The 141963-nt window shown below is 41.1% G+C and overlaps 9 protein-coding genes across 19 annotated transcripts; 3 read left to right on the top strand and 6 right to left on the bottom strand.

Annotated features, from left to right (window-relative positions):
* Window positions 1–1044: 1044 nt before the first annotated feature.
* On the bottom strand, window positions 1045–1723 carry LOC115784081 (hemoglobin subunit beta-like). Its single transcript, XM_030735163.1, has 3 exons — window positions 1605–1723; window positions 1310–1532; window positions 1045–1223 (listed from the first exon to the last, which is right to left on the bottom strand). Exons 1-3 carry the CDS (start codon window positions 1694–1696, stop codon window positions 1095–1097), a joined length of 444 nt encoding a protein of 147 aa, XP_030591023.1. The 5' UTR covers window positions 1697–1723; the 3' UTR covers window positions 1045–1094.
* A 1211-nt stretch (window positions 1724–2934) lies between these two features.
* On the top strand, window positions 2935–3799 carry LOC115784082 (hemoglobin embryonic subunit alpha-like). Its single transcript, XM_030735164.1, has 3 exons — window positions 2935–3096; window positions 3187–3394; window positions 3585–3799. The coding sequence occupies exons 1-3, from the start codon at window positions 2999–3001 to the stop codon at window positions 3711–3713; spliced, it is 435 nt and encodes a 144-aa protein (XP_030591024.1). The 5' UTR covers window positions 2935–2998; the 3' UTR covers window positions 3714–3799.
* A 7073-nt stretch (window positions 3800–10872) lies between these two features.
* LOC115784817 (hemoglobin embryonic subunit alpha-like) lies at window positions 10873–11718 on the bottom strand. The gene is made up of 3 exons (XM_030736169.1): window positions 11576–11718; window positions 11278–11485; window positions 10873–11087 (listed from the first exon to the last, which is right to left on the bottom strand). The coding sequence occupies exons 1-3, from the start codon at window positions 11671–11673 to the stop codon at window positions 10959–10961; spliced, it is 435 nt and encodes a 144-aa protein (XP_030592029.1). The 5' UTR covers window positions 11674–11718; the 3' UTR covers window positions 10873–10958.
* A 1216-nt stretch (window positions 11719–12934) lies between these two features.
* Window positions 12935–13597, top strand: LOC115784076 (hemoglobin subunit beta-like). The gene is made up of 3 exons (XM_030735155.1): window positions 12935–13053; window positions 13126–13348; window positions 13435–13597. Exons 1-3 carry the CDS (start codon window positions 12962–12964, stop codon window positions 13561–13563), a joined length of 444 nt encoding a protein of 147 aa, XP_030591015.1. The 5' UTR covers window positions 12935–12961; the 3' UTR covers window positions 13564–13597.
* A 2117-nt stretch (window positions 13598–15714) lies between these two features.
* On the bottom strand, window positions 15715–34584 carry kank2 (KN motif and ankyrin repeat domains 2). Its single transcript, XM_030736088.1, has 13 exons — window positions 34512–34584; window positions 28678–28763; window positions 25114–25196; window positions 23490–24851; window positions 22528–22710; window positions 22347–22452; window positions 21600–22181; window positions 21430–21517; window positions 20790–21009; window positions 20320–20462; window positions 19096–19296; window positions 18913–19011; window positions 15715–17120 (listed from the first exon to the last, which is right to left on the bottom strand). Exons 3-13 carry the CDS (start codon window positions 25148–25150, stop codon window positions 17064–17066), a joined length of 3078 nt encoding a protein of 1025 aa, XP_030591948.1. The 5' UTR covers window positions 25151–25196; window positions 28678–28763; window positions 34512–34584; the 3' UTR covers window positions 15715–17063.
* Window positions 34585–36803: 2219 nt separating this feature from the next.
* Window positions 36804–67374, bottom strand: dock6 (dedicator of cytokinesis 6). Of its 2 annotated transcripts, XM_030736086.1 has the most exons (50): window positions 67139–67374; window positions 65399–65486; window positions 63779–63957; window positions 63506–63574; window positions 63233–63359; window positions 62633–62845; window positions 60689–60774; window positions 60509–60575; window positions 60095–60244; window positions 58154–58234; window positions 57802–57958; window positions 57077–57207; window positions 55873–55966; window positions 55607–55769; window positions 52894–53011; window positions 51929–51999; window positions 51701–51839; window positions 51475–51576; window positions 51285–51371; window positions 50222–50453; window positions 49880–50044; window positions 49566–49738; window positions 48776–48877; window positions 48386–48472; window positions 47941–48036; window positions 47695–47835; window positions 47398–47511; window positions 47130–47300; window positions 46337–46476; window positions 46051–46220; window positions 45766–45917; window positions 45281–45463; window positions 44489–44615; window positions 44312–44396; window positions 44086–44182; window positions 43839–43973; window positions 43372–43524; window positions 43073–43231; window positions 42877–42977; window positions 42605–42797; window positions 41696–41839; window positions 41464–41595; window positions 41329–41343; window positions 40023–40148; window positions 39845–39934; window positions 39512–39748; window positions 39292–39435; window positions 39076–39182; window positions 38800–38973; window positions 36804–38078 (listed from the first exon to the last, which is right to left on the bottom strand). In XM_030736086.1, exons 1-50 carry the CDS (start codon window positions 67186–67188, stop codon window positions 38036–38038), a joined length of 6360 nt encoding a protein of 2119 aa, XP_030591946.1. In that variant the 5' UTR covers window positions 67189–67374; the 3' UTR covers window positions 36804–38035. The 2 variants fall into 2 exon arrangements, with proteins under 2 accessions (XP_030591946.1, XP_030591947.1); XM_030736087.1 differs by lacking the exon at window positions 48386–48472.
* A 7926-nt stretch (window positions 67375–75300) lies between these two features.
* Window positions 75301–92672, top strand: elavl3 (ELAV like neuron-specific RNA binding protein 3). 9 transcript variants are annotated; one of them, XM_030735046.1, is made up of 8 exons: window positions 75303–75716; window positions 82200–82416; window positions 82513–82616; window positions 84635–84788; window positions 84912–85140; window positions 85641–85694; window positions 86207–86245; window positions 87024–92672. In XM_030735046.1, exons 1-8 carry the CDS (start codon window positions 75708–75710, stop codon window positions 87370–87372), a joined length of 1155 nt encoding a protein of 384 aa, XP_030590906.1. In that variant the 5' UTR covers window positions 75303–75707; the 3' UTR covers window positions 87373–92672. The 9 variants fall into 9 exon arrangements, with proteins under 9 accessions (XP_030590912.1, XP_030590910.1, XP_030590914.1 ...); XM_030735047.1 differs by having other exon boundaries at window positions 75304–75716; window positions 84915–85140; XM_030735049.1 differs by having other exon boundaries at window positions 75304–75716; window positions 87045–92672.
* Window positions 92673–92974: 302 nt separating this feature from the next.
* prkcsh (PRKCSH beta subunit of glucosidase II) lies at window positions 92975–99068 on the bottom strand. Its single transcript, XM_030734941.1, has 18 exons — window positions 98934–99068; window positions 98581–98706; window positions 98340–98456; window positions 98129–98224; window positions 97980–98037; window positions 97725–97842; window positions 97221–97350; window positions 96919–97003; window positions 96491–96569; window positions 96309–96392; window positions 96063–96230; window positions 95888–95978; window positions 95507–95576; window positions 95229–95318; window positions 95069–95143; window positions 94884–94983; window positions 94630–94789; window positions 92975–93189 (listed from the first exon to the last, which is right to left on the bottom strand). Exons 2-17 carry the CDS (start codon window positions 98672–98674, stop codon window positions 94643–94645), a joined length of 1602 nt encoding a protein of 533 aa, XP_030590801.1. The 5' UTR covers window positions 98675–98706; window positions 98934–99068; the 3' UTR covers window positions 92975–93189; window positions 94630–94642.
* Window positions 99069–100525: 1457 nt separating this feature from the next.
* On the bottom strand, window positions 100526–121184 carry pde4a (phosphodiesterase 4A, cAMP-specific). Of its 2 annotated transcripts, XM_030734939.1 has the most exons (15): window positions 120991–121184; window positions 117746–117931; window positions 117279–117315; window positions 117030–117100; window positions 116205–116254; window positions 115244–115356; window positions 110247–110340; window positions 109991–110154; window positions 109589–109687; window positions 109342–109506; window positions 109100–109199; window positions 107544–107698; window positions 107285–107407; window positions 104778–104960; window positions 100526–104545 (listed from the first exon to the last, which is right to left on the bottom strand). In XM_030734939.1, the coding sequence occupies exons 1-15, from the start codon at window positions 121182–121184 to the stop codon at window positions 104042–104044; spliced, it is 2238 nt and encodes a 745-aa protein (XP_030590799.1). In that variant the 3' UTR covers window positions 100526–104041. The 2 variants fall into 2 exon arrangements, with proteins under 2 accessions (XP_030590799.1, XP_030590800.1); XM_030734940.1 differs by lacking the exons at window positions 115244–115356; window positions 116205–116254; window positions 117030–117100; ... (1 more) ...; window positions 117746–117931; window positions 120991–121184 and adding an exon at window positions 112622–113982.
* Window positions 121185–141963: the final 20779 nt, after the last annotated feature.

Genomic DNA, 141963 nt, shown 5'->3' with positions numbered 1-141963 from the left:
TGCACATCCTAATATACAACATAATGGCCTCATACAGTACCAAGCTTAGGCCAAAAATAAACACGAGTGAAGGTTCCGTGAGGGGTAGTTGGGGGTTAGGGCAAAAAGAAGAGAGCAGAGCGAGAGAGGACATAAGATGGGAGAATCTCAGAAACTCAGCCAATTGTTACTACTGACCCAAAAACGGAACCAGCAAGTTTTTATAGTCTTTATTTTGCACAAGGTGAGAAAATGTCAGCCATAGGAGCGCAAGAGAAACTCGGAGATTCTTTCTGTGTCTCGGGGGTGAGAGCCCACAGGGAAGAGACCCATGGTCCAATAGTCCAAGATTTTCCAAAGGGATATTAACACAGTGAAGTGGAAGGCTCGTCAGCCAGCGAGAATTCACTGAGAATAGTGAAAGAGTTGTTAACACAGGAAATCAATACCAACTGCTATTGGATGTGCGGAGGACACAGCGGAGGCTCCGGGCTTTTGCGTGACAAATCCCCTATGAGCAAGCACTTGTGCACAGTGGGAAGGGAAAAACTCAATTTTAACAGGAAGATACCACCGGCAGAACTAGGCTCAGGGAGGGGCAGTCCTTTGCCGCCACCGAGTGGGGCTGAAGTGGGGGAGCATGTTTAATTGTGTCTTGTATGTTATTGACATATTTATTTTGTGTTGTCAATTTAATTCTATTTATTTTGGGTTTATTTTAATTTCTCTTATTTTAATCTGTTTCATTTCAATGCCCAGCACTTTGCAAAGTGGTTGCTTTTTTTTTTACATACTTTAAAAATGAAACTGGCCTGGCATGGCTACAAAACTTTGAGGCTAGTTTTATATTGGTTCCATAAAAACTTACAAGAATAACTTAAATACTTCTGCCACAGCAGGCGACAGTGGGATACCAGTAACACGGGTACGAATTATTACCAACTGACTCTCACCATAATAATTTGTCATTATTTAAATGATAATTTTTACATCTTTGATATGACAATTAAAGCAAATTAAAGAAAGAAAGAAATAACTTGAATAGTAATTACTTTATTTAAAGCTCATTGAGACACTGTTTAAAAACGGAGCAGGTGACGCTTCTCTGCAGCTCTCTAGTAGTACTGCCTTCTCAGGGAGGACACCACCACTGCCAGGAACTTCTGAAAAGCTGCGTGGACCTCAGGAGTGAAGTTTTTACCCAACTGAGCAGCAACCACGATGGTCAGACAGTCGCCCAGGAGCTGCAACACAACACAGCATGCACGAGACCATCAACATACACACACATATCACTGGAAATCAGTACCATAAGGTCAGCACTGCGTACCTTGAAATTATCAGGATCCACCTGCAGTTTCTCGGAGTGCAGCGTGCTCAGCTCTGCGAATGTGGCCTTGATGTTGTCCAGGTTCTTCACAGCTTTTTCCAGACCTTCCATGACCACTTTTCCGTGAGCCGCAACCTTCGGATTTGATGTGATAGCAGCGGCGTTGTAGAGGTTTCCAAAGCTGCCGAAATACCTCTGAGTCCAGGGGTAGACAATCAGACACCTGAGGAAACATGTAAATATTTGCATAACTCACAGTTTTGCAAATAAATTATATGTTAATGCACCATCTTACCTGGAAATAGCTGCTTGGCCAACGACCCCATAGTCGATCTTGGAGAAGATGTCCTGGATCGTGGCGCGTTCAAAGTCTGTCCACACAACCATGTTGCCTCGTTGATTTGTGCGTCTGTTCTGCGTTGGTCAGTAGGTCACTGCAGGCCGCTTTTAAAGAAGCCCTTTTCGCTCCACCCAGAGATATGCAGGTGGGTGGAGGTGGGCAGTGGGTTTGGCTCGTAACGTTTCTTTGTTAACTATCAAAAGACAATAAATTAAAGTCGGTATTAGACTTTTATTATCCTTTATGACTGAATTATCCGCAACTGGCTGTCAGCGTGGGTTAGCAGCAAATGTGTAACGTCTTGATTTTCTTTTTAGTTTCCACCATCACGATAATTTTTATTTATTTTTTGCCATCAAATTTTTCTTTTCTTTTATATTTCACCGTGATCATTTCTAGTTTTTTGTTCACTTTGTTGTAAAGCGCTTTGTGGCCTCATGTCTGTGAAACATGCTCTAATTTGCACTTAGTGATGATTTCAATGAATCATCACTAAGTGCTTTCTTCAAGTTTATCGTGCCCTCCTCTGTCTTATGGTTATGTCAATGTAAAATCCATGTAGTGGAAGCCTTGTTCTTTATGTGCCTGAAGAAGCAATTAAAAGCCTCTAAGAGATTCCTTATTACACACTAAGAACACATGCAAAACAAAAAGATTAAACTAAAAATCGTACATTAAAAAAATCATATACAGAACATTAATTATCATTTATTGTAGTGTTTATATTTGACTGCCAAAGATCTTAAATAATGAGTGCATAATGACCCGTTAAAAGTGTAGATATATGATTAAAGAAAATATGAAAAAGAAGAGAGAAAAATGGAGGTAGGTCTGTGCATCAAGCCTTTAAGTGTGCTGATAACTTATCACAGTACAACTTAGAGTAAAATAAAACATGACCACGTGGTTGTGTTTTTTACTTTATAAATTTATTTCATATATTTAAAAGGCCACTGAGAGGCCTCACATCGTAATAATAAGCTATGTCATTTTAGAAGAAGAAATAAAATTAAGGAAAAAATGTCTGATGCCCAGATTTCAGTCTATCTAACAACACTGTCCAGTGCAAAAAAAAAAAATCAGCATCATAAAATGTAACAGAGTAAACAACCAAATAAAAGTTTACTATGGAAACCGTGTAAAACACGAACTAACTGGTCAAACTGTGACAGTCCCTAATAAAAGGAAAGATTTGTCTCATGGGAGCTGTTGCACATCATTGTGGACCCGTCCAAACGCCAGCACCTTATCTCTGAGGTGGGTCGGGTGCGCCCATTTCCTGTTTCGTGTATAAAAGCTCCACAGTTTGAGCTGAACGCAGCAACTCCGAACAGACATCAACAGGCAAGATGACGACTCTTTCTGCTAAAGACAAGAACATAGTCAAAGACTTCTGGGCTAAAGTCGCTGGCAGGGAGGAGCAAATCGGCTGCGAAGCTCTGTCCAGGTAAATATGAGCCCACGCTGCCTGCAAAAACCTGCAGCTGCATTTCTCTCTTACTCACCGGCTTATTCACTTACATTTGATTTTCCCCAGGATGCTGACAGTGTACCCCCAGACCAAGACTTACTTCTCCCACTGGAAGGATCTGAGCCCCGGTTCTGACCCGGTGAGGAAGCACGGAGCAACAATCATAGCTGCAGTTGCTGATGCTGTGAGCAAAATGGACGATCTGACCGGAGGTCTGCTGAGCCTCAGTGAGCTGCATGCCTTCACTCTGAGAGTGGACCCTGCAAACTTCAAGGTACTGACAAATATTAAATCATGACAGTGTTTCTCAAATGTATTTTTGTGTTTACTGTGAAGATTGATTGGACCAGAAATGAATTTCAGCCTAACTCTGCTTTCATTTCATCCCTGTTTAATCTGAACTGATGCTCTCTGCTTACAAAGAAAGTAAAAGACTGTTTTTTAATGAGATCATCTTTTCACAGGTTCTCTCTCACAACATCCTTGTGGTCCTGTCCACCATGTTCCCCGACGACTTCAGCCCTGAGGTCCATGTGGCCATGGACAAGTTCCTGGCTGCCGTGGCTCTCGCCCTGTCTGAGAAATACCGATAAACTGCACACAGGAGCGGAGGACTGCATCGTGGGCTCGAATCCTCACTACCAATCTGACTTTTAATAAATCATCAAATGCAATTAAACTCTCGTGGTCGTTTGTGTGGTGAAAATACTATTTTATTGAGAACAAAATGAAATAAATGGTTTAAAGAAGCGTCTAAGTGTTGGGGTCACCTGAAGGGCTGAATGAAGTGGAACAACTGGAGAGCAGTTTAATGCGATGAATTTTAAAACTACTTTAGCCACAACTTTGGCTGGAAAATAGACATCAGGTTTGAACAGCTAGTTTCACTTAGTTTTCCCTCCTGTCTAACATTTTCTTTTGTGTTGTTTAGGCACCAAAATACTTGGTTAGGTTTATGCCCCTTCATCACATTAACTCTGTACACTGAAACCCATTTAACTATAGCCAAAACCAGTCTATCACCAATTCAAAGCATACCTTTGGTGTTGCTCATGTTTTATTTTGCTCTAAGTTGCATTTGGTAAATTGTCATCACACACTTGAAGGCTGACCCTGATGCACATACCTACACACAACATGTACAACAAGTCCTCCAATCCAAACGACAGTATCAGTCGTTTCTGCACAGGAGAACAGAAAAGAAGTTGAGAAAAAGTTGTGGGTTGGGTCAGAGCTGAGGCCTGTACGAAGCGAGATTAATGGCTCTGTGAGCTATTGTGGAGTTCAGAGTGAGAGTTAACTTGGCCAAATCACCGTGGTGACTTAAAATGAACACATAACCAGCAGGTTATATTCAGAGCTGCACTCTGAAATTGTCTGGAAGCACCACATTCAAGCTGTTTTTTTTTTTTAAATTTATTTTCAGCACGTTTAAAGTGCAGGACGTGTCATTATGTACACAGCATCGCGGAGGAAATGCTGGCTTCATGTGTAGTTTTCTTTGTTGCGGTGACTGTGCAGAGGCGTATCCAGGATTTTTCTTTTTATGTCAAAGCACCCGGTGCACCCCGAAACGGGGTTTCAGTTTCAGTTTTATGCATTCATATTTTCTTGTTGTTAAATAAAGCACATTGCATGATCATCGGGTGATTGTGAAAGTTTAAAGAGCAACAGAATTGCTTCCTGCTGCCTATTAGAAGATTTTCCATTGTGTTAAAAATCATTCATGTGTTTTGTTCTAATGAAGCTCTTAAGTTATGAAAAAAATAGGTAGAAATAACTAAACACCTGACTAAATTCTCTTTTCTTTCTCTACGGATGAATAGTCAACCTGTGTTTGATGGGTGCAGTTACTGCAGCGTGAAGCAGGCTGATGTTCAGGCCAGCTTTGGAGACATTTCTTGATACCTGCTTTTGTACAGTTCCTGGGAACTGTACAAAAGCGGTCCTGTCACTCAGTCAGGCTTCATGCTTTACTTTCAGTGGAGATTATAGATATCGTGAACTTAGCTCTGAGTCATAGTACAATGGAGACATCTGTACATTCGCTAGTATGCTCACCAGATTTTGAGTTGGAACAATGTGATCAGTGATCAGAATTGACGAATGCATGGCCACCAAGCATGCTCCAGTTTGTCCTCAGGGCATCCAGGGTAGCAATGGCAAGAGTCTTGGCTGTCGACAGCTTCCTAAGTGTTTAATTGATGAGAACTTTCTCAGGGTCTGTCTTACAAATTTAATCGATCACATTGCTGACAAAACCCATACATCAATTGCAAACTTGGATTTCGATCTGATAGTGACTCGTGTGACAGAGAGCCTTGTGGGAGAAGGGAGTTACACTGCACCACAAAGTGTTAAAAACTTCCACATCACCATCTACAAAGAACTCTTTTGCAAATTTAGATGCAAATATGTGCTTCAATATTTGATGGAAAAGTGTAGCTTTTGTAGCTGCCTTTGTGAAGACGTTAAAAGGACAGCTTAAAAAAATCCATGGGAAAAAAAAAGCATATTTAAGAAGATGTGGAGAAAATTTAGAGGGAACAACAGTGTTTCTGAGGCCTGTGAGACTACAGCAGTAGTCTCACAGTGCAGAAAATGAAAAGAAGAACAGACAGCGCAGCAGTACCACGAGGACCTGCGCTTCCATACTTAGTAGTTTGAGGAATGCATTCACTTGCTGCCAAGCAAGCAGTCAGTAACAAAAACAAGTGAATAATGATCTTGAAAAATGATCACAAGTTCATTTTACAAGATAAATAATATGCAAAATGTCTAAAAGTTTGTATAAAAATGTGCTAGCTAGAGAAAGTAGGATTGAGCCCCAGCTCTATTTGGTCAAGCTCTTAATTAAAAAAAACAAACATCTATATAAGGTGATGTTACAACCCTCTTTTCAAATCTGACTCTGTCCACCATAGATTGATTTTGAATGAAAGGAGGGTTGTAAAAGCAGCATGGTGGTTCTGTGGGCCCTCCCACAGTACAAACATGCACCTTAATTGGACACTCAATTGTTCACATAATTTGTCTCTTATTTGACAATAAAATTAATCAGAAAATTAAATAAATGCATGTTTGTGTCTTTTTCCAGAATGTTTGACTTTTTGTAGTAAATCTAATCAACCACAATATGGAGACAAACCCACAGAAACTGAAACACACCTGTCACTGGTTTTGTTGTTGTAGGTTAGATGTAATAATAAATGCATTACTAAATATTTGACTCAAAGGAACACTAAATCCAGTAATGGACAAATTTTGGCTCAGAATGAAAATATCCTGATGCACCAACTCAGTAGTTTTGATTTTAGCCTAAATGATGAAGGTGTGTTTAGTCCCATTAGCAGGTTTTCACTGTTTTCACACTGTAAGCCTATCCCAGCTGACATAGGGCCAGAGGCAGGGTACACCCTGTACAGGTTGCCAGCCTGTCGCAGGGCCAACACAGAGAGACAGGCAAGCTTTCACACTCACATTCATACTTATACCTGTCCTATATATTTAGGATATTTTCAGTGCTTCACCTTGATAATGTTTGGTGTAATATGATACACAGCAGGCCCACCTTTGCTCATGTATAAGAAAACAGAAGCTCTGTAGATGAAAAAGTTCCTGTCAAAAACAAGGGCTGCCTGACAATAAAGTAAAGCACTGCAAAAATAAATAAATAAATATGGTGTACACTTAAACAGTTTGTTTTCAGGTGGAGTTTCTTTTACAGGTTTAATGCATCTTTTGTTGTTGGCCTCATTCACAACAGTTTTTATTGCTTTGTTTCTGGGCCGTTTATGCTCTGTTTCTGCAAACTGGGAGTGTGTGTGTGTCAGGGTATACATTCACAAAACAGAAGAGCATCATATGACCCCACTTTAAAAAACTGAACTATTCACTAAAGTGTCAAGGCATACAGGTTGTTAAACCACAGTATAGCATCCAACAACTTGTAATATAAAGCTACCTTGGAGTAATGGAATTCGGCCTCCTGATAGCCTGTGAAGGTGGTGAACGGGGTGCCATTCCACACACGAGGTCTTCGATGTGGCAGTTGTGGTGGAGGAGACCATTGTGCTTCACAACATGAAAGATGTGGCACAGAGCTTTGCCATGCTTATGGGTGTCATCTACTGTGTCAATCTCAAGTATCCAGATGACAGGAAGTATTCCTTTGAGTTTCTTCAGAGTGGTGATGAAGATCAGACCAGAGCAGGCTTCGGCTCGAGTACATGGATTGAGAAACAGAATACTGAGGTACAAACTGTAACATTTATGTTTTAAGTTTCATTGTCACTTCTAGAAAGTGCTCTTGTAAGAATTTGTTCAGTTCATTTTCTATAAACAAAAACTTTCAGTATTGTGTTGAAATGGTGTTCTTTATAGAAAACATCCCTCTCATCACTGTCATTGTGAGATTGCTAAGACATTGATCTTGTAGTACTTTATTATATTGGACTGTTTATGAAGGCTGATTTTATTGAGTTTGCGCTGCAACTGTTTAATGTTAATGTTTACAGCACTTTAAGCAAACTTCTGTTAAATGTGCTTTATGAATATATTGGATTTAGATAGTGTGGTTAGAATGCTCTCATTTAATATAGTCGAACTTCCATACATGTTGTCTTGGAGATAAATGTTACACTCACTTTAAGTCTTGTCAAACCTCTGTATTTGACGGAGAAAAATTCTGGAAAATAAATGTTTTTGAACATGTGAGTTGTATTCAGTGTATTTTTTTTATTTTTTTTAGGAAACTGGTGAACTTGCTGTTATTAGTGGAGAAAGAGGATTAAATTTGAAAGTATTTGTTAGCTTAAATTGCAATTTTAAGTTTTATTGCTGCCTTAAAAACATGAGTTAACTTAACTCGAAAAGGCAAGTGATATAAATATAGCTAGTTACATTTTAAAATGTAAGCTGAAAGGATATATGAATGTATTTTACTTTGACAAGAAAAAGCTAGTTTTCTTGGATTCATAATGTAACTTTGTGAGCTGTTCTAACTCAGAGTATGAAGTTCAAATAACAAGTAGTCATTAATAATACAAATTATATAACTTAACTATGTGAGTTCAAACGGCATATAATTATAAGTTACCTTAGCAAAGATAATCAATTTTTTGGAATGGATAATGTTCTATAGTGAATCATATTAACTCATAGTATCAAGTTGACCCAATAAATTATCATCAGTTGGACAGCTTTTACAACTTATCTTTCAAAGTTGAAAGAAAGCTTCTTCTTTAGTTGAGTTCACTTATGTTTTTAAAGCAGCAATTGAACTTAAGTTTTTAAGTTAAACCACCCTAATAATTTTTACAGTGAAAAGAAGCAATGCATCAACAAATAAGTCTGTAAGTAAAGTTAAGATCCTAATATCCTCCCAGGTCATGTTTGTAAATGAGAACTGGCAAACATTTTACCTGGTATAATAAAGGTTTAAAAAATAAATAAATAAAAATAGAAATTATCTGTGACCTCAAAGACAAACGTAAATGATGTCGTCATGAATATAGGTTGACAACAGCAATGTTTCACTCTGTTCCTGTTTTGTTCTTGTTGAGGTCTCAGGAGGTTAAGGATGCTTACAGCTCTATTCTCATCATTACCGAAAGTTTCAGCGAAAGTTTCTTTGTTTTATTTGAAGTATCTGAGTTATTATTTCCGATAAATTTGCCGTTTCACTCGTACTGGGATTTCTACATTTGAGCAGGTTGTGCAGTTTGGTTTTGATAAGGAACATGACAAGGAAAACATGTACACCCACATCCTGAGGGGAGGTCTTAACTCGTTGTGGAGTCATAAAGTGTTTTTATCTTAACAAAGAATTATCGGCTCACCCGCAAATCTTGAACTCCCGTTTAGTCCCACCCTGTGCGCATAAACCAACTTTGCCTTTGCGGTTTTTATTTTTTAATCATATTTATTTTAAGCTGACTCAGCTGCCACGGACAGTCAGTCAAACTGCCCCTTCTCTCACTATCTTGACTATAGTAACACTCATTAACATGATACGCCACCTCACATCATAATGGTAACTCTCAGCTCTGAACTAATTAAAGTATTGCGTTTTACGGGTGTAGCTTACGTCCTTCATCACTCATCAACGTAACCTATCACCGCCAAAATAATAATGCCATATGAGGTTTTACGCACGTCTCTCTCTCCGGAAACAACTTGTCACATAAGATCAATGAGAGGCGGCTGAAGGAGAACCGATATTTGTTAGACTTAAGGGCGAACCCTTCTGTTAAAAATCGTTGGATAAACGTAAGTGTGTGACCTTTTGATAAAACTGACAGCTCAGGAGGAGCGAGACTTTAGGACGTGAGTTTATCATCAAGTAGGGTGCCAAGTTACTGATGCTGATTAACCACCTCAACTAACTGTTATTGAAAGTTACGGGAGAAATGATGACGGGGCCATGGTCAGAGTCTCCATGGCTCGACAGCAGAGTCATCAGCAAGTCAGTATGTGATGCCCAACATACCATACAACCATACATAAAACGAGGTGATAAAACACAACGTTGAGGGGATCCAGTGCAGGAGAAAAGAATATTTAATAAAACATCATTGACCCTCACACAGTGTTTGACTATTTGTTAAAAAATCAGCATCCCACATTTTAGTCTGGGACTGATGTTATGGGTCTTCAGCCTCTGTGCTAAAATACGAGGCTGGGTACAATTAAAACCAGATGAAAAATGGTCTACTATTGGATTATTTATCCATTAAAACATAAGCAGCCTTCAAATTCTGTGGGTGACTTTATCTGCCTGGAGGAGCAATTTACATACTTTGATGTAGCATATAGTTTTTTATATAGGTGTATACCATTCTTTATTTCATGATCTGTTTGAAAGTCTAAAACTGATGCAAAATAAAAACGATCTGCCAGTGTCAGACAAATGTAGTGGAGTCAAAGTAGAAAGCAATATGAAAATAAAATGTTTGAATAAGGAAGAGGTACTTAATTACTTTACACCACTTTTTTTAAATTGGCATTTGAGTTAAAGAATCTGGATGGAGTTGTCCAGAGGCCAGTGTTACAAGGTGGGTCTTTCTATATAAATCTTTTGTTTTGTTTTGTTGCAACAATCAAAGCACTCCTTTGGATTAAAGACGCATTTTTGTGTTTTTGGAAAAGGGAAATCATTCTGTTATAAACCTACACAATTCATTAAATACAATACAAAAGGATTGTAATGTCACTCAAACTGTATTAGTCTGCACTTTAATCAGCAATATTAACGATGAACTAAAAAAAACTATTGTTTTTCCATACTGACATTTTTTTCCCTGCTATAATAGGTTAGTTTTAGTTTTAGGTGGATGGCACCACTGTCCTCATAAGCATGTTTACTGTGTCACGTGTTGCTGGTTGACATGTGGAGAGAGTCAGATTTTCCAGATCAGATTTTCCAGATTTGTCCGGTATACAAAGAAAAAAAAATGTTCAACGTATCTGAGCTCGTGACTGACTGATCAGCTGGTGGATGAACTCACACAGTTCATGATATGATGCGTTAATGTGTCCGAACCTGTCCGATTAATTTCCAGCCAAAGATGTTGCTAAAATAGTTTTAAAAGTCATCACATTAAACTGCTCTACAATTTACACTTGAAATTGTTCCACTTCATTCAGCCCTTCAATGTGACCCCAACACTTGGACGCTTCTTTAGTTTAAACCATTTATTTCATTTTATTGTCAATAAAATATTATTTTCACCACACAAACGACCACGAGAGTTTAATTGCATTTGATGATTTATTAAAAGTCAGATTGGTAGTGAGGATTCGAGCCCACGATGCAGTCCTCCGCTCCTGTGTGCAGTTTATCGGTATTTCTCAGACAGGGCGAGAGCCACGGCAGCCAGGAACTTGTCCATGGCCACATGGACCTCAGGGCTGAAGTCGTCGGGGAACATGGAGGACAGGACCACAAGGACGTTGTGAGAGAGAACCTGTGAAAAGATGATCTCATTAAAAAACAGTCTTTTACTTTCTTTGTAAGCAGAGAGCATCAGTTCAGATTAAACAGGGATGAAATGAAAGCAGAGTTAGGCTGAAATTCATTTCTGGTCCAATCAATCTTCACAGTAAACACAAAAATACATTTGAGAAACACTGACATGATTTAATATTTGTCAGTACCTTGAAGTTTGCAGGGTCCACTCTCAGAGTGAAGGCATGCAGCTCACTGAGGCTCAGCAGACCTCCGGTCAGATCGTCCATTTTGCTCACAGCATCAGCAACTGCAGCTATGATTGTTGCTCCGTGCTTTCTCACCGGGTCAGAACCGGGGCTCAGGTCCTTCCAGTGGGAGAAGTAAGTCTTGGTCTGGGGGTACACTGTCAGCATCCTGGGGAAAATCAAATGTAAGTGAATAAGCCGGTGAGTAAGAGAGAAATGCAGCTGCAGGTTTTTGCAGGCAGCGTGGGCTCATATTTACCTGGACAGAGCGTCGCAGCCGATTTGCTCCTCCCTGCCAGCGACTTTAGCCCAGAAGTCTTTGACTATGTTCTTGTCTTTAGCAGAAAGAGTCGTCATCTTGCCTGTTGATGTCTGTTCGGAGTTGCTGCGTTCAGCTCAAACTGTGGAGCTTTTATACACGAAACAGGAAATGGGCGCACCCGACCCACCTCAGAGATAAGGTGCTGGCGTTTGGACGGGTCCACAATGACGTGAAACAGCTCCCACGAGACAAATACGGAATAAAAAATTATTAATGGCTCCGAAGAGCTTATAATGAAAGATTTATGTGTGCACATATTTATGTCTAATTTGACAAACAGTGATTTTTTGAATATCTGTTATTTGTTACCAAGTGCTGTATTAGAGCGGGCTTGAGGATGATAACTTATTTACATTTTTTAATTTATTGGCCAAAGGCGGCACAGAGTCATGTTTGCAAGTTAAATGACCTATTGGTTTAAAATGTTGGCTAAACCGGAAGAAACTTTAAATTAAATACAAACTTTCATGGATCATATTATTAGAGCAACAAACAGGATTTCTGTCAAGTTATCGTCAGAAATTGTACTTTTTTTATATTCCCAAAAGCAGTTTTGAACAAAACATGACTAAATTGTGCCATAAAATGTAAGAAGAAATCATCTTAACCACTTTGATTTCACTTTGTTTTCAAAATTAAACTTTTCATTTTGAGATGAAACTGATTTATATATATATATATATATATATATATATATATATATATATATATATATATATATATATATATATATATATATATATATATATATATATATATATATATTCACAGTATGAAATATAAAAGTCATTATGCAAGCTTGTTTTTAAAATGCTCACCCATTAGAAAGAGTTCAAACAGACTGCATCTACTTCCCTCTGTTGAAAATCCTCTATTTAGTTTAATCTAGGAAACAAATAAGCCAGCACGTAAACTGTATTTATAGAGCGATGAAGCCGCAACAGCGCTGTAAAAAAAAGTAAGGGAAATGCTAAAAATGATCACAGTGAAATATGAAAGAAATAAAAACAGCTGATAGCAATGAATAAATAACAAATTTAAAAAATTATTTTGACAGTGAAAATGAAATAGAACTGCAAGGCGTTACACAGATCTGAATGTTAGCTAGTTGTGAATGCTTCCATCATAATGGATAATAAAAGTCTAAGACCATATTCATTTTCTTTTCTTTTGATAGTTAACAAAGAAACGTTACGAGCCAAACCCACTGCCCACCTCCACCCACCTGCATATCTCTGGGTGGAGCGAAAAGGGCTTCTTTAAAAGCGGCCTGCAGTGACCTACTGACCAACGCAGAACAGACGCACAAATCAACGAGGCAACATGGTTGTGTGGACAGACTTTGAACGCGCCACGATCCAGGACATCTTCTCCAAGATCGACTATGGGGTCGTTGGCCAAGCAGCTATTTCCAGGTAAGATGGTGCATTAACATATAATTTATTTGTAAAACTGTGAGTGATTCAAATATTTACATGTTTCCTCAGGTGTCTGATTGTCTACCCCTGGACTCAGAGGTATTTCGGCAGCTTTGGAAACCTCTACAACGCCGCTGCTATCACATCAAATCCGAAGGTTGCTGCTCACGGAAAAGTGGTCATGGAAGGTCTGGAAAAAGCTGTGAAGAACCTGGACAACATCAAGGCCACATTCGCAGAGCTGAGCACGCTGCACTCCGAGAAACTGCAGGTGGATCCTGATAATTTCAAGGTACGCAGTGCTGACCTGATGGTACTGATTTCCAGTGATATGTGTGTGTATGTTGATGGTCTCATGCATGCTGTGTTGTGTTGCAGCTCCTGGGCGACTGTCTGACCATCGTGGTTGCTGCTCAGTTGGGTAAAAACTTCACTCCTGAGGTCCACGCAGCTTTTCAGAAGTTCCTGGCAGTGGTGGTGTCCTCCCTGAGAAGGCAGTACTACTAGAGAGCTGCAGAGAAGCGTCACCTGCTCCGTTTTTAAATAATGTAAATGAGCTTTCAATAAATCATCACTAAGCGCCAAATTCAAGTTTTTTGTTTCTTTCCTTCCCAGTCTGTCTTTATGGTTATATCTATGTAAAATCAATGTAGAGAAAGCCTTAAAGTAATCAACATAGGCATGATCACATACTCCTAAAACATCCAAAACCAAGATTAAACTAAAAATCCTGCTTTAAAAAACGATATAGAGCACTTATTATTATTTATCATAGCAGGTATATGAAAAAGTTTAAATAATGAGTACAGAATGACCCTTTAATTGGCAGGAGTACAGAAGTTATGGGACAGGAGAGAGAGGAAAATGGAGCCATACAACATGAAAAGCACAGGAAACCACGAACGTTTGCACAGGCTTATAGGTTGTGCATAGGTCTGTGTATCAGGGCCACGTGGTCCCTGGCCTACACACACACACACACACACACACACACACACACACACACACACACACACACACACACACACACACACACACACACACACACACACACACACACACAGTTACTGAGCTTAGGTCTGTGAGAGTTACCACTAAGACTCATTTATACTACACCCCAGTCCTCTAGATTATTGCTTCAGTTTACGTAGTTGTTCAGAGTGCTGTCCTTAAGCGTTTGTTTAAACTTGTTGTTCATATTTCCATGCCTTTCTTGCCTTGCTGTAGTTTCTGCATCAATTTACGTTTCTTACTGCAGTGCAGTTTTGCAGAGGCATTGACTAATTTTAACAGTTACACCTCAACATGATGCTTAATACTAAAAAAGAACAAAATTATAGAGATGATTTTGGTGCATCAAAGCAGTTATTGTTCATTATGTTTTTTGGGTTTTTTTTTTAGTGATATCCAGCCCCAGCCCCAGTGAGGTCAGAGGTCAAATGTGACATGATATTCAGATGCAATGCTATAATGTGATATTTAGAATCCCCATATACCAGTATCATTTCATAAATGTTGCCAATACAAACAAAGGCAGTCAATTTTTAAGCTGTTGTGAAGATAAAAGACATTTTATTAAAGTTTGGCTTTATTTGACCTGGAAGAAGAGGTCAGTTGTCCAAAGTAATTCCCTATATGCCTATATGTTGTCAATACAAACAATGGCAGTAAGAAAGATACTTTTAAATACTGTTGCTCTATATAACATTATTAACACTGTGAATTTCAGATTAATCTATTGATCTTGAAGGAGAGGTCAGACATATATTAAATATATATACTTTATTTTCTATTTGTTAATAATAACTATCACACTTGTAAAAATCATAGTTTCTCATTTTTTTCTAAGACTTTTTGTCAATTTTCAACCAACAACAGACCTTGGTTAATGTAAGCTAAATTTTAATGGATTGTTAACCTGACCCCACTCTATACCCCTATAAAGTTTTAGCAGAATTCATTGAAAACATTTCCAGCTATTGGGTTTACAGAGGTTATGTGTGCAAACACTACTAAAAACACAGGAGGTAATAACCGCTTTACATTAGTTAGCAGTGCCAGTGTTGCTGTGCACCAGGGATGGGATGCAGTCTGAGGGAAAACACAGCTATTTGTGTTGGAACTCCCTCTAGTGGAACTTTTGGGGTAAACCATCCAAAGCAACGGAGAGTACACAAGAGGCCTGAAGAAGAGAGTGCAGACAGGGTGGAGCGGGTGGAGACGGGTGTCAGGGGTGACTTGTGACATAAGGACAGCAGTGAGAGGGAAGGTTTAAAAGATGGTAGCGAGACCTGCTATTTTGTGTGGTTTGGAAATGGTGGCACAGACAAGAGGCTGAGCTAAAGATGGTAAGGGTTTCACTGGGAGGGACCGGGATGGACAAGATAAAAATGAGTTTATCAGAGAGAGCAAGAGAGGCGAGATGGTTTGGACCAGATAAAAGATAGTGAATATACTGGACAGAGGATGTTGAAGAGAGTCCCTGAAAGAAGAAGACTGTATATTATGGTTTCAATAGCAAAACTAAACCACTTTAATGTCTGTGATGCAGAGTAAGAGAAACAAGCACTGGTAACAAATATCTGCATGATTTTATAAGGAATAAATACATCACTGAAGGGAACTCAAAAGAAAACAATAAATTTGAAGGAAAACACATGTGGTCCACATTTATTTATTATTTTCCAAAATGCACAAATTAGAAGAGTAGACACAATCTAGCATTTTACATAAACCATCATAAAACATAAACTACAGAGCTGTGTGATTACATAATGCAGGCGTGAGCTTAAAAACTCCAAATGTATAAAAGATAGATAGTTAAATTAAAAAAATTGAAAGTTTATAAAAGATTTGCTGAAAAGAGAATATGAAAATTGGTAAAACATCTTTAAAAAGTAATAGAAATTTTGACATCAATAGCCTACGCACTTCAGTTCAAGGAGTTAGATTTTAGGTATAATTACCAGTTTACACTGACATATATTATTTTAATATTCCTATCTTACATGGCACGTCCTTTTAAGACCAAAATCCCTTACTTTCTGGTTCCCTGACGAATCTCACTGGCTTCACCAGTGCTTTCAGTCACTTCTCTACAAAGTCTTGTTAAATTTTATGAGCACACATCACAAACATAGATACCTTCCAATCAACCATCCAAAAAAACCTTCACATATAAAAATACAGAGACCATAGTACCGCAGCCATCAGAGAATAATGGCGACCTCTTTTTCACGCTCCGTGTGTTAATATTATTACCACAATAAGCAGTGCCAAAGAGGTGATGGGAGGCAGACATCTTTGGGTTTAATTTGGGGAATGTGGTCAACACATTAAATTAATTTCTGGTTAAAAAGGTGTAAAAGTTAACCAACACCTGGGAAATAAAACCATGAGGTCCTGAATTAAGTCGGAATTTAAAAAAAAATCAATATCAAAAATACTCTCAAGTAAATAAATCTTGTGTATAAATATTGACATACTATTGAAGTGTTTGAAATATTTTGTAGCACCAATGAGCTAGTTGATGCAAGGACACTTATCTATGAGAGGAGTGGCTTCTGTTATTCCAAATGACTGTGATGGTCACACAAAACAATGCTACTGTGGAACGCCTATGGTACAATGAAAACACACTGCTCTATGAGCCAACTAATATAAGATTGCTATGGAATCAAATAACGAGTGCATAACAATGTAACGTATAGTGAAATGCCGTGAACAGTTTGGATTTGTAAAAGTAATGCTGACAACTAGAATGACATCCATTATAGGTTCAGTTTCAAACTTTTCCAACCACCACTGGGATTAAAGTAAGACCACGGTGTACAAAATGCAACAGATAACAATGGTGCAAGCTCTCATGTAATTATCTGCACATTATGGTGTACTTAAATTATTCAGGGTGAAAAACAAATGCACAAACAAACTTAATGTTTCTTCTAATTACATGGATGAATAAACATCCGTGGATTGGCTGTGTAGCTGAGCTGTAGGCGTGTGGTTTATTTTGGTTCACCAGCAGGAGGAGAGGAACCCAAGAGGGGAGACTTGGGCGAAACCTGGAAAAAGTAAATAATATTATAGTTTAGAACTTTTTTATCAAATCCATTATGGTTAGTCCATCCATCCATCCATCCATCCATCCATGGAGCCTCCTCCCACTAGAACATGCTCAAAATACCTTGTGAGATATAGCAGCTCTACTCTGAGCCCCTCCCAAATGACCAAGCACCTCACCCTATCTGTGACAGAGACCCCACCACCCTTCAGAGGAAACCCATTTCTACTGCTTGTATCTGCTTCATTTGTTTAGTCACTTCCCACAGCTCTTAACCATAGGTGAGGGAAGGAATGTAGACTGATTGGTAAACTGACAGCTTTGTTTTCATGCTCAGCTCTCTCTTCACCACGACAGACCGGTACAGCGGTACAATATATTTGCAATATATTGTCTCTTCCAGGAGATGCTTTTATTCATGTAAAGGACCTCTTGATCACTACATTTACATGCACATTAATATTACACTCTTATTTAAAATATGAAACATATTCTAAATTTGATAAGGGGTCATTGAAACAAGCACATTCTGTTTGGATATTCAGAATGAATCCTAATGAAGCGCTTTATGGTTAAGACATTGTTGTGTTAGAAGGGTTCTTTACACATTGCCATGACCCCTTTGTTTTGTTGTGCTGTGCCTTGTCCCAAAGGAGCTGACTGAGGATAATAAGCTGGAGGAGCAACACCTGGGCCAGGTGTGCTCAGCTATAAAGGCTCTGACTGACTGGCTCTCCTACAGCTTGGGCCTTGAGTTTCCTTCTCCTGCTTTCAGCATACATGACCACTCATCCATACATACTTTACTCCACTGACTTGCTGATAATTACACATTCCTGTTAGTTAATTACAGTTTTTCTAAATGCTTTCTTTGTTAGCATCTCGTGTCTCCCATTCCTTGATGCCGTTCATTAGCCAGGCTGTAGGGGGGAAAAAAATGTATAAAGCACATCTGCAGTCTGTGCCTCAGTTGGGGTTTGTACTGCAGTTTGTGTCACATCTTGCCCATTTACACTCAGCTACATGCTATACACAAACCAGCTTAGCCAGCTGAAAGGCTGGGATAGTCATGCATGTCTGAAAGAAGGTAGGACAGAGAAACACATCAGTGGAACCAAAAAATAAATAAATTTGATGAATATCCCTCACTCTCTGTCTAATCAAAGAGCTACACAAGCAAACACCATACAGCCTGTTTGTGACACTCTCACCATAGGTGAAAATTTTGTATGTATTCTAGACAGTGACTGGTAGGACAACTGCCAGCTTGCAAATAACTGCTTTCTAGCTTAGACAGATTTTCTTATTTTTTATTTTTGCTCAACTCAATGCCAACTTTGATTTCTGCAGATGTGTTGTAAACCATACATAACTCTTGCATAACAACAGATTTTTGGAAACACACAAACACTGTAACACCACCCAGATCATCCAGGGAGGCTTTTCAAGAGGGCGGTTGAAGGAATGACTAAGGGTGAGTGTGCGTGCATGGTTGTATAAGTGATGGAAAAAATGTTATCTGGATGGGCTGCATGCAAACAGGAGTACTACTATTACTATTCATGTGTTATTAGCCATGGAAAGAGCTTAGAATTAATAATGTTGTTTCTCAAAATAAAAGCAAAACACTGTGTGCGTGTAAATGTTGTTATTGAGGGATTTCCTACAACTCCTCAGCTTAACAATAAAGTCCATATTGAGATTTTAGACAATTCCATGACACATTTCTTGGATAGATGAATGTTGGTGGGAAGGGGCTACTTTCTGCATTAGCGGTGTAGTTAGTTACTCACAGGGGAAGGAGGTTTTGCAAAGTTGAGGTGAGCGTACAGAAGTACAGCAATGTCATTCTGACTGGCTTCAAGGGCAATGGACAGAGCAGTACTGCCATCCTGTTTAATACAATTAGGAAAAAATGGTGAAACATTGTGTTTGAGTAGACTTGTCATAATCACAGATAGAACTGAAATGCTTACATTATCGGTGAGAGTGGCATCACATCCCGGCACTGACAGCAGCTGACGCACAATGTCCACATGACCGTGTTCACAGGCACACATGAGTGCAGTGGAGCCGTCGTCATCACGGACGTTAACTTGTGCCCCGCATGACAGCAGTGCTCGCACCATGTCCCCTCTACCGTGACTGACTGCCAGCATCAGCGCCGTCTGTCCAGCCTACAAACACACATTGTTTAAAATCATAATTACTCTCATTAGTTACCTCGATTTCCAAAATGTGGACACATCAAGACTGCATTTGTGTACATGCTGCAGTGGATACATTTTAAGCAAAGACAGGCACTAGAAGGTGCAGTTTCTGGAGAAATTATAATGTGATTGCTGAGCAGATGAGAACTGGTAGCCTGTTTTTGTCTACAACTTTTTATCCCTTGTCCTCCTGTCCCACAGTGTTCCACATTTTTATCAGTTCTAGTTTACACAAATCAAATACTTTTCTGAATTGTGGCTTTTACCGAATGGCTGTATTTCCACAAAGTCACAAGCTATGTGGATTTTTTTGTGGGATATGTGTAAAACTAACACATGCAGTGTACTATGAGTAAAACTACCACAAATGAAAAAAATTCCAGCTATAATAAAGACTGAAAAATTCTAATAACTGAGTGGAACTGGTGTAAGGAGTTTTGTAATTTTTTCCCAGTAAACCTGTAGCTCAGAAAGAAATGTCTCAGTTGACGCATCCCCTCTGAAACCCACTCTTAGATGCTTACAGAGATAAAGGTTTATGGGATAAATGGAAGAATAAATTTAATGCTTTTAATGCTCATTGTATTTCCTTGAGAAGGTTGGATTCAAATAAAATATGGCCTTCACATGCTAAAAGCCTCCCAGAGTTATTATCATGTCCCACATTGTTCCTCACATAAACACATTCTTCCCTAAATCCCACATTTAGTTTGCTAGGATCTGGTCACTTTTTCCCTGAAAGCATGCAGCAGGCGACAGGGAAAGTTTTACAGGAGTGCAACTTTCTAACTGACCACAAAGTGTCGCTATTGTGACAGCTTTTGACAGTGTGAAACATTTGGCCAGCTGTCTGCAAAATTTTACTTGTGCAACAATTACAGCTTTTGAAACATAACCCATTTTATGCTGTCGTTGCCATGTCCAAATGTGTAACATGGGTTTTGTTGGGTGTAGGATGCAGTAAAACCAAATGAACAGCAGAGGGTGCACCTGGCTGGCCTTGGCATTGACATCCCCTGTGCGCAGCAGCTGCAGGACGGTTTGAAGGTCACTGTCGGAGTGGAAGGCAGCCAGAGCCGTCAGCATGATGGCCGTGTAGCCCGCCTTGTTCTGCTTGTCAGCGTTACACAAGCCTGTCGGGTAAAGAGGTCAATCAATGTGACAGGTGATACAACAGCAGCACAACACAATACCAGGGATTGCTGCCATATATGAGACAGGAATAGCTCAGGAAGGGGTTCATATTTTAATGGACTAACAGTAATAATTTAATATAACTGCTTACTGTGCCTTAATTGAGATTATCACATTTAAATTATAGTAAACACTAAAATTCAGTGTTTTAGTAAATAATCTTAACACTTGACTACCTTGAGTCTTGTGAGATTTTCCCTCTCTTATTATCCAATATCTTTCTAGATACTCTTGTGTTTTCTCAAAAAAAAAAGGACATAACTCACCAGTGTCCAGCAGAAGTTTCACCACAGGGAAGTTGGAGTGGGAAACAGTGTAGTGAAGTGCTGTATTCCCATTGCCGTCAGCCATATTTATGACAAACTCCAGCAGCTGAGGGGAGATTGAGGCAAAGGTGTCCATGTAGGCCTTGACGACAGCTGTGTCGGCTGTTTTGTGGCAGGACACACGCAGCCACTCTTGCAGCACTGTGGTGTAAGCTGCCCTCTGAGATCAGACACAATGAGGACAGTTAAGGCAAATAAACATTTGACAGATGTCTGGAGAAATGCAAGAGCATGGGTTGGAAGAACGACATCAAAAATCTGAAAAGGGTTCACTGGAAACCAAACCTCAGGACAAGCCTCGAGTTAATGTGTTGTTTGTGATTTCAGTACTTGCAAAACTTATGAAACCAATGTTAAGAGTTTTAATTTAGTATTTTATATTACAGCCATGGGGAGGGGGGAGCACAAGCCAGTGTACGCCTGTCTCAAGCCCAGATATATCGGAAGGGTTTCATCAGGAAGGGCATCTGGCATAAATCAAAAATTAATATTACAACATCTTCATGGACTTCCTAGAAAGAAGTAATGACAGTGAGCTGATTTTCCTGGTGGAGAAATGTGAATTATATTTAAAACGTACTGCTGCTTGTTGGCTGAAGGCATTGGGTTCCCCCAGGGCTTTCTGCAGGGCATGCAGAGCTGAAATCAGGCTGTCACTCAGCTCCAGTCTGTGACAGACAAGGAGACAACATCACTCTCAGATGTTCATAGATCCTTTAATCCTTACAGACAGACTGTGTGTACACTTACCTGACTTGTTTTGAAGGTGCGGTGGCAGTGTCATTTGAAATATGTTCAGTTGCTGGCTTGGTCTCTGACTGGATGGTGTAATGATGCTGGGTGTTCTCACTGGTTTTAGGGATGTCTGGCGATGAAGAACATGTGAGTGAAGACTTTTGCTCAGGAGTGGATTCAGTGCTAACTGGTGTGGAGGTGACCTTTTGTTTGTGCTTTTCTGATGACTGTTTGACGGTCTCAGAATAATTTGATGAACATGGAGGAGTTATGGTGTGGTCTGGTGCTGTTGGCTGTGAGGTGCATTTTTGCACCACAGTGTCTGTTGCTGGTGACTGGGGCACTTTGTTTGATGGTATTATGTCTACAGTTGCAGAGTGGCTGGGACTTGAGTCTGGAATGGCAACTGGCAGTTTGATGGCATTTTGCTGAGGTACACTGGTGCTTTCTTCTTGCTGGGAATCCTTGTTGTGTGTTGTCTGCTGGTGCTGGACTGTAGACTCTGGTAGTTTCTCTCTGGCTTCATGATATTCGCTAGAGTCACTCCCCTCATCTGAGCTCTCACTGCTGCTATCTTCTGAGGATGTGGACTCATAGCTGTAAGACAAGAACACTTTTCACTCAGCTCAAACAGCTCAGAGTCTTTGCAGGGAATAGAACAGCTTTTCTACTTTTTTACTTTTTACACTGACAGTATTCCCTTGACACAGTGCTCAGTGGATGAAAAGGTCTGACTGCTGCTATGCAGTGGCCAACACTTACCCTCCATTGACTCCAATGAACTGTAAGTTTTTCTTTGTAGAGGGTGAACCTGGTTCACCTTCTGCTTTCCGCTTCATAATTGATCTCAGAGACGATTGGGGAGAGGCTAGAAAAGATGCCAGTGATTACACATACAGTATGAATATGATTTGGTCAGAAGAAGCTAGTTTAAACCACATACCTGTCTTAGGTAAGTCTTCTTGTGGCTGGATAGACTCGTTGGCTTCTTCTTTATGCACAGTCCGATCATCAGATGCTACAGCGATGGCAGGATTAGCTACAGGTACTGATGTGGACAACCTGCTCTTCAGGACATCGCGTACCTGCTTGGAGCTGACTGCAATTGGCAACTCAACTAAAGCATCTGAGAGGCAAGAAAAGAAAACGTTTAAAAGCTAACTAATCAATCATTTTGCAGAGTAATGCAATTAATAAATTCTACTGTAAAGCTGAATCTCATGCAATCCAATCCAGGAGCAATACAATAAATCATTGGCATTTTCAAATGCTGCAATTTGTAATAGTGTTGTATTAGAATTTAAATTCAGATGTGTTTCTGATGCTTTGTGAATTGTGTTTGCAGATTAAATGATCTAATGGTGACATTCAAACAGACAACAAAAAGGGTTCCAGGATGGACCCTTGGGGAACACCACAGGTCAGCTGAACAGCAGGTGTTATCAATGATTACTGAGTTGAACATTAATTAATTCTATCTATATTTTGAAGAAAGACTAATACCAAGCTAAATGTACTAACAAACACAACAACAATATAACAAACAACAATTATTTGGACAGAGATTATTGACCACTCAATAAGCATAGTAAACCTGTTTTCAACTTTAACTACAAACATAGATTGAAGGGTGACAGACTTTTCTAGGAACTCATATCGTCTCTGAAAAAAGTCACCAAATAATGAACAATATGTTTCGGTTTCCCAGACATGGATTAAGTCTAGCCTTGGACCAAAAACTTTGGTCTTTGATCTTCACTAAATTTTTCTTTTTAGTTTAGGACTTGGCTTAATCCATATCTGGGAAAATTTCTGCATACACTTCACAAATTGCTCTTTCATTGGACTGCATCAGACTGTTCCTGTAAAACTAATAAGCCAGTAGTTGGTGTCACTGAAACAGACCTTCAGTTCTTTCTCTGTGGTGACACTCCACGCCTCCAGCAGGTGCATGACGGGTGGGGGAGCTGCAGGTCTCTGCTCGGAGCAGTGTTCCCACCTCCACCACAGTCGGCTGCTCCAGTGTGTACACCTGGATTCCTACAGTTCTCTGGTCCCTCTGTTGCCGCTGCTGTGTGAAGCTGACCAGTGTATGCAGGCTGCAGCCTTGAGGCTCCTGCCAGCCCATGCTGGTTGCTATGACTGGATGCTCTGCCTGAGGGACCTTCTGGACCGCTGCCACCTGCTGCTGTGCAGCCTGTAGTTCCTGCATTGTCCTCTTTAGTTGGCCCTCAAGCTGACCCACTTGATTTTTAAGGGCATCTGTCTCAGGCAGCAGCCCCAGATCCTTCTCTTGAACCCAGACCCCCACATGGCGACTTCCTCTTGAGTCCTCTGGTCCCACTCCAATGGTGCGCAGTTCCCGCTTTGCATCTGGTCGTGCTCCACCCACAATCACTGTGTCCTCAATCTCACATCCTGAGTCTTGCTTGGACCCATCAGGTGTGGTGGGGGACAGTGACCCTGCTGGCTTGCTGTTGCTCTTAGCTCCAGTATTAATTTCTTCTTCAGGGATGTCAATATAGAGCTCCCCTCGAGGGCGGCCTCGGTTGAACCCCAGAGTGTGGCCCAGGAATTTTTGGCTCTTCAACTGGACACTGAGCTGCCGTTTTTCTTCCTGCAGCACTGAGATTTTAACCTGGAGCACAGGGATTGTCTTCACTTGCTCTTCTAGCTCCCTTATCTTTCTCAGGGCTGCAGCCATCTGCTCCCTGACATGCTGCAAGTGAGCAGGGGTTGGAGTCACTGGGGTGGACAGGCCAGAGCTCAGGGGAGTGAAAGATCCACCTCCACTCTGTGACCGGTTGAAGCTGTGCGCACTGCTTATAGAGGTGTTAGAGCCTGCTACACTGCTGTGCATGCTGCCGAGGTTGGAGAATCTCCGCCCCTCTTTTTCTTCTTCCAGCTTCCTGCGAGCATCTAACAGAGTCTTCTCCACCCGGGCAGTACTGAAGCTGGGTCTTTGTGATGTGTGGTAGCCTGGGGCACAGTAGGAGTAGGAGGAATGCCGGCTGTCCACGCTGGCATTGGAGCAGAGAGACTCTGTGGAGGTCCACCAGGAGCCAGCGTAGCCATAGCCACGGGGCAAAGAGCCATAGCGTGGCCGGCGTTGGACAGGCACCTTCTTGATAGTGTTTCCCTTCTCTATGTCGTTAACATATTTAAGGAAGTCTAGGTCCAGACGGTAGCCATAGGGGGTCTCCACTGAGTAGGGCGCCTCCTGTTCTTTGGCGTGCAGGGAAGGGGGAGCAGGCGGGTTGAGTTTCCCTGCAGGGGAAGGAAATAAACTTTAAACAAATGGAAATCTGCATCTAATCTTGGGTTCAGACTTTAGAAAAAGCATCAACTTGGAGCTACTACATATTTATAAACGTACCAAATTAGGTACAAAGTGGACTGGTGGAGTTCATAATGGCATGACCTTACAGTTAAATTACATGCAAGTTGTGTGATAGTTTAAATCCTAACAAAATCACTGACTTATCTCCATCTTTATATATTATAAGGAATAATAAAACATAGAGTGCACCTGGGAAGCCGGGGTCCATATGCAGCACCTGAGCCATAATGATCCTGTGGCTGCTTTTTAAACAGTCACGCACACTCTCTCACCTGTGGAGAGACCGAATTGTTGAAGTTACACATGTGCATACTAAACATTTTTATAAATAAAAAAAAAAGTATTTTCTTGCAGTAATAATAAGATGCAGTTAATGCTGTAATACAAAACTGTCCATGCCCGACTGAAACCTAACAACATCAGTGTTTTAAATGACATCCTATAGGTTTACTGTAAAGTATAAGTAATGCATGACATTGTGTTTCCAGAAATAAATTATTACTATTGTTGACTGCATTGTTTTCTGTATGATGGTTAGAAATAGCACTACCCTTTCTTCCACTGCATCACCCGCCTGCCTCCATTCCTTATTTTATCCCTTCATTTTTTTGAACATATTGGGTCACAGTTGATTGTGCATTTGTTTCTGTTCCTAGCATTCAGTGAAGAGAAGTTACAGGGGGAAAGTTTCCTGGCAGCTAATTCCAGGACAGAGATTTGCCAGTTACAGCCTTATTAGGAATCATCTGTGTGCACTTACTTCGCCTCTCACATTAGGATTTACAGACTCTCTCTCCACTTTCCCTCCTGTACTTCTTCCATCTCTGGTTCCTTCTCTATTTGTCCTTTCTTTATGCTCTTCTGCTCCTGTTTTACCCCTCTAAGCATCAGCTGATGATCAGGAGGTTTCAGCAAGTCACTTTCTTTCACTCCGCACACTGAGATGCTATTTAATTTAGCACAAAAAAGCACAGTGAAGAGAACTAAGCTAATAACTCACTTCAATGCATTTCCAAAAGTAACACACATATTTTGACTCTTTATAAACAAAACACTGTGCCTTCCCCTCCCACAGAGAGCAGCACAGTGCCAGCAAAAATGTAGAACCCTAATGCCATGCCTCTGAGTTTGTGTCTGCTTGGAAAAGATTAACTTTCTAGGTCATCAGTTTGTGGGAACCGGGGAACTAACGTTTAAGCCATCTTAGGCATTAGTCAGTTGAACATCGTTATATTACTTTGGCTTTGACGAGCCAAGAACAGAAGTCTGCAAACTACTTTGTTTCTAAGGGCAAACTGTATTTGCCTCAGTCTAAGGCTATTTTTTGTTTCTTCTCTTCTCTAAGTTGAGCCCTCTCTCTCCCTCCATCTATCTTGTGACCGTAGCCTGTGCTTGCTCGTTTGTGAAAAGTAGGACACTTGGAAACACTGACTAAATTGACATGGTATTTTTGAAGTGCTTTAGTCAGTTTAATTTCTCGGTGTGATTCTCCTTATCTGTACCCTTTCATCACCCTCTCATTCCAAGATTACCACAGACTTTTGAGCCGTGAAATACGGCATGCATGAACACCCAGACCCATTTTAAGATTGGCACCATGGTGGTAAAAAAGAACCACACTGGTTAATTTAATTTAAACTATCTTTCAGCTTACACACGGGGACATTATGCCCTAGATATAAAGTTTTAGTCGGACTTACATAGCAGATAACGAGAGAGAAAAACAAAATTTAACTGATATTGCAGAGCATTTAAAAAAAGGAAAAAAAAATGGTTCTCTTGCTTCACCCTACAGTTTGAGTGCCTGTTTATCTCCATTGAAAGTGTCAGAATGATTATGTGCTGTCTGGTGTACAGTGTGGTCTGGGAATGACTACATGTGTGAGAAAGTGAGTGTAGGACAAGGAGGAAGTGTGGCTGCAGAGGAGACAGACTGTGTGAGAGAATATGCGTACAGGAGGGTGGAGGACAGCACTGACAGGGGACAGTTGATGAGATATAATTAGAGTATGTAGTTTCGCAACTGAACACGCCTGCCAAGCAGACTGGCTGATGTCGTCCTTTTGGTTTCTTTCCAAAATACTAGTTGACACTCAATTAGTATTTCTAGACAAAAAAAAAAAAAAACTGTAATGCTGAACAATGAGACAGTAATCAGCTTTTGTGTTATTACATTGTCTCCAGCAATGTCCACACTCAGATCTGCTGTTTTGTAGGGATTTTTTTTTTCATCGGGCATTCGTCACGTAGTACGGATTGCAGGGGGACACCCAAGTGGCTTAGATCTAGATCTTTCCATTTTGCATCATATCCACTGTTGCACCAGTGGACTGAATACTGTAACTGTGCTGCTTTATAACAGTCGTCTGACCATGGGAGGGACATTCCACCTTTATCTTTCTGCTAGCTGTAGTGGTTTAAGTTGTACCCATGTTTTTTGTTTTTTTTACCCTGCCATATAAATTGGGAAGTCATTCACTTCCATTCATGAAATTGTTTAACTGGTACCTCCACTGAAAAAGGAACAGGGTAAGAAGTAAAATGTTGTTTAGTGACAAATAGTTCTAATATATTATTTATATTACATTTTTATATATATTTTCTTTTGATGAATAAATATAAGACAGAGTTTGGGTGTAGATTTAATCTGTGTCCTGAATAAAAACTTATTTTCTATCCTATAACTAAATTTCTGGTAATTTTAATATTTTCTCTAATTACTTGAGCAAGAGGCTCTATAAATAATGCATATGAAGTGGGGCTTAAGGGATACCCTCGGCATCCTCGTTTCATAATAATCCCCCCGACTAAATTCCAAATTCTTAAATCTTATTTAAACCGATTATTTTCCACTACAGGCTCCCACAACAGCAGCAGCTCAGAGTGCTTCATATGTGCTAACGTGTACACGTACTCCCCTGGGTGTGTGAGTAAGGCTGGGGTGGAGTGGCTGACCTTCCTCCCTGTCTCTCGGGTTTAAACAGAGTTCCTTTGAGATGACATCTAAACAGAAACCAGCGTTCGCCCTTCCCCAGCACGGCAACTCTCCCCAGCCAGCCTACATCCAGGACAAATGCCTTGCTTCCATTACTCCCCCACCCCACCTTCTTTATAGACCTGCAGACCATGCTAGAGGAAGCTAGCATGGTCTGGCCTACTCCCTCCATTCCCTGCTATTAAGATTAAGACAGCCCCTGGGGGGTAAGATGCAGGTCATCCAGCACAAATTACGCGTCTGTGGTATGTCCTGTAGGATATCACGAGAGTAACTAGATAATGCTGCAGCTTAATTGACTTCTCATACTCGCCATTGAAAAAGATTTGTTCCCCCGTGTGCAGGAAAGTTTCGGGATTATTCATTTTCAACCAAACTCCAGCATCCCACTGAAGGGTTAAAAACTGGATTTGATTTACAGTATGGATAAACATTCCTGTCTCTTTGGTGTATCAGAGGACTGAGACCACCCTGATGAGTAATTTTAAAATGCCAGGCTTCATTTCAAAGTCCACTCTCCCTAGTTTATCAAACTTATTGCTTCCTTTCATTGAGTCACCTTATTATTGCCATTACAAAGGATTAAACCTCAGTACTGCTAAGTCAAACATACTGCCGCTTTTTCTACCACCCAGAGAAGACCTTTATGGATTTTTCCACTGCACTGCTGACTCTCAGTCTTCGGTGATTGCTATATTGCTCAAGCTTGGGAATGGTTTGTGAATTAGGAAAAGAGGGATTTATTTTCTGCTTCATACCAGCTGCTTGCGCTGCGAGGACGGGATCTCTCCTCCCCAGGCTCCTTGCCTCTCCCTTCCTTTTCTTGCTCTCTTACAGTCAGCACCTGCGGGGAATAAGAATAGAGGAAACTTGAACTTTGCCTGTCACTGCCTTTGACTGTATCAGTTAGTAGCCCAGAAAAATGAAAATAACTGGGATATCTAGAAGAATAGCTTTCAGGGGATGTCAGTAAAATCCCATTAAGGGTGTGCTGCTCTGCTGACACAAGAGATAAAAACAGACTCATAACAGGTTACAAAAGAGTGGGCCTGACATGAGGGTAAACACAAGTTGCAAACCTGGAAAAAAGCATTCCAAAACATTCCAGTGGTTTTGACTGATACACTGGATGTGAATAATATACCCCCATAAGATGCAAATCACTCTTTGACCTTCTCGTAGTGCAATGTAGATGAAGCTTGATTCATGTGCAAGTGCTCCTCTCCTAGCTTTCTAGAAATACTTTTTCCCCCACCCCATTCCTCTCTCCAGTTCAAGGCTCTCTAATCAATTCAAGGCTGGAAGCGGGAGCCTCCCTGCCATGTGATTGGGTAATGTGTCAGTTTTCTAACGCTCCCAAATCCAGTGCCACACACAAACACCCCCACCCACTGGATTAGTGGGAACTGCCATCACCTGCACATATCACCTAAGGCTAGACTGATTTCATAAGCCTTATGATGCATTTCCTTCAACACAGACTTAACTGCTGTGTGAGTGTCCACCAGACGTGCTGCATGACAACATCTGCTGATTCTCTTACAACAGCACAGCTCAGAGTCAGGCTGCTGTGAGAGTGCGGTCGACATTTTGTCTGAAGGTCTAGGAGCCTAAAAAACACCGCTGGGTGACCTTTGCGTCATATCATAACAAGGCCTGCTGTTGTTCTGTCCATTGTTTCATAGTGTTGCCATGCCAATACCACAGAGGGTAGGGGTGGGAGAGAAACATCTTTTAAACTGGAACTACAGCCAAATCACAAAGAGCCATTCATTCAGCCTCTAGTTCCACAGCTGGTTCTAATAGAAAGCAAGGAGGGGCATCAGAGAGAAAAAGAGAGGGAGCGGGAGACAGAGTGTGGATAAGTGTGTGGCAAGGAAATCTCCCTCAAAACAAACAAACAGTTGATGAAGAGCTGTTATGGACCCACACACTGACAGAAAGTGGAAACGCAAGATGCAGGACATACACTGAGTGACTGATATCTAACTCCAGAAGGGCTCCAAAGCTGACAAAACTCACGATATGTGCTGATGAGAGTGAAACATACTGAAGTAAAAACATACTGTAGTATGAATACATGGCCACCTGAGTTATCAAATCCAAAAGCTACTCTCAATGAGATCAAAGACAGTGGACTATGTAGGGCTGTTATAACTGTGCGTTGGCGTGGATGGCAAATACCAAACATTACAGAGGAGACAAGCTGAACTCCCATGGACTCCCACAGAACATGGATGAAAACACCCACCACCACCACCACCACACGCCAACATTGTCTGAAGCCTGTCAACTCCCACAGATCAACAAACACGGCTGTAGATATTAAGTTGATTTATTCAGGTGAGGGGACAGATGATAAGAAAGCCCAGTGATTTAGCTGTTTTTAATCTATCTGAAAAGTTTCAGCTCTCAAAGAAAGGCTCTCAGATTTCCAGTTTATGTGCCCACTGTCATCATACCAGGCTAATTGTCTGTTTCCAAACGGAGACCATATTTGAGGTCTGACGAAGAAAGGGTTACAGGAAAGGGAGCTTCATCTTTCTATTCCCCAAGGACGCAGAAACAACCCAGTCACTTCCTCCCAGCCCAGGAGAAAGAGTAACAAGGAGAAGGAGAGCATAAACGAAAAAGGGGGGAAAAAGTAGCAGGGGTAGGAGAGGGAGAAAGGAGTACAGTGAGAGAGGGAGGGTGGGACAGAAAGAGGGGGGATGTGAGGAAAGACAGGCTAAACTGCAAAAGGAGGGGAAAGAAAGTTTTAGATGGAAACTTCTGAAATGAGAAGAACATGCCTGTTCTCGGATTTGGACTCCACCAGAATGAATCACGCTGACACCAGAATGAGTGCTTCTGCTAATGCAGGACAAACATCTGAAAGATCAGACAAAGGGACCGCAGAGCGTTTCTCACAACAAGTAAATAAAGTTTCAAGAGGACCTCTCCTCACAATCCCACATGGCTCCACCTAGAAGATTACAATCATTTGTGCATTCCTCTCCTAAAATAGAGAGAAAATAGAGAATCCTAAAGACAAGTAGCACTTTGTCACACTAAATAAAGCTTATTGTTGTTCAGAGTTGTTTTTTTCTCAGAGTAACAGGCTGCAGACCTCAAAAAAGATGTGCTGAAGACTTTTAAATGTCACATAATGACGCTTCTGTATCTACTGAGACTTCTTTGTCTTCCTCCTCACTCTGCAGCACAGATGGCTTCATTCAGTCAACTGGCCCTGAATGAATAATAAATCAGAAAAATTACAACAAATCTCTCCTGAAGAGCTAAAGAATAATAACTGCAGAAGCAGCAACAGCCATTTGTCACCAAGCTTAATGTGGCTGAGGAGCATATGTCACCCCTTGACAGAAAGGGCCTTCACCAAGTGTAACGAGGCCAGATGATCTCACATCATACAGTGTGTTCTCATGCTGCTGGTGGGACATGTGGTTTTTGACTAATGCGGCCATTAAATTTAGGACAGTGAAATCATAATCCAATGGGATGTCACCTCCAGGACTTTCTGCCCTTTAGCAAAAAGGCCTGTTTTTTACATTAAGGCGTGGTGATGAGGAGGAGCAGACGGCACTGAGCTGAAGCAGTCTGGTGTTAGAGAGACTACGGCCAAAAGGAGAGGCCGGCCAGCTCACATTACTTCTGGAACAGGAGCAGAGTAAACACCCGCCTCCCCGCTATTGGTCATTGTGCTGACCTCCAACAGGAAACTGAGCAAGGGTGGGGCTGAGCGGCAAGGAGCGGCACCGGAAAAAAGACAAAAAAGAAACAAAAAACAAAAAAAAAAGCAGTTTGGGAGAAAATTCCTGAGCAGTTGTGGCGGTGGGGATTAAGACGGATGCCGAGTGGAGACGCAGAGGGCTGCTCTGTTTAAGAGAAACTGTGGGGGTCTGGAGGGGAGGAAACCCAAACAGCAGCCAGAGGGGTGATGGAGAGCCAGTCAGAGCAGTTTAAGGTTAAAAGATCAGGTCAGCATGTATTGTGGTGCTGAACGGATGGCACAGCAGAACACAGGAAGTCATATCACTGAAGTTTCCATTTTAAGTAAAGCACTTCCTTCTCAGGAATCTTATCAATTACTTCCTGATTTGATGAAGCTGTTGATGCACTGGTTGTACAGACATAAATAAAACAAAACAGACCAGAAAAAAAAAAAAAATCCACTGCACTTTACACATGTTAATGTTGCTTACTGGACAGTACAGTCCATCTGGCTTCTCTGAGCGATTAATGCAATAAAGGAGATCAGCCAGCTTATTCAGCAGGATAATGAATTACTTAGAAAAAAAAGCCAGATTTTCACCATATGTTCACTACACTGCTTTCCCTAATCAACAGAGTTAAGTAGGAGTATTAACTTGCTGTCTTGACCACAGTAGCCTCATGCTGGGCTGTATGTTTATCAAACTCTAGTGCAAAAACTTCCTGTTTAATAGTCACGTTGTTATGGTGCATATTCATATGCTGCTTTTGTAGAGATGAAGACTAACACACTAAAAACAAACTGCCTGCATAAAATGAAGACGGCCCATTACCAAGAGCTTCTTTCACGTGATAAAAGACTTAATAAAGATTGTCTATTGTCTTAATATAACAGGTGATTCATTATGCAGTAAAACTGTTCTGAAAGGCTCATCTGTAGTAAAAACCAAAGACAGTGACAGACAGTCTCACGCAGGCTCATGGTGTAATTTCATTAGCCTTGCTAAACCATTTAAATGCCCGGCGTGTGGCCCAGTGTGCAAATGGGGTTTATGGGCCGTGCATTCCTCCACTGCACCCCCGGATCTGAACGCTGTAATGAGACAATCACATTCCAGCTTGGTGAAAAAAATCAGCTGAAGGAAACTCCAGCTGCAGACCAACCTGGACACAGATCCTCAAACTGCAATCGGGGGGGGGGGGGGGGGGGGGGGGGGGGGGACTCCCTTTTACTACACTTGATTCACCAGATCTCAAATTAACAAGCAAACATTTAATTAGCAGTCCCCTTAAAACAAAGGCAGTTTAATAAAACAGCCCTACAATAAATCCTACAATCACAAGGGCTGACTTACATGGAAAGTCTGTCTGGCCTTATTGCTGTTTAATTATACTACAATATGTGGGTTCTATATGACACACCACGTTCTATGTGACATACCACCATTTTTTCCGTGTAAAGGCATGAGGGACAGGACAGAGACCATGTGAGCCCCATGCAGCTGCTGGTAGGTGATTTAATACAGCCAGCAACCCATTACACAACAGCAGGACAGTGGTGTATTGTATGATGTAGTGTAACAGGCTGATGACTAAACTCCCACATCCTGCCAAATTTTGCATGCCCACCATGAAAACAACATCTGATTAAACTAGACTGTGCCTTCAATGAAGGTTCTCAGAAAATCACTGCATTCATAAACAAATAATATAGTCATGCAAAACTAACAGGAAGATTCTAGATAGTCTATTTGAGAAATCAACAAGGTTTAGAAATGTCTTTCAAGAGAGAGAGAGAGAGAGAAAGTAATGGCAATGAATGTGGTCCACCTGCCCTGCTAATATAATATAACTCATTTACACACACACACCCCATCTGACCACTGGCCAGCTACAGCCGGGGAGACCAGCGAATCTTGAGGGCAAGAAGCAGCGCCGAAGAACATCTGGAAATAATGAAAACTTGCAGCATGCGTGGGACCCACCCTCTCCCACGAGCCCTTACAGACTTAAACGAGATTTTCGTTTTTTAATTAAATTATAAACTGGTTGGCTTGTTGCAACATTTTATGAATTGTGCTTGAGAGAAAAAAAAAAGTTTCAAAGCGAAGAGCAAACACACCCAAATATTTTATTTATTTATATTTTTTTTGCCATTTTGGAAATGACGTCGTACTTAGAGGAGTTGGATGCTGCAAGATTTATGAGACTAAAAGTTGAGGTAACGAGGCAACCCCCCCCCTTCCACCCCCCCACACACACACACACACACACACACACACACACACACACACACACACACACACACACACAAGCCCACCACAACAATAACAGAGCCTATCTAATGAATTAATGCTGCCCTATGGAAAATGCAAGGCTTTAAAATAAATAAATGATAAGAAACCAAAGGTTATGAGACCAGGGTTAGTGTGGCAGACGCGCTTTCAGTTCCTGTAGAAATATTACGACGTAAACGTGTTTTATTGATAAATCTGGTTAACGCCGCGCAGTGACCCTCCAGTGATGCGCTGAACAAAAAAAAAAAGAAAAAAACGCACGCACCGGAGGAGCAACCACGAGACTCAAACATTCCTCCAAAGGCAGACAAATTCTGATATGAAATTATAAAATCTAATTAGTCAGAATCCTTAGATGGAAATATGCAACCAGCCATAAGCGACGCTAGGTGTTGGTTTTTGAGGATAAAGGACCCATTACTTCGGAGAAGGAGTACCGGAGGGGGAACGGGCAGGACCGACGCTTCACAAAAGAAGTCATACTGAAGCACCTCGTCTGAAGCCATTTAAAATACAGCCTGACAAAGAGAGGCCGAGGTGTTTTTTTTTAAACGGAGGAAACGCAACTTATCGTCTGCTCTTACCTGCTCTCTGCAAACCCTTCCAGCCGCCTCGGCCCAGGAGGAGCGCTCACTGACAGAGAGACAAAAACACCGCAGCCAAGATGCTCCGCGTCCCCTCCCGCTCCTCTTAAAGGGCACGCAGCCACGAGGCCAAGCGGTGGGCTCTCGCACTGCACGTCGGTCATCTCACTGGAGTCTGAGTATAAATACATGGACATGTAGAGGCTGTGGTCTCCAATCATTTGACCCTCTTTGACTTAGAAAGTCATATATTATTTTAGAAGTGAGGTCATTTATGACCCCATTAGCCTATATTTCTTTTAATTATAATCAGATTTCTGTTAAATGCCTCTATTTGTGTTTATCATGCCTATATTGTTTCCTTTATCTGTGATATTCTAAAATTTTCCAATGTAATTAATTGTTTTCAATCAATTTTATGAAACAAAGAAATAAAATACAAACTGTAAAAAAAACAAAAAAAAAAAACATTTATAACATGTTAATCGATTCTAAAAATAATGAATATATTAGTTTCAGTAATAATAAAAAGAAAACATCTTAAAACTAAGGGTTATTTAAAGTGCAGGCTGTTGGATGAACTGAACTCCTGTAACAAAACACAATGAAGTCATCATACTCGTTTTTAATCCTTTGTTACTTCCATGTTTCTGTTTAAAATAAAAACTAAACAAACATATTCTTAATGCGTAATATTTAAATAATTTGTGCAAAAACACTTTAAAATATTTGGATTGCTGAATTCTCAAAATATGACGCCTAGTTATGAAATAATAACCAATGTTAAATATCCGCACACAACTTCCTCTTGTGTTTGCCACACCAACAGGCCACTTTCTTTAAGAAAAAAAAAAAAACTATGAAAAGTTGTATATATGGTTGGATCCCACTGGAAGGTTAGAAGAGGTTCAAGGGCCAACCAGGATTCCAGTGTAGACGGCTGTAAATAAAAGGAACAATTACTACTTATAAAAAGTATCATAAGTACACATTACACAGAGAGGAAATCTGCCAGAATGATACAAGCTATTTAAAGTATTACTACAGATTCATGGTTTTGGTTCATACTTGTGAGAAAAAAAACATGTTTTTACCAGAAGCCTGATCAGTTTCTCATGAGCATAAACATTATTTTCATGCATTTCCACTCAAATCATTACTGCTTTCACACACCCATACTTTAACCACGGCTCCACACAGGTATCAATGTAAGGGATGACGGAACCTCGATATCAAACTGTGGACATTTGTATCGTGATTTTGGTCTCATTTTCATAATTGTTACTTATTTACCTATTTTATATGCAACGATCATGTTGTCACTGGTGACATTAACGTTTATACACTGTACAGTATAATAACATGTTTTTTAATAACGCGAGCTGTGCACTAACAGCACCTGTCAAACCAATACAACAGCATAAAAAGTGCATTTACAGCTAGAAATATAACAGAAAAATCTAAAATATGTTAAATCAAAGTAATTAAATCATCAAATTAAGGACCTCTGAGGCATCTCAATGAAATCCAAAAACCTCAAAGATTCGTGCGCATCAAAAATCCTCAGTGGAAGCACACCAAGTGCCTTCAAGAAATTTAATTCCCCACTAAGGACTTACAGGGACCACCATAAAAAAAATCCCTGCATGAGTCTTTTAGAAACTACAAGAACATTCAAGGGCATTTCAAAAACCAGTAATGTACCTGCAAGAACCTCCAAGCATCCCCAAGTAAAGACAGAGAGAGGGTAGATGGGGAGGGGTGACCTAAAATACATATATACAATATAAAAATCGTAATGGTTCAATAACCACATGTGAATGTGCTGGAACTATGAGATGAATACAGAACTACTATTCAGGTCATGTAATTTCAGTAAAGACCAGTCTACAACATTCAAAAGTGTTGAGATTCATAGTTTCAAGCTTAATATTTACAACTGTAGTAATAATTAGTTGCAAATCTATGTATGTTGAGACTGAATCTATCATAGCTTTGCTGATTTTTGTTTCCTTAAATCCCAAAAGCATGTAACAAAATGGAACTTTGGACTATGACAATAATATAATAAATTTCTAGTAAGTTTAAACTTCTTTTGTAATACCAGTGTGATCGACTGGCATTAAAGATGCTCAACCATACCACAATGTGATACTGACTGCTGAAGAATGGAGAAACCATATCTGAAAAGTAATAATTTCCAGTAACAAACCAGTTGATGTGAAATTGTGTTTCTCCGTGCATTTACATTGTAAGACCCACAAATAAAAGGTGACCAGCAGTGTAGGAAGAGATATTTAATAGAAAGTAGTGTAAATAAATAAAAAAAATTGCCTATCTGGTAAAAAAAAACAGTTTCCAGCTTTGTAAAATAACAAAAGCACAGATATTTTAGTAGTTACAGAGTTAATGTGCCACAGGTTGTTTACAATAGTGCAATTTCATAGATACAGTAGATGAAAATGTCTACAATAAATGAAAATCTTCTACAGCCACAGTGCTATACGCATACAAAACATTTGGTTTCCACAGAAGTTCACAACAGTCAAAAAAGGACTTGCTTACACAGCCATAACGTCTTCAGTTATCTGTGTATACTGTAGTATGATACACAGTTTGAACATGTCCATGAGGGTGAGCTGCACGGCCTGTCTGAAGGCAGCGCTCTGATAAACATCTGATTCGCCTGCAGTGCATTACAGGAGTTCACAGTTTAAAAAACATCCCATCGATTCGCTCTCCCCGCACATTACGAGCCCTCGAGCCTGGATGTCCTCAAAAAAAAAAAACAGCCCACCAACTCTCTTTATTAAATTCTTATAACGAGAGATGGACAGAAAAATGTCATGACTTGAGAAGGAATGTCAGTTATTTGGTCTGTTGATAACAAAAGAAAACTCCCTGGGACTATTTAATAACAAAGCATGGCAGTGATTACTACCAGGGATAACAATAAAAAAAGAAAAATCTTACAAATTAAATAAGTCCATGACACCAAACAGAGAAGCAACAGCCTCTTGGAAAGCAAACACTCAAAGCTAAAGAAAAACAAACTCCAAACTGTCTGCGCTAAAAAACTAAAGTTAAAGTCAGATCAGGCTTTGAGAGATTACTTTGGGTGGATTACTTTAAAAGGCTTTCTTTAAACGCTGCCATCTTAGAGCCTTGCTCCAAATGACAATGTTTACAGAGCAGATAACCTTCCTGCATAAACATGAGCCCCCCCCCCCGCCAAAAAAAAGGTGTGAGAGTGGTGGGGATGGTAGGACAGGGACAGAGGTGACAACTTATTGTGTGTGCATGGAAGGGTTTTGGGGGGAGGGAGGGTGTTAAGGCATGACTGGGTGGCTGGAGGGTGGTGAGGGTAAAATAACTAGCTAGATGAGGAAGAGGATGGTGTGTGTGTGTGTGTGTTCCTACGACAGTTGGTGTGCAGCGCAGTGGGGGAAGGGGGACCAGACGGGATGAGATGGTGCTAATTTTAAAAGCTTGTTGCTCTGCGTTGTTTTCCAGTTTTCTGTGGCTCAACAGTCGACTTTGCGGAGACTCGACCTACTGTAGGAGTTCCTGTGAGAGAGGGGGGGAAAAAAATACTGAAAATAACATGACTGGAAATCTGGAAAACATTATATTTTAGCCTAGATTTGAAAGATCTGGTCCAATTTTATTTAATTTGAGGCAAAAAAATGTCACCCAAGAAGCATGGAAGTTGTACCTAATGTCTTTTAGTGTTTCACTAAAAGCTTACGTGGCTTTGAATCAACATCCTGGTTCCAAGATTAATAATATAAACCCCCTAATTTAATATAACAGAGCAATGGAGCTCAGTGTTTGTGTTAATATTTAAAATATCTGGGATTTAACATTTCACTCAGTGCTGCAGCACTGGTCTGGCAGGTGCTGTTGACTGTAGCTGTTTCTGATTAGGAATCAGTCCACAGACCCTCACATGAAAACACAGAGCTGCAGCCAGAAGATGATGAAAAGCAAAAAAAAAAAAAAGGAGAAACATATGGTGATAGTTTCCATAGTCAAACAGGCTACAGTGCTTCAAGAAGTGCACCCATCTTTTAGTAAAGACGAGAATAAAACGTGACAGATCTGAAATCACTGAAATGTGTTTGAATGTCTGCTCGCTGGTGACAGACAGGCTGTTTGAGCCTATAGCCCGGACATTACACAGTTGTAGCTCTTATGTTAGTTTGATGTATTTGAAGACGGCGCATGAGATCATTTTGTGCGTCTCTGTGCGTAGGCGTGTGTGTCTGTTATTAATGTCTCGAGTTACCGTTGTGTTTGCACAGTCAGAGCTGGCAGGGTTCTGTATAGCTGGGGGATCTTGCGGTTGATGAGAGGACCCAGAGCTTCTTTCAGTTTATGGTAATTCCTTTCCAGCTCTCTGTGGTACTCCTTCTGATCTGGTCCAATCAGGGCTTTATTCTTCCTCAGGGCATCCTCACACCTGCACAAATGAAAAAAAAAAAAAATGAAGACACAGGGAGCTGGGATTTGTTTTTACTGGATGCACAACAGTCTGTGTCTGAGGCAGAGAGTGTGTCAGCACCTCTTAGCGAAGTCTTTAAAACAGAGGCGCAGTTTGTTGTGATGGCGAAACAGCTTGGGGTCATCAGGAATGTCGGCGAGAAAGACCTGCGCCACCTCAAGGGGGCCCTGTTAGGGGGAGAAAGGGTTACATATCTGCTGAGGAATTTCTGCTTCAAACACTGACCCAGACTTAAGGCTCTGCTTTGATGGGACTATTATTCAAATATATTATCACCTGGTTGACAGTGGTGCCCACGCAGCCCTGGAGCACCATTTGCAGCATCTTAGGGTCTGCTGGGTCTTGGTTTGTGGCGAAAGCGAGCTCCTGAGTCTTCTTCTGCATGTCCTCAATCGCCACCTCGATGGGGACGAGAATAATCTGGAAAGCCGGAGATGGAAGAATGAACACACGCTGCGCTCATATAAAATCTGATCCCTCCAGAACAGACACCCACCTCCTCCTTGTGAATAACATTGATGCGAGTCTTGATGTACGGGAAGGCGTGAGATGTTGTCAGGATGGTTTTGCGTTTGTACTGTTCGTGCAGGTCGCCGTGAGCGCGGCCGTCCAGAGTGAAGGGGGTGCAGTACATGAAGGTACGCAAGTTGTAGTTCTTGTCAAAGTAGGTGATTCTTTCCTTCAGCTCATATGTGTCAAAGTAGGGCTCGACGTAGGTGATCTGGAGGTACGCCTGAAAGAGTCGTCAGTACATTCAGACTTTTTAAACCCTTTCTTAAATCTTTTTTTTAAAACTTTAATTAAAAAAAAAAGTCACATATCCCTTTACCTTGTTGGGATCCAGTTTGTTTTTGTCCACTGGATTGGAGTCTTTGATAATTTCAACTGCTTCATCCCCAAATTTCTCTGAGTAGAACTCCTGTGTGCCAGAAGGACTCATTTTTAGACATAAGTTTCTAATAAATCATTAAGGACACCTTTACTAGCATCAGGAGGAGTTAACGTGCCTCAAGTCTGTGCGAGATCTCAGCTAACTTTGTGATCGATGGCTCCTTGTAGACAAATTCTTGCTCATCCAGATCTCCAAAGCGACACCCATAGAAACCCACTCTGAAGTAGGTCCCAAACATTCGCTGAACACTAAAAACAAGATAGAAAACTTAAATGATTAGAGTGCAGAGGCTGAGTGAATTAAAAGCAGCTGACACAGAGCTTACAGACAAAAATTATCCCATGTTTTGAATTTGTGGACTCATTACCTAATACTCCAAAGACTTTTATACCTTTTTGTTTTTTGTTGTTTTTTTGTTTTTTTTCCCACAAAATAAAATGTTTATTGAGAATTTAATGGTCCTGAAACCAAGAGACCAAATCTGCGATACAAGTATTAAATCAGCATTTTTTTTTTCCACCAGCTCAAAAAATAAACAGAAACACCGAAACAAGAGGAGGAGGATTATGTGATAGCTGCAGAAAGAAGTACTTGGTAAAAGTACAATGACAAAGTGCTGGTGAGGATGAGGCTTGGTAAATATGAAGTGATATGCTAATTAGCTATGTGCTCGTAGCAGGCAGCCACTTTGTGCTGTTAACCCCCTGGTTAAAGAACCCAAGTCTTATAATAATGTCTGCAGCCCATAATGTTTAACAATCCTCCAGGTGAAGTAAATAATAAACAGTTTATTTTGATCCATGGTTTTTATGACTGCTGTCATCCTGTGTAGCTGGTGTGTTTTATTTGAATGAATATGCTACCTTGGCTCACCCTGACACTAATTTATACTCCTGTGTTTGTAATGCTGTTGATTAATAAATGCAACGTTTACTCTTTGTTATCACATTCTTTCAGTTCCTAACTGCATCTTGTGTCTCCACCAACACACAGAAAGGTCATAACAGCAGTTTTGTTTTTTGTTTTTTTTAAAAAGTCATCATTCTGCTCTCCCTACACCCCTCCAATCAAAAAAAATCAAAAATTACGTGTGAATAAATAAAATGTCTACACATTTCTGCTGCATATATGCTGCCGGGAGTTTCATTTTTGGAAGAACAACGGTTTGTAGGACCAAATGGAAATATTAATTCAGGCTGAAAAGTACTTTTGTTACAGCAGGACTGCAGCAGAAATGGATGAATATTTGTTTTAATTCTACTCGTCCAAGTGTGAAAGGAAGCTTTGCATCACTCACCAGTAACATTTCATTCACACAGGAGCGGAGAAGAAAACAAACCACGGGGAAGAAGAAAAACACTGTCAATACCAAATGCTTTTACTTTAAATGGGATACTCTTAATGTCAGATTACTTTGTTACCTCCCATCCTGAACTCTGGAAAAGATGAGAAAAGAAATAAAGCACATAAGAAGGGAATCAGGATAAACGTATTTGGCTACTACACTAATTCCCTTGTAGATTGCTGGTGATTTCAGGATTAAGTTGTCAACTCACTTGGTTGTAGACTTTATTGAAGGCATCTTGTAGCTTTCCGTGGACAGTAGCCAGCTTTTTAAAGTCTCTGTTGGCTTCGTGGATTGGCAGAAGAATCTTGTACACTTCATTTATGGCCTCATACATGCCAGCCTGTGGTTACAGCACAATTGAATGCAGATTTTACATATGACGCATGATAACATGTCAATATCACAACCCTGTGCTGTTTGTCAGTGAATGAGAGCCATACCATGTTAAAAGAGGCAGCAGCTTGCTCCAGAAGGCCTACCAGCCCAGACTCGCTGAAATACTTCCCAGCACAAATGCCCTCCTCCTCTGGTGACAGAACATCATCGGATACTGCCGACTCCTCTAACACGTTGGATGAAATATTCTGCAGTAAAAACAGAGAAGTCACAATTGGGAAAAAAAGTGGGTATATATGGTTATATGCCCACATTGTAAATGGCTGCTAGAAGTTTCTGACAAAATCTGTTGCTAAAAGCCCATTTGCGCAGGTGTAGAGACTACTCAGCCATCCCCTGCAAACCACAGGAGAAAATTTATTACTCTCCAACCAGTTGATGACTGGTTGCTGGAGGTTTCTGGCAGCCGCAAAGTGAAATTGGTGATATAAACATATACAATGCTGCACTGAAAACCTCCTTACAGTTGCTTGGGCTGCTAGCAGATTGTCATGTTTGCCCATAATTTGCATAGAAGACGTCACCTTATCTGCAAACTCTGGCCAGTAAAACTGTGAAAACTGCAACACAAACCAGAAATGGAGACTGTTTGACTCCAAAGTTAAAGTTGCGCCTTTTGAAGCATGTTGCCTGCAGTGGAAAGGCACAACCTTTACTTTAAGGCAACTGTTTTGTGTCACACTATTTCATGCTTTACTACTGCTTGGTTACTTTGCAGACAAGTCGGCATCTTCCATGCAAACTATGGGCAATCGGAAGTGGGTGGTTTGTTTGATTTCCACTAGTAACTGCCAGTAACCTCTCACAAACCAGTCAGGGAATATACATCGGACTGGAGGTTGACAGGGGGTCGCTGACCAGTCTCTAGGCCTGTGTGATAGAGGCCTTAGATTACAATCCTTGAGGCTGTTTTTGAGCAGAAATGATTTCTAAGTTAAACATTAAGCACTGACCTGAAATGTGACACAACCGATTGGCAGATAGCGGCAATCCTCCAGCATGTTGAGATACTCTGCCACCAGAGCAGCGCTATGGACCAGACAGTGGGCTGCCTCAGCATGGTTCCCTCTCTCTGAGTGTTTACCCGCCATGTTTTGAAGCCAAGTTAGGCGCAAATCGGGGGAGTTCTGGTAGCCTTTGGCAATTCTGAAAATGGGAAATGAGAAAATATCTTAGGTTATATTTTATTTTTGATTGACAGACACCCTGATGGTCACTCATGTACCTGTACATTAGGTCGATAAGCATCTCTGGATCATGCTGATGTTCCTTCATCTTCACAGTGTCAGTAAGAATCATGTGCAGGTTGAACACCAGATCCTGGACCTGCAGTTTCAAACACGCATACACCAAATGAAAAAAATGTTTCTTCTACCAGCTCCAGCTGCAACGTTGTAATCAGGATGATCACTGCTGTGTACCTGCTCTGGGAAAGGTGTGTCACGCAGCTCTAGGTCCTCTTCAGCATATGTCAAGATTGTCTTGAGAGACCGACGAAGATGCTCTTCATTAAAGTTCTGTGATGTTCCCACCAGTGAGGAAAGAGACATGGTGACCTGCATCTTTACTCGTGCAAAGTTCTAGAAAAACCAAAACAGAGTCCATTGTGACTTACATCATTACAGCCTTGAATTGCTGTATAGATATAGTTTACTGACATGTGCCCAGCTACAAAAGAGCATCAAAATATTTTACAGCCAATGCAACATCTTCAACATACATTTCCAATTTCAAAGTTCTGCCTCATGAGCAGGTAAAGAGATGCCGAGGCGTGACTTCTGACAGAGCCGACACTGCTGCTGCAGTGACGCAGGAGACGCAGGCACAGGTCTGCACAAAGCTCCGTGTCCTCTTCAAACAGCATCTCTGGGAACTATACACAAAAACACAAAGGTTCACGTCATATAGTTCACCCCCTGCACAGACATTAAATACGATTTAATTTGTTTTAATTTTAAATTAGTTTTGCACAAAAATAAAACACAGAAACAGTCAAAAAATAAGACAAAAAAAAATACAGACAAGAAATTTTCTCGTTTCCTGTGAAAATGTGTAAGCTGTGATTACAACTAGGTACAAACAATTAAGTTACTAATGTTTCAGGATTGATTTGTTTTTTTATTGCTGGAAATTACCAAAAAAAAACTCATAAAAACCTGTGTAGTTACTAAAGAAAACTGCACTTACCTTGAAAACCAGAGCTCTCTGTGTATTGAAGCAATGCTGCAGAAAGAGGGCGCTCTGGTTGCCTGCCATGCTGTGGAGAAGTACTCTCAGCACTCCACCTAAAACACTTTCTTTCAACTCTGATGCAACCACAGTCTGAAAGAGGACAGGGACACAAGAATCAAAGGATGTTTACATAAAAGGACAGCACTGCGGGTTAACCACCGGAAAGATCATCTAAATGGTGTTATTTACTCCTCTGTTTTACCTTGACTATAATTTCCAGTGTGTCCAGTACTATGAGAGAGGCCTCAGTAGCTAGGTTACCATCCACCACAGACTCCTGCTCCACCTCAGCCTTAGTCCTAAAAAGAGTTATTTTACAGTCATGTTAGAGAGAAACCCACATTTGCATTATATTCTAATCCAGAAATATTTTTAATTTTCACAACAGGAACGGGAGAGATAAATCTATAAGTCTGTAAAGCACATACTTGTCGACTCTGTCTGCATTCGTTCTCCAGTGAGTGACATTTTTTTTCCATCTAACGTTCTCCTGGCTGCCATAAGGGCTCCTTTCTGTAAGAGTAAATAATTTCCATAAGCGCCACTCATTAAACTGCTACAGACACACACACAATGCAACACTGTGTTGCTCTCATGCTTCTAACCTCTGTGGCGGCGGACCATCTCTTGACGGGCTCCAATTGTGCCCAGTATGGCTTCCTCGAGTCGTGCCTTCATGTCCTGAGACTTTTTAAATGTCAGGCTGTTGATCCGCTCCAGAGTCTTCTTCCCCTACAATGTCCAACAAACATCATATGACAAATAAATCAATAAAAATTAGGCAAATTTACCTAAAACAACATTAAAAGTCCATGTAAATGAAGTAACAAGAGTGGATTACAAAAAAATAAATAAATAACTGGGGTGGAAAATAAAACCTGTAAAAAATGAACTTTAGAAAAGCAAACAATAAATTAAAAAAAAAGCTTCCTGTACTATTGATCATTAATAGAGTAAACACTGCTGAACAGACTACTGACTGATGTTGCAGTATTATGCAAACAGTAATGCAAAATACAGTAGTAACCCTGGACATGATGTCTGAAGTCCAAGTGCCTCAGTGTACAATGCATTATGCATGATGGATCATATCAAACACACTTTTCAGAGGCAGAAATGAAGGCGATCTCAGCCAGCAGTAACTGATCAGCACAGCTCTGCTATGAACTGCCAGAGACATCATTCTTTTTGCAGTGCTGACTAAATAAAATTTATACAACAGCTAATTAAACTGTAACTTTTTACCTTCATAAAAAGCCCATCAACCAGGATGAAAAGAAGAAAAAATTAAATATAATAAATATCTGCTCTGAAGAAACTTTGCGTAGAAAATGAATTTGGGAATTTTCTGTCTCCCTGAAGGAACTGCGGATATGGATGGTGCCCGTTTATTATACCTTGTATTCAAAGCAGGACACACAAAGATGCAGCAGATCTAGCAAGCGGTTGATTTGCAGTACAGACAAATCTGACACCCAGCGCTCCAGGAGAGCTGCATCTGCATTCTTCAGCACCCACAGGAAACACACCAGCAGAGTCCTGCTGCACTCGGCAGACAGAGAGCCGGACTGGCGTCCCGCCTGGTAAAGAAAAACACGCAGAAACTCAGTGCCAATCTTGTAAACCGCTTCAGTATAGAACAAAATGGCTGTTTAGACAAAGTTATGAAGAAGGACAGAGAGACACCTACAGGTAAAGAGAAGCAGTTGTACTTCAGTTAAAGAACAACATGGAAAGAATGCAAATGACATTTAAATGAGTGTTTGTGTGGTGTGACTGTCTGTCAAAGTGAAGCAGCAGGCGCCCACACAGAGGATGCCCTGTGACCTGTCAGTCTGTAAGGCCCAGGGGGAACACTGTGACCCTTGCTGCTATCACTTACCACTGTGGGCAGTGCAAATGGGTTAGCTTTGGCATGCTGCAATGGGGAGCCAGCAATTGCCATGGCAACAGACTGACTGATAGTGTTGCCACTGTCTGGGTCAGCATCGTCAATGTGGGCGGAGGCATGGCGGACCCGGCAAGGCGAGGAGTCTGCAAGGCAATAAGAAAAGCACTCTCAGGTATAATAACGCTGGAAAAAAAACAACAACAATGAAAAAATCCCAACAGCATCTTGAGGAGGTGGAAAACAATATTTATGGCCTGCGCATGTTGTTCTGCTGACCAGAGAAGTCGTGGAGCTGATGCAACGTCTCCATGACGATCGGGATGAGGGGCAGGTAGAGCTGAGCTATGTGGGCTCTGACCTGAGGGTCCTTGTAGCGAGGGTCTGCATCATGGCTACACAACAGGGAGTGAACAGCACTAATGGCCTTTTTATGAAGGAAGAAAACCCTGTGGGTGATAAACAAATTCATGTCATCCTTGCCATGTCTCTCACTTTATTTCATGTTAAAGATTCACTCTATGCAAAGTCTCGATCAGCCTATGTGCAGACGCTAAAAACCCACCCTTCACCATCAGGGTCGAGGATGAGTGAGAGCTCTGACAGCAGCAGGCCGGACAAGAAGTGCTGCTGGCGAAAAGGGATGGAGAGCTCAAACATGGTGGCCACGCCCTGGTCTTGAACCATACTGGAAAATGCTGAACTCTGTATACAGAAGAAGAGAGGGTTAAGATGACAAAGAATGATGCAGAAATGAAATACAAGTGTGGGTTGCATTAATGTTGTATAATGGTGTGTGTATGAACACAATATGAGAGTTATTCTCAAAGTTTTAAGGACTGCAAATTTAGAAAGCCAGCACAGCTTTACTCAGTGTTAGCACTGTATCTGTTCAGACGATGGTGGCATTCTAGGTATTTCTTCATTTTGTTCCATCTCTCTGTGCTGGTTTCTGTATTTTTTTAACCATGAGGGAGGTGGCTGTTACATTCCTTGACAGCAGCTGTATTTGTGTTAAGAAACTTCAGTGAGCTATGATTGCCAGAACAGAAGACTTGGAATTGCTCCCAAAATGAGACGTACAGTAAAGCATTCTTTCCTCGGCAGACTCGAGGGCTGTAAAAAACATCACCAAGGGTCACGACTGGAACTATGAGGACACTGATGATATGAGTATGCACTTGCGCGTGAGTTTGTGTGTCTGGGCTGACTGTATTTAACCAATAATATTTTGTGTCTACTTGCAATTGGACTGCAGAGAGAAATTAGCCACAATTCAATATATCCATTCTCTTTCTGTGAGATTAACATTTTCTTATAAACGGTCTGTGACAGAGAAATATAATTTGCTGTAGTACCTGTGATGTAGTGGAAGATGTGGAAGGAGAGGGGGAGGCTGGGGGGCTCAGGATTGAGCAGGGCAAGTTGAGGATGACATAATGCTCATGGCTGCAGACAATACGAGTGAAGTCCATCCTCAGGGCATTCAGAGAGCTGGGATTCTGAGCTGTGTGCAACTTGTTGGCAATCTGTTTACGAAGAAAACGGTAAAAAAATACAATAGTGTGTGTGGGAGACTCAGAGGGTATCAGATTACAGGAAAATAGGCAGAAGCGTAATGGGGACCTGTTTGTAGTAGGAACGGATGAGGTTGAAGACAAAGCCCCGGTCCATGAGAGACAACAGGTCATTCAGGAAGAAAGCCAGACTGCTATTTAGCCTCTCCACAAGCTCCACATCCTGGAAGAGGAAAAGTCATGTGAGAGAAAGAGGAAAAGCCTTGGTTTATATTATATTAGTTTGTATACTAAGTTTGAATCAACTCGCAATGTTCAAGCTATGTATAAAAGATAAGGCAGGAAAAATAAATAAAGAAGCCACTACAAATTTCTTGAATATGAGGCAGCTTTGAGGATCCTGCACCTTGTGGAATCGGCTGACGATGTCTGCACTGATGGCACACACAAGTGCAGCGATATCATCCACAAAGCGGTCTGGGAACCGCTGTCGCCTGGGAATATCCAATTTTGAGGTCAGGAATAAGTGATGGGCCATGCTCTTTGTCTGTAGGTGGGGACAAATAAGAAGACAATATTTTTTTCTGCTCTAATAATAGGCCTGATAGTTTGTAGACCTTATGTCTTGTTTTACTTAAAGAGGCATACTGACCATCAGTTGGAAGAAAAACCAAGCTTGGTGCAGCGCTGCTTCCCTCACTGTGCTGGTGCTGACCACCCACTGTAAAGCCAGCTCCTCATGGAGCAGCTAGACATGAACCAACAACAAGCAAGCTTTAGCCTACATGAAGAAACTCTTTCAGATATGATAGTGTGCTATGTGTCTAGGCGAGCTACCAAGATTAAAATAAAATGTTTTTATTTTCTATTAAGACTAATTCATCAACTGTAACTGTGGTTTATGAAGGTTTAAGAGTAAAATCTGATAGTTATTCAGTCCAAAAAAAACCTGTAAGTTTTCACATCAATTCCATGTAGACGAGTGTTAAAATGACACAAATGTTGATGAATGATAATGATATTGGAAATCGGTGAATGTTATGACATCAAAATGTGTTAGTTTGTCACTTTTATTATTAGTTAGATGCCAGTTTTACCTTCTTTGCAATCTGCCTTGAAGGAACTGAAAACAAAGCCACGCTGTCCAGAAAGGCAGACATGCGATTGCAGCTGCGGTCGTTTGCCTGACATGGAGTGATGGTGAGGTGGACACACAGAGATGACGTGAAAATGGGTGAATGGAAATAGGTGGGTGGCCAGAGAACTTTCTATGAACTCCTAACAAGCCCCAGGCAGAACTTGTGCCTGTTAGGCAGCAGAGAGGATGTACTGGGAGTAGATAAAAAGGTGTGACAGGTGGGCAGAGAGAGAGCCAGACAGACACAGATGCAGTGGAGGTAAGAAATGACCCGCGAGAGTTGATGAGCGGCAGTGCGGGATGGAGGTGGAGGAGGTAAAGGTGAGGATGAGGTGAAAGGATTTGGCACCTGCTTGAGCTCACAGCTGGAGTTGGGGTTCCGGCGTAGCACAGATCTGGAGCCCCCGGGGGCATAAGCAGAGTTTACCCAGGAGTGGGAGCGGTCAATGCCCTGCCATAAGCCACCAGACACACACAAAAAACACACACACAGAGTGTGGCAAGAGGCAAGAGCACAGTAAGTGAATAGAGGGTAATTACTACACAAAAGATTATTTAGAGGAGAAAATCAGGGACAAAATAAAAGGAGATAAAAGTGATGAAGAAAAGAAAGCTGGGAGGGGAGAATAAAAGACTGAAGGTACTGCATGAAACACAAGGGACAGAGGCACAGAGAATTACTGCATTGTTGTCTAAGCAGTTTGATACACTGTTGGCACAGAGCTCTCAGTCGACCTGAGCTTATTGAATCAGCTATGAAGAGGCCAGAAACTATCATTACAACAAAATAACAAAGTGATATTGGCTCAACAGAAACTGGAAATATGGCACAAGGGGTTTCATAAAAACAGAAAACACAAGCTTGCTTTTCTGTGTAGCCAGACTGCAACAGCATTCATATATTCTATTTAACAGCATCCACTTCAGTGCTAGCCAAAAAATATGAGACATTTGGCAAATGAAATGAAGCACATGAAGCAACAGCTGGTTATGAGAATACAACTTTGAACCAATTGGCACACCTTTCCAAACAAAGCCCAACAAAGTGCATACTGCAGCTATTAAAACTGAAATAAATTCAAGATTTTAACCACTTTACTCTCTTTCAAACAGATTTGGACTGGAGAGGTGCATCTCACCTTGCCCCCCATGATCCTTTGCACCTCTTCATCAGGAGAAACTGGTGTGCTAGCCAGGTCTGGGTTGGAGTTGCTAATGCTTTTGGAACGGGAGAGCTGCAGACTGCTCGGTCGGGCTGTTGCCCTTGATAAGGTAGCATACTGCATTGGCATCTCATAGGCCTGGGTGCCTGCTGCTCAAGGAGAAGGAAAGAGCAGAGATGGTAGCAAATAAAAAATATCCCAAAAAAACCTGACAGCCTATGGTCTAGCAAAAGCAAGTTTTGTTTCTTCCAGCATAACTACGGGTTTTACAGCTAAGTCTGGAGACTCACCGGTCGGTGGCAAAGTAGGCTCGGCCGTGGGCAGGCGGAAGCAGTAATGAATGTAAGATGTTAGCAGATTGTTGCGGCCGTGTTGATCTTGGTTCCCTTCCAGGTTTTTGTGGATCTGATTGACCAACAGAGCCATGGCTTCGAAGGCAGCCCGACCCAGGTTCACTGCAGATAAATTCAAAGTGAGTGTTTTAAAAGGCAATCAATAATTACCACTAATCATCATATTATTTACTCTTTAAAAAAAAAAAAAAGAATTTGCATTTCAGTGTAGTTTGCAAAACAACAACTCCTATCTCCAACACCAGAATTGATGTAAAATAGCGTAAACAGCCTACTTACCAATTTGGCCTGCAATGACTGGAGGGTAGACGATGAGCTGAATGAGTTTGTTGAGCAGCTGATGCAAAAACCTAACACAGGTATCCAGCAGAGCCCCTTTCAGTGCAGCCATGCTGGCTTTCAGCTCCCCCTCCATGTTTGCCTCGGTTATGATAACGTCCTTCAGGCGGAAAGGGAAGGAGTACTCCTCCAGAACATACACTAAAGTAAAAAATTTATCCAGGTGGGGGTCCTAGGAGTACAACCACAATGAATAATAAGTAACAGCTGATGCCGGTGCACTCTGATTTGGAGGAACACTTGAAATTCTAGGAGACTGGAGTGATCAGGGGTGTCTGTGACCTTCCTTTTCTAAAGAGATATGAAATTACATGTCTTGATGACTTGCATACGCATAGTGCAAAACTAACCATAAAATACACTTAAAATTTCTCCACTTTGAGTAATATGCTCACAATATGCACCATACTTCTAAGACTTCCTCCCAATTATGGCCATTTGCATTCATATTACATGAAACCAAAAACTTTGGTTTTATATATTTTCGAGGTTCTATAAATATAAGAAAGTTACATCTAAGACTTTTTAACATCAGTTAATATGTGAGGCTGACTGGCCAGTCACCAGTCCAGGCCAAGAATGCTGGAATTCATCTGATTCTGGTCCCTGGCCAGTTGATCAGTAGATCTGTTTTTAACTTTAACCACTAAAAGTAACTGCTATGTTCCCATCTCTGTAGATAAACATCTCTAAGGGTTCCACCAATGGACTGCAAATCAACACCCCTAAAGCGAGCCCCTTAAGGATCTGGGATTTTGTTTGTTTGTTTGTTTTTTTGTTTTATTTTGTGGCACTGCCTTAAAGGGTTAGTTAAACTACAAAGCATGATGTAGTTGTAAATATGCCGTTTACATGACTGAGAATGTTTAAGATAATTTAATGCTTTTTAAGATCATTTTAATAGTACATCTATGATATTTATAGAATATTTTTAAGCACCCACAGACACCCAGTAATACCAACTGGGTACAGAAACGTCAGTATAAGAAACATATTTGTGTACCTGAGTGTGAACCGAGGAGGCCGCTTTCACCTCAACATTGAAGACACCTTTGTGATTATCCACCCACTTCATGCCTGGGAGCTGAACCTGCCAGAGTGACATCCAACTCATTTAACACTCAGTCACACTACAAAGGAATAGGTGCTGGAAGAAGAACTAATATTCACACAATCTCTTCAACCACACTCACGTCAGGGGTGAGCACAGAGTAGCTAGCCGGGGGCTTTTCCACAGAGACGGGCAGACTGAAGGAGCCGGTGCGTAGTCTGCCATGCTGCATCAGAGGGATCCACTGCAGGCGGAAAGAAAGACACGCGATCTCTTACAGATGGCAAGACAATAGACAGAGCTATCGAACAAGTGAGTGTGTGTGGGTGAAAGTATTCAACGAGAGCCAGCTGAAGGAGTGCACTCACAGTGTAGCCCACAGGGGTCTCCAGAGGAGTGTTTTGTTTGGGCTGGCAGCTGATGTGGTAGAAGGTGAACAGCAGGTGGTGGTTGTCTGTCAGATTGGCAGGAATCTTCATCTTCATCTCCTCATAGAACTCAGGAGACCTTCCGAGCAAGAGTTAAACAAGATATTCAGAATAGAAAGAAAAGTTGGACAGACTGAAGCAGGGGGTCCGCAGGTGAGGGAGCCTTACTTGTTATGGTAAATGACAGGAGTGTATGCCTCCTTCATGTACTCAGCACAACTTGACTTTCCAAAGATGACCTAGTTAAAAAAGCAGAGTATAAATGCAGTTCATCAATAAGAGATCCACCATCATCACCATAATTGTTTTCAAGCTCAAACTGAGCATAGTTCACTCTGGAACTTCTACTGTTAGTGGCAGATTACATTTACAAAAACTTTTCACTCAAAAGTCCTCTGAAACCTAAAAGATTAAATCACTCACGTAGCCCTTAACCAATGTAATAAATATATATATATATATATATATATATATATATATATATATATATATATATATATATATATATATATATTTTTTTTTTTTTTTTCCAATTATAATGCCATTTGAATTTGTGAATTCAGAATGGGTTACATGGGACAATATCTTTATAGTGAGGAGCCACTAAATTCTACATTTGATTATGAAACACTCATCATCAAAGCATACCAGCAAACCAATGAGCATCTGGAATAAATGAAAGAATGAGTGAATTTCAACCAATGCTGGATGAGTAGTTTGAGTAATCTATTGGAGTAACTGTCTCAGCCACAACCATGTTACGTAATAAGCAAAGTATATCTTTTTTCTACCCTCTGGATCTACATGGGATTAATGTTTGATATGCAAAAGAAATATTCTGAGTGGAGTGTCCCTTATAGTAAACACTATATAGTTGCATCATCCATTTGATACTAAATAAATATATAAAACAAAGAAAATCTGAGTGATAACATGAAAGATATGCTGCAGGTCATGAAACATAACTAAATTCTCCTTCCTTTGCTGCTCACAAATGTGTTCCTTTGAAGTTCACTCTAGCAAAAAGACATCATATAGTATTTCACTCCCTCAAGCTTTTCTTTGCGCCTGGGATTTCATTTTCCAGAGAACATCGCAGTCGTGTTGCTTGATTATCCTCGAGTGTAACTCACCGGTAAAGCTTGACTGGGGTCCTCTCCTGCCATGAACTGTACTTTCACAGCAATGTTCCTCACTGAGCCCTGACGGCTACTGAAGTTCAGACTTTGCGGGTAAACATAGAGCAGGTTCCTTAGAGGCAAAATAATGCAAGGCAGAGAGGGAGAAAGAGAAAAATAGAAGAATTTCAAAAAATCCTGTTATGATGTCAGCATGTGGCAATAAGATCATGCCTCATTTGTATTAATCACTTCCCACTATATACATATATATATATGTAACAATCTTATTCACAGAAAAAACAACATCATGAGTGTGCACATGTCAGGAGTGTGACCCAGTCCTGGCCACACTTGGTCCAAGTCACCTTAACTCCTGTCCAAGTTAAACATTAGCGGTAACTCCTGTACATATTTGAAACAGCTGATTTTAGCCACTTGTAAAGAGGCACTGACTCGCCACACAATCACGTGTGATCAACATAATCAACTAAACTTACTGCACAGAATATATTATTCATTGTTAAGATCATATTTTCTGTGTAAAAAAAAAAAGCTGCCTACATTGTTATAATGATGCATGTATTTCTGACCTAAATGACAAAATTAGTATCTCTGCAGTTAAACTTCAAGGCAAGGTCACTGTGACAAAGGCCATGGACAAGACCTGTGATCATACCAAAACTGAGCTAATGTTTTACTCTGGTACTGCACGTACACATCCAATATAAGGTGCAGCAGTCACCCTCCAGATTCATCACAGAAGGGCTGATGCTACTGCTATGACAGACAAATGCCTGCTTATAGCTTTCATTTTTAATTTACACATCCAACAGGCTTTATTCTGCACAGGCTCTACTGCTGAAAGATAAATCAGAAAATCTTTTGAACCGCTGAGAAAACTGAGGAGGCAACATTTATTATCACAATGATCTGGAGCCTGTGTTTGCTTTTTGTGGCCGGGGCAATCCGTGCAAGCCCGGTCAGGAAGGCCGGCAAGACGGAATACAAGATTGTGCCACAAGAAGAAGTCAATGTGCTTATGTTTGGGGTCATACAGTTCAGCGAATCCCTAAACTATGCTTATGAAACGACTGAGGCAAAGATAGCAAGAATCAGCCGGTCTTTGAAGAATCATGAGAGAACTCTCCAAAAGCTGGGGAAGCAGACTGAGCAGGCTGCAGAGGTGGAGAAACAGATGAAAGAAGTGCTACAGATGCTACAGGTAAGAAAACATGGAAATATGTAAACAACAGATTCCCCAGGTGAAGCTGAATGGTCGTGGTATTTGAGGAGAGATAATGACTCAGAATTACAATCAGGGTTCAATCTAAGTACAACACGCAGGAGCAGAGGAAACCTGAGACAGAGTACATAAGTTGCCATCAGATTAAGGGGGAGGAGCCAGAGAGAAAGGGAGACAGACAGCAGTTCTTTTCCTTTATAATGCCTACATAAAATCCTGTGTTGCTGTTAACGTTTGGGCACTCCCAGCCAAGACATATGATCATATTATTATTCACTTAAATTACCAGCTGCATATGGTTAAACCACACTCTTAATACCTAAGACAGAGGGAGGAAAGTGTGTGTGAAAGCTGCATGTAAGACTCTGGGAAAGCAGCTGCCAGCTGCACTGGGGCTTTTGTTGGGGGAAGAGGATAATATAGGCAGATGCTCTTTTGATAGGCCCAGATGGCCCAGCAAGAGGCTCAGACCAAGATGACTAAAGACTGGCTGACCGGTGTGGAGAAGGAAGAGCAGGAGCTGAGGGCAAAAGTGAACATGTTGGAGATGTACCTCAACAACTCTCTACCTCCCAGCATCAAGGAGCTGCAGGTAACGGAAAGCTGAACTAGTTACAACTCACCATAGCTTCTGTCACTCTCACATCAGCTGGCAAACAGCTGCTTCTGTTGGTTATTGCTTCATATTTGAACACCAGTCACAAATTCACTGACAGGTTATTTTAATGTCACTCCTGTTTGTAGGAGAGAGCAGAGGAACACGCCAATGTCCTGGAAGGCATCCAGCTTTTGACTCAGCTCCAAAGAGAGAATATTGCGAGTCAGAATGAGCAGCTCTCCAAACTGCAGAAGATGGTAAATAATTTGTTCGAACTATCTGATGTTCTTGGTAAACATTTGATTAAATTTGCTGATTAGCTCTCTTCTTCCAGAGTGAAGTGCTGACATGATCCAGATCTCAACTCCAGAAATTCACTGCACTCCCTTCCAGCCTTGCTATGGACGCTATAGGTCGACTGTACTGGCAGAAAACATACATTTTAGAGCCCTCATGATTATGTCCTTGTCATTATAGCTCTAATCTCTTTCTTGTGTATTATTTTTGTATATTTCAGCCTTTACTTCAGTTTGCTTTGTAAAGTTTGCTTTTAAAATAAGCTGTTAAATTATTAATGATTATGTTTGGCAAACTAATCTTACTAGTCTTATGTATATAGGAAAAAAGCTATTTTAGCTTGTTTTTGTATTTATGTACTTATCAAAAAAGTGTCATCAGTAAAAATCTGTTTCAGAAAAAAAAAATCATGGTGTTTCTTTTTCTCTTTTAACTACAAACTTAAAGGCTGAACAAAGTCTGGCTCTGTCAAAAATCAATAATCAAATAGACACAAGAAGCAAGCCCAAACTAGGTCAACGTATATTTGCTTTATAGACCAACAGTCTGCGTGTCCATGCGTGTGCCTTTGTAAGGTGACCGCTCACCTATAGGTGGTATGTGGTGTGTACACGTGGCGGGCAGGGAACTCCAGCACCTCTTTGGTTGGCCGAACCCGCGGGTCTGGATACGGCTTCACATGAAGCAGCTCTGGTGAGAGGCAGTAATGAGGCAAGTCTGGAGCTGGAGAAATATCGATCTTCAACTGGGCTGAGAGTCAAAATATGTCGGGGATTAACAACAAGGCAGATAAACAGTTCACAGCAAATCACCTTGAATATGAACCTAGACGGCAGAAGCATGCTGCGTTTACCTGTGACGGGCCTCAGTCGACGCAGAACAGAAGAGGGTCTGCGCATATCTGCAAGATACTTGTAAAGGTCTTCATCACTCAGCCTATCCCCCTCCTTGGTAAACAAAAGAGCAGAGTGTGTTCTCTATAAAACTCTTTAAATTTTATTATAATGTAGTTTTTGTTCATTCAGCTCTCTTATATGGAATATATTTTTATATATTTAAGTTAGCTAAGTTCTAGCCTAAAAGTTGATGCTGGGGACAGAGTTAAAATGCAGTCAGTTTCAGAAGAATTAGCAAAGATCTGGCAACCTAAGTGCACTGCAACGATTAAGAGGGTGTGTTGGATATATGTTGCAGTGGGAGGAGTATGTCGCAGAGCCGTCACACTCACAGGCTTTGTTGCATTTATCTCTACTAAAATACAAAGAGTAAAGACAGGCTGCAGTTTTGTACTCTTACAAAAACTAGTCATTTAGGAGGGAAATGGCATGTTAGAACTGACATTAATAAATAACATCACATTAATAGATTTTAATGGGATAGCATTTGATATACAAGAGGCCTGAATTTCTTTATTCACTGAACTGTTAAAAACAAGATTCTGATCATTTTTTCCCTTCAGTTTATGGTGACACGTGTCCGGTCTTTTTAAATAAATCCACCCACCCTTGATTCACAGTTATATAAAAAGGGATAACTGCAAACACTGCTGTCCTTTCACAACAATTTACCGATAACCGTTGTGCAACAACTCAGAGAGTATAATCTTCGATCGAGCACCTGCAAGTAAATACATTTTTCTTTAAATAATTAAATGGCCAGTATTGCCCCAAGGTTACCGGACAAAGTAGTTTTACAGCACTGGAACTGCTGATTGATTCCTCTCTCTCTTATATTGTCTACTGTGCAATTCAAATTCAAATTAATTGTATTTATATAGCAGCAATTCACAAGACAACAGCTATCTTGACATTATATAAAGTAACGAGCTGACAATATTACAAAGAGAAACCCAAAGATTACCTTTTAAAATAAGCACTTGGTGACAGTAGAGAGAAAACTAAACTCTATTTGATTTGTATCCATTTATTTGAAATGAAGTTATGTCTCACCTTTTGTGGCTATGGTGGTAAAACTCAACTACTCCATTAAAATAAAGGGTAATCTGGCCACTTTACCTCACTGTAAGCACAGAGCTAACAACACTGACTACTAAATACCTGCTTGAAGAAGTTGGTGACGGTGAGCGTTGCTGGCCGAAAAGTGGCAAAGTTACACATGTCATCACTAATGCTCATCCGCTCGAACCCCTTCTTCTTTCTCTCGTTCCACGTTCCAAGACCTTTTCGTTCTAGCAGTGACACAAACCGTATAACATGTGTGCATATGTGTTACAGGAATAGGAGACATTTGTTACTCTGATTAGGCAAATGATCAGCATACAATGACTAGCCACAGCATTAACACCACCTGCCTGATACTGTGTAGGTTCTAAAAAAAAAAGCTCTGACCTGGAAACAGAACCTCTGATTGTGTCCTGTGGTGTCTGACACCAGGAAGTTAGCAGTGGATCCTCTGAGAGTTGCGTTGTGGGGCCTTCATGCTTAGGAGCAGTTCTTTTGCATCCTACAGATGCACAGATCATAAAATAGGCCAATGTTTTGGGTTGTTTGAGTTACTCAAGCAATTCCTGAGCATTTTTTTTTTTTTTTGTATGTAGGGCACATTGGTGTGGACACCACTGACATTGCAACAATGTTTAAGGTAACGGTAAGTGTCACGCTAACACCCACCTGAAAGCCAGGTTTCCCAGCCTTCTAACATGATGATCACTGCTAACTTCTCCTGTCAGTACTTTTAATACTGTGGCTGATCAGTATATGTGCACACGTGAAATTATGCATGAAACGTATGAAATTGAGGATGAGTATGGGTTCAGCAGTACCAGAATCAGAGTCCGGGTCAGACCGGTCCAAACCTCCCACACTGCTGACGATGTTGAGTAGGTGAATGGCCGTCCATGCAAAAGGCATGCGAAAGCGGCCGAGACGTGTGCACGACTGCTCTGCCTGAAGGCGCAGCTTCTCCAGTTTCTCCTTGTGCTGCAGTGGGACAAAATATGATCTAAAAGATACTGAACAGCCTAAAACATCTGCAGGAGCCAAGCATTGGCTTACCAAAGAGGACAGTAAATATTGCAGCCACTCTGACAGAATTGAGTAATTCTTGTGACTAGACACAAGTGGCTGCAAGCTCTGAGCATTGCAACAGTTTAAAGAATATTTTGGCTCCATTACCTTAGAAGAATCTGATTCTTTCATAACCATGTAGGGCTCACAGCATTCACTAATGTCTCCTTGTTGAAGGACCTTTTCAAGCTGAAATACAACACATGCACTGTCAACACATTGAGGGAAATTATTTGACATAAAATAATATTTATTGTTGATTTACATCGCTGTGAAAAAGTATTTGCCTTCTTTCTGATTTTTTTTTTTTTGCATATTTGTCACACATTTCAGATCATCAAAGAAATTTTAATATTAGACAAAGATAACCTAAATAAACACAAAATGCAGTTTTGAAATGATGATTTAATTTATTAAGCAAAAAAAGCCTACCTGGTTCTGTGTGAAAAAATAATCCCACCCCGACCCCCATTAACTCATGAATTAATCAAATTTTTTTGAAAGCTGAGTTCACACCCAGGCCTGATTACTGCCAGATTTGAATCAAGAAATCACTCAAATAAAACCCGTCTGACAATGTGAAGTAGGCTAAAAGATCTCAAAAAGCACTGACAACTCACCCAGGAAGTCACAACATAACCCAGAACAACATCTAAAGCACTGCAGGCCTTAATTGCCTCTCTGTGGACTGACGGGACAAAGCTGAACTTTTTGGAAAGTCTGCATCCCGTTATATCTGACATAAAACTATGTCAGATCATAAAAATAGCATCATACCAAGAGTCAAACATGGTGGTGGTAGTGTGATGATCTGGGGCTGCTTTGCTACTTGAAAACTTGGATGACCTGTTGTAATTGGTGGAACCACGAATTCTGCTCTCTACCCAAAAACCGTGAAGGAGAATAAACAGCTGAAGCTCAAGCACACTTGGATTATGCAATAGGCCAGCGATCTGAAACACACCAACATGTCAATCTCTGAATGGCTCACAAAAACAAAACAAAACAAAAAAAAAAAATTAAGGTTTTGGAGCATCCTGGCCAAAGTCCAGACTTAAATCCAACTGAAATGGTTTGGCATGACCTTATACAGGCCATTCATATTTGAAAACCCTCCAATGTGGCTGAATTAAAATTCTGCAAAGAAGAGTGGGCCAAAATTCCTCCACAGCGTTGTGAAAGACTCATTGCCAGTTATCACAAAGGCTTGATTGCAGTTCTTGCTGCCAAGAGTGACACAACCAGTTATTAGGTTTAGGGGGCAAATCCTTTTTCACATAGGACCAGGTAGGTTTGGATAGCTTTTTTCCATGAATAAATAAAACCATCATTTTAAAGAATATATTTTGTATTTACTCAGGGTATCTTTGTCTAATATTAAAATGTATTTGATAATCTGAACCATTTAAGTGTGACAAATATGCAAAACAAGAAATCTGTTGGCCTATAGAGCCCCGCTGTCAAATGTTTTACTTGTACAATATGTGATATACTGAAAATCTCGCTGCAGCATTCTGTAAACCTTTGCCCAATAAATATTCATACCACATTAAGTAGTCACTGAATGTATTGTTTATCTTCAAAATTGTCTAAAAAGCATAAAAAATTAAAATAATTGCCTGAAGCATTTTGTAGAGCTTTGGACATTGAATACTCATACCAAGTTTCAAAAGAGTTGGCTTAGGGATAAGGGTAGAGTAAGGATTAAAGGTAAACATCAATGTACAGTATTTCTCAAAAATTTAGAAAATTCATTAAAAAAAAAAAAAAAAAAAAAAAAAAGATGAATTAAACAAAATCAAAAATCAATCTCTCCTAGTTTGTAGAGCATTACCCAAAAAGTATTTGCACCAAGTTTCGGAAGATTTCAAGTATAAATGACCGAGGAGCGAATTTAGCAAAAAGTTGACGGCCAGACGGCTCGGTATCGGATCAGCTCTGCTGACTGTCATCTGTCGTCGACGGCAAAGCTAAAAAAAATAAGACATCAAGAAGAGGGCAACTATTATTTCACAGCACTGTTCATGTGTAGTTTAGATATTTCAATACCTTAATGACCACAAAGATGTCAGGAGAAGGGTATGTAATGGAGAAAATGGCAGAACGGGCCAGTGTAGATATGGCAGTGTGTGGTGTATGAGGTTTTAGCAGTCCTTTCATCTGATCAGAGTTAAGGTCAAAGTAGAAATTCTCAGAGATCTGTTGGGAGGAAAGATAAGCGGGAATCAGAGGAGGCAGGGGAAGGAAAGATGATAATGGAAATGCACGTCAAGGGATGCTAATTCAGTTTTGACTCAGTGATCTAAACCGCAAGACCACTTAGGCCTTTTTGAGATGAAGGAAATTAAATTAGTGAAGTATGAGCTCAGCAGTATGTAAGTGGTTTTACAGAGTAAAACTCATTGAAAGAAGACTCATTATTCCAAATAAGAACTAATCAAATGGAACAAAGAGAAACAAAACCTTTTTCTTTTCCTTGATGTCATAAAGGGCGAGTGTTCCAAATATTGGCTCAATTTCTATTTCAAACCTGAAAAACACACAAAATAAACAACGTCAAATATGGAGCGCATTAGGGTATTTATAATAAATACAATAACCAGTGTGAAGATAGGCAGTAGCAATACTCCAAATGTTCCTCACTTCAGAGACAGACACTTGACCATGATCCTCTGGCCACAATGTTCCTTGGGCACTTCAGGAAGAGAGCACCTCTCTACTGCTTCATCCTACCACACAGACAAAAGAGCAAGACACCAGCAAAGCATTTACACAGATGTCATGGCAACATAGTGGCAGAGAAACAATAACGTGTCCACAGACATAAAAAAAAAAAAAAAAAAAACAGGAGTGAGAAAAGGAGAAAGGAGAACACTGAGGGAAGGAAAGCAAACAGTTCTCCTGGAGTGGTTAGATTTGCAGACATTATGGGCATTCACTTTATGGGAACATTCAATAATGTAACTCTGAGCTGAACAAATGGTAACAGCATTTCTAAACACTGCTGCCAGAGTGTTCTGCTTTTTGCAGCTTTAGCTCTGTGCTTTTCTTTTCGATTTCTGTTTTGCTTTCAGTTGTTGCACTGACTGTTAGAGGTGGAAATAATAAATGTCTTTTAAAGGTTTGGTTATCACTGACTGAAAAGAGTGCTGACATTTTTTTATTTTAGCATGCATGTCAGTAAATACCTCTTTTACACCAATGAAGTGCTGCTGTTCTATCTAACCAGCCCACATTATGACTGGTTTGAGCACAGATTACTATGTACCATTACTAACTATCAGGTTCATTTCTGCCCACCAAAAATCATGGTGGATTCACTGTTGGATTTCTTGCTGTAGTCTCTCCCACAGCCACAGATGTCAGTGATTCCCACTTTGCATCAGCAGACTGGGCACCGACACCATGTTGGTGGAAAGGGGGTATAAGTTACACAGCTCTGTCAGTGTGCTGCTAGTCTAAGCTGTCGCGTTCAATTCATTACACAACTAGCCTACAGAAATGCTGCACTTGAGATCAATAATTCGGAAGTTTATTTTTTATAGCAGAATAATTCGATCGTGGGCTGTTTCAAGGTTCTCACAGGTTGAATCTCAGGAGAGGTAACAACTCTCAGGTTACATCCACACTAACAAGTTTTAGTTTTAAACATCTAACTAACAACATTTATGCCCAGTGCCAGCACTGCTAATCCATTTCAGGACCATTAAAAAGAGACGTTTGGAAATGCTGCTGACCCAGTTTAAGTTCAAAAACTCCAGTTTTGTGTTTCAGTCAAAATGATACAGACACTTAAGTTTGCTTCCTGATGGAGTCTTATACCTCACACAAAGAAACCTAAACATTATAGCTAGGCTCACATAGCCTTTCTGATTTCTCCTTTCTGTGAGTATACTGTTTCCCCCATTGTCATAGCTTCCTCTGGCAATGCTCCCAGTATTGCACAAATATGTTGCTGTATTTGCTTTGCGACAACCCCCAATTTAAATTTTCACCAACACGATGGCCGTATATTTACTTTCCTCAACAGTTCCACCTCATCATTGCTCCATGCAGAGAAATCTGCACTGCAGATATTACTCTGTGTACCAGAGTATTACACTAATGGGTATTTATTATCACAAATTTATAATACCATGTTTCCCAGGGAAACGGTTACCCAGAGTGGTAACCATTCATTATCAGTGTGGTGTGTTTCCTCTAAACTGAGTAAACCTAAAGCTTCTCTCAGTTGCTCCCTGATTTACAAGGGGTTACCACAGCAGATGCATCTGTATATTTGATTTGGCACAGATTTTTATGCCGGATATCCTCAAATCCTCCCAGGGATTTCAGTATCCTCCTGGTCTCGAACCAGGGATCTTCTGCATGTTACGCAAATTTGTTAACCACTGCACTACGGAGGGAGCAAAATAAATAAATAGATCAACTCTGGCAAACCCTACATTAACTGTATGGAACTTAAGTAACTGTGCTATTTAATCTAAATTTGTTATCAAAAGTTACAAATCTTTTTTTTTTTTTTTGAAGAGTTTTGTCCTAATTTAAACCACAACAAAGTCAGATATAAGACAATTAAATACAAACCTCATCAGGGGGCGGGAACAAGCCAAGCAGGTCATTGTGGCGCCCCTGCTGGCGTGTCTCAGTATTCCGGCGGTCCATGTCCTCTGCAGCTGTTCGTTCAAGCACAGTTGGCAGGAGAGCATCTGGAGATGAATTCTTCAGGTCAAAGATGCTGGAGGCCCAGCTGCCCCGAGGCGTCTCATCGAGGCTGACTGACCGCCGCTTTGCGTCATCCTGAATCACACAAGATGGAGAAGTGAGGTTGTTTTTTTTTTCTTCCAGGCAAAGATGTGTTAGAAGAATTACAACTCACTACATATCCTATTACCCATTTGATATGATTCATATGGGGAAAGTGTAACAGATAATGGATAAGGAATTTAGCTATTTATCCATTAGTCATTCTCCATATGATTAACTTGCTGACCAGAATATAACTCATCCTGCCTTCTCTGGCAACTCCACCTCTTTGTCCATGCATTAAATGATGGCAATTTCAGAGTGTGATAGCTGGAAAACTTTTACTCCTGGCAATACTAAAGCATGTTTCATGAACCTAACCTGACTGAATGCCCTATGGTGTTTAAAACAACAGGGTCTTTGAACGTGACAGGCATCTACCTGGTCATCCTGGCGCTCAGCTGCAGCAGCCTCATCCAGTTCAAAGGTCTGTTTGACCAACCCTCGCTGCCTCTCCCTCTGCCGCTCAGAGTTATGAGGGGTGTATGTGGTGCTGTAGCGCTGATATCTGCAGGAGAAGAGCAGTAGCCCCACTAATAATGTAACTGTCAATCACATGCAGCGTGAACTCAGAAATGTGGTGCACATTATTACAAAATAGATGAAACACATACTGTAGGTTAATTTAGCTGGTACCCCACTGTGACCACTTACTTTCTTTGAATGACAAGCCAGTCATCTGTGTAGACAGCCAAGGCATCTCTCACTCTGGAATCCAGCGAGCTGCACAGAAAAACACATGAATAATTGAGCAAAGCATGCTTTTAATATTTATGCTCACAGAGAGAAGGCTTTGTTCCCATCTGTAGTGATGTTTGCCCATTACAGTGATATTAATGCTCAGCTTGTGTAGTAATGTCAAGACAATAAATGGAACTTGAGCGTTAAAGTATGAAGATTGTGCTGGCCATTAGTAGTTGGACTTACTCCTCTTCCTCAGGCAGGGGGGGCTCTAGTGTAGTGCACTCTTTGTCCAGGTGGAGGAGCTCCAGGTCATCCGGGGGGAACTCCATTAGCTGTCTGAGGGGGCCGGTCTCCACCCCGGGAGCATGACTGCTCACATACTCCTCAAAATCCACCGGCTCGACCACCTCCGTCAGGGGCAGCTGTCAGTCAGCATTAAACTATTATGGACTTAGAACTATTACATTGCTGCCATTTCTAGTATTACCACATTAATACAAATCACAGAAAAGGTAAGCATGTGAAAGCAGTGTTTCTCTTTTAAGTTTGTGACCTTCACAGAAAAAAATATTCTGTTTGTGAATTTATTACAGGTTTATTACCATTTCTCCCTAAATTTACTGTGTCACAAACTTCAATGGGGCTAGAGTAGCTTTGCATGATTTACAGTCCAAAATAATCCTTTTTTTATTATTATTATTATTACTGGACCTTACTGAAGCCCATCAGTTCATCCTCTGTCTGAAACAACTGTTATGGCTCTCTTCTTCCTTTTAATTTGGCTTTTGTCATGACGGACTGTCTCTCTCTCAAACAAAAGGATTAAACATCACATGGGTAGGGCTTCTGTGCTCACAGCCAAAGCTATGTGCTTGAGATGACTCCATTAGGTATATACCAAATTATTGATGACATACAGATACAAGAGCAGGAAAAAAAGTATCTGAAACCAAGAATATAAAGCAGTCTAAGGGATTACTTACACAAATTCTGACCTAATTATTTATAACTAGCCAAATGTATTATAAGGACCCACTACTACAGGAAATATGAAAAAGTATAAGGTCCACAACTGGATCGTTAACAGAAACTTTCTGCACCCCATGCATATGCAGGAACGCTGATGAAAAAGACTAATACTACATCTAAACAAGGTTAACCATTTCTTTTACAGTTCAAAGTTCTCACTTCTCAGTTTTGAACAAGGCATGTACTTTCGATTTTCTGTGTTCAATCAAAAGCAGAATCTCCTACAGGCCCTACTGCTGTAGCACTTATCTAAACGCAAAAACACTGTAAGTTGTTGTCATCTTTGCTTTTATATGGCACAGTTACACTGCAACTAAAAACAAGGTTCTACTCCACAACCAATGTTGTGCTGGGTCTGTTAGAAGACCACAGATGATCCAAAATTTCTTCTGGGCTAGTTAGAAATCATACTGACATCTTTAAAACAAGGCAAAAGACAATTTCCAAAACAAATCATCGTATATATATATATATATATATATATATATATATATATATATATATATATATATATATATATATATATATATATATATATATATATATATATATATATATATATATATATATTTAAAATATCTCCTTCTACTCTGAACAAGCATTCATGCAGAGACCTTGCCTGGCTGCTGAACAACACAGCAGGTATGCATGTTTCTAAGCCACCACCCTTCATAGTTGCTGCCAATACTAATTAAAAGTGCACTTCACATCTTCCTCTGTATCCAAACTCAGTGCACATTCACACAGTTACACCCATCCACTTCTGGACTGACTAATTGGAGCTTTAAAGCTGCTGGGCAGTAACACAGAGGGGTTAACTACAGGGTGACTCACAGGGTGGTGTCCGCCTCCTCGTTTCTTGGACAACTGAGGTGAGCCATAGTCTCTGGACACTTGTTTTCTGACCTCTGCAGCAATCGTCCTGAGCAACAGAAGGATTTGTAGGTTAGAAATAAAATGTAGCAATACAAATCCTGTTAAATGGCTTTAACAAAAATCATGTTTACATTTTATCACATTTACCAGCTTCAGTGTCTACAGCCATTCAGGAAATTACAATTGATTGACTCATCATCATGATCATATCCTGCAGAATCTGTGAACCCTCATCATTGTTTTCATCTCCTGATACTAGTAGCAATGCTGAATGGCAGCAGCTGTTCTGAAAAGGGACTTGAGTAGATCTAACAGAGAGGTGGTAAGCTGGCTCCAGGGAGCAGGCACAGAGCCAGAGCTCCATCCCTGGCCTTTATAGAGTAATGGCAATGGGAGGCTTAAAGACAAAGCCGGAGAAGAAGAAGAAAAAAAATCTTTTCCCAGAGACAGCAGGCAGCTGTTCCTCTAGAACCACAGCATGTCTATGTCTCTCATATACACAGCTGCAAAAACTTCAACATCTCTGTTGTGATTACACAGCTATGGTTCATGCGTTACTTCAATACACAAGGACTCTTAAGACCGATGATCTCTGCTTCCATCTCCAACATGTAGCTAAGCTTTCCTGATGACAAATCAGGATGCATTTTTTCAGGTTGAACTTTAAAAGCCGGTGCAATATTATTGGCAATGTGGAAAGAGTTTCTGCAGCCCTAGCATAGCTCCATTTAAAACAGGAAAAAGGAACACTATCAGCTGCAAAGTCAATAGCCAGAACACCCCTTCCCACCCTTTCCTGCATCCGGCACTAAACAATAGTCTGGGTCCCACTAAAGAGGCAGGATTTTAGGAATAGACTGGGAATCTCTTTCGTGATGTGTTATAGTCCATCTTGAGTCCATCGTGTGATGGTGAGAAATTATCCCCGTGCATAAGAATATATTGTCATGTTTATTCCTTGATGAAAAGGATCACAAAATGCACTGTGAATTTGACGCGAATGGTTAAGGCAAAAATTACAGGGAGTTACTTCCCTTCCAGTACCTACACTACACACATACACAAGTGTTGTTACTGTTGTTATTCCAAGACAGTTGACAGGTATGGCAAGCCTTAACGATTTTTCCTGGAATGTGATCAACATGTGTTCGGTGTTATGAAACACAGTAAATTTCCAACCCATGCAGTACCGCTTGATGTAGAGGCAGAACCAGTTTACAACATGTGGAGACAGGTTACTAATATATTCCTACGAGGTGTTCACACGACACAAGAACAATACATAATCCCCTTTTAGTAAGTGCAAAGCCTCTCCCTTATTATTGCTCCGAAACAAATACTCCCCAGAAAAACACACACGTTAATAGCAGAGTAGCCTTTGGCTCGGCGGTGTTGTACTTAAGTAGCTCAATCATTGTTGACAACCAAGCTCTTACGATGCTACGACAACGTGTGGAAAACACGTTATTAAACTTGCCAAAGTACAAGACACCTGTTAAAAGTGCGCAAACTACTTGACTACACCCCTTTCTCCCGGTATTAGGCTACAGGTGTGTTTATACTACACGGTTTATGCTTTGTGATACCTTACAAATCCTAGCTTAGAGGCTATATGCACCGCCTGTCCTGCAGGTCACTCTCAAGCAAAGCGAGCGGCAGTGTAGTGCCGTTAAACAATAACTTCTGTCACTGTCTCACCGGTTGATTTTATGAGCAAAAGCCCTCCTTTCGCTCGTAGTCGATGTCATTTCTCGTCCCCATGTAAGGAAAAGTCTTCGAATTAAAACTGAAAGTGGTCTCTTCTCGGGCTTTCGCTCTGTCCCGTCTTGTGAAGGGATGCGGATTCTCAGACCGCTTCCTTCTCCACGCTGGGACCGGGGATGGGTCCCTCCTTGTTCCTCCTAGCGGTCGGGAGCTGAACCGCGACCATTACTGTAAATCCAAACGTCACACATAGGCTACATCCGGTACTATTTCAAAATAAAACTCCATCTTCTTTCGTCATTTATTTTCGAGCTAATTATACGCAATATATACATATATATATATATAGTTTTATATTACGCATTACCCAGTACCTTTTGTTGTTGTTTGTTTGTTTTTGTGTCTTTTGTTTTTTAAACGTAAGATATATTTAAATTACAATAAACTGCACAATGCCGTGGAAGAATTAATTTTACGTTCGGCCTTACTATTCTTCCAGTTTGACCAGTTTGTACAAAGTGGCTATCATGTCCACCATCTGTTTAGGCAGAAATCTCATCTGACCGGTTTAGAGTGAACTGCTCGCGGCGCGTATCCACCTCGGTTTAGGTTTCACTGGTTTCATTTCTGTGTAAAATATAGGAAGTAGACCAAAAACATTCAAAGTCCTGTTACTCTCACAAAGAAGGTTTCTTCACTTTGATAACATCACTTTGACCGTCATCACCAACTAGATCAAAAAGGACTGTGTTTTTTGTGTTAATTTCAGCTCTCAGGGGCGGTCATATTATTCACGCATCATTAGAAATAACGCACAAAAGCTACAAGACTGCAGCTTGCACCAATCTCACAAGACGACACTGCGTGTTATACCCGGACTGAAACCAGCAGATGGGGCTGTTCACCATGACTGCAAGGAAAGGAAGCCTTGCCTGGTTGGTGTTTTTTAAAGATTCAATCTGTAAATTTGACCTCTGTAAGGATATATAAAAGGACTACAGCTTTGTTTACTGGTAGTGTCTGAAAGTCATACTGGTGAGCACAAGAACACTCAAATATTTCAAAAGCAAACATCTATAAAGGCATGCTAAGGATGTTTTAAGCTTACTATTTGACTGGATCTTCTCTCTGTCCTATTTGAGCAAATAAGGAATGACATTGGGCCTGACTTTTCCCTCTAATGGAGGACCTGTCAGTTTATGATAATGGCAGGTCTACATCTCCCTCCTATCTGCCTGCCTACAATCACCACTCTTTACCCCACGCCTACTATGAGGAAATTATATAGCCATGCTCAGTGCTGCAGCCCAACCCTGCCACCCAACCCCCCAACTCTCACTCCCTCTACCCCACAGTCCTCCAATTCAGCACCCTGGAGAGCTGCTGCAGGTACGCGGCTGTCCTCTGTGAGATGGCTGATGAATGGCATGAATTGTATAGCAGAGATTTGAAAATGGGGAGACAGGGTGGACCGAAGTAAAATTAACCTTGCATAACAGAAGTGTGGCTGTAACTGAGCAAGGACAGACAACTCTGGGATATATGTTTATGCATGTAGCAGTAGTCAGAGCTGCATTAAAGCTCACAGCAGGCATGACTCTGGCCCATAGATATTGCTAATGAAAATAAATGAAGCTCACACTCTCGATCTCTCTCCCTATGCAGGCATGCTTCCACCACAATGCCAAAACTCATCTTTCATTCTCTGCTGCCCCAAGACCCAGCAAATTCTAATTTATTGGACAATGGGGCTCTCTATAATTGATTCTTTTATTAATAAAAATCTATTATTCACCCAGCATTCATTGTGTGTATACAGTACTTCTCAGACATAACCTGAAGAGCTACAGCATATTTCTAAATATTTACAATGAACACTTCAATATGAGCTCACTTAGTATTCGTGCTGTGTTTTTGTGTGACATTGCAACGTCCTTGCCTGGTTGAAAACCCTCCTATAAGTAGGCTGAACCCATGCCTGCTTTATCCTTCAGTCCACACCTTCCCTGCCTGCTTCCTTGCCTTTCTGTTCATCGAAGGCTTTCAATCCTTAGATCGGCACTATTGTTTGTGCGCCCAGCCCCCACGGCAGCGAGAGCCCCCACCATCACTGTTGTGTTACCAAAGAACAAAAGAGAGAGTGTCAGACACCACCCACTAGATCTCTTTCACACCAGAGCCCCCACCTCAGTTCCAGATGGGGTTGCCTTTTTTTCAGGGTCTCTCTCAACCCCAAGAGTCCTCCAAAATGGAGCCCCTCCTCCCCTCCCCCTAGAGCCAGAACTCAGCTGCCCGTCATCCACCTGCTCTGCTGCCACGCGCCCGTGGTCAGGGCATGTCCCCTCTATATCCAACCACACCAGGGAGTCCTATTAAAACCATTAAGCACTTTTTTACTGGCGAGTGCTTCCAGAGAACCAATAAAAACTTAAAAGGAAAGGCAAAATAACCGAAATATTCCAGAGACAAGGAAAAGCAAACAAAAAAACATACAATAATTCTCCATCATACTTTTTATGGTAAAAAAAAAATCCATATGACATTACTGATCTAGCTTGCTCAGCTGCTCTTAAGGCAGGGTGGAGGAATTACACCAGAGTACAACATTGTAATCAATAATGCTAATCTCCATCCTATACTGGTGTGCTATACAGTTGTCAGGCAGCTGCTCTTTTTTTGGTTGTTGTTTATTTTTCATTTATTTTGTTTCTCTCAACGTATCAACATGTAGCATCCTCAGGAGATGATCTTCAGCCTCCACGCCTGTCTTGACCTTTCCCCTCCAGGGACAGAGAGTGGGTGCAGCAACAGGACACATCTGCTCTCAGACAGCTGTTAAGTCTCCTAATGTTGAGCCTACAGTTGGCGTTGTCACAGGGAGCAAAAGGTAATCATTCTTGAATTACATGATATCAGCCTAAATACTCACAAAAAACACACAAACTAGCGTTCACCTCATCCAGCAAGCAAAACAAAAAAAAAAAACAAACAATAAACAGTACATTTTGCTAATTATACAAGCATTATTCCATAGTTATTCACTAAAACATTTCTGTGAATCAGTTGCATGTATATCGAACACCACCCTGTACATATGAGCAACCACACTTTCTCCTCTGCCTACATTACATGCACGAATGCATGCGAGGGTTGTCACTCACTAACCGAGATTTATGGAAATATCCCTCCAAGCTCAAGTCAGCACAGTGCACAGAGCACACACTGCTATTAGTGTGCAGCCATATTTGAATATATGCAGATATATGCATGTATGTTTGAGCTCTTTACAGCCCTTAGTTTAGCCTTTTTTTTTATAGGTTCTGTGCTGCAGGAAATGGCTACACCATCTCCATATACCCATCCCACCACCATCCTCTAGTCCCTAAGGGTTCAAGCACCCAAATCAATTGAAAGAAAGAAGAGTGTACTGTGGTCCTCCCCTTACATCTGTCAGGGAGGGAAAGCAGGAGGGGCCACACTTACAGGCCATAACAGGAGAACAATATCAGTCCATCTGCCACAAAGCGTTTCATCTCTGATGGGGTGAAATATAGCTCACAAATACATCTACTTCTATATCATCTATGTGTATTAGCTTACTGCTGTCCAAGCCTCTACCAATTCCCAGAAGCATACGCAATGGTTTTTTGTCTCATATTACTTTCCTCCCACCAGCCAGCACTCTCCAGCCACCTTTCAAATTATGCTTTTAAGCCAAACAGAATGGTAAAAGAAATTGTTGCACTTTACACAGTGAAGCAGTTAATGAAACTGAAAGGCGACCAAGCAACAAAATTTACATGTAAAAAGTTCCAGAATAAAAGTACAGAGCAGCGAACCTGAAAGCTTAATGAAAGCGAAAGCACACATTGTGTGTGGAGAAAATACTAAAGAGAAAAAGTAAGATGCAATCTGCTAATAACCAGAGTGTTCTTTCATATTCAAATGGCGCTGCTGCTGTGTTTGGAGGATGGGTGTGGCCGGCTGATTCTTCTTGCCTCCTGAGCTGTCGCGGCATTGTGACGTCCACGATGCCATTTGCTCTATCAAATTATGCTATCAGATTGGTCATTGTTCAGCGCAGAGGACAAAAATGACAACCCCAAACAAAGCCAATCAAAGTCTACAGTGCTGCACACTGATCACCAAGAAAAAAATAGGTAGCCCAGTGATCCGGTAAGCTGGAGAAACAACACAAAATGGCCTGGCTGTTTACTGGAGGGAGGAACGAAAAAAGAAAAATCCCCAAGAGCCATCATGCATCTCTCTCAGCAGCAGGTAGAGCTGCAATCTCAGTCATTCATATTTAATTTCATAAGAGTTTCCGGCCAGACTAATGTGCTATTGATTTCAAGTCTCCTATTACTGAAAAGGGGATGGACCATGAGGGGGGAGAAAGCTGGGCTACAGGGAGTAAGAGCCAGAGACTGAAAGAGGAGAGGAGAGGAAGACGGTGGTGGGGAAAGAAATAGAGTGCACTGGCCACACAAGCTTTTCTAGGAAACATTATAATATTCCATTTGGACAGGCTATGTTATCTATCTAATAATCGACTTTTCCTCTGTCGAGTAAACACCACAACAAAGTGTATATGAATAAGTAGATTCCAGGATGAGGGAGGAAATGTGTTGACAGTAAATAAAGCTAAAAACACCTCAGCTTAACAGAACAGGCACACTCACACCTCCTCTGTTAATGTTGTGCCACATGTATGAGTTTTCTTCCATGTCAGATAGAAGTGGAGCAGCAGGAACCGAGGCGAGAAAAGAAACAAAGAGAACGTCTAAGAGCTTTGTGTATTTAAGGTCTCTCCCCAGATACCACCTCAGACAGGACAAAATGAAAGATTAATAAGCATGGCTTTATATTTAAAAAGGTTTTGAGTAAAACATGGTCTCACTAAAAGAGGTTAGTCTTGCCTCAACCACATGAACCCCCATCAGTGGCAGAGATAATATTATGATTAACACATAATCAAAGGGACAAGCATATTCATGATATTTCCTTTAATCAAATGATAAGAATGTAAAACATTCACATTGTCCAAAGAGGTTAAACACAGCCTGCACCTACACTTAATATGAACAAAAGACAAATACTGTACACAGAGAATTAAACAGGCACATGGAAAGCAGAATATAATACATAAATAAAAAAAATGACAAGAGCGTCTACTTCAGAGACTTCCTCCCACCAGCCTGTCTACTCTAATAATAGCCCAGAGACAACACATCCAGACAGACAGAGGGAGAGAGGGATATAGAGAGAAAGAGAGGAGAGAGACAGAGAAAAAGTGCAAGAGTGAACCCATAAGGGAGACCGCAAGAAAATTGCCAAATAATACATAAAGAGTTGAATTAGGCCAGTTGCCATTATCAACAAATGTCCTTTCAAAAAGAGGCTAATTTATTTTTGGAACCTTTCCTGAAAGCAAGAACTGCTTCACTGCTGCTGCCACAAAACCCTGGATTGCCAAGAGTCAGGCCTAGTGGAGAGACCACTGAATTAACCAGACCTGAGGCTGAATCAGCCTACCCATCCCCCAGATACACTGTCATAGTGTCACTCTCTCACTCAGCCTGTCTCCCCTCTTCTGCACACACACACACACACAAGGCCACTACCTTACCACAGGGCAATGGCAACAGGCACTCGTTTTTGACGTAACACTGTGAGAATAAAAGCGATGAAGAACAGAAAATCCTAGGCTGGAGAGTTCAGACCAAATGCTTTTAAAAATATTTTATAAATTTATATTCAGCATCCACATATCTAATATATAACAGATTTATCACAGTATTGGCAGAGCTTCTGTATAGATAATAGTTATCATTAAAAATATATCCATTTCTACTCCTGCTGTATTTTCTAGGCTATTTGTAAAGTTAGCTGCTTCTTACGAGTGCTGATGGCCTTCAGAATCAGTGTATTACTTTTGTTCAGCTCTTTGGCATCAAGGTGCATTCCATGATATACCAAAAGAAAAGGATCACCACAACAAGACTCCTAATCACCACTAGTGGAGAACCCTCAACAATATGAAAATAATCAGTGGAATAACAAAAAAGGTTTTTAAGCAAAACCAATGCTTGATCCTTTGATTCAGTAATGCACAATAGGCGCTTCAAATGCCCTCTTATTCACAGAGGAGGATTCAGCTGCCATGCTACTAACCAGGGCTCTAATGAGGGGCCACAATTAAGCCCATTTATTCACATTAAGTGTGAACTGCAAGTGGGCCTGCAGTCAGTTGACGGACCTGGGTGCTTTTGTGTTACAAGAGCTGCTTTTATTCAGCAAACAAAGATGGAAAAAACACAAGCACCTAATGACTGAATCTCTCCATCTCTCCTCAGACGTCCATACACGCCTGTAGAAACATACACACACGTTTGCTTTTGCACACATGGACACAGACACACAGACACAGACACCCACACACACACACACTCGTTCTCCCTCTCTAACAAACTGACTCAAAGGCTCCAACGCATCCAGGCTGAGTTGAGTCACTGCTTGTCAGAAGGGTGGGGGCGGGGTTAAGACAGACTGACAGTGGGGCTCCATCTCTATCCTCTTATTAACGCTTAACGAGTGCTTTCCTCATGCAATATTCATCTCCTCTAATATCATCCAAGCTCTGAGCCAAGCTTGCTACTTATGTAAGGCAATTATGTAAAATATCAGACAGAGCCCATGTTCAGAATCTAACTGGAAGAGAGCTGTGGGACAATGACAGAAAGGAAGAGGGGGTCTACAAGAGTGATTAGGACTGTAAGGTGTGAAGAACAGTAAGAGAAACAGAATAAAAAGAAATGAGTTCCTTCTGTGTCCTGTACTGTATTTTAATGTGAGAGTAAGCCAACATCCACCCACCGATGGTACCACCGTAGATACCTGAAGATTCCTCTGTGACATTTAGGGAGAGTAAAGCAGAGGAGATGAACATATCAGCACACCTTGCCTACTCATCTGCAGTTAAAAAAGACTCAGGAGGCATTAATTCTACGCAACGCACCAACCTTCATTCATCATCTCACTTCCTCACATGAACAGAAACCCTAGCCTCATACACAAATAAACAAACATACACTGATTTATGCATACTCGCACGCATACCCCACCCACCCCCTCAGGTCAAGGCCCTATGGGGGTCTGCACAGAAATAGGTCATTTGTCACACATGATGTCCCGGGGCAGGGGATGCATTATAGATGAGCCCAAACAGCATGTCTCAGTGAGCACTCATCACACAGCCAGGGACATAGGAGGGAGCAGCAGGAGGTAGGCAGAGAGAGCTGAGAACTACTCAGGATGGGGATATTGAGATCGTAAAGCAACACAAAAATCACTGCTGGCAAAGTTTCTGATCATAAAGCAAAGAAAAAAGATCATTTGGCACAGCTTGATCAGAGCTACAACTCTACCTTTCTCAACTTTTAAATGAATAGAGCTGAATTAGTTGGGGTGGGGGGGTGGGGGTGTCTGATTTGTTATTCCCATGTCTGCACCTGACTCTATGGCTAACCATCTGCCTTGCATATAAGAGGTCCAGAATCATCCGTCATAGTATGGCTTTAACGCTGTTTCTATCTGCAATTCACGCCAAATTGTGGCACAGCTCTATTCTTCCCTTTTGCTTTAATTCTGTAATTATAAACTAAGAATGCTGACTTAGAAAGTCTGCTTATCTTCACTCTACATGTGCTTTTATTTGGAAAGACAAAGGCCTGTGGAGCATAGTTGTTTGCTATGGTTTCAGGCAGGCATAAATGAAGACTAAGAGAGAAAGGAAGGGACTGTGCTGAGGCAGAAGTGAGTGCAAAGTGTGGGGAATGAGAGAGACAAGTCCACTGTCTTCTGCTGCACCCATCTGTTCTGAAAGTGCAGGTGGAGCCCTATTCACTCTGCTCTGCGTGTGTGTGTGAAGAGGGGGGCAGGAAGAAAGGAAGGGCAGCGAGAAGGAGGGAGTGGAGAGATGGAAGGGCAGGGATGGAAGAGGAAAGAGGGGGAGGACTCTTGGTGATCTCTCCTGAAGGGGATAATGGGAGACGAGCGCATTGCAATGGCTGCCATGAAGTACCCTCCCTGCACAAATAGCCAATCAGCAGCGCGCTCTGCCAGCCAGGAGGACGCATAAAAGAAGAACATTGCAGCAGAGGCACAGAAGGAGACTGCGAGAGGAGCAAGGAATTACACACAAAAACAGCAGAACCAGAACACCCTCCCCTGGACACACCCTGCCGAGGATCACTGCTTCTCTTTTTTCTGAAACATCACCCACGCCACTCGGAGAGAACGCTCTCCCTCATCATCATCCAGTAGAAAAGCCCTTTCTCCTCATTTTCATCCTATAGAGGACACATACAATCTCAGAGGGCTGAGATCCCTTGGCGAAGATTGTATTTTTTTCCTTTTTTTCTTTTTTTTTCTTTTAAGTTTGACTCCTGACAGAACATAAGGGCCATATAATATAAAGGCCGAAGAGCATATAAGAGACTCAGCCTTCAAATTCAAGATCAGTGCAAAGGAGGACCTAGATTTCTTTCATTGTACGTCAAGAATGGTTACTGTACGTATGACTCTATTTCTCTTATATTTGTTAGGGAGATGTTGTAGCTTTATGCTTACATCGTATCTCAGCTCCTTTGTGTACACATGTGATGCAGCGAGTCATAGAGAGATCCATGTAACATCTTTTTTTTCTCTACTCATGCTCCTTTTGTGGAAATTAATATCATTTTATAGCCAGATGTGTATTTATGCTCACATGCCAAGACATGGAGGGGTGTTGGGATTAGTGTCAAAAGTTTTAGTCCAATATGTGATGCCGAATTATTACTATAAGATTAACAACTGATACAGGCAGTTAGTAATCTCATACTAAGTAATGCGCCATGCCGGCTGCGCTCCAGCCTGCAGTCATCCTCCGCGCTGGATGAAGTCTTTATCCTTCCATTTTATATAGCACACGTTTTACGTTTTAGCATCACAGCTACTATGCGTGCCTAAATATCGCAGCTCTGATTATATTTCTTTAATAATCAACAGTCAAGATGTAGGAATTCTGCAAGATTGGAGTGATGGAGAGGAAGAAATGCCATGAGGCGGTTCAGCAGGGGGGTGGACGGGCTTTCTCTGCCTGGTGCAGAACAAGGATGCTGGAGATGGCTTTCTGAGACAAAACATGATGCCTCGGAGGCTGAGGGCCCATCCAGCAAGGCAAAAAGAGAGAAAAAAAAAGGGTCGAGTCACTCCGTGAGAGGGAGGGGGAGGAGGGAGATTACGTACCCATTGGTTAGCATTGAATCAGACAAAGTCCAAATTCCTCCGGGTTCTCGTTGCGATGTAACCGAGTAAATGGGCTGGAAATCTCAGAGGCCGCGACAGTAAGGCCGCGCACGGACATCTCCATTTTAAACGCATTTCTCCGAGTTTCACGGCGCACACGTAGGGTACAAGATGGCCATGCTTGCTTGCGAGTGCGCTCGTCGGATGAAAGGAGATGAGCGATGATAAATTAGCTTTGCTGTGTGCCGACGGCGGGATTGGGCGTGTCTCTGCTGGACCTGAGCACCAAACAAGGGCCTTGAAGCCTCAAACGACCTATTCAGCTTTCCCTCTTGAAATGCTCTGCTTAAATGCAGTTTATTTAAACAGACCAATTAAGGCCAGAGAGGTTTACATAAAATTATAGAACCAAACAAATAACTAAGAAACTGCAAAGAAGCGTAAAGGTTGAAGGTAAAAATCTTGATATTGCGCACAGGACTGTAGTAAATATTTGTTAGAGTGAAATATGAAAATCACTATTCATTCATTCATTTCTTTCTTTCTTTAATGAATTGTGTAATTATTCATTAGAACTTGACATATATTTAAACAAGATAACTTGTTAAGGCTGTTCAGTCTATGGCTAATAATAGTACACAAAATAAATTATTTAACACTCAGAGGAAACAGGACGAGAGGCAGAAACTCCTCGAAAAAAACAGGACCTGTAAGATCGTTTCAAGGAATCTGAAATACTGAATGGAAAAACTGTGCAACACGGAGGCGGATAGGACTGGTCTGATTTATCCACTTGTTACATTTCCAGTTACACTTTTGGTTTCTCTTCGCTGTGTACGTTACCTATTGTCCTTTTGCAGGCCTAGACAGTGTCACACCGACAGTGGCTCCCCTCCACATGGTCCGCAGTCTCCCATGCTTGTACCGCAGTGCCAAGCAAATAAAAGCGTTGAGTCAGATAACCTTTCCAAGGCACTTACACAATTCAAGGACAAGGACAGTCGAGACTATCACAGTTTAATCCTAAGGTCACAGAATTAAACGTAAATCTTTAAGGCATCAGGAATAAAATGTTTCAATTATTACAGACTTAAGGTTATTTATTTACAAGTATGATATGTCCTAGGTTGAGACGCAAAATGCCATTCATATAAGCAGTTAAATACCTCCTGTTGCCCATGACTTCATATAGTTAGCAACAAATAAACCCTACAGGCCGAGGTAGAGTACGTATCTTCTTCGGAGACTGTAAAATTTACCTCTTTGCAAAATCACAACACAAAATAATAATTTCACAATGAGTTATGTAATAATATATTTTATCTGACGGTTTATTGGTTTGTTTGTTTTTTAATTATTGCGGGAATTCATGAAAACTCTACATTAAAACAAATAAAAGAACCTGATTCTAAACCAGGAAAAACAAACCAATTTAAAGCGAATACCTTCGATTTTATTTTTGACCTATCGCGGCGTTTTGAGTTGAAACTGGCAACTGTAACAATCATTGTTCCCGAAGAGTCCTGCAGCCCCTGGCCACGACACAAAGCGCCACTGTTTACATTAATATTCATAGTGCTGCCATAGCCTCTGCGAGAGAGAAGAGGAGGAACGGGTGGCTCTTTTGTTTGGTCGTTTCAATACGTTTATTCAGCAAATAGGCGCTCCGGTTCATGAATGCCTGCAGAGCACGCAAGTCTTGCCTTTTAAAACAGGGAGAAATAAGAGAAAATGAGAATATGAAGAGTGCCGTTTTGCATTTGTCATATATTAATGTTGTTTTTTGTTTTGTTTTTTTAATACTTCGAATTAAAATGTTCAACAAAATAGAAATAAAGACGAGTCGGTGGTCTTCGGTTGTTTCACGGCCATCGCTGTCCTCAAAATGAGACCGTCCGAAAGCCACTCCCTTTTTCAGCACGCTGGATAGCGACCCGCATGCTACACGGACTTGCAAGATTTCTCTCCTTCGGCTTTGTCTGCTGAGATTTTATCAAAGCAGTGCATAGGCGCTCCTCGGAGATCTGAAATCTGTTAGAAATCTTTCATTTGTAGTCTGCGGAGCGGAGAATAGGATGGAGTCTGAGCGCATGGCTGACATGAGCTGTGACTCCTGTCGTCCTGTTGTGTTACAGCTGCCACCATGATCCCTTAAGCTGCAGAGAGTGTGGCTAATGCCCTTTGTTTGGGATAATCCTGTAATCTGTGTTATTTAGAAGGCTCATTTACACTTTAGCCTAGCATTCACTTTTGATTTATGCCTTCCAGAAAAAAATTCTTTACATAATGCATTAAAATGTCAACTAGTGACAGGTTATATCTTAAAAGAAGAAATTTTAGTTATGACCCTAATTCAGTATCTAAATACATTTACTGTGCATTCTGACAGACTTAAGGATACATATACACATAGAGCAAGTGAATCTACCTCTACACAATCTTGTAATCCCCTTGCATGACCTTCGTCTCAAAACGTTAGATGTTAAATTCAAACTGTAACATCTAATGTGGTAATTCTCATGTTATGAGCTAAACTGGGAAATTGTTATTCTTCTGTACATTATAGCCTCAAGTGCTTTAGTGCATTTGGAGCAGAAATGAATTGGGGAACCTGTTTATATGCATCAGAAGGCAGAGAACACAGACTGCGTTTACATTTAGTCTTGTAATGCTTCTGTTTTGTAATTTAATAGTGTACTGTGTAGGTGGAATGTGTGCTTGGCAGTGGAGGCAGGGCTCTCGTTTGCGTGCAAGTCTGGGTTCATGTGTTTGGCAGTGGAGGCAGGACTCTTGCTTGCGTGCAAGTCTGGGACCATGTGTAGGCGATGCTGATGCAGTACATTAAATATTAAGGGAGATCTCGCAGAACCCCAAAATAGACAAAAGCAGTGGAGGGGGGACACAGAACTACCATAACAAAATATTTTTAAAAATCTTGTTTCTTTGGCTTGTTTTCATCCTTCAGAGACAGTGATTCAGAAAAATGGGTAATGAAATGCAACAAAGGATTTACACAATTAGGAGATCATTGTTAAAAGCTAGCCCTGGAGAGATCTTTGCATTTGTCACCAATACTTAAAAATCTCTGGAGCCACTAAGCTGGAGTACGTGTATACTTAGTGTACTGTGATTATTCATGCTTTTGTGCGCCCATCCCAGTAATTTCTCTGTATTACACAGTAATTGGGTTACTGTAATTCAGAGTATTTGCTTGTTATTGGTGGTGTAAAAAAAAAAAATGAAATATGACAGCCTAAAAAAAAATTCTGTTTATTTCAAATAACTTCCAAGCATGCTGTTGCTCTCGGTTTCTGTATGAAAATCTTAATCTTAGTTGCTGCTTGTGTCAGCCAGTCTCTGAGCCCAGCCCTTCCTCAGTGGCTCTGTGAATTATATAACTTCACACTGTTCACTGGGAATGTGTGTTCTGCCATGCTGAGGGTTATTTTCATTGGCGAGTCAAATTTGCTCTAATATGTTTTTTTTTTTCCCTCCTTCAAAATGCCTCTGTCATATTTGGGACACATTCGGTTGTTTGTGTTTCTGTTAGTCAGATGCATCACATTACACAGCAATGTACTACGTTATTATTACAATGAATAACATTACCGCTTGACTCCACCTTATTTTGTCAAGATGTGTATCTCATCATCATTTAGAGGGGCACACAAATGATATTTACATGGCATTTCAGCTGGACATCAAAACCTTTGGATGACAGATTGCTATTTTATGTCATCTGCCCTTTGTGTGCTGATGTGTGTTTGAAGTATTTTATTTTTAGGCTGCCTTAACTCTGTCAATGTGCTGTTTCTCCCCTTGTCATTATCAATCTGGCTTACTGATATTTCCTGACTCTACAAAGCCATATTATACACAGAATAGAAGGCAGACAAATGTCTAACCTGTGTGCTGCTAATGAGAACAGACACACACTCTCGGCCTACAGTAAGAAAGCTTTTCAGCCATTTGAAACAATGTAGTCTTTGAGGGGCTGTTACCTGGGCAACATGAGTCAAGGTGAGGCTCAAAGCAAGACAGCCGGTCACAGAGATGAGGGAAAAAGCAGGTTTCATTAGACAGACCTATTCATAGGGACTAGAAAAACAAGGAGCACATATGAAATGGCACGTACATTCAAAAATACAAAGGAAGATATGAGTCTTTTTCAGTAACTTGAGTCCTAACACAGAAACAATACAATAACAATACCTCCAATCATTGCTTTTACATGAGATGATAGAAGGGTCTAAGTTAATTCTGTATGTTATCCATCCTAGTAAAAGGTAAATGTTTATGTGATACTGTTTAGAGATTCAGGGACACCTACAGTAGGTTCTCCAGCAAGGTTGCAAATCTTAAAATAACTTTGTGGATTCATTAATTAAGTCTCTTTGTTGGTTGCTTTGGACCACACTGTAAGCCTCCAAGAAAAGATTCATTTAGCACTTTTGACTTGCAAAACACCCACCCAGTTAGAGATCTGCAGCAGCTCAATCCAGCAATCTGACATCAAAATTTGCATTTTGGCCCCACCACCACACAAGTATTAGATATTCAGACAATTTATGGAGTTTACTGAACTGCATAAAAACTAAAACTTTATGCTCAAAAATATACTGCAAAGGCACAGCAGAGTCATGCTATAAAGGTTATAATTTTAGCTACATGATTCAACAAGCAACTCCTTACTCTAAACATGAATACTAATTTATTTTGACAAGTCAAGGGAATCACATAACATTGAATGATTTTAGACCCCAACTTAAAAAAAAATGTAAATGCAATCCTATTTAATGTTAGGATCATAAACTTACAAATTTACGTGGTTGATACTCTGTTTTTTTAAGCATGGCATGTAAGACTATCACAGTAATCTCATACAGTTCAACAATTTCCATCAGTTTATTGTAGGGTAATTTAAACAGAGTTTGCAGTCATTTCTGATGTAGACATATACTAGATGTGTTTATCTAAACACCCAAGCAGTAGGTGTTGCTTGTGAGTGAGTAGGTGGAAAATAATGCAGGAAGTTTTTTTTTTTTTTTTTTGTGACCAAACAGATGTTCCTTGAAATCCCATGTGGCTAAAATTAAGCAACATGGTTCACACCAGAGCAACACAGCAGAGATGAACATAATACTGTACACTAACCCATACCCTTACTCCACTGTCAGCTGACTACAAAGAAACACAAAGGCAGAAGAGCAAACATGTCATCCTGATTCATCTTTTAACCAAACTATGGTATTCTTCTTTTATTGTAGCACCAAATCTATTTAATAGTGTCACTTTCGTCCCTTTGTCCATAATCTCGACCTCTACCACTCCTAACTCCCCCAGTCTCTTGCCAGCCTCACACACACACACACACACACACACACCACCACCACCACCACCACCACTATTATCCATCCCTGCGTAATGATGTAATGGTGTTTGACCCTGGAAGAGAGTGGGGGGAGGGAAGAAGAAAGGGAAAAAGGGACTGTGACATCTGCAGGACCAGAGGCATGGAGCAAGAGAGGAGGAAATATGGGGTGCAGTGGGGTGGGGGATAATAAATCAGAGCTTGTATCCATCTCCATTTTAGCAATGCTGATTCCTAACCTTTCCTTCTGACAGTGACAAAGTGGACAGTCTGTGTTTGTGGTTATATTTGCATTTGTAATATGGTGTGATAAATATTATATTTATATCACTGTAGATCACCACCGTACCTCTTTATGAATTATGAATCTAACTTCACCCTCTTCCTCAGCAGATAATCAGCACCATGGAAACCCAGGTGTCCAACGGTCCAAGCGGAACCAGTCTGCCTAACGGTCCAGTCATTAGCACAAATGGCTCCACAGATGACAGTAAAACCAACCTGATCGTCAACTATCTGCCTCAGAACATGACCCAGGAAGAATTCAAAAGTTTGTTTGGTAGCATTGGAGAAATTGAGTCCTGCAAGCTAGTCAGAGACAAGATAACAGGTGCAACACACTGTGCATGTAGAAAAATATGAGCACTTTTATTTATTTATTTTTGAGAATCCCCAGCTTCATCTATATCTCTTTCTTTGTCTCCAGGACAGAGTTTGGGATATGGTTTTGTAAACTATGTTGATCCAAATGATGCAGACAAGGCTATTAACACACTCAACGGTCTCAAATTGCAGACTAAAACAATCAAGGTAAGCAGACCTCAATAAATTTTGCTCTTTGATATTTTTTTTTTTCACTCTTCACAGCACGCCAGACAAACAGAGACAGGAAGTGTAGATTTTGTCAAGGGGGTTTATTGAAAGAGGCAGTGACGGACGTGACAGAGGCAGGGGAAGAAAACAGGGATGAGGAGGCAGAGGGGAGCGGTGGCTAGAACAAAGGAAGTGAGAGAAAGGGTGAAAAGCAAAGGAGAGAGTTGAGGTCAGAAAGCAAGGGGCGGACAGCACGAAAAGGTTATTGTGATGGAAATGTAATTAGGAAGCCTGACTGCAGTGCATGAGGGTCAGTCCAGGTTAGCCCATCTGCCTCCAATCTAGGCTAATTAGGGGGGCTTCTTTGTCCCAAAATCAGATGAGGGAAAATGGGGGGCAAAACCACTGATTCTCTGCATCCCCTAACCTGATTAAAGAAGATCAAAGATTGAAATGAACTGTAGGACTGAAAAATCTAATCTCTGATAGAGCAGAGCAGGTGATCAACAGCTATCCTTGAAAAGGGATGTTTAGTCTGACTTATGACTGATCAAACAATGAGCTTACTTTTTGGATGAAAAGACAGACTAATGGTATTATACATAATATTCAAATTGTGCATAACCTTGTGAATGCACTCTTACTGTGGAGCAGGAGTAATGAGACTGTCGTGATAATTATTAAAGTACAATGTTAATCATATAAGATTCATTCATATTTAATGTATCTATACATAGATGACTCTATCTGTAATTAACTGCTTTGTAATATATTCTCTAATTTCAAAAATAATTCCTGCGGTCACACGAGAGTTTCATCTTCCTGATTTTGAAGGAAGCTTCAACAGAAAGGGGTGAGGGTGTGAGGGTGGGGGCCGCAGTAGAAGGGTAGGGGGTAGCTCAAAGAGCAGAATGCCAATGACAGGATTAGAGGCCATATGGGCTTTAGGCACCATCTGTACTGTGGGAGCGACAGCGAGAGGGTTAATTATAGGGCAGCCTCTGCTCCCCGAACACAGTGACTCCCCCCTGACTCGTCCAGAACACCCTAATCACTGCACCACACAACCCCCCTGCTCATACAGTCCGTCTGTGTACACAATAGACACCGGTGCTTAGTGCTGATGGATAAAAATCAGAACACCTGTATTCACTTGGAAGATAATATCCACATTATGTGTACCTTTTGTCTGAACAAACTAAAGAATTCTATCCAACATTTCTAAAAAACATTCATATTTGCTGAACATTTGCATTTAGTACACCATATATATGCAGACAAATAATGTGTGTATGACAAGCATGTTTATACATTATCAGGAATCTTGCAATTCTTGTGCTGCAATTACATTGTTTGCTGTTTGCCTGTAGAGCTGTTCTCCCCCAGAGAATAGAGACAAAGGAAGGAGGCAGGACAGGGACGGCAGCTCAGCCTATCTCAGACAACACTCACTCTGTCTCTCCATCACACACAAACACACCACTCTTAACAATGCACTGAACTGGACTATCTGTCACAAAAGTGCTCACGTGTTCCTATAAACACAAAAACGAGAACATGTCTATCGCTTTTACAGCCAATTAGATACTGCTCTGCACCACTAGCTCAAAATGTTCTGAAAGTAGACCAACAGAAAACCATAAGGGATATAAACACAGATGTATTAGAAAATGGCCATGCACTAATTAAGTCACTGGTGAATTCGGGAAAATATATCAACTAAGGCTGATGTTTTTTTAGTACAAAACAAAGCTGACACTCAGTTTGGGTAATGGTTACAGCCGTTAAAGCATGTCTGCAATGGTTTCATTATGGTTCTGATGAAATCCACAGATACCAAACAGACAACTGGGTCTACAAATGTCAAACAAGGAGAAATCTCAACTATTTTTTTTGGGAACTCAGTCTGGTTTTAGCTATCATGTGCCTCAAGTTAAAGTGATGGTTCTTCTCTGCTTTAAACTGTTTCAAGGAAATGAAACACCACAGTGATTATGTTCATTTATGTGTTACAGGTATCGTATGCCCGGCCAAGTTCGGCTTCCATTCGTGATGCCAACCTTTACGTGAGTGGACTCCCCAAAACCATGAGCCAGAAGGACATGGAACAGCTGTTCTCCCAATATGGTCGAATTATCACCTCACGGATTTTAGTGGACCAAGTTACAGGTACTGTCAGTCAGTATTTTGGGATAACCCATATATCAATATAGCCCAAGTCAGGCCAGTCACACTTGCAGGAAGCAACACTGATGCCAAGGTAGTAACACTGTCTTGCTTTCCTATTCGGAGCAGGCATATCACGAGGAGTGGGCTTCATCCGGTTTGACAAGAGAAATGAAGCAGAGGAGGCCATCAAAGGACTGAACGGACAGAAGCCTTTGGGTGCTGCCGAGCCCATCACTGTCAAGTTCGCCAACAACCCCAGCCAGAAGACAGGCCAGGCCTTACTGACTCAGCTGTATCAGACTGCTGCTCGCCGCTACACGGGGCCCCTCCACCACCAGACTCAGCGTTTCAGGTACTGAACCTTTATCAACCTCATACCACCCCATGTATGAGTTCCTTACTAACCAGCAGATAGTCTGTAAAGAAGTATGGTTTCAAGCCCAAGTCACTGGTTTTCCTGTTCTGTTGCTGAGCTTAAGCCAACTCAATATATAATAGCAAACTCAAATTATAATATATATTACAAGTGTGTCAGCATTGCATTGTTTTAGTAAGACATGGAAATATCATTACTGTGTCAATAGACAAGTCAGAAAGTTTTCCTAAACTACACCAGAGAATGGCTAAGAGTAAATACTTTTGAATATTTTTGAAGTGGCACATTCACAAATCAGTAAATGTGGTCTAGTTTAATAATACTGAGAAGCATTAAAGAATAAATAGCTCATTGTCTGTCACTATAACACATAGTAGTAAACCTTTAAGTAATTATTACTTTATAGTAAAGAAGGAAATGGCAATATGGTGTCCCTCCTTCTCAAACTCTTTCTCTGACTTTCTTTTACACTGCAGTGTGATCCCTTCACTTGGAAAGGGACCAGATCCAAATAACAGCTCAAAACCAATGTAAGAAACCAGATTTTTCCAAGTACAACAAAAAACAAAAGTAAAGCTAAATGAATATTGGTTTAAATGTTGCCTATACATCATAGGCATTCAGGCATCCCAATGATAGAATATGCCAGATGGTATCCAAATCTATGTGGATAATTATGAATTTTAAAAAAATTAAAATCCAAGGGCTTCCAGCATGAAATATTTTTAAGGAACTTCACAAACAACTGTAGACACCCCCAGATTTGTAATGCTCACTAGCTCAGTATGAATACTTAATTTGAATAAGTAGATGTAAAATTACATTTTACTCTGGAGCTTAAACTAAACTCACAATAAACACCAGCAGGACAATTTGACACATCATCAGTTTGTGGTTGGATGGTTTGGGACTACGCTGCAGTGAAGGATGCCCTCTGGAGGCCAGCTGGTGAAGGAGCAACATGTTAACATGAAAGCCCCCCTTCCTTGTAGATCTCATAACTAACTTCTGCATCCCCTTCATTCTCCCTCTTGCGTTGCAGACTCGACAATTTACTAAACGCCAGCTACGGAGTTAAGAGGTAAATGCCAAAGGTGTACTTTCAAAAGCATCCATGCCAAAATAAAACCTCAAACAAAGTGCCCGGAATACCACCTGCTGACTTCATCTCAAAATCAGATATAGTAGTCATAATTTTTAATGCCCGCAACCCATTTAACCATGCTACAGAAGCAGCTGAGCCAACAAAACACTATAAGTAATTGCATTAAGCAATGATACAGCATTCCAACAGCAGGGTATTCTGGCATGGCTTTGTTTAACCTTTTGTTCTTTTGTTTTGATTAATAGAAATAATTTATATGTATTTATTTATGAACTAACATTGTCAGTTTCAGTTGCTTTAATGTCCCCTTTTTTTCACCAGCATGGACATACCAGATTCCGTTTGCGTCTCCTCTGTTTGCTCCAGTTTTTGTATGATTTGATTCCAATTTGCTTTTCATCCCTCTCTAGGTTTCTGTGTTTTGTTCAATACTGTGATTTCAGTTGAACATTGTGATTCATGTTTAATTCTTCCAGAGGCTTTGGTCAGCAGAGAAAATGAGAAAATATGCAGATTGTGTGGGTGTCTTGTCTCAGGGCTCACAGTGTCATTTTGTATGAAAGCAGGTAGTTTGGAGCCACTGTGGTGCTCACACATATTTATCTACATAACTGTGCAGGAGAGGGGATGGAGATGGGGTCCCCTGACTCCATATCCGACTACAAGCTTTAACATTTCTCACAGATACATGCCCATAAGAGACAGTATAGAGCACTGAATGCTGTGTGGAACTTCAGAATGACACCCATGGTAGTTCTCCTACTCTCTTCCCCAGATTCTCACCCATCACCATTGACAGCATGACCAGTTTGGCAGGGGTCAACCTTACTGGTCCGACTGGAGCCGGCTGGTGCATCTTTGTGTACAACCTGTCCCCTGAGGCGGACGAAAGCGTCCTGTGGCAACTCTTCGGGCCTTTCGGTGCTGTCACCAATGTCAAGGTTATCCGTGACTTCACCACCAACAAATGTAAGGGCTTTGGCTTTGTCACCATGACCAACTACGACGAAGCTGCCATGGCTATTGCTAGCCTTAACGGCTACCGCCTGGGTGACCGCGTGCTGCAGGTTTCCTTCAAGACCAGTAAGCAGCACAAGGCCTGAGAGAGAGGCTGCTGGCGCCAGCTCCTTCAACCTGCAGGGAGAGCAGCTCCCTGTGCCATCACTCTACATGGGCCTGGACTGAGTCTCTCTCACACAAATTCATAAAACGGAATCACAGACACAGACATGCAGATACATGCATACATGCACACACATAACACAAACATATCCATATGCAAGCATACACAAGTCAGAGTTTCAAGTAAACACACTAGTGGAGTTTTTCTTTTCTCTTTACACAACATGCTAGTCCTTCCCTATATTTGCCTGGATTGAATTAGAAGGGGTACGTAGCGGGTGGTGTTGGGTAGGGACAAGAGCTATCTATTTAGGAGACAGTCTAACGAATGTGACGGAGAATGTGTACTGAGTGCTTTGATTGAATTCAGGCAAATAACAACAACTGATGAACAAAACGATCAAACAATTTAAGTGAACGAAATATGTGCAATTTACCCAAACTCTTACCCCACCATCTCTCCCATTATCTTGCTGGAGAGAATGTAGTCACTTTTTTACACTTGGGCATTTTGAATCAGCAAGTTTTTTTAGATCAAAGAAAATGAAATTAAAAAACAGTGTTCTCTTATATACGTCTATTAAAATATAACTATATATTCAATATTTAAGGTGGTTATAATAGCCGAGTATGTAAGCATTTTCTAGAAACTTTGACTACTGTTTCCTGACCTGCATTAGGTGGTGCCTAGTGTAACGGCAGTTTCTCTACCCTATCTGGGCTCGTTAGCTCAGACCCAATATGATTTAGGTTAACTAGTGAATACTGGTCACAGAAAAGAATAGTCCGAAGGCCATCAGAATCACTTTCCCTCACAGTCTCACAACAAACAACACAATAGTACACATATGTATCACAGAAACACAGTTCAGTAACTAGAAGATTTACACATATTTAGTCCAGTAAAGCTGTATTTTTTCTAATCGATCCTTAAAATGGATTTAATACAAGCAGACTGTCTGTGAACTTAGAGCAGAGTGGCAGAGCTCCCATGGTGACAGTGTTCATTAGTAAGTCTCTGGTGGCCGAGAGAGAGATGAGTGCGAGGGGAAAAGTGTTTCAACATAACACAGCCATGTCAGAGGAAAATACCGGTGTTTTTTTTTTTCACTTTTTGCATCATTTTCAGATTCTCCACAGGCTGTTGTATTTCGCATGGCTCTGTCAGTCATTATCTGGCATGAGATCCTTTTAACTGAGAAGGCATTTGGTGTTAAAAGGTCAAGAGAAGCTAAAGACGGACAATTTTAAATGCTCTTGTACTCAAGATATTGAGTATATTTGACGTATTCAATGTTTTTTGCAAAAGAGTTACAACTGAAACATTGTGGACTCAACAACGGTCAAGGCTGAGAACTAAAACAGATGAGCAAAAACTAAAGAGCACCGGTATTATTCCTAAGTGCACAGATAGAAGCTCCCCAAAAAAAAAAATGAGGTCAAAGTTTTACATTTCAGTAGAATTTATGGGCTCTACAGTAAAAATATGACTAGAGAAGATTAAGTAAACTGCAGTTCCTAAAGACTGAACACTTAAAGCTGACTTAGAGTCATGTCTGCGAGTGATGATATCCAGCAATGTAAAGATTATCACTGATCCAGTGAGGAGAAATATTAACAGCTCCTCCAACTTTGCTAAACGCTCCTCAGTTTTACTTTAAAACCCTTTTATTCTCACAAAAGCTTCCCAGAAACTTTGAATTCCTGCCCTGTCAAAAGATGACTGCACAAAATCAAGCTTGCAGAAAAAAAAAAAGTGTCATAATTATTTTTCTGTTTACAACAGAAAAGTATTTATTTATTTATTTGCTTCAGATCTGTTTGGCACTACCACTAAAATAGCATTTCTAAAATATCCCCAACCCAACTGCATGAAGATTATTTATGGCACCCTTGATGAAACATTAAGGCCAACCAGACTGATGATTTACCATGGGGAGAGCTAATGTCTTTCAATATCAAGACAACTGCACACGATAATAGATTAAATAAGGTCAACTATATTCAAGACACTTTTGCTTTTTGCTTTTCTAAATGACGCTGTGTTAGCCAAAGAGGACGATCTCTTTGAAAGGATTACATTAGAGATAAATCTATTTTTATACATACAAAGGAACAAGACCTTGTGCTGAATTTTTACAGATTCTTAAGCTTGGAAAAATTGGGACATCGCATGGCTTTATTTTAAACCCTCTGATCTTTGCAGAGCAAGGGGGAACAAGCATGCGGTGTATGGGTGGGGATTTAGGGAGGGGGCGAAGGAACAATGTATCTCATACAAATGTAACTGTCTAACCATATCAAAACGATTGAACTGAACCTAACAAAAACCAATTTGATGGAGAAAAAAGTTACAGTTAAACAGTTGGGGGTATAACCTGACAGACATATCTATACTTTTGACTGCTTAGACACACACACACACACACACACACACATCTCTTGTCCTGAAGTTGTGTACAGTGTTGCTTCAATGATGGTGCAGTGAAATTAAGTTCTTTGACTTGAGAATCCCAGACAAAGTTGCAATGAGCCCAGCTCATGGCCCAGCTGGAAAATTAAATAGCTGCTTGCAAAATAAAATAAAAAAAGGTAAAATGCAGATTGAAACAGTGATGCAGATTCATAATGAAGATTGAGCATGAGTCTTTACGATTAGATAGATTTGATTTTTGCCAAAGAATTGCTTTGCAAGTCAGTACAAGAAGGTTAAATTAAGACCTACTATAATATTCCCTGAGTAATTGCTGTACAAATCGATGTTATTTATTGAATAAGGACCCTCTACAATTTCAGTTATCATTACTTTTGAACTTATAAGTTGCGCATATCAGTTTACATTTGTAAATCTTTAAACCACTAAACCAAAAGCGGCAGATGCAAGCAATCCCATTTGCACACATTTCATGCAGACACCGAATGATAAAAGGCATATCAAAAAATAAACTGCGATGAATCAGTTCACCTCTTAACGAAGGAAAAATGCATCCTCCTATAATATTTCCCCTGACATTTAAATCATCTGCTTTGTCTTGTGACTACTTTATCCTTCAAAACCATTGCACCACTTCAAATACTTATACAGGCATCTTTCAATCTGACTCATGCTGTTTCATCCCCTGAAATACTCTGAATGATTGTTGGTGGCATGTCCAGAGCTGACCACATAAAAGGACTAATCTAGTTATTTTTGGTCATGCAATTTGCAAGAGATAGCACAGTACAACTGAGCACTTGGTGAGACCAGTGATAGACGTTAGGAACAACCAAGATAACAGGCCACGTTGAGCTGCAGCTGGAGTTGTTTACCCAGCCATGTCCGATGTAGAACAGTCAACCCACAAACCAAACCCGCAGTCCAAAAAGAACCTTCATACATAGTCTATACAAAGACCAACATCTGATGTACAGTAAAGAGCCAAGGACCATGGCAGGAAACAGTACTACACTGCTTGAGCAACAACAATAATCATTTAAAAAAGACAAAAAAACTTTCCTATGGAACAGTAAGTGCAATGTGCTTTGTTTTTATATTGACTGAGAACAAATGATATATATTTTTTAAAAAAGAAATTAAATGTCACACTGAAAAGGTTTGCGGAATAGTGAAAGGAGCAAAAAAACGAACAGACTCATTAATAAATCAAACAAGCAATGAGAGCTCTGATCTTAAAATTGCCATAATCACTTCCTCAGCCCCTAATTTGTGCTCTGACCATGCTAGCTCAAACTGCATATTTGGCTGACTTAATAGAGCAATTCTCAATGACCTTGAAAGGAATCCTGTCTAATATATCATCAGTTTTAGCCCATGTCAATTTCAAATATCATTTTTCCTGTAATTTATTGATTTCATTTACATATCAAGACTCACATGTTAAATTAGTGTATTTGTGTTGTTGATGTTGCCATAGAGAACACACATGGGTCAAAGATTATGTTTGGTTGCATTGATTGGGTAAAGTTTGTTATTTTTCTTCCATTATTTAATTAGTTGCAGTTTACAGTGTATGCAGATTTTAGACTTAGTTAGATTTTTTTCTTTCAATCAATCTGTGTTCAATTGTGTTTGTAAAGTCTGTGGTAGCTTTTGTTGCAACATAAAATAATTTAAACAGAAAAAATTCAAAATAGCGCCAACAAACTTGTATTATTTGGGCGACTTTAAGCTTGTAGTTTTAACTTATTGTTAACTTAAAAACTATTTATTATGATTATTATTATTGCCTCGTATAAAGTATGTTTTGTGTATATTTATGGTTTATTTCATTATATTTGCAAGTTTAAAAGATTTTAAGTTTGCCAAAATTGTGGTTACACCATTTCGTTTCTTAAAAAGGGGGACAAATAGAAAAACAGCTTTAGAAGTACGATTTGGAAACGTTCTCCATAGTCAAAGAATGCACTGCTATATTTAACTAATTGAAGTGTATAAACATACATGCTTTGTGCTAGATGTTATGCCTTTACTGCCTGTGTTCTGTTTGTCTTGTTAAATGAAAATCTTTTAATTATTTAATCTAATCACAGTCTTGTTTTTTCAACCACTCGGTGAACCCCTGAGACATGGCACAGCCCCTGTAGTGAGGCCTGCAACTAGCCAGGAAGTGAGGGGATGTCCTCAGCTTGATATGCTCACAAGAAGCTTTCCTGTTTATGCTGATGGGTTGAGTTACAAAAAAAAAAAAAAAAAAAAAAAAAAAAAAGGATATTAGGGGTTCAGTTTACATAGCTTCATTGTATACTGACATCACCTGTATCAATTTCAATATCACTTTTTGCATCTTAAGCCTCAATACACAATTGGAAACCTAGCCAGAAGCTCCAACAAAAATATTGCAGAGCTCAGAAAAGCTGCAGGAAGGTTTTCTTGGGAGTCTTTAGGGTACCGGAGGGGTGAGTGGTCCTTCTGTTTCTCAACCAACTGTATTTTGTGTCTATTTATTTAGAAGAGGGGACGCAGTAACTTAGTGATGTTTTTCTTACATTTTCCTGGAATGGTAGAACAAATCAAAAGGTGAAAATGATCAAAACAGTTCCGTTGACACCAATGTCAGCGAAAAAAAAATACAGAATCTCATACTTCCAAACATGACCAAATGAACAATATCAAAATTTAACAAAGAAAAAAAGAAAAGAAAAAAAAAAAACCTTTCAGTTTAGACTAGGATATTTATTACTGGGATTTCAGCTGAAGACGCTTGAAGACTTTTTCATGGAATTGTTTAATTATTTGTACTTTACATGCCAGAAAAAAATAAAATAAAAGCTACAAATATGAGTGGCCCTATTTTCATTGATTGTCAAATCAATACTATTAAAAAGTATGCCCTTTTACAAATGCATGTACATTCAGCAAGGCTTGTTTGTTGACTTGAGTGTTTCAATAACTGCAACAACAACAGATGTCGACTGGATTCACTTTTTTTTTTTTTTTAATAACACGTTTCCACCAGCTCTTCGGTTAAATATTTAATTTTAATATGGTCTGGGATCATAAAATAATGAGTTGAAAATGTGTACCTTATTTAAATTTGAAAGTGGAGACAAAATAGCAACAATGTCACAAAGAAGCATGTTTAAAAAGAACTTTATTTGAAAACACTGGAATGACACGACAGTCAACACAAACAGAATCAATGAAACAGTAGGAAGCTGGAAATTTAGATGATACTACAATAAAGGACTCATTGGAATTTCCATGATTTATTCTTAATTGTTAACCGACACCAAGGTGATGCTGCTCACAGCATGGCAACTTCATACAGCTGCAGTGACTGTGGTCCCTTGAGAACAACCTGCAAGACAGAGCACATACATGTTTATTTCAATAGCTTGTTTGCCCAAGTCATGTCTTTCTTGTTGTTAAAAAGGAAAAACAATTTAGTCGAAATTGATCCCTACAGGTTTCACTGCCAAGGACTAAGCATCTAGAGTAGAGATGTCTCAATTGTTACTTACATTCGAGTTGGACGCCATGTTAATTTTAGAGCACAACACATTCAAAAAGTCTAATTCTGTTGTACCAGATTATTAGAGATGCACCAATACAATTGATGATCAGTATTGGCAGATACTGGCCAAGTCGGCAAGCAACATTTATCTATAGCAGTGGCTGATGTTTATCGCTTCTGTTGCATCAATTTTCAGTTGGTTAAATGTTGAAAGATAGTTTGATGAGGAACAAAAACAGTTTTTTTTTTTATTATTTGTTTTTATAAAGATTTGTTTCCCTGCAACACGAGTGGCAATAAATACGAGCAAAAACTACAAACAAAAACCTAAACACCACCATCAGTTACTGTCCAAATTTTATTTTATAAACACTGGTACTGGTGCATCCCTAATAATAATTGATATTACCGTATCACTATAAAGCTTACCCACTTTAATGTCAGGTGTACAATATCAACTCTACAACACTCAAAATCCTGAAGAAGCAAGAGAAACGGCTCGAAGAAATCCATCTAATTCAAGATTAACCACGATACACATTTCCAGCGGTACATCATTTTCTACTTCTAGGGACGCTGTATCTGAGATCTGTTCAGCCTGTATGACATCTGCAGGGCGCCTCACAGGCAAACTTAGACCATCAAATCACTATATCGCTGTGATATGAAATATGTGACAGAACATCCCAGTCCTGTGACTGAAAAACAAAACCTAAATTGCTTTCTAAAAATAATAACTCATTTTACAATCAGATCAGATTAGAGTCTCAGCTGCTAACTTTTATAGCAGTATTTACAGCTGTGACACCATTCAAATAGCCATAAACTCTAAAGGTCAAACTGTCTGCAGTAAAGGATGTACGCACTATTGTATGAGTACTACTATTTACATTCATCTTAGACATTTAGAGCACCATTAAATTCTTGCCATTCATTAATTCTAATCCTCTTAACCACTACAATGAATTCAAATGAAGTTGCCTTTACCTCGATCTTGCTGCTGTCCTGCTCTTCTTCTAAAATGAAGCTTTACCTTATTCTTCCACAAATCCTGAAATGCTAAACTTTCACACTGCACAACTTTTTTAATTTGATTAAATGAAGAAATGGAGACAAGCTGCCTGTTTATGCCTTCTATGTATGCTCAGAAACAGGACTCCTCTGAACAACGCTGGCCATGGAACACATTTGAGATCATAAAGGGTAATAAGACATTAAAAAAATTATTATAATATAGGTCTGCATAGGTTTCCCTACAAATACTGAAAAGTTGGAGTTACTTACTAATCAAGAGGATCTAGAGCTCTTGATGCTCATGAATCAGTAAATCCGGGTTCGGTGGCTCCTGACAGATTGCAGGGCTGATAAACTCCATCAGGTACTCACAGCGACTAGGCTCTGAAGTAGAGGTCACAACTGTCTCCTTTCCACATGTTAATTTAACCTAAAAGTAAATAAAAAATATCTTGTCACACTGTAAAATAAAAGTCAAATTAAGACAGAAAAGCTCAAACGAAGCCCGGCTGGCTGACACTCACTGTGGTGGATCTGCTGGGGCCTTGCCAGCAACCTGTTCCGTGTTCATACTTCATTACAGAGTAGATGTTGTCTTCAGGACCAGCCCATTTCCCCCAAGTTCTACACAAAGCAAATGGTGGCAAACAAGGATGAGCAAAGAGTCAAGCAGAGACAAGCGAAATAGACAGAATAGATATTTTCTTACCCCAAGTTTGTTTCTGATCCGCCATACTTGGGTTTCTGGGTTACCTTGTTGAATGGACAGAGTCTATAGATATACCTGGAAAAAAAAAAGACAAATGTAGTCCTTCAGAAGTAGGAACTTATATTAAGTATTAAATACATATATTTTTAGAAGTACATACTCGCTTGTAGTCAACTCGTAACACTGGCTATAGAGGTAGGCAAATTCAGAACTGGGTCCAAAGTCAAAGGAGATTTCCTTCTCAAGGTTCCTGGAAATCCAGAAGTAAATGGGCTTTATTTACAGGTTTCAATTACAATAACTCACTCACAAAAAAAAAAAAAAAAAAAAAAGGAAAAAAATTTACTGCAGCTGTTGAAATTTAAACTCCCATTGTGTTACAAAAGCTGATTGCATTACTGGCAAAGAGGCTTCTTCACGTTCAGACTAAACACTTACCTGATCTGATCATCTATTTCCCGGAGAGCTCTCTCAGCCTCATCAAACTCATCCCTGGCTTTCTGAGCAGCTAGGAATCAGATGTACAGACTTGAAATATATGCCCGCACAGTAAAGTCACAATAAAACACATGCAAACGTGAAATAAGTCTGCAAATCACGACTTCCTCATGATGGTTTTATAAGTAACAAATCTTGTGTTACATAAAAGTAACATCGCTGGTGAATTCTTTTTCCATATAATTTACTGCAGAGCACAACAAATAATGCTTATCAAATGACAACATTAAAATGCAAACCGATATGCTGTTACATCTGTGATGACTCAAATACTCATTGCTCAGGACTGGCTGAGTCACTCAGATTTAAATGCATACTTACCATCAATGAGGTTCTGCGTTTCTTGGTCATAGGGAGGCATGGTCCCCTCATCGTCATCCTTCTTTTCTTCAGTTCGTGCTGTAGGAGGGATCTATAAATCAAACACAGGTTAACTCTAAAAATAGTCTGTGACTCATGCAGCACAAGTTTGATGGAGAAACTCAGTGAGCTTTACCTTATAGTCGTGCTCATTCTGGTCATCATCTTCATCCTCTTCATCATCATCTTCTTCCTCATCCTCTGGAATGTCATCGTCAGGGTACTGATCAGATTCATTGTCAAGGACTGACTCATTTATTTCCTCCCGGGAAGTCTCCTCTGGTGCTGGGGTGTCTGCGGTGGACTGATGCCAAGAAAATTTAGAGGAGTAGTGTCTTTCTCACATGAAGTTTACTGACTATAAAAAAGTACCGCATCTTACCTCTGATATGTATTTTTCTTTTAAGTTATTCCAAACAGACTCAAATGCTCCTGTGTCTACTTCATCCACTCCTCCCAACAGTCCCTATGCAAAACAAAGGAAATGTTCACATTCTGATGTGCCACAGCGTTTAAAATCCAGTAAACTTGAACAGAAGAAGACAAAAAAAGAACCAGTTTTACCTGCGCCTCTGCTTCTGTGAAGGAACCATCTGCATCTGGATCAAGCTCAGAATGAGACAGAAGCTCAGGCACTGACACACTGTGGCACACAAAAACACATTAGTCACTAGAACATATGAAAACGACTACAATAACAACAAGAACATAAATGCTTCACACTAATGATGAGCTAAAGTGTTTGTATTAAACAGCATGTCAACTCATGGTTTAGAAGAGTTACAATCAATTCACTCTGTAGACATTTTTTCCAAAGTGAGCTCTATCTCTATCTCAGCTGTTTAGGTGGATATGTGGAATAAATTGCAACAAGAGTAGCAATGGAATAACTTTAAATAATTTTTTGGCATTAATTCATCAAACTTTGCCTTCTTTGTAAATTTTTCTGTTTGTTATGTGTCCTAAGACTTAGGGAGGGTCCCACTACTCACAAGCCATCTCCATCATCATCGAGTTCAAGAAACACCTCAGCCATTCTAGCTTTATCTTTCTCCATGCGAATAAGAGCCTTTTGATCTGGAAAAAAAAAAACAATATATACATATACACACACAGCTGAGGATCGTATTAACATGTTTTCTGTCTGCTGCTAATGAGGCATCCTCTCAACATAATCAGGCTCAAACAATGTTTAACTAACAAACAATGTTTAGCTAAAAAGATAGGAGAGAACCTATAATGTGATGCTCTTTAAAAACACTAGATGGCAATTTACTTTTAAATTTTAGTTTACCTTCCCAAACCTTCAGATGGCGCTCTTTAGCTTCTCTCTCTGGCTGCTCTGCAGTCTCCTTTACTGTTCTCAGAGCCTCCACCTTTGCTTCCAGATCCTTCTTACTGCCCTGAACATCTGCAAGTTTGGCCTGTTGCGAGATAATTATAAAACATAAGTTTATATTGATCTATACACAAAATGATACCCTAACATCTTAGGGTCTACTCTGATGCAAGTTTGGCACCAGTAACTTAGCTTAAAACTTGGAAAACCCCATCTTTTAGGTACTCTAAATTATTGTTGTTGTTATTATTACTATTATTATTATTTGTTTTGGCTTTGCACAGTTTAGCCAATATCTGGTTTGTGAATGTACACTAGGCAAAACATAACTGGTGTAAACATTTGCAAATGTCTTTCCTTAAACACTGGCATCTCAATATCAAAATGATTTTAACTCTGTAATAACCATGTTTCAGAGGAATATTGCACAAAGACCACAGACTGTGTTGCCATTCACACCTTCTTCTCCTCTAGACCACTTCTGGCCTCGTGGATAAGTTGCTGCTTAAACAGAAAGCCTTCTTTTGCAATTTCAGCCATCTTCTGCAAGCTCTCTCTCTCTTTGCGGCCCAGCTCCCTGCAAGTCAATCATATAAAAATGTACCAGACAAAAACAAAACAAAAAAAAAGAACATGTATATGCAAGTGTTAGTAAAAGCCCCTAAAAGAATCACCAGTTTTTAAAGTTGTAATGCAAAAATAAATATATCTTACTTGCATGTGTTCTGACAGGCAGCACCACTGTTGTACTCATCAGTTGTGTCACAGCAGTCTGTAGAGAAAATTCAGATGTTAAACTAGATCATTGCCTAGTTTACACCTGAAAAGAAATAGCAGCACGATTTTTAAAAAGAAAAACATACCGCAAATCCCATCATTGATGCGAGAAGACGGGATGAAGGCTGGACGGAAACCTGCATTGGTGCAATGAAAGCTGCCGTTGGGACAAGCTGCGGTGCCTGCAAATAAAGAGCATAGATGCATCAGCTACTTAAACTACTTAATTCCAGTGTTCTATGAAAACATGTTATTGTATAGTCATAGATGAGTCACCAGACTCCAGGAAATACACACCTGGCTCATCAGAACCGTCATGGCAGTCACAGTAGTCATCATTTACCCTGTCAAACGGAATGGTGCGGGAGCCATCCAGGCAGGTAAAGGGTTTACCCTCTTCGTAAAACTGCCGCTCTGTCGAGGTTTTAAGATGATTGTTTCAGTGCCACGAAAGCTCCCAAACACAGGAAGCTGACTACCGGAGCGTTAAGTACTTCAGTGAACTCACTTTAGTCTTATTTCAAACATAAATGCTTACTTGACAAAGGGACACCGCGAGGACGCTGGACCTCCACCGCAGAGATTCCCGCACTCAGCAGCAGCAGCTGCAGCAGCAGATACTGACAGGACATAACGAAAGTCCACCGTGCAACGACACTATCACCTACCAATCATACAAAGTAAATAGATTAAACACAACTTCAAGCATACAATTCCACAAGCGATAAATTTATAAACTACAGGCGGCTGGGTAAATTACAACGACTTCATCCCGAGCTAACAAATAAATGCTAACTAGCACCTTCAGCTACCGCATTAGCAAACCACAAATTAACACGCCGATATAAAAACATTCTTTGAGCATAAATACTTATAACAACTTCCCATTACCTTTGCAGTTCAACCAAAGCACTAAAGCCCAAACAGAACTTTCTATTTTATCTTCTTCAAGATAGCTAATAGATAATCACTACCATTCAATGCACCGCCTAGTTCCGTATAGGTAAGCTCATGCGCATGACCGCACCACCGTCTGGCATGTTTCACTCTGATTGGACGACGCTCTGTGTGGCTCCTGTGATTGGCGGAGAGTGAGATGAGCCTTTGCACTTGTCTGGAGTGGAGGATTCTATGGAGTATATGTGAGGACGCAGCCATCTCATGTCAGAGAGGTAGTTATCACTGTTTACACTTTAACTTACACACTTTATTTAATGTTGGGGATAAATAGCAGTTAACGCTTTGATTTTAAACTTTAATTAATAATTGATAAATATATCTCAAAAAAGTCCCACACAATCTACGAACATAGACTGTCTATAAAATCATGGCGCTTTTGTGCCAGATTTAATATAAATAGGACAGCCTTAAAGGGATGTTTGCATATACCTACCTACCCATACTGGAGCAAACTGGTTCAAATAGAGGTGCATTCCAAGGTTACCTAAAAGTAGGTGGGTAAAAAAATAAATAAATAAAAAAATTAACTGCTGCAAATCTTCTAAATGGAAACAAGCAACGCCACTCTGAAGTTGAACCACACTGAACCCAAACTGCAAACTAAAGACAAGGACACAGTCAAGGACACAGTCACAAATTGCTTTACAGAGGTATCAGTAAAAACCAGCCCGTGTCAAGTGAAAATTAACACACACGAACCAATCAAAACAACACAAAAAACACAAATGGTACCTACATGCCTGGCTGAACAGATGAGTTTTATGGCACCTTTTAAAGGACACCACAGAATCCAAGAGTGCAAAGAGTGTGTTGCAAGCTGTTCCAAAGATTTGGGGCTAAGGTTTGGAATACACAGTCCCACTTAGTTTTCAGACAGGTCTATGGAATCACAAGAAGGCCCCTATCTGAGAACCTGACTTGGAGAACAGGGGAGGAGCAGTTCAACAATGTAGGTGGGGAGCTCACCCCTGTAAGGCCATTAAAGTAAGAACCAAGATTTTTAAACTGAAATCTAACCCTGACAGGAAGCTAGTGCAAAAGCTTTGTGGGGTGATATGAGGAGACTCATTAGAGTGAGTTAAAAGCCATGTAGCAGCACTTTGGATGGACTGGGGGTGATTAATAGATGCTTTAGACAGGCAGGAAAACAGTGCATTACAATAATCCAAGTGAGAGGAGATGAAGCCATGGACAAGCATTTCCAATTCCCTTCTTGAGACAGCAGTCCTGAGTTTAGCAATATTTCTTAAATGGAAAAAACAGGAGTGGGTCTGAGGCGTGACGTGAGTATCAAAGGCTGATCAAAAATTATCCCAAGGTTCTGCGCGTTAGATTTCACGGTGGATGAGAAAGACCCTGATCGCTGTCTGATTTGGTTGGTAATGCTCTCAGCAGCAAAACTACCATCTTCTCTGCATTAATCTGCAAAAGTTATTAAAATCCATTAATGCAAACAAGGAAAACTGACCGCAAATATGACAGTGGAATTTGCATTTAATAGAAAAATCTTGCTTTATTTGTATTTTAACACACTTTACAGTACCGAACAGTGAAATAAAAGAAAAATATACTGATATACTATAATATTGTTTTATATATAGATGTTTGCTTATTAAATGCATTTATTCACAAAATGACACCTCAGCTCTGTCAAGAGGAAAAACTTTCATAAAAATAATATAATAAAAAATAACTTGGACACATTTTACACATTACAGCAACATCATTTACAAATATTACAATCATTTCATGTTTTTTTTTCCCTTGAATAACCTTTCTTGCTCAGGAACAAACACTTGAATTAAAGCCCAGAGAAGTATTCTCAGAGTCAGTCTGTGACAACGTAACCTGACAGCAACCCCGATGGGAACCAGCTAAGTAGGCCACCACGGGATGGACATTTAGGCTATCAGTCTAGATCGTGATTAAAGTTACTAAGAAACAGAGGTGGTGACAGTGCTAGAAATGGCCAAGTTACATAAGGACTCATTTATCTCCTTTGACTGCGTCCTATGTGACTACCTCAGCTTCCATTTGATGGTATCAGTCAAATGGGTTCAATCTGACTTTTAATAAAGAATGATCAGTTTGTTTGGTTATGCCTTCAGAGACGAGTGAACACTGACTGCGTCACAATGAGAGTTTGTGGTTTGGCCCAGTGGAATATAATCAATAAGTGACTGCCAGTGACCAAACCAGCAGCATACACACACCGTCTGCCTCGAAACCTGATGAAATAAAGTGCTGGTACAAATATATTTGATTTTTAACAATAAATGTGAACAATTTAAAAAAAATAAAGACAGCACAAGTGAGGAAAAATATATTTGAAGGATGGAAATATGAGGTTGTAGCCTGCAGTGGTTCACTTAACAACTTTAAGTGGTTATTTGTCAATCATGATGATGCCGATAAATTTATAATTTACAATACAATATTACATTATATACAAGAGTGGTAATGCTTATAGCTATATCATCAACACGTGATTCATTTTCCAGACCATCCACCAGAATGATATAAAAATAAACTGTACACAAACTGTTCAAAGAAAACACGTCCCGTGGTTTTCTTTTTGTCATTTAAAAAGAATGGCAGCAATCAATCAATTTAATAATTTCCTTAATAAGAAACAATTGCTACAGTATCGTGTTTGTATGGCAATTAAATATTGATGTTTTTATAGCTTATAACAGAACGAGAAGCCACAAAACAAAGCAACATGTTGAAAGTAAAAGGCCAGTGCGTATGGGAATTTTTTATTTGAGTAACTTCCCATTCCACTGGATGAAACAGCCTGTGTGGGGGGCCTCGCAGCTCTGCCCCATCCTGGAACAGAGCCGCTCAAACCCACGGGGGCTCTCTTACACCAGTCTGTGGCGTCCTCAGATAAGTTCAGTTACTGACCTGCAGGAACTTGCTCTTACCTTTTGAAAAGAACCACACTCTGTGTTCTTTTATGTATTTATTTTTTTTATACCCTGTGAGAAACAAACACCTGGACAAACGGTGGCCTGTTTGAGCTGTGCTGATCGAATCCTGAACGTCCGCTCGACAAGATGCGGCGATGCCAGTGAGCGAACAATGACAAGTGTGGCAACATCTTCAGCATGCTGCCATCTCTTATGCGTCCTCTCATGCCTAACAAACACACACGCGCACACGCACACAAACACACCAACTCTAGAATCAGCATGTGGTCAGATTTAAAGAAAGAGCATCCCTTTTCATTCTTAACTCCGATTTCTTATTTTCCCATCGATGCCTTCAGTTAGCTATAAGATAGTCATTTTGCCATCCTGATTAGAAAACAACACATTCTTTATGCTGGTCCGAGCACAGCAACAACATAACAGTTGGTCAGCAGCAGTGTCTACCTTTCCCCTCCAAATGCAATGCTGGATACATTGGATACTGGATACTCACAGAAATAAGCATACAGACATGATATAAATATACTAGGATATCTGTTATATATCTTATAAACCTACATACTAGCAGGCATGTATCCTGCATCTGACATTAAGGCAAAAAAGCATCAAACATAACAAGGATGATTAGGAACTGCTAGACCGCCTATTTGGCCACGTCACCCTTCTTTCCCCTGACATCCTACCTCCCTGATTTTCTTATTCATCTGTCTTCCCTTGAATCACTTCACCCACTGAAGTTTCTCATCCTTTACTTTGGTGAGATTTGTTGTGTATGAGGAGACGAGGATAACCACGCAGTGCAAGTGGGTGTGAGATGGCGAGTGAAAATTTGTTCTGCTGATGAAATAATCCCGTGTCCCTTCAACGTATTCAGCAACTGTTAAATATAAAATAGGCAAAAACGTATGCTTCAAAGCATCACATGGCTTATTCTCAGAAAGTTTTTTTTTTTAAAAAAGATATTCTAATAATTAAAAAAAAAAAAAATAATAACATAAGCTGGAAAGAGAGTCCACTGGTGGTTGTGGTGGTGGTAGGGATTGCTCTGCATTTAGAGTTCTGAGTCATTATATTACCAGAAGAGCAACAAAGGAAGACTTACAGCTGAAAACATATCACCACAGAAACTGTACGTGTGAGATACACACCACAATACCATGAACAGTAAAGAGAGAGATCTTCAACGAGACAATCAAAAATGATAACAAAAATCAGACGCTCCTGTCCCACAATGCATTGCTTCACGACAGCTCCGTTCAGGAAGCTGGTGTTTCAGAAAGGCACAGAGCCATCTTGCACCAGTAGCACTCTCCGTGTAAAGGGAAAAGGGGGGTGTGGGACCTGATGGCCCCTTCGTCGCAGCGTCTTCCTTTCTGTCCGTAGTTTCCCCTCTCCTCCTCCAACTCCCAATGGGATTATCTTATTTTTCTTTCCGACAGAAATGGAAAAAAAAAAAAGAAGTCACTCGGATGTGTAGCTTTTCTGAGGAGAACAGTTTCTATTGAGATTCTAACAAACATGAATTACTAATACTGACTGAACACTAGTTAATACTCCATTAAGGGATGGCTTTTTCCAAAGAGATTCATTACTTATCAGTGTCCCTCTTATAAATGCACACATACAAACATACAGTCCAGTGTGTGTTTCTGCCTGTGTATTTCCAAGAACCCCCCCACCCAACAAAAGAACAGGGAATATGTGGAGCGCATGTCTGCTGCATGCTTGTACACACATTGCATTAGTTGACTTGTTCCTGCGCTTACTGTTGTTTTTTAAGTTATAACGTGTCACTTCATGTGTGTTTATGTGTGTGCATTCAAGTCCAGAGTGCTACGCTGTCTTCAGTCGCCCACCATTAATGCTCTCCTAAATTCCTCTCAGTTTAAAGTCCACTGTGGAACCAGTCGAAGGACTCGTCACCACTCCGAATCTACAGTTGCTGTGTAATTAACTTCTCTTTAAGCAATTTTTATTTATTCCCTTTTTGAAAAATATATTTAAAGGTGTGTATTGTCATTGCAGTCTTATTTGTTCTTGGTTTGGCCATTGAAAGGATGAACAAGATAATGTGTGCAAGTGAGGAGGGAGATACAGGAGCAGAACTCATGTATCATCAGCTTGTGAAGAAGAATCCTCCTCTTCCTCTACAGGACTTGTGTCAGAAAGTCTGTCCTTTTCAGGCCCCCTACCCAACTGCGATTTCAGCTCCTCCTCCAAGTCCTCTTCTTCCATTGCCACCTCATCCTCCTCTTCTATTATATCCTCATTTTCCTCCTCTGCCATTATGTCTTCCTCTTCATCCTTTTTGCACTCATCCTCCCCGTGACTGCAGTCCTGTGCCACATGGTTTGACGTGGACTTGTCATCTCCGTCTTCCTGTTCCCTCTGCGAGCTCTCTTCGAGGGTGAGCTCAAACTGAAACTTGTCTATGCAGGCGTTTAGATCCTTGTCCTCGTCCACAGGAGGTGGCGAGGGGCTTTGGGGGATAGTGCTCTGGTACCAATCCCTGTTGTCCTCCAGAGTGTCCAAGATTTCCTGGGCATCGGGGTGCACAAGATCCCCCCATGTCTCCCACAGCGGGTGGACAATGTAGTCAATAAAGCCCACCTACATAAAGGAGAAAAAAAAAAAAGGCAGTGACTGACATGACATAAGCTAGCACAGTGGTGTCTCTTCACTGCCTGCAAATCAGCATTAAAAATGTAGGAGGATGACTGCTGTGATCAGAGCTGATAAATCACTCTGCACGGTAGTTAACACTCCACCTACAGCATTAACAGTTATCCAGTTGCGTGTAGTCATATTCATACATGTGAGTATTTCGCTGCTGTTCATTTACCTGACTTTTTTCCACAGATGCAGTGTGTTTATCGCACATGGGACTGATCTCCATCCCCCGTTCTCTCTCCTTGTCTCCCTGCCTGAAGAACTCCTCCATGATTCTCTCCGTCCACTGTCGATACACAGCCAGAGGCTTCGTGGGATTGCTCAGGTCAGCACAGTGCACCATGTTCCTCAATACCTGCACATACACAAAATCATTTCTCTTACACTACATTGTGTACATGAAAAGCTATTAAGACTAGCCTGAATTCTGATTAGCATGAGGATTGTTTGAGCATAGTCTACTCTGTCCCTTGGGATCAGAAACCCAACTTTTTGATGACCTCTTTCACATTTACTTTATTGTGTTTTCCTTTCTTTTCTTTCATGAGTTGGTACTACTCTTAATCCTCTTTCTCCAAAGTCTCAGCAGCTGCTCTTTTCTTATTGATCTTGACACTGACTTGGCACAAATGTTCTTCATGTTTAAAAGCTCAGAAAACATCCTCCACTACTTGCGGCTGAATTTAATTAACCTCTTCATCTTACTTCCTAATGAAAAGGTAGTGAAAATCTTATCATTTAATCCAGACGTCACCTGCACTCTCCCTTTAATTCTCGCTGTTAATGTCAGCAGTTCTTTTCTGGTTGTGGCGGTTCAAGTCACAGTTTCTCCAGTGGCGAAGAAGTAGTCTTTGCCCATTGAATTTCAGAAAGCCCAGACTAGTAGTCCTTTCCAAAACTCTTGACACATATAATAATACAACAACTTGTTAGATGTCAGTCATTCAGGATGCAGACAGATTCAAATACAGTTTGAATCAACACTGCTTTCATCTTTGCTCAACGACAGCCGACCACCTTTAGAAACTGTCAGCAGCAGTGACGTGCGGTGAGGGTCGTGACTGGTGAGGCACTGACGTCATCACATCAGATTTACAAACATATAGCTTATTCACCATTTGATTGGCAACAGTTGTTTTGTTTAACATTAACATAGTCTGAAGCAAACCTTTTAGCTCCGGTGTTGGTCTTCCTTTAATTATTATCTTCTGCTTCGATTAAAAGTCCAGTTTAGAAAATTCTTTCAGTTGAGTTATGTAATCTTCCATGTTGAACATAAGGCCAAGCAACAGGAAAAACTAACTGGCCTTGCTAACTGTTTATGGTAGCTTGCCGCCGAGGAGTCGTAGAGTCCCTGGGATCACCAGCGCCCCCTACCATGAGGCACGAGAACTGCGTGCCTCACCTAGTGTCTCTTCGCAGCAGTTTCATGATCGCTCAACACAAGAATGCATTACACACACATACAGTTGTTAATGAAAAAAACAAAAAAAAAACTGTGCATTATATACACCAGCTAAAATATGGAAATTTAGTTCATATAGTAAAAGTGTTAGAACATTTTAATAGCCACATGCAAAGGGAAAGTAATCCGGTCTCACTGCATAGCATGCCAGCACAGTTAGTAGTCATTGGCAATGACTATACTGAGCCGCACCACGGATTGCGCAATCCGTGGTGCGGCTCGCCGGGCTGGTGCCTCACCGTTCGTCTCTTAGTATTTGACCGGCAAATGCGAAAATTCAGCGATTTTGAAAAAACTAATCTAAAAATGGTGTAGTTAAATGGAAAAGAACTTTAAAATACAAATCACTGAATGAATATAACCATTTAATTTATTTTTTAATTTTATATTTCCACGATGACAGGTGAGGCCGTGCCTCACCTGCCTCCCCTGACTGCACGTCACTTGTCAGCAGCCACCTCCACCTCGGCTGAGATATCTAGGGATTTTTTTTTTCTGTCCTTTGAAGCAATCATTCAAACAGCAAAAATGTGAGTTCCTCAAATTGCCACTTCAAAGGTGGACAGACTGAGTCCTCACGGAAAAATCTATACCAATTAGCTGGTATCGGCGTCTGTGCAGTACACTCTGCTAACCAGGCAAGCTAGCATTATATGATACCCTAGCACTCCACCATTGCACCCAAACACATCACTTCTGGCTCCAAATAAGCAAGACTCCAACAGCCATGGAGGCAAGCCTTCAAAACAGAAGTCCACATGCTAATGGGTGTCTCTGTGGTGGCGACACCCATCTTATACATGCAGTCTATGGGTTCAGCTCACTTAAAACAAAATGCACGTTTCATATTTATTGTGTTACCAACTTGTCTCAACCATCAACAAACAGCACTGGAAAGTTTTGTAGAAAGCAATAAAGTAGAAATCATAGCTATTGTGGTGCCTAAGCAAGCAGCATACTGCCATTGCATTATATGGAGACGGATGGGAATGGAAACATGCAAGTTATACATAATGTGTAAGTTGTGTAAAGCAGAGGTCCCCAAGAAGTTGTTCTTCCCAGCTCCTTGCCATGACTGCTGTTCCATGTTGATCGTATGGTACCTTTCTTTACTTCTACCTTTTCCAAGCCAGTGTTTATAACGCTCTGAAATATTCCTCTCATTGTTTGTTGATTGCAAGTACTTTTAAATCACTTAAATAATGGCCTCTCACCTGTATTCGATCAGTGTAGTGGTCAAGCATCAGCACTCCAGAACTTGTCACTTTCTTGGTTTCCACCATAGTCTTGAGGTCTGCCAGCAAACTCATGTGTTTAGACATATCTGTTGCCAAAACCTGAAAGCAGAATGAGTATGAATGCATTAGAGGAAAAACAGAGAGGCAAAGAATAGAAAGGTCACAGGAGGGGAGCAGATGAAGACGTGAGCAGGTATTCATCTTGATAATTCAGAGTAAATGTGTTGACACTCACCATGTCAATAACAAGTTTCCTCAGGCTCTGCCTTTGCCTCTTGGTAAGGTTCTGGAAGATGTCACAGTTCTCCTCATGAAGCAGCTTAAAACCTACAGCCAAGTGATGGTTCTCCAGCACGGACTCATCATTATACATCAAGGCTAATTCTGAGTCTGAGGAAAGTGTCATACAATATACAATATCAGTTAAAAAAAAAAGAAAAACATGAACAAAATAAACAAGCACATCAATGTGCTCCTAAATCCACCATCAGTTCCAGAATGGCACAGTTTTTTGTTTTTTTTTACAGTGTGCAAATAAATCTTTATTGTGTCTCCTTTGAGAATAACAGAAAAGACTGTTTTTAAAGGCTAAACTCATCAATTTACAAAAAAATGAGAAAGAGTGTAGTGTCAAGAAACATAAAGGAGGGTTTAAAGTAATGTAGTTTAATGTAAAATGAAATTTACATATAGACATTATAGACATAAATGTATACATTTTAAATTACTTTAAATGGCTGCTTTTAGCTCAATTCTGTTACATAACTAAATAAATAACTAATCCTCAGTGTCATGGTCATAATAATTGCCTAATTTTTTTTTTTCAAGTACTTTGTTAAGTGCTAATAAATATTTTACTAGTTGGAAGGTTGTTGGTTCAATCCCTGGCTGCCCCATGCTTTGCGTGCCAAAGTATTTTTGGGCAACATACTGAACCCCAAGTTGCTCCTGATGCATTCATGTGACTGTGTGAACTTTAGATAGAATGTATGAATGAGTGGATGAGACATGCTGTATAAAGCGCACTGAGTACTCATGTAGAGTAGAAAAGCCCCATATAAGAACAGCCCATTTACATTAGGCAGATGCAGCTTTTTGTATGTCCATTATTTATGTTGTATCATGTTTTTTTTTTTTTTATTACCTGAGCGTGTTTGATGCAGTCGAATCAGACGTTAAACAGTCTAGTACAAAGCCGCCCATGTCTGATTCCGCTCATGTGAGAGTAACGCAGGTAAGTGTAGGCTGCATGTGTCCTGAGCTACTTCAGTACCCAGTCAGCCCCCATGCCTAAACCAAATGTAGTTTTAGATTATTCCTATCCTTGCATCCACTTCCTGAGTGTTGGAGACTATGAGAGGAAAAGCGAGGTCTTGCCAGTCTATCACAGGGTTAACACACAGAGACAACCATCCACACTCACCTTCACACTTATGGTCAATTTAGAAACCCCAATCAATCTAACATGCATGTCTTTGGAGTGTGGGAGGAAGCCAGAGTACCCACACAGGCACAGGTAGAACATGCAAACTCCACAAAGAAAGATCCCAACCCAAAACCTTCTTTTTGAGCGGCGACAATGCTAACCACTGCACCACCCTGCTGCAGAACTGCCAGTTTTGGAGTATCTGAGAACATCTCAGTGAGCGATAACATATTGTACCCAGACTATCTTCTGCTGTGTGATATGTGTGAGCAGCGGCAATTTCAGACAGTGTCTCACTCCCATTTTCCTGACATTATCTAGAGTTTGTATGTGAAAACAAAAAGTTCAATCTCATTGTGACTCACTGGTGTTTATGAGGAATTGGTTTGACACTCCTGGATGGTCCACATCATGGATGGCAGCAGCAAATAACGCAGCTAGTATCTCTAGATCAGTGAATACAGCCTGTAAGAAAGAGAGAAATAAAAGAGGGAAACATTTTGAAAAGCAGTTTGCAATTTGGCTCTTGACTATTGTTTCCTTTCTAGAAGCTGTGTTGGCTTCTTGTACTACTGCTTTGTCTTTGCTGTTAAATGGAGTTATTTACATCTAAAGCTGGTGTGGACAGCAGTACATGAGTAGACTGAGTGACATCTGCAGCGTGGAGGCTGTTGTGGTAGGCCACATTGGCGTGATAGTGGTCCTCCAGGGTCATCACATAGGTGACAAACGTATCCACAGGTATCCGAAAGGTTTTCAGTAGATCTCTTTCCTGTAACAGGAACAGTCCACAGGGGTCACAGTCGTGCACATGTTATTAGCTACTGCACAATCCATTAAGTCCAGTCTCTCACCTGGAAGATGGCATACATTATGCAGCTTAGGGGTCGATTATTAGAGAACTCTGCCACACGAAAGATATTAAGGCCCCACTTGTTCAAGTCGTTCAGCTCCTGAGGACACAGCAGACACGAGTAACACACATGAGGACAACGGCACAACCTGAACTGCTGGTTCTTTAAATGATATTACTGATCCAGAATCTGTTTCTCTGAACAGTACAGCACCAGTATTGAAAGTATCCTTAAAAATGGTGTATGACATCATATGTATAATATTTCGTGTCAGTGTTTTGGAGTGGACTTCCCTTTAAATGTTATCAAAGAAGACTACAGAATGCACAGATGAATGGAATCTTAGATTTACATAAGGAAATACAGTGTTGGGAAATTTGTGTTGATTTGACTTCCATTTACCCTGGCTAGCGCATCCTCATGTTCTGTTTTCACTCCGAAGCGAGGCAGGGCGGAGTTGGAAAGGCTGGAGCTGTGTGTGAGCTTCTTCACACCACTGATGTGACACATGGGCTTCTCCCTCTCCCTTATGGTGGGGGATGGGATTTCCACTTCGTTCTGCTTATCTGGAAGGAGCAGAAGTCAAAGATCAGCTACAGGGTTTTGCAAGGAAGTTGCCATAAAAGTTGGCAAGAAATCGACGGCAGGATTTCTTCACCTAGAAAGGTAGTGGAGATGTATTCTGACACTTGGTTCCCTGAGCGACTCATCTCTGACAAATGGGACAGCTCCCTGTTCAGCATCCTTTTAAACTGAGGAGAGGACAGACACTGACATTAGTGAATGACTTGAATAGTAGTTCCAACACAGAAGCACAGACATGTTACTGACATATCCAAATATATACAGAGGAATTATTAACATTGTACTTTAGATTCCATTTGCACCGATATGTAACAACAAAACATTCCTGCGATTCAAATATGAAAAAATAAATTATCACCCTCATTTGCTAAAGAGTGAGAAAATCAATTATGAATCATGCCTCCCCCTTTTGTCAGATAAGGACAGACTGTTCAATACCCCAACTCAGTACACAGATTTCCAGTGATATGCTGCGGTAATGTGGCATGTTTTTATGTATACTTCTCTATACATCTACAGTGTCAGTTGTGAACTACAGACACAAATGTGATTAGAGGAGTACATTATCCATGCAGACAGAAAACACTGTTCCTGAATGTTCTCTCAGCTTTTATGTAACGTTTTATTTTCGTAGCTCAACATGGTAATTTGGGAGACTTAACAGTTCCCCGTTAGACAAGTCATGTGAAGGCACAATGCAAATCGGACAGACCCCTCAGTCTGTGTCCTACTGACTGATCTTTCACACATAACAATCTCCATGGCAACCTGAACAGTTGCCACGGCAACTGCCTCCTCACAGCCAGTCCTTCAGCTTGATGTGAGAGCGGTGGCTGCTTGGGTGACAATCTGAGGGAGTAGGCAGGTGTCTCTGACCTTTTCCAAGGTCAACCCTCTCCTCCTCTGCGTCTGCTTCTCGCTACAGCTCTCTGTTACTTAAACCTGCTCCTCCCTCCCTCTTGAAGTAAACAACATTCTCCATTACCTCCCTCGAGCCCCCAAATCCTCCTCTGTCACAGGCATCTCTTTGTCTTCCTTCCATTTCACCCATTTTATGCAACACCACCATCTGTCACTCTTATCCCCACAGTTATCTCCCATTTTCCCACCCTTTCCTGGCCTGTTGCCCCTTACATGATAGGCCAAGCTAATAGCTACTGTAACAACAAATTGCAGGAGCAATCAGGCAAAAATCAGCCATCAGCAGCCAGGAAAGCTAGTCAAGCCCAGTGGCACACTTAGGCAGCAGGCTCAGCCCAAACCTCCTCCTCCTCTCTCCCGCGCTCTCTCGTTCGTTCGTTCGTTCCCTAATGCTGTAACGCTGAGTCATAGCTGCCAACCAACACTTCTACCGTGCCAGTCCGAGTGCCAGGACAAACAACACTCTTCCTCAGATGCAGACTAATGAAGCAAACATGCAAACACTGTACAGACATGGCTGTGGACTCACACACCTGCATATATAAGGTGTATATCAGGTATATATCTTTTCTAACAGTCACTGGTCCCGAGTAACACGTGGCAGGGCTCTAAACTATAACCTGTGCTCTATGATTCAGGGAAAGCAAGAAATCCTATAATCCTAAATCTTTTTTTTTTTTTCTTTTTATTAAGTGTCAGGATAGCACATCAGATAGAAATCTAGAAATCTGGTATATTAATGAAAACTTAGGTCAAATTTTATAAATGTATATAGAGACAGAATGTTAAATAAACAAAAGGGCAGTTAGGCATCTACACAGTCCCAAGAGAATAAGCTTGTCCTTGACTGGCTGCATGCATGCCTTCCTTTAGTCTGTATTGAGGCCAGCCTCGGGGTAGCAGGCGAGAGAAAGAGAGAGGGATGTGGGACGCAGGTGTGAAGGATAGAAATGGACATTATGTGACACTGCATCGTACCTGCAGTAAAAACTGCTAGACTACTTCATAAAGTCCCAATTTCCCTGTTTCTTAGATTATAAGCAGCCTTGTATACTCTCACAGGACAGAGATGGAGACAAGTTATAGGGAATAAAGAATGAGACTGTTATTGCCTTTTTGTTTACAGTGCTGCTGTAATGTAGATATACTGGGCGGAGTTAATAAATTCTGTTCCCTTATCACTGTTTCTCCTGAGTGGGTTCATGTAAATTATCTACAGGAACATACTGGCCAGCATTCTGCCTTACTGCTTGACAGAAAGTCACTGTCGGACCCAGAAAGTCTTTCTGCACCACATGCAGTCTGCATATAACAAATCCAATGTATCACCTTTTAAGATTCTCCCTTATAAACTCACAATACACAACCTCTGGTGAATAATAAAAAAAAAAAAAAAAGGACACATAATAATGGTTAGCTAATAGATGAGTTGTTAATGCATGCATAACACTTAAAGCGTCCACAGCATCCATCCAAGATGGCCACTGCCAGGCCTTGTTTTGTTTCTGCAAGCTGCCCGAGCCCTACCTGGTCCCACCAACCGATGAGCCAGGGCTTGGAGCAGGTCTCACAGAATAGGTCCACTAAGGGTGTCCTGCGCTCCGCTGCCGTCCCACCCCCCTCCAGAACTCCTCCAGCAGCTGCACCAAGGTCCAGCTCTGCCCCTGCCCTCCCCTGCAGGGGGCTGTAGCTGGAGGAGCGGGGCAGCCTGTAGCCCCCTGGTACAGGTGAGGGGCAGGGGGACGGCGCTGGGTCAATGGCCTCCACCACACCCATGTTGAGGGTGACCGGGGGTTTTGGTCGATGGCACCGGCAGGAGGTTCGGTAGTGGAGTGGGGTGGAGGTGCCGTGGGTCCCCCAGTGGCATGAGGGCGTCGTCAGGGTATGTGGGGAGAGGCCACAGCCAGTCAAGCCAGGACACTCCAGAGTGACGGCTGCCCCAAGAGGGGGTCAAAGGAACAGGGGAAGGGGGTGAGGGTAGGGGCTGCTGGTGCAGACTGTCCTTGCCTACATGCAATATCCCAAAGCAGGCCACCCAGTCAGTCCTGAGTCAGGCTCCAGCCTCAGTGTGATCAGAAGATGAGGGCAAACCAGGAGCCCCCTGGATCCGGCTGCTGTGGAGACTACATCTCATCCCATTTGCTGAGCAGGCTGACCCAAATCTATAGTCACTGCAGGGTAAAGGTGGATAGGAGCTGAAAGAGTAAAGATGGAAGCAGGGGAGGCAGGAGACAGGGAGTGAGGGACCGTCTGAAGGGCAAAGAGAGGAGTGGATGGAGGAAAAGAGTGCCAATGTGAGAAAAATGTAAACGAAAAAAATGATGTTGCGAGAGCTGAGCTGCTTGGCAAACACTAATGAAAAATTTAGATGATGGAAGTCAGGGAAATGAAGAGATGGTGATGGGAGGACAGAAAGATGACTGTAGTATCGAATGATGGATGTCAAGGGAGAGTGGATGACAGGAACACTGGGGAAGGGAGAAGGGGGAAACAACTGATGCTAGCAAGAGAAAAACAAGGATGGAGAGAAAGAGAGGGAGACAGAGTGGGATGCAGGCAGGCCTGTAGCAGACGGTCAGGCTGAAGAATCAAACCAGAGCTGTGGTCTGGAAAAACAGTCTCCCTCTCTGCGTCGACTGCCCCTCCCCCACAGTACGGATCCAGAGGCCCGGCCCAGTCCTACCGGTGCATCAGCCTGTCTGTGCCGTTTCACTCCGATCCCAGCAACACACAGTCAGAACACAGGCAGTCAGGCTGCCTCCTGATACCTCCGTAGCACAGTCCTCCGCTCCAAGTCAATCCATGCATCAGTTGGCCAAAATGCCAGAGGTCTAATCCTGCTGCTTTAGGCTGCCGCTTCTCCTCAAATGCTCTGCCTCTTGCGCCATTTCCCTGGATGCTGTAGACAGCTCTCGCAAGCTAATCAGGCAGTGTGGCTGCATGCGCGTGCATGTGTGTGAGTGTCTGTGCTTGTCTCTTTTCAGATGCCAAGTGCGCATGTGCGACAAGACAGCATGTACGTCTGTCGAAAATATGTGTGTGAGTGAGGGTGTGAGTGTGAGTGAGAGACTGAGTGGGTATATTCATGTGTGTATCTCCATGTTGGCAGCATGGAGGATGTCTTATTTGGACCTTCTAAGAGACAAAAACATATTCACAGAGACTGTTTCCATCAGGCGCCTTCTCTCATCCTAACCCTCCGTACATTCATTGTATGTGCGCACACACACATATAAAGTATCTCCTTTCATTCATCAGTGTTATTTCTCCCTCACTCTTTTCATCATAACAATAATTACAAGCACAAAGCACCTCACTATTTATTGACAGTGAAGTGCGGAATGGGAAGAATTTCTGGAATAAAACCATCAGGGCACATGATCCTGTCTCTTTAAGACAGAACTATTAAAGGAGCAGTGCCTGTGCTTCATTGGTTGTTGCCTAAGCCACATGGCTTGTGGTCAGAGTGGCAAACCAATGACAAAAAAGGGAAGGGCAGACCCTGCTGCTGTTCGGTAGCAACCAAGGTTACAGCAGAGACATCAGCATCAGGACCTACCCCCCCCCCCCCCCCCCCTTCAATGTCCTTCCCACCCACAACATCCCACCCTTCTCTCTCTCTCTCTCTCTCTGTTCCAGTGCCCTCACAAATACAAGTGCATGCATCTGTAAGAAGCTTACCCATATGAACACGTATGACATATCAATGCACTAATGCAAAAATGCATGCATCCAAAATTCACTACTGCCTACAGCCACACAAACCAATAGTTTTCCAGTTTGTCAGTATACCATAAAAAGAAGAGTGCTAGCTGACCACAGGACTGGTTACACATCAATTAGTTGTGAATACAACAGGAATGCAAATAATCCCAGAAATACGATTTATCTCTCTGCAAATAATTACTGTTTTGTTATTGTTGTTTTGTTTGTTTTTTAAGTGCACAAATACTTCCCCAGCTGATGAGTCAATTGCTGAGCAATAGTGTGAATATGTGTGAAGGTCACATGTGACAGGCATTGGCAGAGGCTGGAAAAGCCTTGTGGATCAGTTTATATGTTATTCACCAACTCAGCAGGTCTCTCACATCGAGACAGCTGAACAGTGAAGCTGTAGGTGAACACGTTTGCGTGCAAACAGGTGCGCACCTTGTTGGAGGCCATCTCGCTGACTGAGCGGTGGGTCTGAATGGTTTCCAGCTGGTCCAGACACCAGTCCAGCTCCTCCAGAGTTTCCCGAGCCATCTGCTGGTATGTCTCTTCTTGAAGGGGCACACACGCAAACACACACACAGAGACAGACAATGCATAAACCAGCAGCAAGAGTGAAAAGAGGACAAAAAGTGACATAAAGGCACTGATGAGTTAAGATTATGTTCCATTTATGGCGATCTAGGTCACATTCTTAACAGTCCGCCCTGGCTAAAAAAAAAACATGCTCCAACACTGCACAACACTGAATCATAATTTATCTAAAAAAAAACCCAAAACAAAACCAAGAATAGTTAAAGAGAAAGCCTGATTTCTACACTGTTTTGTTGTGCTTGTAGTCATGTAATGAGGCTTCATCACTGTAATTATAGATACTGATCATTTTCTGTACCATACTGACATTTTAAATCATGGTGAGCTGTTTAATACAAAAAGAAATAAAGTGTTATTAATAAAGACTTAGTAGTATCTCTTGAACATTTATGTTTCATATGCAGCTCAAAATCCTGTCTGCAGCATAAAAAACAAACAAAAAATAAACAAAAAAATAAAACAATGGTGGCCCTGCAAGCTGCTGGCCCCAGATTTTCTCAGGTAATCCCCTAAAAATTAAAGGTTTCAGTTCAAATGAAGCCATTCTCACATGCACTTTGTACATCTGCATGCAAGGGGTGATTATATTCAGCATTTTATTAACCCATATATCCATAATAGCTTAAGCCTTATAATTAAGACTGAATTTCCTAAAGTCTGTGCAGTGTAGTTGATTAAACATTTCCTCAGTAATAGCCACACAGTGTTATATGATGTTCTGCGGTCATTAGGGGAGAGTGGGAGCCTCGGTGTGTCCTTAAAGAAAATTCTCTGGACTGAGAGTTTTAATTAGCTAACAACATACCAGAGAGTGTAGCTTGGGGAACAGTGGGTTGGCTTGTCACTGGTGACCTCCTGTGGACAAACACATCATTACATTAGAGGGAGACGCACACTCTGCTGCCCCCTGCTGGGGTTCAACATACATGCAACATAACAGTATGTGGCAACAAAGGGCTCACACAGGGGATGTAAGTATTTGTGTTTATATTATTCATCAATCAGCCCCAAAAACACAAGACAAGTGGAGGAGTGAATATTAACATTTCATTGATGACTGAACAACACTGCAAGGTGGATGTTTTAATAGTGTATACAAAGTCTCTTGTTTCCCTTCAAAAATTAAAGCGTCAAAGCCTGAGTTCTGCTTTCTTTGTGCAAAAGGCTGTTGTGATTTTGTAATCATGCAGCCAGGGTACACCACTGTGTAATTATAGATGCTGATAATTCTGTGGTGCATTGCTTTATATATCATATTGACGTGGAACTTAAAGCCTGCCAGCTCGAGTTCCTTCTGTCTACTGCATTACAAGGGAGAATAATTTTAGTGTTATTGACCGTCTCCATCGTCTGGGCACAGAGTCAGGGACATACACCTGAGGCACTGAGCTCTCTGCACTCAGTCTTCAGCTAGCTTGTTGGAAATATGCCAAATAATGCAGATCATATATACCGAGCATTGTCTGGTCATCATAAACTGGTTAATCAAGATGGCTAAAGTATTTCCCCATGGGAGCAAGGAAATGGAGGCATTTGCAGACACACACTGCAAACTAAGCAGGCAGTCGTGACGAGCGTAAGTGGGTGGGGTGGGGGGGGGGGGGGGGGTGTTTGACAGTATGATACTGACTTGTTAGTGGGTGTTGTGACATTGGCGAGGATGGTGAAGTTGCTTCTTACAGTTCGTAGGCTTGCCAACACCTGAGGGATGGATGGACAGCGTGGGTGGGAAAGAAGGAGGAGGGAGGAGGAAAGAGGAAGGGAGGAAACAAAAGGAGGGGGTAAAGGAGGACAAGTTCACTGCACTAATTAGCCACCCTTTTTGAGCCGTTCACGGCAATTAAGCATGTCAGATGAGGTGCGCGCAAGGAAAACATACCTGAGCGAAAGGGGTGACGATCATGTCTTCGGTATGCCTGCAGGACCAAAGGTCATAAACAAAAAGCAGAGAATGAGAAGAATGTGAGTGGTTGCGGCTGCTGCAGTGTTTGGTATTTGTGTTTATATGAGAGGCTGGATCTGTGAGCAGGATGTTTGCAAAGACCTGTGTGGCTCTAAACAGAAAAAAAAAAAAAAAAACCATCCCTGAAACACATGAAGGATTTGAGGTTTTTTTAAGTTTACTGAAAGAGAGATCAGGAAATGGAGCACAACAGTAAATATTATGAGGATTCACCATGATTTCATTAGCATAATGCTCACATAATTACAATCATGCTCATTGCTGTGTTGATTGGGATAATGTGTAGTTACTGTGATGTGCGTGAGTGGACACTGTGGGTTTAAAACACATGTTTTCCGTCCTGTTCTCAACATGATGGATCCAGATGATTGCCTCCTGCTTACCCCTCACTGTTGATGGAGGAGTTGCGAGACATGGTTTTGGGGGATGTGTCGTAGTCTGAGTCTGAACGGTACAGGAAGGATTCCCTGCGCTGGCTCTGGGGAAAAGAGGGGTGGAGCACCAACCCAGGACTCGCCTGCGAATCCATGGGACTGCGGCCTGGCGAGGGACCATTCTCCGAATCAAAGCTGCAGAGTGGGAGAGGGCAGATAGGACACAGGGTTTACATGTGTTACACTTTTATAGGTGTTTGTGTGGCTGTCTTTCTTATCTCACACTGTCAATAAACATTATAGATAAGCCTGAATGCCCAAACACGAGTGACGAAGCAGCTCAGCCTCTTGCAGTGTTCCTAGTTTTTTGGAGAGAAACTTAAAGAAAGAGATGTGACACTTTGCGGCATGAATGCCTGCAGCTGTAACTCTGTGGTTCTGTTGGATTGGAAGGCTGCCACAGGGTTTCTCCAAGAATTACACTTTACTGATATGTCATTTTTCAGAGAGAATTGTGTTTAAGTGAGCAAAATGAGCCACATCAACCGCAGATTCTCTGCGGGCCAAAGTTTTCGCTCTGTCTGAAGGCACGACTGTTTGAGAATGTTGATTTTGCTGGAGATGTGAGGTTAAAGCAAACTACCAGTCGATTAAGGACACGAATGTTAAAGGTCCCTTGTGGCCTTTAGACCTTTAGAAATGCTTGGAAGCAGTTTTTGTGTGACTGGATCCCAGTTTTCTTGTTTGTTGTGCAATAGACGTGAGGATTACCATGAGCAAATGTGGGTGAAGCAATCTTTCCTAACAATGGAATGACCAGTATCCACTGATATGATGATATGTTGCAATATACAGAAATGTGCCAACAAAGGCACGGAAGAAGAATTCTAAATAATGTTTAAATGGGTTTTCAAGCATAGACTGTATTGAAAAGATAGACATACTGGTTTGTGAAACCCTGTTTTGAGGCCTCTGTATTAGCATTGTGGCTGCCACCATATTGGAATTTTTGGAGCCTGAAGTGCCCATAAATAGGGTGGATTGCTAAGTTGTTAGCTAATGCTAACAAGCTCCATCCTTACATTGCATGGATGCATAAATCAGACACGGCTGCTAATTAGAACTAAATAAAACATACATTATTGAACTGCACTGACTAAAAGTGCAAGCTCAGGTATCTTGGTCGGTTGCACAGTTAACCACACAGCAAACCATAATATACGTATGTCAGATAACTCCATTAAAAATGCTCCAAAAGCCACCAAAGCACAAACCTGTTCATGAGGTCTAGATCAGGGACACTGCATATTAACACTGCTGCAGTTAAACAAAATGCAACAGATGCAATGTACATAGGACTTCTAGCTACAGCTAGACCTTGTCCCCGGTTAGGCTTTCAAGACACAGCATATCAGTACAAATACAGAAACAAACAGTACACCAAACAAACAAAACAAAAACAAACAAACAAAAAAAAAAATAGTAGAAACAACAGCAACTGCAAACTTTTATGTTCAAGAGTTAAGAATGACAGGACAGCCATTTCAGTTATCACAGATTTCCTTTTGTTTAAGCCATAATTTTACTTTACATTAAAAAATTTTTAATTTCAATAACTGACCAAATGTTGTGGTTACACTTTTGCTGCTAAATTTTAAAATCCTTTAAGTAAATCGGGGGGCGAGACCACTCACACATTTAAAAGTCAACATTTAAAAGCAAAGAAAACATTTATAAAATTCTCAAAGCTTAACATACGTTACTTTTCCTGAATTTTACAATGCAGCCATTGTCCAAGATTTTTAAAGCTTGTTTGTATATTGACATTATAGGTTTTATTTATAGGTTGGTAATTGCTACAGAGACCAAACTCATTTTGTGCCAGGCAGTAAAGATGTTTGACATTTTAACATGGGGGTCTATGGGGATTCACTCACTCTAGGAGACGTCTTCAAGCTGCCATTGGAGGAACTGCAGCTTTAGCTATTTTTTTTTTTAATCCAAAGGCTTTTACTTGCTCAAACATATTTTTGACAAGCAACACTGAATACTACCAGTACTTTTACCATCATCATGAAATAACAAAGAAGGATGGAGATTACCATCTAAATAGTGGCAATTATTAAGAACATTGTAGCCTTTTACAACTCTGTAAATCAACTATTTATTTCCTCCTCCTCTGGTTTTAGAGTGTAAACCATATGAGCCTAGACAAAGGGGACACAACAACAGGCTTCTCCATTTACACCCTTCTCTTTTTCCCCTATCACTTGCAGCCACAGACCTTTGCTCTCCAGAAAACCTCGGTAAAATTCCTCAGCCAATTTTATTTGATTTTTTTTCTGAGATGAAAGCAAGATTAGATCTTGCAACACAGAACTGAAGTCAGTATTGATTCAACAGGGTTTCAGAGTTTGGCATTATGTAACAAGAAAAAGATGGACAGTGTTGTGGTAGCAGTGCAGACAAATACCAATTTATTTGTGAGAGGTATACTGCTGGATTTGTTATGTTTGGTACACACCTAAAAAGCAACAGGGATTCCATATATATTAGTATGACTCTAACTGTGTCACTTTACCTGCATTTAAATGTTGGGATGACAAGGACAGATATGTAGGCACATTGCACTGCAGCAGCAGCAGCATCTATTTTTAATATAGGATAACTTTTATCTCCTCAGCACCTCACCACTTCTTCTAAACTTCTCAAACTTTTGTTGTCAACACAGTTGTGAACGCCCTTCAGTTTAAGTTCTAAAATTAAACGTGACACGATATTTTTAGAATTTACTTATAAATTGGCCAATTAGGAGGCACTCCTCACCCCAGAAGGCTTTGAGGATATGGCAAGAGATCAAATTATCATTAAACATGTTTCCTCAGTAATGAAGAAGACATAAGAAATGTCTGCCAGGGGGACTCTCTGCAAGCTGCATGTGCTAATCCCCCCCCCCCCCCTTTTTTTTCTGCAGACTTTGAGAGTAATTATGAGACTTCAGCAGTCTGAATTCAGCACTTCTCCAAATCTAATCCGACTAATGGTATAACAGTGCGAGCATGGAATCATTTGCTCTGAAATCTTCTTTAGTGAGTTGTATTACAGTCACACAACGCTCATAATGCTCAGGCCTCACCTGAACTAAGGCAGGACTGCAGCTTTTTTCTTTCTTTTTTTTTTTTATTAATGGAACAAAGATTGCTTAGTCACGACCAGGACATTAAAAAAATCAGTGGCTTGGTGCACAACTGTACCTGCATATACAGTGAGAGGAGCGTCTGCGCTCCTGAATACTGCGGTTCAGTTTCATGCGCCGAAACACAGCAGAGCCTCCGTGTCCCCGAGACTGATCCCCTGGTGACACGGGTGAGGTGAGCAGGGGCACCGGAGGTGGACCCTCACCACTCTCCCACAACGTCAGCTGTCGTGTCAGCTTCTTCTGACTCATTGCTGGCCCCGCTGGAGCCGACAGGCGAAAGAAAACTCCCCCAGCCTCCACTTACAACTGGCTGTCTTGCTCTCTGTGGCTGTCTCCCTCCCACGCAGTCCCCCCCTCATCCACTTTTCAGTGAGTACTCAGGCAGAAAGAAATGCAGCACCTGATGTACATGCTGCAAACTGTCCTCAATCCAGAGCAAGGTCTAATAACAAGGCCTGATCCTCTCTTTAGTCCCGCTCTTTCACGTGTCTGATGCTGGAGGAGTCAAATTTCATCAACATGCATATCCTGTGCTGTGATCCTCATGCCCTGGATACTTAAACTCCAGTTCCCCCTTGGTGGATCCTCAGTTTGTTCTCTGGATTAATTTGGGTCTTCTTAATCCTTTCTCGAGCAGGTTTGCTTGTTCCTCACCACTGACAGCCTCACAGAGAGCTCTTCTGATATTACACCACATCAGCTCTGATTCCCATACAGGCTGACCCAAACTGGACCTCTGTCCCCTTCTGGTCTCCAGGTTGCTGTGGCTCTCATGTTCGCAACTCTCACGACACCCCTGCCGCAACAGTAACTGAGAGACTTGTAACAGTTTCTACCAATTTTCTAATTACCCAGCCTTTTGCCCTCTGTATATTTTAAGTTTTTCTCCCCCTCACACCTCCTTGACGAAAGCATGTGCTCTCACTATCCTTATCTCTCTGCTCACACTTCCTCTGCAGCAACAGGAAGGCTGATCAGTACGAGTAACAGACCACAGGCGAGAGAATAGAGCAACACGCAGAGCCTGTGTAATGAGGATTTGAAGAGTAGATACAAACAGCCCAGAAAGAGGAGGAGAAAAGAGAGAGAGGGAAAAAAAGTCAGGGGAAAAATGGGTTGACTCATACCCCTGTGTAAATGTTTACATGATCTATGAAAGAGCGTGCAAGGTTTGCGCCCAAAACATTTTGTATTTTGACATCAACAACCTTCACCAGCAGCATTTTCTGTGGCCTTTAGATGTGAGCAGACACAGTGCTAGCAGAATATTCTCTATGAGCAACAATTAGACCATGAAATAGCTTTCAGACAAGGTGCATAGGTCAACCACATCTAATTCAGTGATGGCATTGTAGATAGAAATGGTAGACAGCCCCAAGCTGCATTTTTTTTGTAACACTTACGTGAAGAATGCAGGTCAGTTTTTTTTTTTTTTAACACGCCACTAAAATGATGACGCAAGTCTTTGTAGTGTTTAATAAAACTAAGTTGGAGCCACTGAAGCACTGCAGGTGTCAGGTTAGCTGTCAGAACAGTTCCTGAGGTGTTATTTGTTACTTTCGTACCAGGAGGCATTGATTAATAGCTTTGTGATTAACTGATTAACCCTGAAATTACCAAAATGACATTTGGAAACAATGCTGCAGCGAATTTGGCAATTTCCTTTGAAGAGAGAAAGAGTGTGTGCAATTTATTATAATATTGTGCAAAAATGTCTTGGTAACAACTGCTGTGTTTATTGTTTTACATCCTTGAAGCATTGACTGGCACTGAGTAATAGTAAAAAATCACATAGTTACAACATCACACTGTGTGCCCAGACCTTATATCTTTTGCGGTCATGTGAAAAGCACACCCCCAAGATTCAATCATTGTAGAGCCACCTTTAGCAGCAATAACACGAAGTAACCGTTTTCTGTATGACTTTATCAGCCTCTCACATCATCGTGGAGGAATTTTTTTTTTTTTTTGCAACTCTTCTTTGCAACATTGCATCAGTTCATTGAGGTTTGCGGGCATTTGTTTATGCACAGCTCTCTTAAGGTCACACTACAACATTTCAGTCGGCCTGAGGTCTGGACTTTGACTCTGGCATTGCAACACCTTGATTCTTTTCTTTTTCAGCAATTCTGTTGTAGATTTGCTGCTGTGCTTGGGATCATTGTCCTTCTGCACGATCCAGTTTCAGTTAAGCTTTAGCTTTTGGATTGATGGCCTCACATTTGACTCTAGAATGCTTTGGTGTGCAGAGGAGTTCATGGTCAACTGAAAGACTGCAAGGTCCTGTGGTTGCAAAATAAGTCCAAATCATCACCCCTCCACCACCATGCTGACAGATGGTATGTGGCGTTTATTTTCTGATAGGCTGTGTTCGGTTTTCTCCCAATATGGTCACAAGGTTATTATGGTTAATGAAAACGAAAGAAATAAAAACTGAAATTAATAAAACTTTTTTGTTTAACTGAAATTTTTTAATTTATCAGTGAGAGAACAACAATCAGTAGTAATATCAAAGCATCAATATAAGGACTCACAAATGTCAGCAAATTCCTGGAGGGAGACTGATGAAACTATCAGAATGGACATGAGGGAATAAAAAAGTGAAAAAAACAAAAACAGAGGGTCAAAAATGTTTGCAGCCAAAAAAACAAACAAACAAAAAACAGGCCACAAAGAGCGAGGACCCAGGAGGGAAAAAAAGTCCCAGCATTTTTTGCTTCTGTTTGCTGGCATCGCATGTGAAACACCAGCACACGACCAAAAGGTAATTAACGCACATAATGCAGCTCATACAGTATAAGAATAAATACCGGTAGGTTGCGTACCTTGGCCCCACAAAGAGCCAGCACAGAAGTCTAATTACTGAGTATCTAACCAAGCTGGCATCTCTGAGCAGCTCCAATAGAGAACCAGCATCGCAGCATCAAAAAAATAACTGCTGGCAAGCAGGAGGATGCACTGATGCATCTGTTGCACCTTGAATCTTGCGCATGACAAAGCATGAAAAAACTAAAACTAATGAAAACTAAACTAAAATTCTGACCTCTGACCACCAGCCATCACAATTTGGCCCTTCTCAAACTCACTCAAATCATTATGCTTGCCCATTTTTCCAGCTTCTAACACATCGGCTTTGAGGACAAAATGTTCACTTGCACCCTAACATATCCTGCCTACTAGCAGGTGCCATGATGAAGAGATAATCAGTGTTATTCACTTCACCTGTCAGTGGTCATAATGTTATGCTTGATCGGTGCATAATATATATACACAGTGCTTAACAAATTTATTAGATCACCTGTCATAAAACAAGAAAACACAAATATTTTAGAAATCTGTCAAGAACTTGTTTAAAGCTAAAAATTACTGAACTGAATTCACATTTTTATACCTAAATTTGAGCCGGCACACTGGACTTTTCTGAGAAATTACAAATTAGTCAAGCATAACTCACGTCTAATTTAATATTTTAGAAGCTCTCGTGCTGTTGATTGTTTACTAAATGTAATTCTTAATTTCTGCTTGTCTAAGTGGAAAATGTAATCCAGACAGTTCCTGTTTTTGGTTGCAGGGCTAACCTTGTGTCTATGTTTGGAATACAGCTATTTCAAATTGTGGGTGCACTCTGTGTGTGTGTGTGTGTGTGTGCGTGTGCGTGTGTGTGTGTGTGTGTGTGCGTGCGTGTGTGTGTGTGTGTGTGCGTGCGTGTGTGTTCCAGCAGTAAGATGACACAAGGAAGAAAGCTATTCAAAGTCTGTGTCACAATTTGAATATACACTGTGCACATACCAAATGAGAGCATAAATGAGATGACTTTTGAATAGTATCTGTTTTTCTTCAGCCTTTTCCTGCAACAGCAGCTTGGAAAAAGGAAAAAAAAAACGCAAAACCTGCTGCATGAATTCAGTGTTCCACCTTTCAGCAGGCAGCTTAGAGCCTGTGCACAGCTAAGAACGCGCTGAAGATAAGATGCCTTGTCGAGCTGTTTCCTTCTCGCCTCGTGCCTTCCACATTCAGTAGTTTACCCTTTCTTCTGAATCTGTCTTTTCCCTCACTTCGCTTCCTGGTAGAGAGAGCAACGGCTGTTTGTTTACAACGCACTGGGGATGGATGGTGGAGCTCATCTTGGAAAGTCACTTATGAAAAGGCCTTGCATACAGCCTGTTTGAACAGTGCCTTTCAAAGCCAGACTTTGGGAAAATGTCAAGAATTCAAATTCACTTGACAGTTACTGTTGTAATCTCTGGAGAGCTGATGAAGAGACAATTATTCTATCTCATTTTAAATACCAACTCCCAGCTCAATAATAGTTGGTGAAACCTCTCAAAGTGACTCATGCACACCCATGGATGTCTCACACACACACACGAACACACGCTGGCAAAAACACATCCCAATGTTACGCTTAAGCGCACACACAGATGAGCATTAACGCTGAAGCTCTTTTGTTTTCAATCAACACTATAAAAGGCAAACTAGACACACATACACACACATATACGCAGGGTGATTATAAGCTGGGCTGTGGGCAGCTCTCTTGGTTTCATTATGTGAAAGCAGAGTCCCTGGAGTGTATTGCTGCAGACAATGACATGATGATCAGAGGTTTCAGGGGGAAGGGGGGATTTGTGCCAACAGAGTGACTCCTTCTAATGGCAATAGCAAACCATCTCTGCCGTGATTAAAGCTGCTGTCTCTCGTATAGCTACCTGAATGCATCCCTCTGTGAATGACTGGGGCTCTGTGACGCACGCCTATGGTTATAGATATGTGTTAATGATGCAATTTGGTTTGCATGACTGAGAGATGCAGTCAGTGACTTGGAAAATCAAACTAATTTCCTACATGTTCAATAACCCTATAACATCAAGCTGCTTTGTATTTTGACTAAGGAATCTTATATACAGGTATTAATGCATCTCTGTATTTGCTTATTAAATTACAGCTGTGCTTTTTTCTTACAAAGAGTCCTTATGTGCAGAGAGAACCGCGAAAATTGGACTGTGCTGCAGCACTTCATTTAGTCTCTTCACTGCACAGATTTCTGCAACAAAAGGGGAAGCCTGATTTCATGTCATTACTACAGCAGTCTTCAAAGGGCTTTGGAGCCCTAAGTCAATGCAGTGATTAGTTTAATTAAACCTATAAGTCCATATGAGAGTGCAGAGGAGATTTACATACACCCCCTCCATTGAATGTCTGTTGCTATCGATTATTCATTAACAGTCATCATGAGGAAGTCCCTGGCAGGGGCAGCCTGCTGCCATATCAGCATTTTCCCAACAGTCTGGTTGGTGTCGGTTCTACTTTCTCTCCATCATGTTGCACTGCTGTTAATCGAACCTCTCTGAAGGGATGAGGCAACCCTCATCCATTTAAACCACTGTTTAAAAAAAAAAAAAAATATATATATATATATATATATATATATATATATATATATATATATATATTTTTTTTTTTTTGTTATTCCCAAGCCAGCCCCCCCCCCCCCCCCCCCCCCATCCTTTTTCCTAATTCTCTTCAGTTTAGTGAGTTAATGATTAACCTGTGTGAGTCCACCAGCCTCTCTCTCCCCAGTTTGTACTCTCAGCCTTAGTGGAGAATGACAGTTATTTCCTGCCCCCGCTTCCTCCTCTGCCAAGCAAGCACAGATGCTTATTTCCACGTGCAATTTCAGCCTCCCCTCCACAACATCCCCTCCACCCCACCCACCCATGAGCTGTGCCTCACCCAGGCATTTAGCACCTGGCTGATTGCTACCATTGTGGGGGCGGCAGTGAGGCCAGTTGAAGGGAAGAGGAGTGAGGACTTGCAAATTGGGAAAGGGTGCTACTTTTATAGGCTGGCCATGTAATCACAGCTGTACTCTTATTGCTGCTGTTGAATCATCAGCGGATCTATCGAGTGCATTAGGCCTTTTTATTACGAAGCACTCTCAGGCTAGGCCAAAGCTTTTAAGGGCAGCATGCCCGTAACTGACACATCTCAAATGACATGTCCAGAACAGGGTTGCCATCGCCGCTTTCCTCAGCTTGCCCTTTGTGTTTTTAGGCAAACACAAGATAAGAAGAGAGATAGAGACATGCTCATGACTCCTTACATTTTAATGCCGACATTTACAGTACAGTGCACAAGAAGCAAATGCGCTGAAGAGAAAGTGCTGGGGCTAAGCCACATCGTCAACAAGAGGGCATTTGGTCACTGGAGCTTCACAGAGCCGGGGTGAGAGTAATGCAATGACATACATGGGGTGGTGGGGGGGGGGCAGGACGTAGGAATAGTCAGTTAGACAAAGCTCTGGGAAGACTGCTTATGAGACAGTGACTGGCTGGTCAGCAGACACACTCTAAAGTCCCCTAAATTTACTGAAATCTGCTAGTGTTTCATCACTAATTCCATAATTAGATCAAGTCTCCCATTATTACAATCACCGCTATTTTAGAACTTATAATCAGACATTCAAGCGTCATGATTTGCTGTGACCTGGCATCTGAACGCTCATTAAACTCAGCAAATTATGTTCGTTAAGAAACATTGCCACCTTATTAACATACCACCCAGCATGCATTCTTGCTGATTTAAATCTCTCCAAAAAGCCCTTTCTTCATCCAGCTCAAAAGCATCTGCATTCAGGAGGCATTATTGACTCTTTTCATGCATGCATCTCAGATGAGTCACAGATATATTTTCCAATAAAAATGAAAACAATGCTAACCCTGATGTAAATTCAGATCCACTTCAGCCCCTACCCCCACGCTCTCACTTTTTAAGAGTTCCACATTTCACCACTAAAACTGGACTGCGCAGTGTAAGAAACACTTCACTACATGGAGTCTTAAGACCAAAAGTAAACCACTTTCAGTGAGCTGCAGTCAGGATCCTGTTACTCAGACCAGCATATTTGGTGTATTGGGGTATTTTTAGACACATGACCACTAATCGCTTGATGTTAACTTGTCTGCCACATTGGATGTGCGATAAGGCAGTCACAACAGCCTAGAGACCAGTCTGTGACCACCTAGCAACCACTGGACATAAGGGGGAAAAAAATGAGTATTCCCAACTGGTTGCAAGTACTTGCTGGAGGCTGATGGCAGTCTCTGGGAAAATGATTGCTAAAGCCCCAGTCCCACGGGCCTAGAGACTGGTCTATGACCCCTTGACAACCACCTATCACTAGGGTAAAAAGTATATTCCTCAACCAGTTGGCAGAAATCTCCTTGTGAATGCTTTGGTTGCAAGCATATCATTGCAGTTTGAATGGACGTGACGGACTTGTCTACAAATGCTGTCCAGCTACTCCCCAAGCTGTAGTGAAACTGTGAAAAGTGCAACACAAACCAGAAATAGAAGCCATTTGCCTTCAAAGTAAAAGTTGCGCCTTCTGAAACATGTTGGCTGCAGTGCTTAGGTGCAACTTTTACTTTAAAGGCAAACCTTGTCTATTTCCAGTTTGTGTTTTTACTACTGATAGCAGGTATTTAGTAAGTATTTGAGTATTTTCAGACAAACATGAAAAACTACAAGGAATACATATTTTTCTCTAGCAACCTGTGCCTCACATATTTTAGGACTTTCATTTCATCTCACAATATATCGAGTATTCTGAGCACAAGTACTCAACATATTGTGTTTGAATATCAACATCAAGTCAAATATTATGTATGTATATTGTGTGTACTGTGTTTTAGCTTTATGGGTCATTCAAGTTTTGTTCATGCCCACATTCTTGGCTTTGAACATAATGGAAGATGGATGGCACCTGTGCCCTTATGTTTTGGCAGGGGAGGAAGATAGTGGAGTCTTACAGGTCAGAGTGACCCGCTAATGGTGGTAAATGCGAGGCTGGAAAGTCTCTGTTTCTCTGAGCTGAACACATGCGTGGAATGAGATCATGAGTGGAATTTTACAGAGAAGACTGGGCAAGGAAACTACTCCTTATAAAAGTGAGAGCCCCCGAGGGCCCGAAAGAGATGCAATCTGAAGTTTAATCTCAAGTATGTGTGTTTACATGTACTTTTTTCACTACATTAATGACCATTTGAGAGTTTAGTGAGTAAATTTAGGCTTTGCCTTCAGTTTTAGACACAACAGTCATTTGAATACAGCAAGATAATTCATAGGTTTTGATGAATTAGCTAAACTTATCCTCTTAAGGCAATGATTTGCTACATTAGAAAGCTATCAATTTGTCCTTTTTTGATACTAGGATTAATGCTCGGAGCATCTGGCACTGACACTGACCAGTCTTAGTACATGCACCAGGCATGTAATGTGTAATTTATGGTACTGCAGTTTTGGGGTTTTCACCCAACGCAAACAAGTGCCCGCGTAGTCCTCCAAAATCCCAGCTGGACAGCGATGGACGTAAATGTGTGTCGGTCAGATGCTGACTAGTTGACGTGTGCTGCAACAGGGAATGGAGTGACAGCAGAGATCAACAGGAATGGGAGAAGTGCAGAACAAAAAAAACGTCAAAGATCAAAAAATATAATATGAAAAGCACAAACAGTGGCTGCAGCGGAGACTTTTCATAGTTTTTAACTCTCCGTTTCTCTCCAGCTCTTTGTATGCTATAACTTCACCCTTCTCTGCTGCTGGCTGACGGACCAACAACGGCAGAAGGAAGAGCAGGCCACAGACTGGTTGTACCACATACATCGACAACAGACGCTCTCTGCAGGTCATCCACAGACTGCCAACACACTACCACTGCTGAACCATAATTTCAGCATAAGGCGCAGCTGGTTCAGCTTGCTTTTGAGAGAAACCTCAAATGCAAATGCCTGAATGAAAGGAAGGACAAAATCCTCAAGAGATCCCACACTGAAACACATTTCCTGCAGATTTTTTAATGGTGAGTTTAAAAAAAAACTATTCACTGATCATTCTAACTCAAACTGAAGAGTGTGTGCTTAGAGCTTGTAGTGTTTTGTATCAGTGTATGGGGTGTTATGCACTTAATAGTAGCATATTCTCATGAGTCTAGGTTTTCTTGTCCTGTGGTAATGGGATTTTTATTTTTATTTTTTAAAAGTAGGCAGCAAGTTTCAAAACCTGTTTAAAGTTGAGACCCCTTGTTTGACCCGAATGCCCTCCAATCAGTTTGTTCTGGCTACAAGCCTGGGCTTGCTTCCTTGCTAACATTGTCATTAACAGTAATGGCAGATCTAATTTTCTTATGTGAAATTGGTGTTTGGGCTTGTGATGTGTGGGAGTTGATAGAAGCAAGTGGTTATTGGACTGTCAAGCTAGTGAGCTGGTTGCTCAGTGTTGGTGCAGGAGAGAGGCATTGAGCTACTTGGGATGTTAACACATTGTCACTGAAAAAGTGCTTAATGCATGAAAAGTACTACATGCTGAACTTTTAAGCTATACACAGCATTATGTTTGAGCTTTGTTGACAGTGTCTGTTTTTTGGTGTAAGTTATTTGAAGTTTTTTTTTTTTTTTTTTTACAGTACAGAGGCTTTGATCTCCCTCAGCCCTGCCATGTCTGCTGTCCGCTCCCTCGGTAGCCTCTTGCACCCGTCCAGCTCTACTCTGCTGTGGTCAGATCAGAGAGCCAAAGATTACAGCAGATTATCCTGCCCACAGGATCGCCAACCCAAGTCCAGACGGCCGAACACAGAGCTGGCTGCAGCCTCTGAAAGTGCACAAAACACAGGCCTTTCAAGAAGAACCCTGAGGGATTGGCCATACCTGGCAAATGCCACAGGAAAGGGATTTATATTATGAGCTACACTAGACAGGATAATCAGCATTTATTCCGCAAAGCAACAGGCCCATCACTTTGTGAAAGGACAGCCGCTGCCAGCCCTCTTAATCTATTAATGCACTGTACAAAATAGATTCCACTGGGATTCAGTGTTCACACACAGAGCATTTAGTATTTTCTTTCACCCAAGGAATCTGGGCTTTGGTGCTCTGTGGGTTGTCTTACACTCTGTATTCTTTGAAACCCACCAGTGGCATCAGTCACTTGGCATCAGCAGATCTCTGAACTCCTGAAAACTCACAGGAGCCTCTCGACAGGTGGAGACTAGCCCATTTTGTCGCCCCCTGCTTGCAACTCTGTGACACAACCAGGTGCACAACACACAGGGAAAATGTGCTTTGTGCAGTGTCACTCCTTTGCTCAGTGTACACATTGATGGGATTTGAAACTATGCAGTTATTCTTTCTGCTTTAATATCAGGATGTTAACAGAAGCATCAGATTAACAATCTTGGCACTGTAAATTCCCATATTTCAGGGCACAGAAAGTAATATATAGTTGCAGTATCGTGTATATATATATATATATATATATATATATATATATATATATATATATACATCCGCTTATCCTGTTCAGGGTCACGGGGGGGCTGGAGCCTATCCCAGCTGTCATAGGGTGAGAGGCAGGGTACACCCTGAACAGGTCGCCAGCCTGTCACAGGACTAACACAAAGAGACAAACAACCTTTCACACTCACGTTCACACCTATGGGCAATTTAGAGTAGCCAATTAACCTAACCCCAGTAAGTGCATGTCTTTGGAATGTGGGAGGAAACCACCGGAGGAAACCCACGCAAGCACGGGGAGAACATGGAAACTCCACACAGAGAGAGAGGCCTGGGCCAAGGTGGAATCGAACGCAGACCTTCCAGATGGTATTCTAACTGTGAGGCAGCAGTGCTAACCACTGTGCCACCGTGCTGCCAGTGTATATATATAGTTATTATATTTCATATTTGGTTGTGAGTCTTAGCACCATTCTGCCAGGCCTGTACTGTAGCCATCTTCCCTTCTTGCTTGTTTTGTGGCCTCCTTGCCTTCAGTCTGTCGTCAGAAACTGAAACACATGCTCATTTGGACTGGGGTCAGATTAGCTACTTAGCCAGTCAGCATTATTTGACTATTTGGACATTAATATTATTGCTTCGCTTCTCTGCACAATATATCTACCTGCTGTTTTTCTGTCGTCTTCAGCATGCGTTACTGAGTAACTGAGGGCAACAGGGTGAGCACTGATTGACCGAACAGCTTTTTGTTATTTATAAGTGCCTTGTGCTATCGATATCCTTTCTCGCTCTGGCTGTGTGCATAAGGAATAATTACTACAGAGTTTTGTACACCCAGCTCAAGCAAAACCCCTCCTGCCTCCTCACGTGCCCTCCCCTCTTCACTCCTCATCCTCACGGAGATCCTACCCTTTTCATATGCAAATCCCTCCTGAGATCCCAGAGGCTGTTAGGTGTGAAAGGTAAGTATTTTTTGAATCCCACACCCCAGCACTTTTTCTAATATTTTAATTTCCAAATATCGGGGCGGGGAAACCAGAGCGGCTCGCTTGATAAGCATTGTTCTGCTCCGAAAGCACCTTGTAGGTTTGTGTAATGGGAGCTCCGCTTTACTTCTGCTCCTCTCTTCTGTTGTGGGGACTGAAGCCGGACTAAACAGATGGATCAGCTGACAAGGAGAACCATCCTGAGAGATGACAGATGGTGAGACGTGTTCATTTGGTGTTCTGTTTAGTTTCCTGCTACTCACAATCCAGATGAATTAGGAGCTGTGGGAGCAACTCCTTGACGGGAAGAGAAACTGGTGTGTGCGCAACAGCGAGAGCAATAAATTGATATTGATTTGCTTTTGATGTTTAATGGAGTGTCTCGGAGAAGAGATGTGAGCAGTGGGGGGTGTGATTTGGAGAAGGAATGGGGGATCAACAAGATAAAAGCAGTTTCTAGCAGACTTTGGCGTAATGAACTAGATTTTAATTGCACTGACCAGCGTTCCTCGAAAGTGGAAGAGCGCTCTTACAAGGCACAATTAGTGAACATTATGGAGCACAGATGAAAAGAAGACAAGCTCGGATGAGCAGGAAATGCGATAGGGCCGGACTGTGGAAAGTAGTGATATCACTGGCGTCTGTACTATACCACCAAATCCATAAGCCTCCCTCCCCATGCTTTTTGCCCCCCCCCCCCCCCCCCCCAACAAGCCCACACAAGGAGTGGTATTTTTAGCGCATCACCCTATCTCTGAGATGGAGCATGCAACTCCCTCTCTGCAGGCTGGGGCTGCTGGGCCTCTTTTATTTTAATCCAGACTGGAGAGAGATGAAGAGAAAGAGAGAAGTGTGTGAGTCATCCAGAGCTACCTTTGTGTCACTGTCTGTGTTCCTCCCCACCATCTCACTATCCTTTCCTCCATCTGTCTTTTTGCTCAGTCTGCCACTCAGAGCTTATCTATCTATCTATCTATCTATCTATCTATCTATCTATCTATCTATCTATCTATCTATCTATCTATCTGAATGTCATGATCTAAAAATTTCCATATCATTTCTGTAAATTCAAATGCTGTCACATTGAATCCAATCTAGAAATAAGCAGCACACTCATAACCAGTCTTGGCATCCAATTTGTCATACATATTCCAAAGCACAAAGATGGCTGGCTGTATATTACCCTGGAATGATGGATAATTACGATATAATTTGGTTCAAAAACAAATGCTTAGCAGGGGTGCAGCTGAGTGTGAAAGTGTGCAAGGCTGATTTAAACACCCGGTGAAATGGCCTATTTAGCTTGATGCGCTGAATTGTCCTTTAATGCATTTGCAGCGTAGCCGAACAAAAGGGAGTGCAGCAAAGAATTGCTTCCCTGTTTGTTTCGATGTGTTGTCCTTGATATTAAACCTCACTGCAGTGCTAAAGGCGGCTGATTTTTAAGAAAAAAGAATCAAAACAAATCATCTCTGAAGATTTAAAAAAAAAAAAAAAAAAGTTAAGTGGTGGAAAACCAAAACAACCCTGCAGACCTGAGCGTAACTGTTTGTCATGTGACATTTTTCATAGTCATTTGACCCATTTTAAATATAACAGCATAAACTCATGCCAGCAGCTCCGAGAAGCACAGACTGGCTTTGAACTCAAAATGAATGTCACCATACTAACATGCTCATGACAACACTGGTAGAATATATATATTTTTTTCTTTCTAATGTTCAGGGTCTTCCTTTAGAGTACAGGGCATGCTAACATTTGGAAATGAGCACAGCTGAGACTAAACGAGAATGCCATTAGTTTTTAAAAATGTAAGTTATTTGCACGAACTGAAATTCTGATCTCACTGCAGCTAAAACTGTGAAAAGTTCTAACATCATTCGCTTCTAAGTACCAAAATTCAGTTTATTGTTTTAAGGTATTTCACTTGAATGAATTCAGTAGACCCCCATACCAACTGATGCATTTCTATAATAATGTCACTACGATGGCAAAAATATTAGATATTTGCTACTTGAAGTTACTCTGATGATGCTACATCTCTGCTAAAGTACATTCCCCAAAGATAAAATCTACTCTATTTTTCAGAGGGATGGTTAAAAAACTGTAAAATAATTATGGCACTGTAATAATTACAATAATAAGAAATAGGCAGTACCTGCGAGAATCATCTTAGTAAGAGAACAATAAGGAAATCAACATGATTATCCTAAATAGCAGTAAGATATCATTAGTGAGAATAAAGCAGTCTTATCTGTGTGGATTAATGTGTTGTGAAACTGCCTCAGGGCCACTGCCGTGCAGCCTGGCAGTGGATGTGACATGCTTGTCTGATGAGTTAATCTGTCTGTCATTTTTGTTTTTATGTCATTCACTGCCCTCTTGTCCTTCTTATTCTCCCTTTTTTTTTTAGCATAAGCACTGTAATGACTGGATGACATGTCTTGTCATGATTCTGAAGCTTCACAACAAATCAGTATTACAGTAATTCTGTACACATCTTGGCCACTTTGTTGGGTTGGGAAAGGTTGGACCCCCCTTTGTCTTAAAAAAAACATTGTTCAGAGATTTTGTCCATATTCACACAATAACATCACGCAGTTGCTGAAGATTAGTCTGGCTGCACATCCACGATGCAAAACATCTGTTCAACCACATCCCAGTGGTGCTCTGTTGGGTTCATACCTGGTGACTGTGGAGGCCATTTGAGTACCGTGAACTCGTCATGTTCAAGAAATCTTTGTGACATCTTATGTGAAATCAATTTCACATTATCATGCTGGAAGCAGCCATAAGAACATGGGTACAGTGGAATGAACATGGTCAGTACCAACACTCAGGCTGTGGTGGTTGAACTAAGTTGGTACTAAGGGGCCCAAAGTGTGGCAAGCAAAGATTCCCCGCACCAGTACTGCTTCAGGGTTTGATGTGCATTCAGATCTGCTCTTCTGCATACCTTGGTTGTAACAAGTGGGTTTTTGAGTTACTGTTGCCTTTCGATCAGCTCAAAGCAGTATGGCCATTCTGATCGGACCTCTGGCATCAACGAGGCATTTCCTCCCATGGAACTACCACTCACTGGATATTTTCTCTCTTTGTTTTTGCCATTCTCTGTAATCCCTAGAGATTGCTGAATTCCAGCAGACAGTTAAACAGTTATCTAATGTGGCCAGTGGGAATATATTTACTGGTAGCTTAGCTTCTTTTCTTCTAATACAAGGTCCTTGTTACCTTTTTAGGATTTGTTAAATAGTGCTGGCTGCTGGTAGGTGGACCTACCATTAATATCATTTGGTTTTAATACAGAGTCACTGATTTTGCTGATTGTCTTTGGCTATTCACGATTTTTCCAGCCTCAAGAACTGTTGAAATTCCACCTTGCCTCCAATGGAGGACTAGAGTTTGTTATTTGTTTGTTTGTTTTAACTGATGCCAGAACCACTGGCTCCAGTAACTTCTCATTTTCTCATGATTTTACATAACAAATGAGGCATTCACTGGAAATGGGCCATTAGTCTTATTATTTCGCCTCTGGGGGGCAGCTGCCAGTGTTGCGGGGTTTCTGTTGTAGCCGGTGGATGTCACAACAACTGATATCTGGGCCAAGTCACCGTTTACAGTCTGTCTCTGAATACAGATCAGTTTAGCAAACTCATCATCGGATGATTCTCGGTCGTTTCATGACGACATCGGTGTGTTCCTGTCTTGCTCACCACTTGGACTACCAAGCAATCTTGTGAAATATGTTCACATTCAGCATTTTCACATATAGATAGCTTTTTATAGACATTATATGCAAAAGTTTCAAACTGTAGATGTTAATCTAATTCAGTCGTGCACATCTCTGTGTTAACCTCTATTATAAATAAATAAAAAAAAAAAACATTGCTCCTGCTGTCTTTTTTCCTCATCTCCTTCTCCATTTGTCTTTTTCTTTCACCGATCACTGATGAATGGGTCCTTATGATGAGTCTTAAAGGTGCTGAAGATGTTAATAGTGTTATGTTCCCTCCTAATGGGACCAAAAGCAGGGGATGAGTAACATATATTTATCAGTGGAGAAATGAGTGAACCTGGGGAGCCAAGTGCTCCCTGACTGATGGCAAAATGATGGAGGAAGAAGCTGCGACTGGGTAATGAGGCCTGAGTGGCGTGATAGAAAAAGCAGTCAGAGACTAGCAGACCATTCCAAAACGTCAGAGTTGGGGAATATGGGCTGTGAGACTCAGCAGTATGTCCAAACAGAATGGATGTCTCCCACTCTGCGAGTCCCCAGACACTTTCCGTCTCACAAAAGCATTCACACAAGCACATGCTCACACACAGACTTGCAGCCACAATAGTTGTGCCAGCGTGGCTTTCTGTCTGCCTCTCACAGACCAGGATTCAACGAAAGCGATGCACAGGCCTTGTGCACCGCGGTTAACTGCTGCTTTTCCGCTGGCAGCACCAGACAGGCTTCGCCATGCTCAATGTGGAAACTGCTGGAAAAGTCTGGAAAGCAGACTGGAAAGGCTGGAAAGCAAATCAAAGCTTTGTGACGGCGCAACGTCATGAACACATCTTTAGGAGATGTACCATGCCCTGCAGGGTGTGAAATGAGGACATTACACACACATTCATATAAGTCTTTCACATTATTACGTCTTCTTATACACACACACATACACAAACACACACACACACAAACAAGCACTACATAGTGATGCACAACCAGATGCACTTGGACCGGCACGCAGAAGCAGCCACACTCAATATCTTCCTTATACATATTGAAAAACAGAATGGAAACTGAAATAAAGCTCAATAAAACACTGGGAGCTGAGGCTGGTTTGGTTTAATCTCATTACACTGAGAGCCGGAGGCTTCTCTCCCCCCCTATTTATAGCACCCTGAGAAAGAAAAACTGGCGTTCATGAACACCACATCAGTGGCTTGTGCAACTGCGCCCGTGAGTGGCAAGGGACACAACCAATCGCAGACAGGTCTTGCATCAAATGTGATGTGACAAAATACACAATTGTCAGTGATCTGTGAAGACAGCAGCTCTCTTACACTATCCCCCAGACACATGTGCACTTCCTTGTTTGCCACATTTACCTTCTGTTCCACTCCAGTCTTCTTATCTTCACACCTTCTCCCTGGCGTGGGCTTCTAACGTCCCACCTGTGTGACGCAAAGGAATGGACTCAGGTTGTTTTTTTTCTTTAAAGCAGGCAGGGTCTGTGAACATGGGGGCACCCTCCCCTCCAGAAACCAACACATTTTCTTGGATTTTAGCTGTCTGTCTGTGACTTTAAACTACGCTGATGCAAACATATGTGTCCCGCTCAGGGACACTTGGAAACTTTCAGCTGGGCACTATCAGTTCTGTGGATTGCACCAGAAACCTTTCAAGTTCTTCCTGGGAAGAAAAAAAAAACAAGGCAACAACACAAATGAGAAGCTTAGGGGAGAAAAGCTGCATGGAGTGAGAATTCTGGAATTCTGACCCTTCTTTATGGAAACCCCTCACAACAAAACCCCCAAATCACATAAGTAATCACACAATAATCCCTCGATGCACAAATAGCAACAAAAACAAGAGAGAGAGAACTCGGACTGCACCGCTGTTAATTACTTTGGCTTTGTTGGGGGTAAAATACACGTCCCAGCCTGCGTCAGCATCATTAGAAAGCCCCATTCAGGCACAGTGTACTGTGTAATGGATGATAAAACTGAAAACTGCTGTGGACTGTGCTCAATATATATATATATATATATATATATATCTCCTCTCCATCACGTCACCTCGGACTGAAAAGTAGCATCAGATGAAAATACCCTGAGCCCTCAAGCCATGTGTTTTTTTTTTCTCTCTCTCTCTCTTTCTGCCCTCCAACATCCTGAATGTTGCTTTTTAATGTGCGAACACATTTGCTCACACTCGATCTAGCAGAGGTCAGGAGCTGGAACAGCAGCTCCTTTTCTAACTGAGAAAACCGAGGTGTGCATCAGCCTACCACACCTTCAGTCAACTATAAATCATAAGCTGCTTCATGCATTATGTAAAATGCACAAGTGTTCCCACAAACCTTGTTGTAGCTGCACAGATGTGTACATGCCCCCCTTGTATATGCCTATATATTCCTCACACAAACCTATTGCATGTGTTTTATTTCTATAGGGTGCTGAGTCTTTCCCTATTAGCAGCAATAATAATAATGATAATAAACAATTTTACTCTGACCTTGACAGGAAGCAGCATAACAGTGTGTTCCTAAGTCCCAGCTGGCATTGGCATATCTGCGTATTGTACAGTAAAAAAATGCACACTAGTGTAGATACATTCACCAGGCACTGCAAGCCATTTTAACATATAATGGGCCGTGACACACATTCAACATTGAACATTCAGAAGAACTAAACATATTAAATTAAGAGAATAATAATTAAACGAATCAGAAAATTTTCTGCTTTATTTGAGGAATGATATACTCATTTGCGGGCTGGGAAAATTCTCTTTTAAAATGTTCTCACTGCTTCATTCTTACTCTGTAATAAGGCTACAGAACAAGGTTACTTTTGTTAGTTACTCTTCATTTACAAGCAGTGGTTCATTTGCTGCTATGTACAGTACAGTACTGTGCAAAAGTCTTGAGCTGCCCCTCGTTTCTTTATATTCGGCTGGGAACATAGGAAATACATGCACATTTATTAAAATATGCAAACATACATGGTAGTGCAGTTCTAATGAGCTTGAAGGGAAATCTTTGGTATGATCACTTTTATTCTTCAGCACAGCCTGAACTCTCTTAGGCAAGCTTTTTGGAATTTCTTAAAATAGTCTTCAGGAAGTCTTCTTGAAGGACATTCAAAGCTCTTCTTTAGATGTTGGCTGCCTTTTGTTCAGTTTGCTGCTTCAATAATGTTGAGGTGTGGGCTCTGAGGAGGTCAGTCTGAGATTGATAGTGCTTCATTGTATGCTTTTCTATCCAGATATGCTTTTACTGCATTGGCAGTGTGTTTGGGATCATTGTCATGCTGAAAAATGAAGCCGCTGTTAATCTGATGTTTTCCAAATGGTATTGCAATGGTGGATAAAAATGTGATGGTACTTTTTTTGTGTGTTTGTAATGCAATCAATTTGGTCAGGATCTCCAACACCACTGGCTGAATGCAGCCACAGTGCAGCTCTTCTTTGGATGTTGGCTGCCTTTTACACTTACAGATGGTGGTAGGGACTCACTCTTGACCTCCTCCATATATATTGATGGCAATTTGAACCAAAAATTTCAAATTTGTATTCATCACTCCTCAAGACCTGTTGCCACTGATTTTTAGGCCTGCCGTTTCTTCTTTGGTCCAGTTTCCTCAGATTTTTTATAGTGAGAAAGGTTTTCAGCTTAAACTGTCTCATCTTTGGCATCTTTCATAGACTCAACTAAAAACATGGGAATAACTTGTGTTTTTTGCAACAGGCTGCTAGTAACAAAGTGCCCAAAGATATCATTTTAAATTGGTTCTTGGCTAAGTTGTCTGTTATGCAACACAACACTGGGTCCTCCCTTGAGTTAGGTGCATTGTTTATGTTTGAATGATTTATAGGTCATTATTAAGCGGCTTTACAAACAACAACAAAAAACAATATTCCTCTGAAGATGGTCAGGTACACGGACTGGACTGAAAATGAGTGAAAAGCAGCCAATGTCCAAAGAAAGACCCTTAGAAAGCTTGCAGAACTTGCACTCAGGACCACTTTAAAAAATCACAACAAAGTCGGGCTCCTTGGAAGCAAAATGTGACAGATGGGTCAAGACTTTTGAACTGTATTTTCAGTACAAATTTAAGGAGGGTGTACTTTTTTATGTTAAGCTAAGTTCTGCTCCACTATATTTCCTTTGACTGTTAATTATTTTACAAATTAATATTTTACCTTAAAAATAAACTCATATGTTTTAGATTTGTCTATATAGAATGAGGCCACATTGGGGCATTTATTGGTCAAATAAACAGTTATGGAGGGTGGGAATATTCCAGGAAAAAAGTCAAAGTCAGGAGCTACACAAACATAAGCTGCTGTAAAATACCTGTCGCACGTAACACATAAGCTTCTCCTCTCCCTCTCCCCCAGAAACTGCTGCACAATAACAGTGTGAATAGGCTACTGCTATGCTGTGCTACAAATATTTTAGTTCCTGTGCATACTTTGTATATACTGAACATTTAATCTACTGTGTGTATATTGTGTAGATTTTGAGTATACATTGCATATTGAACACACTCTTTGCACACCGTGGGTCATAGGAAACGTAATTTCACTTCTCCGCCTGTCTTGTACGTTCGGCAGCAGTTGACAATAAAATGTGAAATAACATTTGTCAAGGAAATGTTGGATCATAACGCTGTCACTTGCCAAGTGTTGTTCCTGCAGCGGATGACCTGATCAGAGTAAACTTTATAATCACCTGCTTTCAAGGTTCACAGAGAAGAACGTGAAGTTTGAAGAGGTTAAAGCTCCAGTAATTCTTGGTTCGTTTGAGGAGAGGTTGCCATGGATCTGGATTATTCTTCTGAATCTGATTTGGATGAGGTGATAGCTTTTGTGTATCAGTTACTGTTGCACCTCCTCACTAATGTGTGCATGTGGGATTCGGTATTCACCAGTGGCATTAGTGGTGTGATAAGGTTGGCTTAACCTCACAATGTAAAGCGACGTGATTAATTAAAAAAAAAAATTTTTAATCTTTTTTAATCTTAAAGAATATTCAAGTTTTTTAAGGTAATTTTTTGTCTTGATTATTTGTCACTATAATATTACCACCATCACCACCACCACCCACCTCTTTCTAAATTAGCACACTATAAAATATTTTTACTGGCATATTTAGCACAGCTCGCATGCTGTTATGGTTTTTTTTTTTTTTTTCATAGCAACTGGATGTTATTTACTGTTGCTTTCTGCATTTTTCCAATCAAGCTCACACAGCAATAGCGCTGCTGAGTCAGACCAGGAATGGGCAAAAACAATCTATTTCCTGCTGTATTTCTGTCCCAGGTGCTCTATATCTGTCAATAATAATAATGATATACAGTCAACACCTACGAGTATGATTTATGCTGTAAACAGAATAAAAAATGAGAGTCTGAACAAAGCGTTGGTTATATTTGCTGCCTTAGTGTACAAGTCTGTGACACGTTAAGCCAGCATTAAAGCCATCTGTCTCTCTAAACACATAGTATGACAGTCTTTCATAGTCATCCACTACAGCTGAAACCGAGCCAGTAATTTTGGGCAGGAGCTCTGTCCTGGGGCACGAGGCCTGGAAGTGATACCTCAGATGAGATGTTGGCATCAGCAGGCAGTTGAACAACTGTGTGCATCCCTCCGTGCCAAGCGCGGCCTCTAGGTGCACACCTTCATCTGCTCCAGCTGTAATTTGCTGTGAGTTCTTAATTTAAACTCCGCTCTCTTTGAGCGTTCCTGACATGCCTCACATTAGCCCGACACGGTGCTCTGCTCAACAGGTGGGCACGGTTTTGTGCTCTCTGTCTCACTGAGTGCGCGCTGCGCTGACACGCAGCTGACAGAGGGGGTTGTCAGTCTCACTCATTCAGACAGATCTGCACTAAGACAGCAGCCTAAAGCATATTTCGGGGGGGGGGGGGGGGGGGGGGGGGGGGGTCGCCCTCTCTGCGACATCATCAGAGACTGCCAGCTGGTTCTGATTGATGGTGTATCACCTGCTCGAGCACCACATGGTCACAATATCC

The sequence above is a fragment of the Archocentrus centrarchus genome, chromosome 8, assembly GCF_007364275.1.
Source record: "Archocentrus centrarchus isolate MPI-CPG fArcCen1 chromosome 8, fArcCen1, whole genome shotgun sequence".
Classification (NCBI taxonomy): Eukaryota; Metazoa; Chordata; class Actinopteri; order Cichliformes; family Cichlidae; genus Archocentrus; species Archocentrus centrarchus.
The sequence above is the reverse complement of the archived record's forward strand: the minus strand, read 5'-3'. Positions and strand labels throughout refer to the sequence as shown.

Coding starts and splice junctions, on each gene's coding strand:
- LOC115784081 (XM_030735163.1), bottom strand. CDS start 1,696: ATGGTTGTGTGGACAGACTTTGAACGCGCCACGATCCAGGACATCTTC. Junction 1,533..1,604: donor GGCCAAGCAGCTATTTCCAG/GTAAGATGGTGC, acceptor ATGTTTCCTCAG/GTGTCTGATTGTCTACCCCT. Junction 1,224..1,309: donor TGGATCCTGATAATTTCAAG/GTACGCAGTGCT, acceptor GTTGTGTTGCAG/CTCCTGGGCGACTGTCTGAC.
- LOC115784082 (XM_030735164.1), top strand. CDS start 2,999: ATGACGACTCTTTCTGCTAAAGACAAGAACATAGTCAAAGACTTCTGG. Junction 3,097..3,186: donor GGCTGCGAAGCTCTGTCCAG/GTAAATATGAGC, acceptor GATTTTCCCCAG/GATGCTGACAGTGTACCCCC. Junction 3,395..3,584: donor TGGACCCTGCAAACTTCAAG/GTACTGACAAAT, acceptor ATCTTTTCACAG/GTTCTCTCTCACAACATCCT.
- LOC115784817 (XM_030736169.1), bottom strand. CDS start 11,673: ATGACGACTCTTTCTGCTAAAGACAAGAACATAGTCAAAGACTTCTGG. Junction 11,486..11,575: donor GGCTGCGACGCTCTGTCCAG/GTAAATATGAGC, acceptor GATTTTCCCCAG/GATGCTGACAGTGTACCCCC. Junction 11,088..11,277: donor TGGACCCTGCAAACTTCAAG/GTACTGACAAAT, acceptor ATCTTTTCACAG/GTTCTCTCTCACAACGTCCT.
- LOC115784076 (XM_030735155.1), top strand. CDS start 12,962: ATGGTTGTGTGGACAGACTTTGAACGCGCCACGATCCAGGACATCTTC. Junction 13,054..13,125: donor GGCCAAGCAGCTATTTCCAG/GTAAGATGGTGC, acceptor ATGTTTCCTCAG/GTGTCTGATTGTCTACCCCT. Junction 13,349..13,434: donor TGGATCCTGATAATTTCAAG/GTACGCAGTGCT, acceptor GTTGTGTTGCAG/CTCCTGGGCGACTGTCTGAC.
- kank2 (XM_030736088.1), bottom strand. CDS start 25,150: ATGGCTCAGGTGCTGCATATGGACCCCGGCTTCCCAG. Junction 21,518..21,599: donor GCACCTTCAAAACAAGTCAG/GTAAGTGTACAC, acceptor TGTCTGTCACAG/ACTGGAGCTGAGTGACAGCC. Junction 17,121..18,912: donor TTGCAAAACCTCCTTCCCCT/GTGAGTAACTAA, acceptor TACTTTTTCCAG/GTTTCGCCCAAGTCTCCCCT.
- dock6 (XM_030736086.1), bottom strand. CDS start 67,188: ATGACATCGACTACGAGCGAAAGGAGGGCTTTTGCTCATAAAATCAAC. Junction 55,967..57,076: donor TCACCAACTTCTTCAAGCAG/GTATTTAGTAGT, acceptor TTGTTTACCAAG/GAGGGGGATAGGCTGAGTGA. Junction 51,840..51,928: donor CCTGTCATTTACCATAACAA/GTAAGGCTCCCT, acceptor CTTGCTCGGAAG/GTCTCCTGAGTTCTATGAGG.
- elavl3 (XM_030735046.1), top strand. Junction 82,417..82,512: donor AGTCAGAGACAAGATAACAG/GTGCAACACACT, acceptor CTTTGTCTCCAG/GACAGAGTTTGGGATATGGT. Junction 82,617..84,634: donor TGCAGACTAAAACAATCAAG/GTAAGCAGACCT, acceptor TATGTGTTACAG/GTATCGTATGCCCGGCCAAG.
- prkcsh (XM_030734941.1), bottom strand. CDS start 98,674: ATGTCCTGTCAGTATCTGCTGCTGCAGCTGCTGCTGCTGAGTGCGGGA. Junction 98,038..98,128: donor CATCAATGATGGGATTTGCG/GTATGTTTTTCT, acceptor TTTTCTCTACAG/ACTGCTGTGACACAACTGAT. Junction 97,843..97,979: donor GCCTGTCAGAACACATGCAA/GTAAGATATATT, acceptor ATTGACTTGCAG/GGAGCTGGGCCGCAAAGAGA.
- pde4a (XM_030734939.1), bottom strand. CDS start 121,184: ATGAGTCAGAAGAAGCTGACACGACAGCTGACGTTGTGGGAGAGTGGT. Junction 107,699..109,099: donor CCAATTCCTCATAAACACCA/GTGAGTCACAAT, acceptor CACTTTCCTCAG/ACTCAGAATTAGCCTTGATG. Junction 104,961..107,284: donor ACTACACTGATCGAATACAG/GTGAGAGGCCAT, acceptor GTGTATGTGCAG/GTATTGAGGAACATGGTGCA.